At 39.1% G+C, this 117,423-nt stretch overlaps 1 protein-coding gene across 4 annotated transcripts; it reads left to right on the forward strand.

Annotated features, from left to right (window-relative positions):
• The first annotated feature begins 30,730 nt into the window (after positions 1 to 30,730).
• LOC127658151 (neurocalcin-delta A-like) lies at positions 30,731 to 115,498 on the forward strand. 4 transcript variants are annotated; one of them, XM_052147272.1, is made up of 5 exons: positions 30,731 to 30,894; positions 34,230 to 34,354; positions 102,205 to 102,604; positions 108,511 to 108,616; positions 113,215 to 115,498. In XM_052147272.1, the coding sequence occupies exons 3-5, from the start codon at positions 102,227 to 102,229 to the stop codon at positions 113,310 to 113,312; spliced, it is 582 nt and encodes a 193-aa protein (XP_052003232.1). In that variant the 5' UTR covers positions 30,731 to 30,894; positions 34,230 to 34,354; positions 102,205 to 102,226; the 3' UTR covers positions 113,313 to 115,498. The 4 variants fall into 4 exon arrangements, with proteins under 4 accessions (XP_052003232.1, XP_052003234.1, XP_052003236.1 ...); XM_052147274.1 differs by having other exon boundaries at positions 34,288 to 34,354; XM_052147276.1 differs by lacking the exon at positions 34,230 to 34,354.
• Positions 115,499 to 117,423: the final 1,925 nt, after the last annotated feature.

The following is a 117,423-nucleotide window of genomic DNA, read 5'->3' on the forward strand; positions in this document are numbered from 1 at the left end:
CACGTGAAAGCATGCTTCATTCGGCCCGTACAGATGCTTAAAAATTGCTGAATGCGAGATGAATACAATTACATTTCTCCTTTTGTATTCCATGAAAACAATAACACCATATGGTTTTGGAACAACATGAGAGTAAATAATGACAGAATTTTCATTTTTGGGTGAGCAATTCCTTTAACAATGTCTTAAATCCCGTCACTGGCACATGTGACCAGCTGTCTTTGTGAAAATAAACAGCGAGGAGACTTTAGTTAATGTCCTTAGCCTGCCTTATCTCTCTCTCTCTTTCTTTCCTTTCATCCATCTGTGTTTGGTCCAGGTGTAGTGCTCTGGGTCCGCGGGGTGTCATCACGCAGTTAAAGCCCATTTTGGACCTCCTGGTGTCTGGATTAGCCCAGTGTATACGTCCCATTGGTGTCAGGTGTGAGGTTATTATACCTCTGCACACGAATGGGACAGGTGTCTGAGAGGTTGTACACACTGCAGTTAGGTAGCAATAATGAGCCCTATTTGCCCTTTACCAAAGCTTTCTTTATGTGTGTGTGTGTGCAAGACTGTATGATGTGAGCCCAAGTAGAGAACTCCAGCTGGGCCCCACAATCACACATGCACACACACCAGCATGGGGAGAGCACACAGACACCTGACAGATGCATGCTGGGAGCTTCATTACCCCTCAAACAAAAGACATGAGACAATTATAGGAGCATGGATGCATTCAATTCAGGAGAACAGTCCTGATGGTGGTAAAAGATGTGCAGCTAAAGAAGGAATTATGCAAATAAACAGAGCAAGGGAAATATTGCAGGTGCTATTAGCTTTTTTTCCCCCCATGTTGAAGATACACAATATTGAGAGTTAAGGCTGTACATCACGGTTTGGTTTGTCCTAATGGCGAGAGTTAAAGGGATGGTTCACCCAAAAATGATAATTCTGTCATCATTTACTCACCCTAATGTAAACAAAACTTGGCCTCAATCACAAAATGTTAGCCTCAGTTACCATTTACTGTCAACATATAGACAAAAGTATGCAATGAAAGTGATTGGTGACTGATGCTAACATTCTGCCTAAAATCTGCTTTTGTGAAAGAAAGAAATGGATTTGGAGGAAAATAAGGGTGCTGATAGAGTTTAAATTTTTGGGTGAACCACCTCATTAATATGTCATAATCACCTACAAAATTTTTTTTTAATCATTATTTAATACTTTTTAGTAATTTATTTAATACTTCTCAAAATAAATGTAAGTGTGGCCCAGATATCATCATCAGGTTTAATGTGTCCCACATTTTAGACAAGAAATATGAATAAAACAGGATACCAGCAGGGGTGTAGGAACGATTTGAAAAGTGGGGAAGACACATTATAAATCTCATCAGCCTCTCTTCACAATATGACAGTTTTATTATTTAACTTTTTACGAATATATACAATAGCTTTTTTCAAAGTAAAGTTTATGTGAGTCAGGTGACGCTATGCGAGTGTTGGCTGCTTAGAGGTGAGCTCCACTTCAATTTGCTACAATTATCCATTTATTTGTAGGTGTAACACTAGTTATTTCTGGAACAATTGGCATGACCGTTGGAATTCATCGGACAGGCAGCCTCTATTTTTAAGCAAATGTCTGAAACTTGCTAAATAAACATTAGCTAGCAATACTATGTCAATTTTTTGCCAATTCAGGGCTCTACAGTGTGAGTATTTCACTCGCATTTGCCCCTAAAAATAGATATGTGCGATCTGAAAAAATGATTTACGAGCAATAAAGTATAAAGATTACAAACGTAACCCCCTTTTTTAAGATATTTGTTTAAAAATGACAAAACGACTCGGTTACTAATGTAACCTCGGTTCCCTGAGAGGAGGGAACGAGTATTGCATAAGTAGCTTACGCTATGGGAAAACTCTGTTTCTCGAGAAATATTGAAGTCTTTATGTAAAATGCATTGCAGCTGCACAGCAGACAGCAATGAGCGAGGCAGCTCAGTCATTGGCTGTGCTGCGGCAACTTGCTCGAACCAATGACGGGGCTACTCTGAACGCGCGACCAATGAGCGCGCTTCGTGCCCGAGCGCTCAGAGCCCGCCAAGATGGCCGTGGCTAAGGCTATATATTAGGCGCCCCGTCATGAGAGTTCTTTAGGTTCAATCGACTGAAGCGACTGACCAAGCACAAGCACGGCAGCTTACGCAATACTCGTTCCCTCCTCTCAGGGAACCGAGGTTACGTTAGTAACCGAGTCGTTCCCTTTCGAGAGGTCTCTCCTATTGCGTAAGTAGCTTAAGCTATGGGAACACCATGCAAAACGCCGTGATGTGCTGACTTCGCTCTATAAAGCCAGAGGCAGATGCCTGAGCCTTAAAGCAAAGTGATTATTCAACGAGCCGGCCAACAGCGAGCTATATAATGGGATAATACAGAGCGCCTTTGCCCCAAGGTGGCCCATGGTGGGGCGCTCATTGTAAAAACACAAGCACATATCTTATGTACTGATTTTTCTATTTACTGATATGCATAAAAAACTCTCTAAGTCAGTCAGAGACGGACCTTATAAGGGAGGAGATAATGCTCAGCATATACGTACTCCAGTCCATACTACAGTCAGGCTGATAGAATGTTGGAATGCAATGAGGGGACCTGTAGGTTATAAAACCTGATAAATGTCGAAGGCGAGGCCTAGCCTGCCGCCGCACAAATATCCTCAATGGGTATCCCACTCGACCACGCCCACGAGGAGGCCATGCTCCTCGTAGAGTGAGCTCTGACGCCTAAGGGGCATTGAAGGCCCTTGGCTTCATAAGCCAGCGCTATAGCATCTACTATCTTTGCTTTGAAACTGCGAGACCTTTAGTGCGGCCGCCAAAGCATACGAATAATTGTTCCGTCTGTCTGAACGGGGCAGAACGTTCCAAGTATACTCTGAGCGCCCTGACCGGGCAGAGTAAATTAGCGTCGCTTTCGTCTGCTGGAGACGATAGCGCTGCCAGAGATATCACCTTTACTCTGAAGGGTGTGGAGAGCACTTTAGGAATATACCCGTGCTTTGGCCTAAGGACAACTCTGCAGTCGTTAGGTCCAAATTCCAAGCAAGCAGCGCTTGATGACAGCGCATGCAGGTTGCCCACTCTCTTGACTGAGGCGAGTGCCAGCAAGAGCGCAGTTTTGAGCGAGAGCTGTTTAAGGTGCACGGTTCGAAGAGGTTCGAACAGGGCACTCTTGAGTGCATCCAGGACTGTGGCCAGGTCCCAGATCGGTACCGAGGGGGGGCGAGGAGGGTTCATCCTCCTAGTGCCTCTTAGGAAACAAATGATTAGGTCCTAATGAGCGTCCTTTATCAGGATTGTGTGACGCCGCTATGGCAGCCACATAGACTTTGAGCGTGGAGGGTGTGCGGCCCGCCTCCAGCAGCTCTTGCAAAAAGGCGAGTACACTTGGTATCTCGCACAATTTGGGGTTCAAGCTCTTGGTATCACACCAGTCACTGAACACTTTCCACTTTTGGGCATATAAGCTCCTCGTAGAGGGCGCTCGCGCCTCAGTGATGGTTCTCAACACTCCGCTGGGGAGGTTCTCTGGAACCCGTTGAGGGGCCATGCATGAAGGGCCCACAGATCGGGGCGGGGATGAAGAATCATCCCGTTGGCCTGCCTGAGGAAATCCAGCCTCAACGGAATCGGCCATGGGGCAGATTGCATCATCTGCATCAGTTCTGGAAACCACGTCTGGTTCTTCCAGAGTGGGGCTACCAGGAGCACTGCACATTTCACCTCACTGATCCGACTGATGACCAGAGGTAGCATCGCGATCGGGGGAAAAGCATACAAGGGGCGGCTCGGCCAGACTTGGGCGAGCGCGTCCGTGCTCTTTGAGAAGAAAAGAGGGCAGTGCGCATTTTCCCTGGAGGCGAAGAGGTCGATCTCTGCCTCGCCAAAGGTTTGCCATAACCACTGAACCGTCAGGGGGTGGAGAGCCCATTCTCCTGGGAGAACTTTGTCTCTGGACAGCATGTCCGCTCCCTGGTTCAGGACGCCTGGCACATGCGCTGCTCTCAGCGAGCGCAGGTTGTGCTGTGACCATAAGATGAGCTCCCTGGCCATAGAGTGCAGGGAGCTCGACCTGAGTCCACCCTGGCGATTTATATACGATACTACCGTCATGTTGTCCGTTCGGACCAGGACGTGTTCGTTTTTCAGGTACGGAAGCAGGGCTCTGAGAGCCAAGGCGACCGCTTTCATTTCCAGACAGTTTATATGTAGGCGCTTTTCCGGGTTTGTCCAAAAACCGGAGACAGGCCTGCCCTCGTAAAGGGACCCCCATCCTATTTTGGAGGCATCTGTCGTGATCATTTTTCTCTGTGTGTTCACGCCCAGACTCACGCTGGTTTGATACCAGTCGACGGCCTTCCAGGGCGTCAGGGCTTTTATACAGCCGTGATTCGCTCTGATTAAAAAGTGGCCCGAGTGCCACGCGTGAGTGGGGACACGGCTCTTGAGCCAGCGTTGGAGAGGACGCATGTGCAACAATCCTAGCTGGAGTACAGCTGATGCCGAGGCCATGAGACCGAGCATCCTTTGAAATCGTTTGACGGGGGCGCACGCACCCGCTCTGAATGATGTTGCAAGGCGCCGAATAGCGAGCGCGCGCTCTGATGAGAGGCACACCGTCATCTGCACTGAGTCTAGCACTATTCCCAGAAAAGAGATATTCTGGCTGGGGGATAGCACGCTCTTTGCAAAATTGATTCTCAGACCCAGGCATTCTAGATGGCTGATAATCCAAGATCTGTGCGTCGTTAACTGACTCTCTGATTGTGCTAGGATTAGCCAATCGTCGAGGTAATTCAGTATTCGCACTCCCCGCTGTCTCAGGGGGGAAAGTGCTGCGTCCATACATTTCGTGAATGTACAGGGGGCCAATGATAGGCCGAATGGTAGTACAGTGTACTGGTATGACTGTCCCTCGAAAGCGAATCTCAGAAATCGCCTGTGATGAGGCGCTATCGGAATGTGAAAGTAAGCGTCTTTCAAATCCACTGATAGAAACCAATCCCTGGGGCGAACTTGCGCGAGGATATGTTTGGTCGTTAACATTCTGAATGAGCGAATCATTAAAGCTTTGTTCAGATGTCTGAGATCTAAGATGGGGCGGAGGCCACCGTCCTTTTTTGGGACGAGAAAGTAGCGGCTGTAAAAACCCGCCTCGCTCATAGAGGGAGGAACAGTTTCTATAGCGCCCTTCTCTATCAGTTTGAGCACCTCGGTGCGTAGAACATGTGAAACATCTTTCCTCACTTTCGTCTCGACCACCACTGAAAAGCGGGGTGGTCTGCGAGCAAATTGAAGCGAGTAACCGTGTTTTATTATATTCAAAACCCATTTCGGCATGTCGGGGATTTTTTCCCAGGCTTTTGCTCGCACAGATATGGGCTGAATGCTGGCTGGGGGGCGTGTCGCAGTGACGTATGGGCCCTGCCGGCGAATTGCCTTGTGCTAACACTGAGCTTACAGCTCTCAGAGGCGCGGGAGCGCGCTGAGCAGCTTTGTTGAGTGCCGAGTGCAGGGGTGCGTGTGAGATTACAGGCACGCGCGCTATCTCCGTAATGCTCGTAGCATGAGCTGGAGAAATGTTTGAAACTGTATAGACAGTGTTTACGGGTGGGGGTGCATACATTGTAATAGGCACGCGCGGCACTTTCATAAAGCTTCCCGTTCTTAGCGGGGAGTTTCTTGGCTCGGGCGTCGCATCTGTGATGCTCGCGGCATGAGCCAGAGAACTGTTTGAAACTGTATGGGCAGCGCTTATGGGTGGGGGTGCATATACTGTAGTAGGCACGCGCCATTTTCATAAAGCCTCCCGCTCGCGGCGGGGGGTTTTTGGGCATGCATACAGTGTTTGTGTGTAGGGGTGCATGCATGACAGCAGGCACGCGCGCTACCTTTATAGTATTTCCTGCTTTTACTGGGGAAGTGTTTATAACTGTGGGAACAGTGCTTGTGTGTAGTGGTGCATACATGACAATAGGCACACAATCCACATTTATGGGGCGTCCAGCTTGAGCTGGGGAAGTATTCGGCACTGTTTGGACAGTATTGATATGTGGGAATGCGCACTTTAGTGTGGACACGTGACCCCTTAGTGACACAGGCAGAAAATGACTCTTTTTGTGATTTCTGTGTGTTGCCGTTAAAACGGCGTTTGATTGCAGGTGAGCCAGTTCTGTGACTGGCCCATTGACTGCTGTACAGACATTTCCAGCCGCCTGTAAGTGGACTGGGTAATGTTTTACACGTTTTGGAGAGAGTGGTCCGGCTTTTGCGAGACACGCACTCTCTCTTTTTCTTCCTATGGCTAGGAAGACTTATGAGGCTCCGGGTTCAGCACGATCTTGGGCCGAGGTCCCCGTTGCTCAGGCGGCTGCTTTCGGTTAGCGGAACGCGAGCGGCGTCGAGCGTCCGTTTCAGGTCTGGGCTGGGAGACGGGAGGCACCGCCCTGCCCTGGCCCGGGCTTCAGTGAAGCGTTCAGCGAACTCTCTTACCGCCGGTCCGAACAGGCCGCTTGGAGCGATAGGCGCGTCGAAGAATGGCGCCTTATCCGCGTCCTTCATTTCTGTTAGCGTCAGCCACAGATGGCGCTCAAGGACAGTCAGGTTAGCCATGGCCCGGTCAATGGATTGGGCGGTGGCCTTTGTGGCTCGCAGGGCTACATCAGTGGCGCTGCGCAGGTCCTTGAAAGCCTCAGGTTCAGGTCCAGACTCGTCCATGGTGCGGAGAAGAATTCCATGCAGAACAGCCATGGAATGAAGCGCTGACGCAGCTTGGCCGGCGGCGGCGTATGCGCGACCGGCGAGAGCTGAGATAGATCGGCAGGGCTTTGAGGGATGAGAAGCTTTGGCTTTCCATCCAGCGGTGGAGGGTGGGCACAGATGGTTGGCCATAGCCTCCTCGAGGGGCGGGGTTCCCTTGTAGCCTCATTCTCTTGCGCCGTCCACCGAGGAGAGCGAGGAAGAGAAAGAAGGCTTCAGGCAAGCAGAGTGCGGGGCTTTCCATGACTTTGTGAGTTCGTCGTGAACTTCGGGGAAGAAAGGGGAGGGTCTCTGTCGAGGGGCCTGCCGGCGCCCTTGCAGGAACCACTCGTCCAGCCGGCTGCGGGCGGGTTCTTCCGGAGAAGACCAGTCGAGCCTGAGGTCTTCCACGGCTTTAGACAGGATGCGGACGATCTCTGAGTCCATGCTGGTGCCCCTGCTCGTGTCCGCTAATGTCGACGGCGCGGGGTCGAAGGCCGAGCAGCGTCAATGGAAAGGCTGTCATCCTTTTCACCGTCGTCCCCTGACGCGCCGAACGAGACGAGACCCACCGCTCTGGAGGGGTGCTGGTCTGCCTGCGTGAATTGAACTGGCGGCAGGGAGTCCTCGGGTGGTGGTGAAGCACGCGGGGACTGGCTCGGCGTGACGTCACTGAAGTCTGCGTGCTCTGGCGGCCTCCGTGAGCGGCGCTTTTTCTTGCGCGGCTCGAACAGAGGGGATGACAGCACGGTGGTAGCAGGCTCGTTCGCGGCGAAGGCGGCAAAGTGAGCGCGCAGCTCGGTGAGGCCCAGGGAGTCACATTCGGGGCATCCGCCTCGAGTGAGAGCAGCTTCTGCGTGGTCAGGTCCCAGGCAGCGAGCGCACAAAATGTGATGGTCCCCGTTCAGGAAGAGGTCCTCTGCACGAGGTGCAGGTCGAAGGCATTTGAAACAACGCCTCGAATTTGCTCTTTCACTAAAGGACAAAACGCGTCGCAGAGGCGAACACTTGCAAAGTAGCTTTTAGTAAAAGGATATCAAGGTGATGCGCGCCGGATGGCGTAGCAGAAGGCTTTGAAGGCGGCTGAAGGCGCCGGCGTCCTCGTAGCAGTCCTGCTGTAGGCTTGTCGACGGCGGCGAAAAAGACTCCAATAATCCGGAGGATCCAGCGAAGAGAAGGTCTTTGCTGAAGGAGATTAAATCTAAAGAACTCTCATGACGGGGCGCCTAATATGTAGCCTTAGCCACGCCCATCTTGGCGGGCTCTGAGCGCGCGGGCGCGAAGCGCGCTCATTGGTCGCGCGTTCAGAGTCGCCCCGTCATTGGTTCGAGCAAGTTGCCGCAGCACAGCCAATGACCGAGCTGCCTCGCTCATTGCTGTCTGCTGTGCAGCTGCAATGCGTTTTACATAAAGACTTCAATATTTCTCGAGAAACGGAGTTTTCCCATAGCGTAAGCTACTTACGCAATAGGGGAGACCTCTCGAAAGGGAACCCACATTCCACAAGCGGAGTTTTCTGTGATGACACGGTCCAGTCAGAGAGAGAAAGGTGAACAATGGAAAAAAGTAGCGGTATAGGCGACATCACATTTTATTTTGAGCGAAAAAGAGATGAGGAGAAAGAGGAATTTGGCGAGGGGGATTCGCAAGGTTCAACTAACGAAGTCTCTTCACAGGGTTTACCTGAGAGGGCTCAAAAAAAATGTTCCCATGGCTAGAGTTCGAAAATAACGTCATGTTCTGCAAATATTGTAGAGGGCAGAAACAGGTGGACATCTCGTCCTTCGTGTCAGGAAATCCACATCTGAAATAGTGATGGTCATTTGCGAACGAGTCAGCTCTTGTAGGTGAATGTTGGGAGCCGGCTCGCACATCAGAATGTATTTATACAAATATACAAAAAAATAAAGATATGAATAATCAAAAGATTCAAAAAATAACGAAAAAAACAAATAAAATAATATAGGTCTCAATGCTCAAGCGCACACATTAGTTCTGACTGTCCGCTCAGACTAAAAGCCTCACCTGTTAATCCTGTCAATCAGACACGCAGTGTCAACCAATGATCAGATGCGTGAGGGAGGGCGGAGCCAACTTATGTTGTTCAGATTGTATTTGAATTGTTACATTTATATGCACTTTGATTATATACATTGAAAAGTTATACTTTAAATGCACACGTGAAATAACATCCTTCTTTTTTACATTTATTTCAATTTGTTGGATAATGCAGTTTTTCTAATTATTTATTTTTCTTTGATATGGTGCATTATTCTATTATCAGTACTGCCGCTACCTACATGCATACTACGCAGTTTGCGTAAGGCATCAACTCCCTAGGGGGGCACCATCTTACCCTAGGATGGCACCCGAAAGTCCACCGGTTGCCCTTACTCGTTCGCTATACGTTATTCAAGGACCCGAAACAGTTGCGGAACACAGACGATCGCTTCATGCTCATATCACGTGTAGGGCATCAATTTGGCCAGCGGTGGCTCTGTCTATTATGCTGTTCAGATTGTATTAGTTTTGATTGGTTAGTTTTATATGCACTTTGTTTATATACAATAAGTTATACTTTAAATGCCAATGTTTAATAGTATTATTTTTCTTAACAAATCAATGCATTTTTAAATACATTGTGGTTAAGGTAGAGTGTAATTACATTTAATAATTTAATTCGAATTGTTTTAACACCAATTATGAAAAGAGCTGGAATACCCATTGTTAATCTGAAAAGAGATAGTATCCAGTGCTCTGGATGAGACAGGAGAAACCATCAGGCTCGGTGTCAGCAGCCTTGAGGAGGCAAGTGCTGCAGTCTGAGGAGGAGAAGAGGAAGCAGCTGAAAATAAAGATAAACATTGCATACTTCATTGTGAAAGAAGAAGAACCTTTCGTCAAATTTGGGCCGCTTATCAGACTCCACCACAAAAACTTGTTTACATTAATCCCACATACGACAATGTGTGGAGATGATCAGTCAAATTGCTGACATAATGTGAGATCGCTGGCTGACCTCTAAGTATGCCAGACGGTCAACATACAAAAGCAGCTGGACAACTGATATCATTTGATTTTAGTAGGCATGGGTCATGTGTGATTTGGGAGGTATGTGCTGTCCCTTAGTACACGCACACACACTCATACACGCAGTATAAATATGTATGTAATAAATTGTTTGTTAATAAACTCGGTGGCAGAGGGGGACTCTGCCCAAGGAAGACGTGGGTTTACCAATGGGGAAACCATCTCACAGACGATACATCACACAGGGTTACATAGAGGCAACCAGCACATGAGGAGCACCTACCCCATTACAGGGGCTGTTAGCACACGTACTGGGCCGGCATCGAACTTCTCAGTGAATCTGCCAGCCAGAGGGCTAAGGAGGAAGTATGTTCAGGGCCCACAGTCTCGTGAACACTGCTGTGGGGTAAAAAGCATACATCTCAACCTCCAGGAGGGGAAAGGCACTATACGCAAGCGGTACACCTAGCCAGTTGTCCGCAAACTTACCAGTTTGTATCTAACAACACACAGAACGAACCAGCCCAACCCAGAGATTGAAGAACCTCACGAAGTTATTGGGTGTTGCCCAGCCTGCTGCTCTACCAATGTCTGCTAAAGAGGCACCATTGGTCAGAGTGTGCCCGAAGCTCCAAAGGGGGTGGACTGTTCGAAGAAAGCGCTCCCATTCAGTTGTCCTCCAAAGCAAACAAAGGGCTGCTCAGAGCCCCTAAACTCTGCGTCCGATCCAAGTAGATGCACAAAGCATGCACCGGACACAGCAACGAAAATGCTGCCTTCTCCTGGGGGAGCTTCACTTAAAGGTTCACCACCTGATCCCTAAACGGTGTCATGTGAACCTTGGGCATATAGCTCGGTATAGCCTCAGGACCACGTAGAGTATTCCAGACCGAAATCCATGCATGTTTTGCTTACAAAGAATGCCTGCAGGTCCCCTACCCTCTTGCTGGACATGAGCTCAGTAAGGAAGGCAGTCTTCAAGAGACCGCCTTCAGCACAACTGACTCCAGGGCTCAAATGGAGCTCCCTGCAGCCCTCACAGGACCACAGAGAGAAACCCATGAGGGTACAAGGCATGGTCTGGGAGGGTTCAGCCTCCTCGCGCCTCTAAGGAACCTGATGATCAGGTCGTGCTTCGTCAACTGCATTGTGGTGCGCCACCATAGTGGCCACTTACACCCTCAAGGTGGGGGGCACAAACGCCCTACCAGCCTCTCCTGCAGGAAGGAAAGTACTGACCCAACTGCGCATCTCTGGGGAACTTTGGGTCGGGAAGGACTCCACTTAGTGAACAGATGCCACTGCAAGGCATACAGGCGCCTCATAGAGGGAGTCCTAGCCTGAGTGATCATGTCTACAACCATCGGTGGTTGGCCACTTAGGTCCTCCACGTACCATCCAAGGGCCAGACATGGACATTCCAGAGGTCTGGTCATGGGTGCCAGATGGTGCCCTGTTCCAGAGAGAAGTGGAATCACCAGGATGGGACTGCCACGAGGTGTGAGGTCGTAGACCCAAGTCTAGGTGGGCCAGTAGGGTGCTACTAGGATGACCTGCTCCTCATCCTGCCTGACCTCGCACAGGGTCTGTGCAAGCAGGTTCACTGGGGGAACACATATTAGCACGGCCCCTGGGGCCAGCTGTGCGTCAGCGCATCTGTGCCAAGTGGAGCCTCAGTCATGACGTAGCAGAGTGGGCATTGGGAGGCCTACCGGCACTTAACCGAATCGACTCCAAACCAGCTGGAACACCTGGGGGTGTAGTCTCCACTCTCGTCGCTACAGTGCGTTTGGGGTTGTCTGGCATGTGAGTGGCTCGCAATTAATTGAGTCGCTGCTGACTCCAGAGGAGGAGGTGGTGTGCTAATTGTGACATGTGACACAAGTGCAAGCAGCCTTGGTGGTTAATGTACGCTACCGATGCCGTGTCGTCCGTACGGAGTGCAAATTCCACTCGCTAATTCCCATTGGCCTTTTCTCAAAGATCAGAGGTGTTTGGGGCTCCCAAGGGTGACCCCTAGTGTCACTAAATTGACACAACGTCGAGTAAGTGACAGAAAGGGAACTATCTTTTTAAGATATTGGAAATGTATGGGACCACTTTTATTGGGGGATTAAATTATTCTAGAAACATACGTCAGCGGCAGTGTAAACTAATAGATTACTTTCAGATTATTTTTGTCTTGATAGGGGAACCCGGCAAGGCTGTCCTTTCTCCCCTTTGCTATTCTGTCTTGCCCTGGAACCATTAGCAGCATAAATTACCTTGGTTACATTTCAGTAAGTTACGTAGACCAATAAAGGAGGTTTAGGCTACCCCAAAATTCTGTTTTATTACTATGCTTTTAATCTTAGACACCTGACCCATTGGTCTCCTCCACCAGAGAGAGCCCCTCCCTGGTACAACTTTGAACAAGTGGTCCTTGCCCCAAATTCACCATTGCAAAGTCTTTCTATTAAATTGTCTAGAGAAGTGAAAATGTATCCCATTATTTATCAGTTTCCTGTATGTTCAGTTTTGATACTAACCTAAATGTTTCCTCAAGTATACACTGGTGGCCAAAAGTCTGGAATATTGTACATATTTTGCTGTTACGGAAGGAAATTAGTACTTTAATTCACCAAAGTGGCTTTCAACTGATCACAAAGTATAGTCAGGACATTACTGATGAAAAAAAAACAGCATCATCACTATTTGAAAAAGTTATTTTTATCAAATCTAGACAGCAGTCATCACTCCAACACCTTATCCTTGAGTAATCATGCTAAATTGCTAATTTGGTACTAGAAAATCACTTGCCATTATATCAAACACTGCTGAAAGCTATTTGGTTTCTTAAATTAAGCTTAAAATTCTATTTGTGTTTGGTTTTGATTTTATTTGCCACATTATGCAATAATGGCATGTCTTAAGGTCAATATTAGGTCAAAAATGACAACAAAAAAAAACAGCTTTCTCTAGAAACTCATCAGATTTGTCAATCATTGTTTTAAGGAATGAAGGCTATACAATGCTTGAAATTGCCCCAAAAATTTAAGACTTCATTCAAAGGTGTTCACCACAGCTGGCTCTAACAAGGACAGAAAGAGATGTGGAAGGCCCAGGCCCAACTAAACAAGTAGTCTCTAGTTTGAGAAATAGACGACTCACATGTCCTCAGCTGACAGCTTCATTGAATTCTACCTGCTGTTAGGAATATTTTGGATCTAGTCGCGATCTCCAATTCCCCAGTCTCGTCTTTCTATGTTCGTGCCCAGTGAGGTGCAGTCGTGAGTCTGAGTCTCTGGAGACTTCGCAAAGGAAGTAGAAAGAACAACACACAGTTGGTCTGTATTCAATCTACTCAACGTTTATTACAGCAAGCATGTAATTGATATTCTTCATGAGACAATAAACACCCAATAGTAAAGCGACAACGAGGCTTATGATCAAGGGGGAGAAACTGGGTACTCTGGAGTAATACAGGAACAAGGCCATATACAGATGCCCCAGTCGTTATGCCATATGGTTGACCCTGTTCACCTCAAGAGGACAAGTATGACCTAATCAACTCACAGAAATAAGTATGCTGCATAAAATGCGGAACATCATAAAGAGGAAGAGAGAAACAGTCAGCAATTGCTAAATATATTGACTAAATGCGCGTGCACTGCAGCCTGCATCTGGGGTCAACCGAACACACATGGAAGGCCAGAAACACACACACAGAGCAGAACAGCATGTACAATTTCATATTTCTCACACCTGCTCAACACCAGTTTCATGTAACAGTAAAGAGAAGACTCAGGGGTGCAGGCCTTATGGGACAACTTGTAAAGAAAAAGCCACTTTTGAAACAGAAAAACAAAAAGAAAAGTTAGAGTGGGCAAAGAAACGCAGACTTTGGACAACAGATCATTGAAAAAGATTGTTATGGATCTTAACTCCATTGAGCTTTTGTGGGATAAGCTAGACTGTAAGGTGGATGAGAAGTGCCCGACAAGACAGACACATCTATGGCAAATGCTACAGGAAGTGTGGGGTGAAATATCACCTGAGTGTCTGGACAAACTGACAGCTAGAATGCCAAGGATCTGCAAAACTGTCATTGTTGCACATGGAGGATTTTTTGATGATAACACAAGTTTAAGTATAAGAATAGTTTAAGAAGTTCTGAATTTAATTTTTATTTTTTCAAATTGTAATAGTAATTTTTCATGTTATTAATATCCTGACTATATTGTGATCAGTTGAATGCCACTTTGGTGAATAAAAGTACCAATTTCTTTCCATAAGAGCTAAATCTGTACATTATTCCAAACGTTTGGCCACCAGTGTATGGCTGAACCCTAAATTGTGTATTAACAAGTTCCCCTATTGCTGGAAAGAATGGATGGAGAAGGGTATTGCAACACTTTGTGGCCTTTCTGAAAACAGAGCTTTTAGATCATTTGAAAATATAACACAGCAATTTGGGATTTTTAGATGTCACTTTTTCAGGGTTGTGCCATTTACTTTTTACTATTTTTGGTGGTAGTACACAGCCCCCTAAAGCTGCAGACACTCTTTGAATGGTGCTCACAGCCTTTGGAAAGGGTCATGAAGCGTCAGTGTATTACTCCTCTCACTCATGTGTTTCAGGTGCCACTGGCACTCGGAATCAGTGTATCAATGGGAACCCTGATTGTTTCCATGGGAATGCTGATCATGACGACACTGGTCACTTGTTTGTTTCCTCCTTACTTAAACCCCACTCTGTTTTGTGTTCATTGTTAGATTCTTGTTGTGTGTGTTGTTTAACTCACTTCATTCTCTCTTAGTCAGCCTGGTACGTGTATTCTGTGTTAGTTGCCAGTCTTTGCCTTAGTACCCAGATTGCGGTTAACCTGCCCCTTCACTCACCTTGCTGCTTCACATGAGGATTCCTCACTGGTTTTCCCTCTACAATGCCAAGATGCACACACCTATGAACACACTCTCCTCCAGAGGATTTCTCACAAGTCTATGTTCCACACTGCCATGAAGCCCACACGCCTATGAATACATTCTCCATCTCCACACTGCAGTCGGTGCCGGGTTCCTCTCTGCCCATCAACCCTGTTTGAGTCTTCCTTGCCCATCAGCCTTGTTGAGTTTGCTCTAGTAAATTCTGTTGCCTGTGCCTCCGCGCATGGATCTCTAGTCTCATTTGTGACAGATGGGGCCTTAACAGCTCTTAAGAGGTCATGGGAAAGAGATTTTAACTTGTTATTGGAGGATGGGAGTGGGAAGTAATTTTAAAAATGGTAAAACTATGTCTAGGGATGCAAGGGTATGCCTTCTTCAGCTTAAGATTTTGCATAATTTCTACTGGACTCCCTCTAGATTGTTTAAGCTTGATTTAAAAGACACACCTACCTGCTGGCGATGTCAATTAGAGGATGGAGACATAGCCCATGCTCTGTGGTTCTGTGCTAAGATTCAAGAATTCTGGGTAAGAGTCCAAAATTTTATCTGTGAGGTTTTAGATACTCAAATGTCATTCTGCCCTTTTATATTGGGTGATGGGGCACCCAAAGTAGGTACTGAAGTAGGTGACAAATATACAAAAAGCAGGGTCCAAACTAGTGTAACGATTGGCAGACAGATAATTCTTAGAGGATAGAAGTCAATTGGCACTCTCTCATTTCAAGAATGGTTCACCAAATTCAGCAGGGTGGCGGCATTTGAAAAGATGTCATATAAACAACTTGGCAGATTAGATGCAAATGGTAAGAAATGGGACAAATATTTAACTTTTTTCCCCTTCATGTTTATATGTGTATACTCCGGTTTGGAATAAGTGAATGTTTTTTAAAGGGGTATAATGGTTGAATCTGTGCATGTGTAACGGGAGCCAGCTGGTAGATAGCTGTGCAGTGTGTAAACCTCACTCTCCTGACCTCAAGAGGTGCACTAGCGACTAACACTAGAGGCTGTAGCCTTTAGCCTCCTTGTTAGAGCACCCGCCTCCCATGCCGGAGACATTGGTTCGAGTCCCGTACGGAGCGGGTAGAACAGGAGTGTCACACATGTGTTTGAGAATCAGCCAATAAAATCAACTGAACTAAAACTGAAATAAGAACCAATTTAATGACTGCAGTCAAATATTTCAAACATTAGTCCTGTCAGCCAGAACAAAATATGATCTGGCCTGTACAATTTCAGAAGCGTGAGTCATCTCTCTGTCTACACTTGTGACTTAGTCACTGAATTTAATTACATTTTTTCTAAAATAGATATGCCACAAACATCACCATTACCAGTAATCTAAATTCAATATAATGGCCAAACAAAAAACTTGGAAACCTATTGTTTCGATGTATATTACATAAGATTATTGTTGTGACACATAAAGAAATCCTGTATGTCTGTCCTCTTTCAGGTTTTTGGCTGGTTGAATGCATATTGTCAACAGCTCAGTGTCTGTCACGCCAATAATGGCTGGCAGGCAGTTGGGCTCATTAATATTAATCATGTTGTCTGTGTTTGTCCATACTGATTTGCTGAATCATACCACGGACAGTGACATGTGAGCGCTAGCAATGGAATTACCCTTTTTGAGTTAGTTCCGTCCTCTGTCGAAGCAACTAGCTTGCAGAGGCTTCTGCTGGGCCTGTAAAGCTGTACGCGATTTTAGCATTCTGAAGCTTTCATGTGACTGAGCCGCTGAATTAGCCTCATGCCCTCATTCCAAAACCCCATCAACCCAAGATAATTTGGAGACCAAAATGTAGTTATATCTAAGAGTAACAGGGACATATCCCTGTATTATTTATGTATAATCCATTTAAAAGTTGAATTCATATGTACGTCTGTTTGCGTTTCTGTGACAGCTAAGGGGTGTCACAGAAGGAACACAATGGCAATCACCCCCTCCAAAAAACGGACTACAAAGAATCCTATATTGGGTTTCCAGGTTTAAAATGGAATACAGAGAACAAAAGATAACCTTTACACCTTTTTAAATATTTAACACAATGCCATAGTCTTAAGGACTTAAAAAAGTGACACCTGGCATAAAACACCAACCTTGGCAAAACACCTCATTCTGTCCTAATCAGCACAAGGAATCATTGCTTCTAATGTGATCTCCATGATGTCCAGCTGTAGAATTGTATCTAACTTTGTGCATAACAGAGATTTGTTTATGTTTTTTCCTGATTAGGTGAATTCATTTTCTAAGGACCACTTCCCATGAAGTGATCTGAAATTCTTTAGCCCAGAATGAGAGAGCACTCCTGCATGCATTGGTTTGTTAGTCTGAGTATGTGCTATTATCGCTGTTATAAACACTTCTCAGAATGCCACTCCACCAGAATGCACAGAGTCTCATAGATTGTTTTTGTGTGTGTGTGTGTGTGTGTGTGTGTGTGTGTGTGTGTGTGTGTGTGTGTGTGTGTGTGTGTGTGTGTGTGTGTGGGTGTGTGTGTATTTATTTTCACATCTCTCAACAGTCTCACCACCCTCCTCCGCTCTGCCTCTAATGCAACATAACATTAGCATAGTGTTTGATGTCAAGTTATAAGACGTTTAGGCACTCTGTGTTTAACAACTGTGTCAAGTGTTTGCACCGTCTACATGCTTCAACAACGACATCAAACAATACACAGACACTGCAAGGCTCCCTGCACAGGAGCTGAAAGCTTTGTCTCCTACATCTACGCCCTTGGAGGAAGAAATGGCGTCAGAGCACGATGAATAATAAAGGACGAATCTCTTCGCCAACAGGGACCTCCATTACAGGGCAAAAAGAAGACGGAACACTTGGAGTGGTCCACTGCAGAGAGAGATGCATTCATCAGATTCTAGCTTCCCCATTTTATTTGTGTATCTCCTCTTTCCCTGCTCAGTCAGATAAAGAGAGAAATCCATTGGACAGGCCAAGTCTGATGAATACAGTAGTTAAGGAGGTGGGAGGGAGATTAGAGGTCTGAACAGAGAGACAGACAGACAGAGAGAGAGAGAGAGAGAGAGAGAGAGAGAGAGAGAGAGAGAGAGAGAGAGAGAGAGCTTCCTGGAAGAGAAAAGATAAGAGGAAAAAGGTGAACAGGAACACTTGTCACTGCTGATGCTAGCCTTGATTTTGCAAAGAGAGAGGGAAGACAGTGCGAGTGAGGCTGGACATAATGCAGTGGCAAAATGGTAAAGGACCTCTGTTCTTCAAAGAACTTTGTGACAGTACACTTTTCAAAGAACTGGAGTAACATGTTCATAAAGCCAGCTTCATTTATGGTGGGTATTTTTTGCAATGGGCCATTTTGTCTCCACCACTCTATGACAGTCATTGTTTGTTTTTTCTGGGTATTTTTTTTTTGGGCAAAAATAAAATAAAATAGCTTTCAGAAGGGATGGATCTAATGTAGAGTAATTGTCGAGCAGGAGTAAGTGTTTGTTATAATGAGTGGCAATTATGGCGCATCTGAAGTTTTAAATGTTTTGCTCCATGCTCGCTGCTGTTGTCAGTAGTGAGCAGATGCAAAGTTGTTTTTAGCAAAGATTTAGCAAGCACTTTACTGTGTAAAAAAAAAATTTTGGGTGTAGAAACTAGTAATTCAAGAGAAGAGTTATAATCAAAATGTCAAAGTTGCTCTTTTCTATAATCAAAATGTCAAAGTTCAGTTGCAATTGTGATTTTTATTGTTTGAACCAGGGTCTCCTTGTATGCTAAACAAAACCTACACCACTCGACTAACACATCTTGCATTTATTTAAAGAACTACTAAGTTTTTTTCAATTGGTCATGTCTTATGTTGCATGGAACACCAAGACTGCCCCAGGTACCCCCTCAGAAAAACTAAAAATAATACTAATAATTATTATTGCTGTGATATTTTTATATGGATAGTATATATATATATATATATATATATATATATATATATATATATATATATATATATATATATATATGTGTGTGCTGTCCATATAAAAAAATCACACCAATATGATGAATGGGTCATAGGTGGGTGCTCTCCACTGACCTAAAAGATTGAAAATTACCTCCTGGTAGATATATACAACACAGGTGCTTGCTTACCACTTAAGTCATCAAAAAGTTTAGTTATTACAGTATGACACATTTCAGGACTCTTTTGCCCACTTAGATTGCTCATCTTGAATGAGTGAATGAAAATATAAATACATTATAAGACCATTGACTCTGATTGCAGGTGCATTCCAGCACATTAACTATATATATATATTTAGACTTCATATCTGCATGTGTGTGTGTGTGTTTGTGTGTGTGTGTTTGTGTGGCACATCCCCTCTTTCACATTGACATGCCCTCACTGTGGCAAAAGGGGACGGCGGTGCCCTTTATGATATGAAGAGCAGAGAAAAGGTTATTTGCTAGAGGTTGATATGTGTCAATCACCCTTCGGAGACTGTTTGCTGTCACTGTCTCTGTCTTCGCACGACACACACAGATAAATACCCACACTGTGATAATGCTCCAAATATCAGGTGAGGAAAGAGTGCTGGCAGAAAAGAGATTGCCTGACCTTATTGTTTGCCTTCGTCTCCTCTTTGTTCTTCACAAATAAAGGTTTTTTAATAAACTGAAAAGGTCCTCCGCCACAGCCTGAGGAACCAATGAAAGGGAGCACTGAGGTATGGCACAATGTGGCAGCAGAGAAAGAAGCAGCTCATCAGAAAATAACAAAGGTGCAAGTTTAAGATAAGGCTTCTGTCAGAGATTAATCCCACCAGCCTTGATTGTTTTCTTTAATACCGGCCCTGCCACGGCAAGCGGTAAGTTTGCTGAGTAATTTAGTTTTTTTCCCTATTTTTTCTTCTTTCTTTTTTTTTAGGTGGAATAGGAGACAGCAGAGAAGGAAAGGACAGAAAATAATATTCAGGTGTACCCTGTAATTGATTTTCTCTTTTCCTCCATCAGACCCCCCACCCCCAATAACATAATAACATGAAAGCCAAAAGTGCTTTCGTTCTACTTTCGTTCTGTCGTTTATCCGGCCCTCACGTTCTTTTTGCAGATTAATAAACTTGCTTTATTCAAGTCATTAAAGGATAAAAAGGGTGCCTTGCAAGGCATTTTTCAGGGTGATTGTTTTTTAAGCAAATTTCAAATTGAAAACAGACCTTCATTCAGACAAAGTGCATTCAGACAAAGTGACATGCTGGAAGTGATTTTGAGTAAAGAGAAAATTATATCTATTTGTGATGAAGCTGGATGGTGTTAATTTGTTATAATACTGATGATGAAAGAAGAAATTGGCTGAGTTAAAACATTTAACCTTATTTCTGATTGAATAACTCATGGAAACATGAAGTCATCTAATCTTGTCCATCTGGACAAGTGGCTTTCCAAACGTGTTTGTATTACCCACCATGTCCACAAGAGAGGTGCAAAATGTGAGTATTTTTTGTTGCAAATTAAGTAAAACAATGAACAGGAATGCATATCATATTAACTATATGCCATAACCCAAGACCAAACCTAAATATAACTGTCAGCGAAGTAAGATATTCAATTTTAGAGTGAAAATGCAACCTCCGAATCACACTCTCCATTGTTTATGCGACAGCAGTTACTTTCTGGTTCCCATCAGAGACACTAAAGGGAGAAGTATTCTTCCTTGAATTGTTGAAAAATGGGGTTGAATGTGTTTGATTTCAGGGTGAATGAACTTTCAAAAGCAACATTTCCCATGTGGTCATGTTGCTGCGACACACAGCGCTTGATCCTGATTTGGTTTAGTTTGAAACTGTTTTTCAGTTTTACAGCGACACCCATTTTGTGTTGGTTAAAGGGATATTTCACCCAAAAAATAAAAATTACTAACCCTCATGCCATCCCAGATGTATATGACTTTTTTCTTCTGCTGAACACAAATTAATATTTTTAGAAGAATATCTCAGCTCTGTTGGTCCTCACAATGCAAGTGAATGGTGGCCAGAAATCTGAAGGTCCAAATGTGACATAAAGGCATCATAAAATTAATCCATGTGACTCCAGTGGTTAAACCCACATCTTATCAAGTGATCCAATCGGTTTTAGGTGAGAACAAACCAAAATATAACTCTTTTTTCACAGTAAATCTTGCCATTGAAGTTTCTAGGCACAATCATGATTTCAAGCTTGATTACTCTTTCTAGTGCTTGACGAATGGGCAGAGTTGGGCAGAGTGCTAGATGGCACTGGGGAGTCTAATCAAGCTGTAGTGAAATGGTGAAAAAGTGATTTCATTTATAGTAAAAAAGCAATTTCACCATTTGGACCACATCAGATGATTAAACCACTGGAGTTGTATGGATTATTTGAAGAATTTATGTGATATTTGGACCTTGAGGGTTCTGGATGGACAGTGGAGATATTCTGAGGTATTCTTCTAAAAATCTTAATTTGTGTTCTGCAAAATAAAGAAAGTCATTAACATCTTGGATGGCATAAGGGTGAGTACATGATGAGAGAATTTTCATTTTTGGATGAACTATCCTTTTAATGGAGAAACAATAGTCAAAATAAATGGCCATATTGTGTCTAAAATGTAAGTTACTCCAAATTAACATCTTGTTTATAGAACTGTTGTATTTTAGCAATACCACACTCGCATTCATGTTGTAATACTGAATATCAGCACATCAGTGATTTCCTGCTGCAAAATCACAGCAGTGCTGATATTCAGTATAATAGCACTCTTGCTCATGTGATTGCTTAAATCTAATATATTTCCTCTTACATGACGGTGTCTTTAACTCTGATGATTTCATCCTGAGTCCAGAGTTCTAGAATTGTGAGCACATAAAAATAACTGACAATAGTAAAACTCATGTTGAGCTGTGTCTGTGATTGTTCAGTGCAGTGGAGTGATGGTCTTGCTAATGGACATTCGTCTAAGTGACAACTGCCATCCAAATGAGCACTGCCAGATCTTGACATGTGTTGACATAATCAGCCGTGGGGTGAAGTGAACTCTGAGAAACGGACAGACACGGGCGCCACATCCACCAGAGAATGCATCCATTTCTCATGTTATCTATTTAGTGACACATTCTTTCTTATAAATCTGTGCTCTCTTCTTAGTGCACTACCAAATCTGTGCATTACTTTTCCCTTGCCTGTCCTACTTTACCCCCTTTTATTTAGTCCCTATATTGTCACTCTATCGCTGTATCTCTCTCTGCTCTTCACCCTCTATCTCAGAGGCTCTTCTGTTTTTCCAATTCTTGAGTTCTTTCTGCAATGAAGGTCATCATAATTAGAGCAGCATGTTAGCTTCACCCAGTCAAAAGCATAGAATAGTGGTTGCGACGCTATGTCGTGTGAAATAATTGGATTGTCAGTGCAGCCCACTCAAGTGGCCCTTTTACGACTGCAGGCTAATGCATTAAGAAACCTGAAGTTTAGCTGTGGGCGAACTGAAAAGACATCTTGGAGAGAGAAAAAGCTCTCAAAATCAATATTGCCAGCATCTATTATGCACTCAGCAGTGGGTTTGTATAGTCCTGCATGGCCAGTGGTGAGGAAAAGCAGAGTTAGCTTTACAGACTCTGCTGTATATGGCAATTCCCCATTAAAAAATCTAAATGAAAGTAATCATATTGATAACAGTAACATACTGCCATGCGTGGAAATGGGAAGCAAGTTGAGAGGAGGCTGATTTGGATTGTTCACCACACCCTTAATGCATCTCATTTAATACAGCGCAATGTAAGAAGTGGTCACCAATAATTGTTACCTTCTACTTCATCTAACCCTTCAATTATTATAATTATTTATTTTTTATTATTTTTAGAATTTGAATTTGATTTGGCTTTTTCTGTGATGTGCATAAAGATATCACTGAATTAATATTATCTAGCAGGCCAGTATAGATGAGGTTTTGTCAAAAACAAATAATTAGCCAATTGTTTTGCATTGTATGCCATCTTTTTCATGCCAAAGTGTGTGAATTTGTATCTGTATAATTTTGAGCTATATGCCGAAGTACAAACCTATAGAATTATTTGTTATAAGTAGTTTTAATTTTTGTAAAGAAAGGGACAGTGAAAAAGTTGGCAAGGAAAGTAAAAATCAGACCAAAGAAGGAAAACAAAATCCTTATTTTTGAGCCCTGTACAAATACAGAGAAAAAGCATTATAAAAATGTCTCTTTGCATTGATTTTCAACTGTGGACCATTTAAGTTCATCAAACTGTGTGCAGTTTTCATTCATATATGGGTCATTGACAATTATGGTTGTCCGAGGTGGAAAAAAATGTGAAATATAAAAAACAAAAATCTGGTTTAAAACAGATGTGTCAAGTTCGAAGACATGTAATCTTTGAGTTTATGTTGTTTTTACAAAATGTTTGATAAACATGTAGGCCTATAGCATTTTGTATTATGTGTATATTATGTGTATATACACATCTGTTATATATATATATATATATATATATATATATATATATATATATATAAAATGTAATGTGGTGCAACCATCAAGTAAAAGGTATTAAAATAATTTCTCACACCTTGAATACATGAGAGTACACAATTTCATAATTAATTTAAAGAAATACATGTTTCAAGGTGAGAAGTATTTTTTCCAAATATCATGAATTTTTAAGTCAAGAATATCAAGAAGTTTTCTGGTTGCACTAAATGACCAAATGTGCCTTTTCATTAAAATGTCAAATATTGATATTTAATGATATGACAAAATTGTGATTTGTTTTTATATCTTCACACACAGTATTGTGGGTCTAAACAGATCTCACAAAATGATTACCTACAGGTTGGTTGCACCACATGACTTAGATTTGGTGGACAAAAGTTTTCAAATATGAAATATATTTGAAAATAAAAATGTTTTACAAAAATATTTAAAATAATAATAAAATATTATTCAGCATAACTCATGCCAACATTTATTTTTTCAAGAATTTCAGCTTTTAATGAGACTTTTTTTCTTATCTCCAGACGGTTACACCACATGACATTTTTTATTTTAAGCCCCAGAAAAATATAAAAATGACTTTGAATTCATTAATTGAAAACATCTTCAAATTGCATTTGTTGTGTATTTTTTAATAATGCATTAGATGCAGATGAAAAATAAGCATCACAACATTGACCCATAGGCTAATGTTCTGTAAATCTTGACTTGAGAACCCTTGTATTCCACTCTCTCTCTCTCTCTCTCTCTCTCTCTCTCTCTCTCTCTCTCTCTCTCTCTCTCTCTCTCTCTCTCTCTCTCTCTCTCTCTCGTGTGTGTGTGTGTGTGTGTGTGTGTGTATGAACTCCTCTGTGTACAGTGTTTGCATTTATCTTTATTTAAATAACTATGTTACTGAGAAAATGAAAAAATAAAAAATCACTGATCCTCATATCCTTATTTCCTGTATCATATTTACCCAGCTTCTGTGATGTGTGTTTGGAGCAGATGGTGAGGGACTAAAGCTCCATGGCGGAGTGAAGGCGTCTAATTGCTTTAAGTAAATCGATACGGGACTGCAGCTAGCAGCAATCCCTCACTCTCCATCAGCCTCGGTAACCTGCAATTACCACATTGATTGGCCACTGCTAATTGAAGGCCTCGTTATTTCAGCTTTATGCAGCCATGGTGACAAGGTTCAGACCTTAATCAAAATTTGTTCATTTGTTCTTCTCGAGATATTTTTTTTGGGGGGGATATTTCAAATCAGAATATGTTGATATTTGATATTAATGATAGACCAGGCCATTCATTTGCAAGGTGTATTGATATCATCGTTTTGTTTTATTACATAGGTTTTATTATTTCCAAGTTAATTCTGAACAAAATTACAAGACTGAAAACAACATTTAATATTAGTGAGAGATATTAGCTTGGTGAGATTCAATAAAGCTAAAAACAACACCTGAGTGATTTAGATATTTTTTTATAATGTCAAAATGTAATTCTACACAGAATTAAATTCTACTGTAATTATATTTACACTTAACTCTAAAAATATTATTACTCATTTTGCATAATCAGTACTCTTCAACATGATGGCAAATGTAAAAAAAACACATCCTAGGACAAAAAGAAAAGAAAAGAAAAAAAAGCATCATCACATCATCCAAACAAATGCTTTTAACATTTTCTATGAAATTGCATAAGATTCAATGCTGTGCAATCATTGGATTACAATGTTTATTGTGTGGAGCCTCAAACAACAGCCATTAAAAACGTGTTCAAAATGAACGGAATTGCAATAGTGGTTTATTTTCAACAGGTGAGGAGAGAGGAGCTTGCGGCCAAACTCACCACCCCATGACCCTTCTCTGTTGGCTCTCTTCATTTCCCATGAGCCCTGGTTAAAAATGACCTTCTATGCCTCTCCTCTCCGCTCCAAACCCCCTCGAAGAATAATAAGGGCACCAGACACATTAATTAGACGCTCTATTTAGATAAATGTCTGCGAGGGAACGTGAGGTACTTATTAATATTTCATATTCAAATAATTAAATTCCATTTTTCATTTGGGCAAAATAGAACATCTACATTAGTGTGTGTTGCTTTCTCTTCTTACCCCCTTCCTTGTGTGTGCATTTTTTATTAAAGCCATTTTTTCTTTTGTACTGATTTTTCTGCTATTACTTGCTCTGTTCCCTCCACCACACAGATTGGGTCAAAGTGTCACATGGAGAGAAGGTAGAGGAAATGACTGTTAATTAAAGAGCTGACAGCTCACATGTAGCTTGCTCTGTGTGAGACATTGTGAATGTGTGTGTGAATGAACGAAAGACGTGGATTATCTTTGATCAAATAGGTAACCATGTCGTTCAAAAGAACATTTTGCCCAAGCAGTTTTCTCAATTGTCTCAATTTTAATTCAGCCTTATTTCTCCTGCATCTTTAGTTTACGCCCCCTTTCCAACCCTGATGCACCTCATCTATAGATTCTCATCTCATCTGCAGCACCATCACATTGCAGAGTACTTTTGCGCCCCTGATCTCTTAAAGGTTCAATTCCATCAGCAAAAATCTTAAATGCTTCCATTGTCTCCTGTGTAGGAGGTCAGTTCTCTGTTACACCTGACCAGAAAAGGGCTAAATGGTTGCCAGGGAGACTGCAGATCACTTATGCGCATGTGTGTGCACTTGTGTGTGTGTTCTTATGTGTGTAGTGTTTCCAATGCTTCTATCAGCCTTTAGTCATGCTGGTGTTATTTGGAGCAGTAGTACCTAGCCTGACAGTTTCTATCTCCCCATCAAAGGCTCAATAGAATAAAAAACACCTCTGACCTTTAAAGAGCGGACTAATAGATGAATGAAAGGGTAGCAGAAAGTAGGAGTAAAAGAAGCCTCCTGTAGGGTCAAAAAACCATGCCAACACAGAAAGTACAATAGATGTAGAACTGCAGCTATTACAGATATGTTGCAAAGCCTTACACAGTGTAGCACATACTGTACAACAAATTAATTAAAGCTGCTACAAATGGAGTAGAACACCTCCAAGAACCAAGACAGCAGGCACTCATGTCAACTATGAAGGAACATGTATTTTGCTGCTGTGCTTTGAATGCATATACAGTAATAGATTTTCTTTCAAATAAAAGACGATTAAAAGCACAATTTTTTAGCCATAGCTGTCAGGCACAGGATGACATAGGAGGAGTTGAGAGAACCCAATCGCTGGGAGGTTTATTCAAAACTACGGAGAACAGTGGAACAAACAAAAGGTAAGTAATACATAGACGATGGAACTTAACATTGTTGAAGATAAATGCTTTCAAAGAAAGAAAGTCACTACTGTGGACGGCAGTGTGGCCTTTCAAGTTGATGAGTTGAGATGAGACTAGACAATGAGTCTTATCAATGAGTCAGAGTATATATATATATATATATATATATATATATATATATATATATATATATATATATATATATGCATATATATAGGGATGATAATCAGGGTGGATTGAAAACAGGTGTATGATTAGAAGACTGGAGAAGTACAGAGGTTGGATTGTGTTGAAGAGTCCGATGGGGCCTGACAATAGCATTGATTTATACAATTATCATTGTATATTGCAAAAACCTGCTGACCACAAAGGCATATCATTGTGCACCTCTAATCCTTCGTAAAAGAAAATCTAAAACATGCTATAATGTTTTGGTTTGTCAGTCTCCATTGAATCTTTTCAACATGACAGACATGTGCATTTGTTGATAAGTATGAGTAAGCAGTTTCTCTGCACTAAAAGGCTGGCTGATGATGATTAGGGAGATATGGGGAGTATTTAGCATGTTATTCTCCCCCTGCTCTCTTTTGGACTCTTCCTTGGCTCTGTGCCTAGTGAGTGTAATTTGGATGAGTACTGCTCGCTTGCCTTTGGGCTCATTAACAACAATATAAACAGTAATTACAGTGATCGCCTAATTAATTCATTGAAAAACGGGCGAAAAAAGGAAAACACAGAATGGTTAAGAAGCAAGTGCAAATCATTGGCCAAGATAACAATTTTATGGCAACATTGTTGACTTAATTAGCAATTTCATGTGGCACAATACAACTTCAACAATTACAACAATTTCATTTGTTCTATTATTTCTTTATGTGGATTCTCCTCTTATTGTTCATCATTTTCACATCAAGCCTTTTCCAGTTGGGCAGCTTTGATGAAATGATAAATTTGTTTACTTCTACCAATCTACTTCTTTTGTTCAAGAGCCATTAATGCATTTGTTCCGTCTAGACTATGATGGTTTTGCACTGTGGCTAGTCTGTGGAGAGAGAAAAGATGTTCACGTGACTCTCAGCACTTCATTACTGGTCTTAATTAAGCTTAATTAGAGTAATTACTTAATTGTGGTTAGTTTAAAAATGATAAATACCTATCGGTAAAAGACAAATGAGATAAATTAATTAGCTATTTCATTAATATAACTTTGACTAATATTTTCCTTTTGAAATGCTATTCATCTTTTTTTATTAAATAGTCACGTCTTATAGTGTGTTAGTTTTTTGTGAACACAAAATACAATTGATCTAATCTTATCTGTATGTATTTATGTTCATTTGTATTTAAATATTTGAGAACTTTTGTCCTCTGCTTTCTTATATTTCTTATTTGATGTGTGTCCAAAGCAACTGCCAATTCAAATTTGTTGTACAAGCAATGTTACCTGGCAAATATAAATGTATTGTGATTCTAATTACTGTAATATTAGCTTTTGACTGTGTGGTTAAAATCTATTGCAGACCAGCAAATGTAGATAATGTTACAAATGTCAGATTCCTTTTCCAGTCTATTAAAAGGGCTACAGTTAATGTGAATGGGCATTCAAATGCTTCACACTTGCAGTTTGACAATAGGCTTCTCAGCTGTTGTTCTGAGACTGTTTTAATGTGCTGACAGTGTGACAGCAAGAGTGAGGATTTCAGTGCAAGACACTGGTCATTGATAAGCTGTGTAGCAGACAGGCAGAAACCATGAATGAGCTACTGGGCCACATTGAAACAAAGCTGAAGTGGTGCCAGCTGACTGGTCGCCAGCAATGGAAACTTCCCACAATTAACACAAATTACTGACAGTCTGCCAGCTATCAGCACCTGGCATCAGTCTTGGGCCTGGCAGCCAGGCAGAAAGTGGAGGTGGGATCATATGCAACAACGATGTGTATGTTCATAAACGCCATTAACGCCAGTGTCACTGCCAATATATGTCTCATGTCTCTGTATGTCATTTCTAAGTGGCACATGAGTGGTGTGCGTGTGTGTGTGTGTGTGTGTGTGTGTAACTGATAATAAATAACTAACAATAAATCTGTTGTTTAGTTTTTATAATTCACTATCATTTGCCATTTAAAAAGTTTTTCATATAAATACATTAATAGCAGCATAAAGTATCATATCAGTAACCCAATAAATACAATAAAATTTTACATGAAGTGGGTCGCTGCCATGTTGACAGCACATGTCAACTTGTGTCATGCAATTTACTTATGCTCAAACATACAAGCACATGAAAACAAAACAAGCAAACCCAATATTCTTACAGACAACAACAGAGCTCAAGTCAAAAGTAAAACAGTATAGTCCAGAATGACACAGATGTGTGATCACCCAGACTATCCGAACAGAATGAGTGCAAGTGAAAATCCACAACCTGCAGCAAAGAATCACAAACAAGCGGTGCCACATTAAATGCCAAACACGTGCACAAGGTGGTGTTCAGCCGGTCACTGTCTAAAGTGATAGTGAATGGACACTGAGCTTGACAGTTCCTAACATTCTGCCAGAAATCCCCTTTTGAGTTCCAAGTAAGAAAGTTATAAGGGTTTGGAGGCAGCAACACAACGGTAAGTAAATGTTGACATAAATTTCATTTTTAGGTGAACCATACCTTTAATAATTATTCATATTGACCACATCATCCAGTCTGCAAGAGGGATGCAATAATCTGTCTGTCTGTCTTGTCTGTCTGTCATTTATCTAGTGTACATGCACTGGACAGTTGCAAGTTTCAAAAAGTTTGCAAAATTCAACTGTTGTGTTATAGCCCCATCTACTGGGTTAAAGAAAGTGTAAAATCTTTGACATTTCTAGCAGTTGTTCAAATCAAAGGATTTTGAAGAAAAAAATATTCCTTAAATATGGAGTTTTTTTCCACCCAGTTTCATTTTTATTTATTTATTTGAATTTTATTATTACAAAAAAAAAAATTATTGGAAAGGGGCCCTGAGCAAAACAGTCAGGGGGCCCAGAATGCCTTGTTATACGGCGCTGTTGAACACCGTATAAGTTAGGGTTGGGTAACGCTAACCCTAAAACTATGTTTTCTCTACCTTTTCTCATTTAATTGCTAAAGATAGTAAATAATCTAGATTACAAAATCAAATTATGTTAGCCAATAAACATTATATAGTTGCTATAATTACTTTCAAAATGTATTAAAATGCATTCATTTACAACACTATATAGAAATAAGTAGTTAATAAATGTTCATGTACCACTAGAAACCACTAGATGGCAGTAAATGCATTTCAGAGATCACATTTAACCCATTACATCGGATTTAAAACGGTGCACGCAAATCATGTACGTACTTATAATAAATATACTGTCAAATCTCTTGTCATCCCAGATGTGTGAATTTCTACCTTCTGCAGGAAGATTTTTATAAAAAAATCTCAACTCTATTGGTCTATACAATGCAAGTAAGTGGTGATCAGACATTTAAAGCTCCAAAAAACACATAAAGGCAGCATAAATCCAAACGAATCCAGTGGTTAAATACACATCTTCAGAAGTTATATGATAGGTCTGGGTGAGCAATAGGTCCTTTTTTTACTATAAATTCTCCTCCCTGCCCAGTAGGGCTGTGATATGCACAAATAATGTGAATGACAAAAAACATGAGGAAGTGATGTGAAAGTGAAATTAGAGATTGATAGTAAAAAAGATTGATCTGTTAGATTTTTCTGTAGATTATTGATCTGTTTCTCACCCACACTTATCATATCACTTCTGAAGACATGGCTTACTTTTATGCTGCATTCATGTTCTTTTGGAGCTCCAAATTTTGCATTATGAGGACCTACAGAACTGAAATAGTCTTTAAAAATCGTTTATGTCCAGCAGAAGACATTCATACATATAGGATGGTATGAGTGTGTATAAATGATGAGAGAATTTTCATTTTGGGGTGAACTGTCCCTTTAATATTACAAGTAAATTTCAATAAATTAGATTTAATGACTAATATAACTTAAGACTGCAGTGAAAATCTAAACATCGATTCTCTGAAAATAAACACACACACACACACACACACACACACACACACACACACACACACACACACACACACACACACAAAATTACGATATTAATAATGAAGAAGAATGGCCATTGGCTTGTTGATACGCCAGTGTACTGCAGCCATGAGGAAGGCGTGTCGCGCTGCCACCGCGTGAGGTGACGTCATCAGACATTTCTCCTGCCACAATTCATTTGATTCTCCAAACTGCTTGAGGGCAGAGGACCGTACTCGGTTTAATTTCTCCACAAGTCAACTTCCATTCTGTGTTTTTGCTCTGGAGCTCACAAGTATTTCTGTTTCTCGGCTTCCTCCAGCCGTCTGCAAAAAGTTGGGCACCGTAAGTCTATTTTCTTCTCTCTCCCCTCCACCCCAAACTTCTCTCAAACTTTGTCGTTGTTCTCTCAGCTCAGTGTGTTTGGTTTTGTCGTTCAGCTCATGATTGTGTTTCACGCCTCAAATCTCCACAAAACGAGTTCCTCTAAAAGGTTTCGTGTCATTAATAAATGATAACGTCGTGTAGTTCTTTACACAGTCCTTTTCGTTTTGCCCTGACATAGATAGCGTTTTTAGCTAGTTAGCCTGATAAAAGGAAGTCTCCCTAAGTCTGAACGGGCTTATTTAGTTATATTGAACGGTAAACTGTCATTCTTTGCAAGGGAACTCGTTATACTAAGATTGACAAAAAGATTTAGACCGACTCCTGAGTATTTCTGTACTACCTTGTGATGTTTTACCGTTAGCTGCTATTGAGAACGCATGATCACGAAAAGTTCTGCCTTCTCCGCCACGATCTGGTATGAGCTCAGTAATGTTTACACACAGATTAATATGAGACATCCACTTTATGCCACAGTCCCCTGTATAATAAATTAACTCCCTTCAAGAGACTCCAATCTGGCCATACATTTTGACGCATTTTTAGGAGCAAACTATCTCTTTTTGCTGTTTACTTTGATTTGCACTGCACTATTATTGATGACCTGCAGATCTCTGATGGATTTCATGTAATATGGTGCCACCCTTACAAACAGGCCTAGTTTTTGTTAAGCACCTGTTGAAATATCTCTAAAACATCGTGAGCCAAAATAAATGAGCATGCCTAACTACCTCCTCCTGCCTGCAGCCCTTTGGGTCTGATTATGAAATTAAAACTAGAAGATGTGTTTGGAAGTGTGACCAAGCTTGAAATCATGATCGCCAAGGAGACTGCACATGTCAAGATTTATTGTGAAAAGAAGTAATATTTTGGTCTATTCTCACCCAAAAGCAACTGGCTCGCTTCAGAAGACATGGATTAAACTACTGGAGTTTTATGGGTTACCATTATGCTGCCTTTATGTGCTTTTTTGAGCTTAAATTTGGTCACCATTCTCTTCAATTGTATGGACAAACAGACATCATATTTCCATTAAAATATCTTTATATGTGTTCTAAAGAAAGACATACAAGTTTAAGTCAACATAAGAGTAAGTAAATGATGAGATAATTTTTTAGGTAATTTAGAGACCAAATTTATTAAACTAGTTAAAATATTTAGTAGTAAACATGTAGCTTCATTGCTAACTAAACTCTCTAGTTTTCAACAGCTCACCCTACACGTCTAAGAGATGATCTATACCCATTTTACAGTTCCCTAAAAAGACCAGGTGCTTTCATGACTGCGGTTGAGGAACACCGTGCTGCCGCCTCCCTCATTCTCCCACTAATTCAGACCAGATGGAAATTAGAGACACTGATGCAAGCCTAGTGATAACACTCACAAACGTGTGTTCCCATGCCAGTAACATCCCCAAACATGTACACGTCTGTTCTATCTGTTGGTCAAATTCACTAATGCATATAATTAGCTGTGAAGGAGGGAGTTGGTTCTCTGATGCCAAGCCTGCTGGTCATCCTGCTGTCACAAACTGTGAGAAAGAACCACTTGCATAACATGATGCGGAGGTGTGGCAGCCTCTCGTGTTGGCACTTGGGGTCATGACGCTACATGTTCAGGCTGCCATTTTCATTCATAATCCCCCTGATGTAAATCTGTGGTCTCATGAAAATGTCAGTGGTGTACCTATTTTAATATCAAATAAGCAATTGATACTGTGTATTGTATTTCCGAGCCTGTCTAATTTAGATGTTTTTTAAACGGTTTCAGTAAACATCAAAGGGTTGATCAAGAATTGACAGCAGATGTACACATAAAAGCAGCCTCAGAGAAGCATTCAGTTGTTTTATTTTGCTGTTGAACAATGTGAGAACAATGAGGGGTTGAGTCAAGGTTTCTGTTGCTTAGAAACAAGAGCACCCACCCAGAAGAGCTCTAGCTCCGTTTTTATCCAGATTAACCCATCCATTTTAATACAGTTTAAGTCAAAAGTTTACATACAGCTTATCCAAATACATTTAAACTCAGTTTTTCACAATTCCTGACATATAATCGTAGAAAACATTCCCTGTCTTAGGTCAGTTAGCATCACTACTGTATTTTAAGAATGTGAAATGTCAGAATAACAGTAAAGAGAATGATTTATTTCAGCTTTTATTTCTTTCATCACATTCCCAGTGGGTCAGAAGTTTACATACACTTTGCTAGTATTTGGTAGCATTGCCTTTACATTTTTTATCTTGGGTCAAACATTTTGGGTAGCCTTCCACAGACAAGCATCTCACAATAAGTTGCTGGAATTTTGTCCCATTCCTCCAGACAGAACTGGTGTGTAACTGTGTCAGGTTTGTAGGCCTACTTACTCACACACACACCTTTTCAGTTCTGCCCACACGTTTTCTATCAGATTGAGGTCAGGGCTTTGTGATGGCCACTCCAATACTTTGACTTTGTTGTCCTTAAGCCATTTTGCCACAACTTTGGAGGTATGCTTGGGGTCATTGTCCATTTGGAAGACCTATTTGCAACCAAGCGTTAACTTCCTTGCTGGTGTCTTGAGATTTTGCTTCAATATATCAACATAATTTTCCTTCCTCATGATGCCATCTATTTTGTGAAGTGCACCAGTCCCTCCTGCAGCAGTTTATACTTGCATATTATTGTTTGTACAGATGAACGTGGTACCTTCAGGCATTTGGAAATTGCTCCAAAGGATGAACCAGACTTGTGGAGTTCCACAATTTTTTTTCTTTGTTTTCAAATTTTCTTTGCTGATTTATTTTTATTTTCCCATGATGTCATGCAAAGAGGCACTGAGTTTGAAGATAGGCCTCAATATACATCCACAGGTCCAATTCAGCACACCACCTGTCAGACGCTGATTATGTCAGGCTTGACATAATTTTCTTTAATTTTCAGAGCTGCTTAAATACACCGTTAACTTGAGTATGTAAACTTCTGACCCGCTAGAATTGTGATATAGTCAGTTAAAAGTGAAACAATCTGTCTGTAAACAATTGTTGGAAAAAATACTTGTCATGCACGAAGTAGATGTCCTAAAAGACTTGCCAAAACTAAAGTTTGCTAATATTAAATCTGTGGAGTGGGGAAAAAATGTGTTTTAATGACTTGAGGGAACCAAAGTGTTTGTAAACTTCTGACTTCCGTTGTAAATAGTTTGTTCTCTTGTTCCCTTATTTCTTGAATTGAAACCTTTTTGTTTTTGAAAGCCCCAGTTGTGATTTCAAGTATAAAAGAATGTCCTCTCTAATGAGAGTTTATCTGCTGTTTTTCAGGTCAAGAGTTCTTCAAAACTGTAGTCTTTTGTTTTTTGTTTTTTTTTCACGACAACAGAAAGACAAGACTGCCTAGCCACCTCAAGCCTGTGGATTTCTTCTGCCTCTTTGTGAGGATCTTCTAGGTGAGGAATTTCCACAAGTAATCTTATCTATTACAGATTATCATTTGGTGGTTTTTAACCAGCAAAGGCCACCCATCCTCTTACAGTCTCTGGTGATTGTCAAAAACGAAGGAAGTGACCTTTATGTTTTTGTTGTTGAATTGCTTAATCGTTTACATTTGTTTTAAGCTGGTAATGGACTCTTTCAAGAACATAACTTTGAACTTTCAATGAGCTGCTGTTGCCTAGTAACAATGAGGAAATAAAAGCCCACCTGACTTACTTGTATCAGAACGGAGTCCTGCAGGGTACTAGTATGAAAAAATGTGCTAATCCGTGCCCACGATTTTGCAATCAGTATTTTCAGTTTATAACGCATACTCAGATTCTTAAATTGTTCCCTCTGTTTAACAAATCGTGCCCACAGATTAATAAATCCGATTTGTATACTGTATCTTACATTTTGCAATCCGTACCGACAATTTCATAAACCCCCACCCTTATTTTAGATAACTGTGCCGACTGATTCGACCAGGCCTCACCAATGGGTTACATTGGCTGTTTTTGCAGTCAGGTTACATTTCATTGTGTTTTAAGTTTATTTTCCAAAATTGAGAATATTCCAAATAAAATCATAGAGTTGGATGACATGGCTTTGTCAACTTCAAGAGGAGGAGGTAAAAACCAGTACAATACAAATAATGTGCAGGTTATGTCTTCATTCCTTTGCTCTCTGGCTGAATGTTATTTAATAATAATAACATATAAACCAAAGAATCTGTTACATGCGCTGTAAAAGTAGCATCCTTCAACTAGTTAGTTAGCTCTACTCTCTTAACCCTGACATTTTTTTGGTGTGACCTAATGTAGTCAGCTTGTTTGAGACATGTCAAGTAATATTTTTGACTTGAATAAAACCAATGAATTAAGATGTTACAACATGAAGCACCTTTATGTTTTCACTTTTCCAGTGAGGAACCATACAGTATGTAATTTATTTCTTAAAGCTACATAAGACAGTACATTTACATTTGTTCATTTGGTAGACGCTTTTATCCAAAGGGACTTACAAAAGAGGAAAATATAAGCAAATCATCTTAAGGAGACAGTGGTACGAAAAGTGCCATACTACAAAGTTTCACTATCATCAGAATAGTATACAAAACAGATTTAAGTGCAACAAGAATTTGTAAATGTATATTTTTCTTTTTTTGTGACCGGTTAAGTGCTTTTGGAAAAGATGTGTTTTTAGCCGTTTTTTGAAGATAGAGTGTGAGTCAGCTTCACGGATTGAGTTGGGAAGGTCATTTCACCAACGTGGTATGATGAAACTGAAAGTCCGGGAAAGTTTTTTTTTTTTGCCTCTTTGTTTTGGTAAGACAAGGCGACGTTCCTTAGCCGACCACAGGCTTCTGGTGGGAACGTAGTTCTGCATAAATGTTTTTAGGTATGCTGGAGCAGACCCAGTGACCATTTTGTATGCCAGCATCAGGGCCTTGAATTTAGTACGTGCATGAACCGGTAGCCAGTGGAGAGAGACAAAGAGTGGTGTAACATGTGCTGTCTTAGGTTCATTAAAGACCAGACGTGCTGCTGCATTCTGGATCATTTGGAGAGGTCTAATAGCACATGCAGGAAGGCCTGCAATGAGAGTGTTACAGTAGTCTAGTCTAGTTATGACTAGGGACTGAACAAGCAGTTGTGTGGCATGTACAGAGAGGAAAGGTCTTATCTTCCTGATATTGTAGAGTGTAAATCTACATGATCATGCAGTCTTTGAAATGTGGTCTGTGAAATTTAGCTCATCATCAATGGTTACCCCTAGATTTTTTTACCTCTTTGGAAGGCGAAACTGTAGTTGGACCTAGCGGCATGGTGATGTTGTGTTCAACAGCAGGGTTGGCTGGAAAGACAAGGAGTTCGGTCTTGGCTGGGTTGAGTTGCAGGTGGTGTTCCATCATCCAGGCTGAGATGTCTGCCAGACAGGCAGCGATTCGAGCGGTCACTGTGGTGTTGTTGGGCTGGAAAGACAAGTAGAGTTGCATGTCATCAGCGTAGCAATGGTAAGAGAAACCATGTGACTGGATGATGGGTCCTAATGACGTTGTGTATATGGAGAAGAGAAGTGGCCCAAGCACTGATCCCTGAGGTACCCCAGTAAGTAACTGATGTGGCTTGGATACCTCCCCTCTCCAAGCTACCTCAAAGGACCTTTCTGAGAGAGAGGAATTGAACCAGCCAAGCACAGTTCCGGTGATGCCCAGTTTAGAGAGGGTGGAGAGTAGGATCTGATGGTTGACTGTGTCAAAGGCAGCAGCAGTTCAGCATGGCATAGTAAAAACTTAATAAAAATGTTTTGGTGGCATAAAATACGATTTCATAATTTATGATAATATCCATAGGGAAGCTTGGAAATCAGGAATCAAAGTGAAATTGTACCATCTGTTGGTCATAAAATTAAAATAAATAATAAAAGGCAATTTAATGAAATACAAAAAGCTTTTGCAGGCTAATTATCTTGGAACATTTAACACTGGTTAACTTTAACCTCTTTTCTTCTATATTGACTGCTATACAGTCAAAATTATGTCAGATGAACAACTACTGACATATTTCCCCAAATTTGGAGACCGGATAACAGTAAGGCACTATAGCAGAAGAGTAGATGCATTAGAAGGAAATACCAGTACAGGGTTTAAGCCATGAAAAACATGTCAAAATTGCAAGAAAGGCAGGCCTGCAAGAGGAAGCATAGTGCTAATCTTTCAGGGTTAGGGTTGCCTTCATCTTTAATTTGGTGAAAATATTCAAGCCAATAGTCCACACACTCTTCTAAGAACACTCCACCAGCTCTCAATTCTCTGGTTGGCCATACTTTTTCCATAGATGAAGCTTCTTTCTCCAGCAAGTGGATCAGCATAACCACGTCGCAAGTACCGCTGCATATCCCTAATGGTGGTGTTTTCTGTTCCCATATCTGCTCTCAGGATTCGAGGAGAGCCACAAAGACCTGTTACTGTCTCAATTAATTAACCCTCTATGACTTTAGGGTCACTGCTTGTGCAGTATACATTCAAACATAGTATTCTTCTTGAGAATGCATCAATTGGCCCATTGATACAACATGCCATACAAAGTTGGTGCCTTTTGAAAAGTACACTCTTCTGTTCAATCTTCTTTTTCTTCGCATTTCAGTGCCCAATGGAATTAGAGTGGACAGAATGAGGCAGATATCGTCCTTGCATTTACTGTACATCCATCCATGCAATTCTCCTGGGCCTTGGCGCTCCTCCCTAACAAACTGAATAACATAAAATAATTTGTCAAACATTTTTCTGCAAAATAATCAATTTCTACTTTAAGTGTCTTCATGCTGATACTAATCCTGTGTTTAACACCTAAAATATGAAGGATTTCTTCTTATTTTAGACCCAAGTCAAAGTAATGTTGAATTAGACCAAATCTATCCATCCTATAGGGTAAGGAATACATGCTCGGAGCTCAAGATGCATGGAAGCCATGGGAGTTTTGCTAACACCCAAATGTAGACCGACAGAGAGAGTGGGTGTCTCATTGGGCAGTGTTCTGTACAATGTATTTAAGCACTAGTACACTGAATGGTCTCATTTACATACACCTTTTAAAGTACACTTTATGGGGAAAAAGTTCAGTAAAATAGAATCACCAAAACAACACTATGTTAATAATGTAACTCAGTAGTATAGGCACATTTCCAAAACTGTAAGTAAAAGCTTATATAAAATTAAAGCATTCATTAATTATTTTATTATAAAGATGTTATTAGGTCTTAAGTGAACTCAATAAAAATGTATATTAAAATGTAAAAGCCCATTTACATACCACATATCTTATCATATGGTGTTAAAGAATGAATGGAAGCGTATGCTCTTAGGCCTGTTACTGAAGGACTTGGTTGTCATGGAAATGCTAAATGTATTTTGTATTGACATTTGGCATTAGAAAGTACACCTACTCCTGGCTATAAAAACTGAAGGGAGAGTATTAGAATATCACAAACAGATGGAAGACATTACGTGCATCATCCTTATCAAATAGTTGTCTATGCCACCCTGTCCCTGCTCCAAATTTGAGTATCAATTTACGCATGCAGTTAGCACAATTTTATGTATTCAACTTAATAGTAATGCACAATAAAACAATATACGATAAGATTCGTTAACCACATTCCTGGGAGCTTGTTCTGTTCTTGTGTGCATAGTCAGTAGCCTACAGATTTCTAAAATGAGGGAGCGGCCACAAATCTGAGTACAGTTTGAAAAAACGTTGGTACAGCTTGTGAAATTGTGCATACGGTTTTTGAATCTGTGGGTACAGATTGCAAAATTAAGCAGTCTGTTTACAAATCTGAGAGTATGGAATGTAAACTGAGGGGACAAATTGCAAAAACGAGGGCACCGATTTGCAGTTTTGTTTTATCTTTCTACCCTGCGGTGCTCCGTATATCAGTATGATTCTAGTCAGTTGAAGCAAAACAAGTGCCTATAGAGTGTACTGAAATAGGAGATTGAATTCCTGATATATCAGAAATTTCTCAATACCTGCAACACCGGTTTATGCTTAACATGGTATAACTGAGGTAAATGTAGGCTTAAGTCTTGGAATTCGGGGACATTACAAAGCAGCAGTCACTGACTGTGTCTTGTGTTTTTTTTAAAACCAGAGCAGGTCAACTGACTTCTGTTTTCACAAGAATTTTCTTCTGAAAACCACTGTAGTGTTAATGCCCAGTGAAATCGTGGTGTTATGCCTGAATGATTACCATCAACTAGCTCTCATAACCATGATTATGTATTGCCTGGAGAGCTTGAAATGTCACGTCTGTTATATTTTTTCCTGGCTCCAAGTCTGTACTCCTGGTTGACATACTGTATATGCAGATCTGTAGATTGTTAAATGTGTTGCTTAAAACTCTGCCTTAGATTCCCTGAATGTCTTGTGTGGATTAACTCTACCAGACTATTAACATAAAGTGTGGCATGAGTAAATAAGCTCTCAAAAAAGAGCTTTACTTTACACAATTACAGTCCTACAGCCAGTTACGTATCTATTTGTCATTTAACCTCAGGACAGACTTATTTGTGTAGTTGATCATAGGTGGTCATGTTACTGCATGACTGATTTAGCCCACAATACCCCATCTCTGCCCTATAGGCTAGTTCAAAAGGTGATTTGGCTGAGGCAATGAGGCATTTATCTGTCCTTGTATAGAAAACTCGACTGAGTCTGTAAGCCTCCGGTTATTTCAGACTGATAAGCAATACCTTTTGTTGATGCAGGTACTTTTGTCAGATAGACCTCTATTGTCTGTTGTTTGTTGAATCCCACCATTGCACTGATGCCCAGACTAGTGCTAGATGGATTCTCTGCTTTATATGGATGGTTTTTATTTGGAAACAGAACTTTAGATTCTCTTCCCAATCCTGTAAAATTAGCCTAAAATGCCTAATCAAGGCATACCCAAAGTAAATTTAAAGCTGTTCTTGAACCGTTTGGAGTACATGGTTTTGGTCACATTTGAAAGGGGACACTCTGAAGTTTTTACCCAGCAGTCAGAATTACTGTAAGTGCTACTGATTTTGAGTAATAGAAGTTTGAACACAATGAAATAGAAGTTTGTTTTTCCGCCTGAAATGTTTTTTTGCATACAGATGCCTGCAGATGACTATAACTTGCAGCTATTAGCTTGAGAACACAATGGGATCACAGCATGAAGCCTTACCTAGTCCAAGTTCAAATGTTATAACAATACCATAAAAAATGAATATTTTACACATGTTTTTCTAAGGGTACACCCAGGCGTTTTACACAAGTGCCTTTTGGATACTCCAAAAGGACCCTTTGGTAACCTAGGACAAAAAGGCTACTACTTTTGAACGCTTCAACGTACAGTCATAATTTTGGGCTCTAATGAAAGATGACACTTAGAGCTATCATATTCCATATCCAGATCCACTATTAGTTTTGCTGACACAGAGTAACTGATGCATAAACACATTAGAGTGCCTTTTCCCTTCTTGAAACTAAATGTTGTGCATATAAAAGAGTCAAAACTAGTGCTATGGTGGACAATTTGTTTATATAAAAAATACACAACAAACTATTTACATGAATTTTTACACAAAGTATTTACAAACCATTAAAATTGTACATGTTTCTAGCAACATGCCAGTCATTGTAGCAGTCACATTTGGGTACAAAGCACAAAGGCACATCACAGGAAGAGTACTTCACTGGTGTCTTTGCATGACACTGCCTGCACTTCAGACGCCACCAGCGGTGCAAGATTTGGTGATGTGCAACGGCCTGTGATGTGCTCTTCGTGGAGCAGGAGATACGGGTCTGGCTGTGGAGTGAGACCCCAACTCTGCCAGCTCCTCAGCAAGGGTCTCTCGAAAGCCCTCCTCTCTTGATGAGGTGCTGTCCTGCTGCTCCACTTTATGTGGCCGCTTGCTGAGTGGGGGAGAAGTATCCGGCTCCCAATCGCTATCTGATTCAGTGAGAATAAATAAATGTAATTTACAAAGCTAGACACAACTTTTCCATCTTTTCTGTATTCTATATATATATATATTTATTAGTTTTTCTTTTCGACTGTGTAAATGTGTATTATTGTATGTATATTTACTGTAAATACTGTATACTTTGCCAATGTACTATGGAACAAATAGATGGGCCTACACCTCCCCCCATGAATTCAGCATTGTAACAAATAGATGGGCCTACCCCTCCCCCACCTCCCCGCATTGTAACAAATAGACTCTCAAACACAACATATATTCTTATTTTCAACTTATATTTATTGATTTATTTATATATATATTTCGCGTCCATTTATATATATATATATATATATATACATATTTACAGTAAATATACAAAACATCTATATAGCATGTCAATAGATCTGAAACAAACAATGAACTAAAACCTCACACACGCACAAACAAATACAAAAAACACGCACAAACAGTTCAAACACTCATTGAGGAAACACACGACAAAGGGTAATTACAAAATGTGTATTCATTATTCAAACTAAAGCTTATTTATGCGGAATATACAGTAATATATGTTGTAAAACACAAGAAAACACTTACTTGTCCAGAGCAATGTCTCATCTCTCCATAAACATTTCCTCTGCCTCCGAATCATCCGTATTGTTTTCAGAAATTTAATCTCCAAAATCATCATTTTCACAATGAATGCCTTCTTATATCAAATCCTGGGGTGAAAATCCAGTTTTTCGCATCTGTTTCACCATATTTAAATCTCCAAATGTGTAAACAGTTCCAAAACAACACTTCTCCTTTTACGCACGGACGCACACAACACTCGGTAATGGCAAGGCAACTTTGCGCACACACATTACAGAACCGTGCTCTAATCGTCCCACTAAAGCCGCATATCACTGTTTTCAGAATTTCATTGGCTATACGATGCGTCAGTCATTTCCACTCTTCGATGTAATTGGTTTGATCAGTAAACAAAGGAAAGTGGGTATGCCCTTACACTCGACACAGATGGTGGTTGGCTATTGAAGGCTTTGGACAGGACATGGAAGATCCTATTGGGTCAAATGAGGTGTCAATCGAATGGTCAGAGTGCGTGCTTCCATTTTGATACCGGATGTAGGAAATAATTACATCTGAACTGAAGTTATTACCGATAATATGTGAAAGATTAGGTACAGCTGCCAGGTGCTTTGAAATGATGCAACAAGAGTCTGTGGATATTTATTGATGTAATAATGTGATTTGGACTAAACATTTTACTTGATTTGATCGTTTGGACATTTGACAATGAAACAACACCGTTTTTGTCGGGAAGTTATGGATCAGTGGACTACTATGAGGCTTCATAGGTGAGTTGCCTAAATTTTGTTATTGGTTGTTTATATGTTGGTGGTCTGACAAAGATATAGATTGTACCTGCTGTTGTGATTGTATCTTAAAATGGTTTATATCAATAGCTTTCCAAAGATATGTGGCATGTGTACCAATGTACACACAGCAGTTTTGTTTATCGCATACTTTTATTTTGTACATTTAAGGGCCCGTCCGCGGGCTGTCTCAGTCCATAAAGTTAAGAGATTTGCTAATGGGAATAACATTGGTAATTTATAAATTTTTATTTGATTACTTTAAAATAATCATGGCATCCATAACAAATTAATTGGCAAATACTATTATTGTTCAATATAACAAATACAGGCATTTTATTACTAATGAAGCCAGTAGAAATGCCACAAATCACTCGTATTAAGTTTTTTTTCAATGGCTAAATATTGATCAAATGCAGAAAAAAATAAAAAAAATAAAAAAGTATTCTGTATTAAGGAGCATTATACAAAAAAATCAAACTGAAATGAAGAATCTGTTTTTGTTCAAGTATGTGGAAATGTTTGCCCAGACCAGGGCCTATTCTGAACACTAGGGCTGCAACTCATGATTATTTTGATAATCGATTAACATTGATTATTTAATAGATTAATTGGATTAAACAAAATTGTATTTCCTATATTTTAGTAAAATATGTCTTTCTTTTTTAAACCAAAATGATAAAGGACATAAGGATTTGGCTCGATTTACAGTACTGAATTCATGATTCTGTACTCACACAACTTTGAACAATGCCTGAATGATGAAAAGTTACGTTTGAATATATTGGTATTATTATTTTCAGGACATATACAAAACAGTTCCTTTCATTACTTGTAAAACTTTGTAGATCAAAAAGTAATGCTCATTAAAGAGTAAAATGACCCATAGGGGATGGAGTGGGACTATGGCTGCAACTAACGATTATTTTGATTAACAAGAAATTTAACAATTATTAGAATGATTATTCGACTATTAGGCAATTATTGCAATGATTAATCATTAGCTCTTAACCGATTATTCCGCTTGTGTCCTGACTTAAATGTTGTATTAAACATGCTTACTAACAATAGACAGGAAAAAATGCATCTTTTAAAAATATCTCTAAATGACATTCAATGAATTATTTGAGGAAATAAAACATTTCAGTTTTATTCAGTATAAAAATTATCTTCAAAGAAAATACTATTGTTATCAAGTGTTTTAAAAATGTCTAAAAATCCTTAAAACAAAATAAATTTACTTGAGAAGCAACATATAAGATATTTAGACTTGCTTTAAGAGAATATATCTTTAATATAAGTGTATTTTTTTACTTGGTTATACTTCTGTGAGTGCAGTAAAGACAAAATATACTTATATTCAAGGTCTATTCTCTAAAAGCAAGTCTAAATATCTTATATGTTGCTTCTCAGGTGAATGCATCTTTTTTTAAAGGATTTTTAGATATTTTAAAATATTTGTATTTTTAATATTATATTCAAAATTCACAGATAATTTTTTTCTTCTGCAGTATTGCTGCAAAAAAGTATGTCGTTTTAAAGAGTTTTATATATTTATATTGGAAAACGAGCCAAATCAAAAACAGATCAGAAACCTATTTTGTTGCAGTGTATAATGGGGTGAAGACTTCCTCTCTCACCTTTCTAATCACTTCAATCTATCTTTAACTCACAAAAAAACAAACTTCCTCATATTAATAAAGCTGCGTATTGCCAAATTTCTTCACGTTAAGAAATGCACAGTGACATTTATTATGATTCAATAAGTCACGAGCCATCACATTATAATCTAGCTGGATCGAGCATGCATGCTCAATGGATGAGCGTTCCCACGACAGAGTGTGCATCAGCCGGGTGCAGTTTCAATCTCGCCCCCTTAGATCGGGACATTTGCATTACTCATAGAAGATGCGTTGACTCTCAGAGAAATGCCAGTTTCGGAGCTTGTAGTTAATTGCATGATCTGCTTCTGTATTAATGGGAACTTTAATAAAGCTATAACGCATTAAAACAACATTTAAGATGTAACACTGGGGTATCTCCTTTAAAGAGTTCCAGTTCTGCATATTCCACAACGAGAGTGCTTATGTATTTACTTATTTTGTATTTTTGTGTTGTAATTCCCTCGTACTTTGCGATCAACATCACCAGAATCTGTGAAATTTGACAGTGCATCTGGACTGTGATCTGTGTAATTCATCCTGTCCTCATTCAGGTGTGAACTGCAGTGCTGCTCACGTGCGTCATCATTAGAGATTAATGTGATTTCATGTTACGTTAAATGAGATCAAACGACTATTCAACAACAAAAAATTTACGTAAATTTTCGTTGCAGTGCTATGTGGGACAACAAAATTGGTTCAGCAGAGGGCAGTGGTGACACCAGAATAGAAATATGAATAATTCTGCCCAGCTGAAAAATAAATAATTATGTTAGATACATATGCTTGAACTCTGTCACTGATTACATACATTTTAAGTATTTTAAATTAATATTGTTGGTTTTAAAATAGTAATGCCACTGATTAAATTGTTCTAAAATGTGTATGTTTATCCAGTAAAATAATGTTTGCTATGGTATAAATTCACTGGTTGAATCAGACATTACATTTGGCAATATCAGGACCCTTATTATACATTATATTCAGCATTAAATACAGTTTAATATTGTACAATAATCTTGTACAAAAACCCAGCACTCTCATGCTGAAAAGTCTCATCCAGGTGCTCAATGTGTTACATGCGTTTACATGATGAGAAACGATCTAAAACACTTTTAACCGCACACTTTGAACATCAGCGTGACATCAGTGAAAGCTGCACAATTGATTCCATTGAAACTGAAATTTGATATGATGTTGCACGAATTTAATCATGATGATTGTGCTCCTTTTCTCCATTGTGATCGGTTTGATTGACGCGGATGCACACACTCGCTCAGTGAAGTTTAACAGAGACACGCTTGTAGTAAAAACAAACAGTTTAGTGAAATTCGTGCCTGATTTTGAATTCATTACATGTATACGTTCTAAAACAGAAAATCGCAGTAAAATGTAAGTCATATGATGGAGAGAAAAAACTTTTTAAGTGCATCAAACAGCACAGTCACTCTTTCAATGCACCTGATGCAGCAATCGCTCCACATGAAACTATGCTTATTATGATCTTCTTTGTAGTTTACAAAGTGCTCTCGTGCACTGAACAACTTGGGTTATGTTTTTTCCACTTCAACTCGTCTCCGTAATTTTTCAAACAAGTTTCGTCATGCAACACATTTTTCACGGGCTGTAAAGTGACGTCACTGACGGAGCTTCTCCATAATCATGGCATATATCCAACTAATCGATAATGAAATTTGTTGTCAATGATTTCTATTATCTATAACAATCATTCTTATCGATTAGTTGTTTCTGCCCTGCTGAACACCTGTCCTTTTGCATGTGGGTCAGGTTTAATTGTCAGGCAGGCATGATCATAACTTGTGGTGTTTTTTTTATGGTAATATTTGCTAAATACTTTTTTTGAACATTACTTTGAAAGATTTTATTTTTGAGTCCTGTGCGTGTGTGTAATTCAAGTTTTCAGTAGAAAAGAACTCTCTCCTGAGTTCTGACTACACATACCTGCATATCATTAGTGGCTAATCAAGCACTGCTTATAATAGAGGTGTCCTGATCAAAATCGGCCGATATTCGTCTTAAATCCTTTTTTGCAGCACACATACACTGCTCCTCTAATGAATGAGTACTTTCTCAGCCCTTGAAGCATGACAGAGTGGCCTCTGGAGGGCGAGTTGTTGGCAATTCTAAGCATTCACAAAACTTTCAGACATGATGTAACTGAGATGAATATGCTGGTTTGTTTTTAAAAATGTATAAGAATTACATGTGTTTGAATATTCATTTGCCCGTTTTCTAGAGTCGTTACAGTAGTTATTCAGACTCGTTGCACAGTGAACAGGAAGAGGATATAGAGGCTGCTAACAGGTTTAAAAACAAATTAAACAATAAATGCATGATGTGAATTGTGACAATCAGACGTTGTGTTGAGTGATCGAGATTTTTTGTGCAATCATGTGCACTTTTAGCTTTACTCTCTTAAATATGAGCGTTCTCTGTGTCAAAGACGTGCACTCTTCAGGTGCTCTCAATATCTCATCAGTCACTCATCCCAATTTATATCAGATTAATATTGGTCACAATAACACTAATAATAAATATAACTGTTTAAACTTCAATAACGACGCCCCGTCTTCATGCATTTGCTTAATTAGTGATTTGTGTTACAGCACAACTCAAAGATAGTAAACAGATCATAGATATTAATGATTTCTCACTTGAGCAATTTTAGATCTTATTATGAATATATGTTTCTTATTTTTGAATGCATCTCTGATGGATCTGTGCATCCCTGTTTATTAAGGCAAGGCACTATTGAAAGAATTACGTGTGATATGTCATTATTATAATATCTGAAGTGCTACACCTCCACTTTTAACTAATATAAGTGAATCTGAATGGCTTGTTTCTTAAAATTAGATATGGAGTTGGACACTAATATTTATTTATTTTTTTTAATGGAAGTAATGCAAACAGAAGGCAGTTTGTGGTCAACTACAATATTTTAATAACATTTTAATATTTTTCTTAACCCATTATTTGATTGGACTTGACAAAGAATGAATAATTTACACAAAGTTAGAAAAAAAAAAAAATGCAAATAAACTATTTATTTTTTAGATTATAACTGGAGGCCATAAAGTTGTCATGTGACAACAATGTAGTATATTCATGATTTTTAAATAGGTTTGCTTGCATATTTCCATAATTATGCCAATTTATTGATGTAGTGAATGTCTATCTCTTTTAATACCAACACTTTTGTGTGCTTTTGATTCTTTTACTCATCCTTTTGTTTTTATTTGTTTTATTTCTTTTTTGTGCATCACTTTGTATGAGATATTTTTGAAAAAGTGAGAAATACTATTAAATTGCCTGTATGTTACAGCATGTGTCACACTGAACTAGCCTCACATATGTCTATAAACCACAAATATGACAGTAGTTATTTACAGGAGCAGAGTGTATTGATTCTGCTGCACAGCTGACAGCGAAGAGGTGTTGGTGCAGTTGCCAGTTATTAAATCCGGAATCATTATACATGAATAAGATGTAGCATTTCTATTCTTTAGTGCCTACCATCAGATAAAACATTAGAAAGAAAAAAATAAAGAAACCTAATGTATAGTTCTTAAAATGATGTGCACACAGAATTAAAGATGTCATACCTATCCTAAAATAGTCATTTTCTAGGCTACTTGGTGCATTAATTTTTGAGCAGCACAATTAACTTGTCAACATTGTCAGGTGAAAGGCGGGACATGACACACCTGTGGCGGTTATCCTGCACCTAGTATTACTATTCCAGCTCATGCCAACCCAAATGTGTGTGACTTTCTTCTGCTGAACTCAAATGAAGATTTGTAGAAGAATTTCTCAGCTCTTTTGGTCCATGCAATACAAGTGACTGAGTGCCAAAATCAAAAAAAAAAAAAGTTTCTCTCACATCTATCATGTCACTTCTGAACACATGGATTTTACCACTGGTGACACACACGCGCATAAATAATATATATATATGCTGTCTTTATGTATTTTTTTGGAGCGTCAACAATTTGGCACCCATTTACTTGGATTGTATGGACCAACAGAGCTGAAATATACTTTAAAATAATAAAGTAAAATAGTAAATAAAATAACGTTGAAAAGAAAATGCGTGATAAATGTATGTAAAAGAAGAAATGAGAAAATGCAATAACTTTTTTATTTTCGTTTTGTAAGCTCTGAGAATGCTTTCTTATTGCTGACGTGTTACACTTTTCTGCTTATTTATTTATTAAGAAATAAAGAACATTAAAAGTGCTTGAGTAGAGTGATACCTGGGCACAAATGTTGCTATGGTGGTGCAAACATGGAGCAGGTTTCTTTCCAAGTGAATTAGGGTGTGAGAGAAGAGTGGAATATCTCATCTGGCCATTGTAATAGCAGTCGCACTATACAGCTATGATGCTAAATTTCAGACACTGCCCAAATTTCGTCGGAGGCTGAAGATCATCACAAAGGCTATCAATCGGTCGTCTGTGAACATGTCACACCGAGCGTTGTAAGAATGCTGATTTTGCCCTGCAACGACAGAAATCCTTTAGAATTCCCTGAAATTTATCTCAGATGGCAGAATAGTGGCCAAAATCTTAGCGTGCACCTGCCTTAAGAAGCTAATTAAACTACTATTAAACTACATGACTTCCTGAAGTGTTCCGAATGTCAAAATAAAAGCAAGAGGGTTTTAAAATTAAAGGTGCATGACTGAAATATATTAATGTTGTATTTTAAAATTCTAAGATAATAAAAATTATTATTATTATTATTATCATCATTATTTGTTTACAAATTATAACCATTTAATTATTAATTGATTAAAAATAACTGCGTGAATGAAGTGGACTGATATCTTGCAAATTAAACAAAAAGGAGATCTTCCTTAAGTCAAGATACTGGTTAAGAAAATGGCTTCTTCTGAAGACTTGGACTATAATTACTGTTAGTCATGTAATGTTTCTGCTACATTATCCAGTAAACTAGTTAACAATACACTTTTTCTTAATAGGCTATGCATTTATATTGAAATAATGTGTAGCTAGTTTATTTTTCTTGTGTACCCCCAATTAGTTCCACACAATGAGGTAAAGATCTAAACGGATTATGCAAAAAACAACTGGTATCGGATTAGGATCCAATATCAGAATTGGATCGAAAGAGAAAAAGTGGTATTGGTACATCCCTAAAATACATTTTCTATAATTCCATGATTGGAGTCCACTTATACCAGCCTTGCCACATGTAGGGCCCTATAATTTCCACAATGTGGAAAACATGGATTGAATCACTGCATTAAGTCATAAAAATTGCATTATCTAAAAAAAAAACTGGAATGTTACGGAATTTGACATATTTGGGATGAAAATTCATGTTTGAATGCACAGTTAATCAAACTAATTTCTCAAAAAAAGTGTGATTTTATTAAATGGCAAAAGTTTCCAATTTAAATATATAAACTACATGTGCTGTGTGCTTCAAAATGAATGTTTTCAGGGCTTGTACGCTGAATACACCTCATGATCATCACCTACTCTGTGTGTAGTAGATAGATGACAGTGAGCAAAGTGCTCTGAAGTGCATTGCACTTCCAGACTATACATCTATTTTACTGCAAAAATTGCTTTTTGGGGTTTAATGATCACACTGGGCCATGTTGCGAGCTGCTTAAAAACACACCGAAACAGCTACATAAAAGCTTTTTGTTTATTTATAATCATTCTGGTCACTCTCCAATGTGCGTTCATGCGAGGACTGTTATGTTTGCTTCAGTCAGTCATGTTGTTCCAGTTGTTCTCAGACGGCTTGTTTTCTATTTTATTTTGTCTTGTTGTTTTGAGTATTTGTTTTGTATTTGCAGAGTTCACACTGCCTCTCGTGTGACGTAACCACCTTGGCATGTTCACTTGCATTGTATGGACCAACAGAGCTGATATATTCTTCCAAAAATCTTTGTTTTTGTTCAGTAAAAGAAAGTCCAACACATCTGGGATGGCATGAGTGAGAGTAATTGATGAGAAAAAAATGACTTCATTAGGTACTCAACACTTATTCATGCAATTATCTAATCAGCCAAAGGGTGTAGATTTTCCTTGAATATTGGGGGGGGGTTCAGCGTGAAGCATCTACATGTTTTCATTGATCATGGAATGAATATTGGGGGAGTTGTACTTGTTTGTTTTGATCCCCCCCCGGAAACCACGCCCCTAAATCAGCCAATCGTGCGGCAGCAATGCAGTGTATACTATAAAAGCATGCAGATACCTGTCAAGAGCTTCAGTTAATGTTGCATCAACCATCAGAATGGGGGGAAGATGTGATCTGGTTTGAGTATATCTGTAGCTGCTGATCTCCTGGGATTTTCATGCACAACAGTCTCTAGAGTTTACTCTGAATGGCACAAAAAACATCCAGTGAGCAGCAGTTCTCAATGCCTTGTTGATGAGATTGGTCAACGGACTGTCAAGCGAATAAAAATGTATTACATGACATGCTGATTAATTATATTAAACACAAACAAGTAATCACATATATTATTATTTGCTGTTAAAGGCTATTGAATGAATTACCCTAAATAAAGATAATAAATAATAATTCAATTTATTATAAATCTATTATGTAGAGCCTATAATATATATATAGTCCTGTAATAGTTCCGATATTCAGATTGTAATACCTGTATATTGCATTATTGTGGCAGACAAGTAAAGAATTGATTAGACGATACAAAAAGTAGCTTTAGATAAAATTATATTTTGTTTGTTTTATTCCCATATCAATGAATAAGAATTCAGTCGACAGCAATACATTTTTCATTGCAGTTTTTCAATCTGTCTTGCTCTTACATGATGCTTTCTTGCATTTTGTCTGCGCTAGACACTTCTGGAGTGTCAATCAAACAGATACTTCTGCTTCAATGTTGCCATGTCCGACTGGTTGGGATGCAAAAGAAAATCCCCTGATAATGCCAGCTTTTGCACTTTTTAACTCTATGTATGACTTGCTTAGTTGTTTCTAGATATTAATTTAGGATAGGAGAAAGTATTTTAAAATCAGCTTAACCTGTAAAGACAAATTAGCAGGAGAGTTTTTTTTTAAATTACCGCATTCACAACTAGTATTCAAAATTGTTTAGTTTATCCTCTTAACCAGCACCCCTATTTTTGAGAATTTTCTGAAAATGACATACCCAAATACAAATGTCTGTAGCTCCTAAACCATATGGTCCACATTCATAACTCTGATATTTTTTTAAACTAGACACTTGAAACTTTGTTACCCAAGAGTCATATTAATTCAAAAGTAGCATAGGAACAGAGTAAAACAAGGTCAAATTTACATGAAAGTGACTCACGATTTCTATGAATGAACTTCATTTAGGGAAAAATGTATCAGACTTTTATGTTAAAGGCCTGAAAACACCATAAAGATAAAACTGAATGTCTGACCATGTTCTGATTCAAATTTGAAGATGATACTCCCAAAAATGTAGTTTCTGTAAGCTTTTATTCAGGGAAAGTCTAGTCGTCCTTTCCAAAAGGCCATTTGGAGACTCCAAATGGACATCTGGTAACCAAATGACATAAGGAGTAAACACTACATACTACATACATGTATATCAATTCAGAACTGTTCTGCTCATCAAACCACACAAGAAAAAATGATTTCAGCACAACATTTTAACATTTTAACAAAATAGTCTTTATTTTGAACAATTCTGATAGCAAAAACAGTGAAACAAAAAAACTCACTTCATGTATGCATTTCAAAAGTGATCGTTTTACAACTAATTAATAAATTATATAAAAAGAAAACAACATTTGTAATTGCAACAATGTTTTTTACTCAAATTACAATAAACTGATAATTATAATAAATATCCAATTACTAAAGAAAAAAAAAAGCAATTACAGTATTTACAGTATTTATGTTGATCCAAGGCAGTCACTAACAAGGTTTGTTACCAACTAGAAACCAAAGCCACTGAAAGACAGGAAAGATAAAGATATTTTTGTTATATTATATGCATCATAAATATAATGTGTGTGTGTGTGATATAAATATTATGTCTTTATGTATAATATACAGCTATCACCTAGCTACTCGTGTAGCCTTGTGTCTTCGCTAGTCATTTTATAATCAAAAACATGATATGAACAGAAAAACTGCCAATACTTCATAAACATAAAAACTCAAGACGATGTGTTTCAACTTACCGATCTAATACGGGATCGAGTCCATGGAGAAACATCTCCTCTTCAGCCGAATCGACACTCGACAATCGTGCTCTCTCTGTCTAAGATGTCTGTTTCTGCGTCTTTCTGCTGTTCTTCGTCGCTACTCCTCATTACCTCCTCCAAAACACTCTCAACACCACAAAAACTCCTCTTCAGTCGACGATCCATGATGTAGATTGTTAGAATAAATCCGCGCGTTGAAACGAGCTCCGTGTAGCAAAACAATGGTAAGCGCTGTGCGTAAAATGACGAAGAGCGCACGTGGACGCACTTGTATTAGACCTATGTATTAGACAGGTCTTCTGAGGTAAACTAAGCAAACTGTCAATCACTGCAATCGTGTTTTAGTTGGTTAATGCTCCCATCCATCAAAATTTTGCTGACCAGACATTGGGTGGCTTTTATCCAATCAAAAACCGAGGTGCGAGAGTGACAGGTCCCGCAGCCTGTTGTTGTGCTCCCTTCATATTTTGGTCATTACAGAGCCTGTGATTGAAGGAGAGAAACAGGGAATGGCTCATTTTATCGGAAACAGTCCAAACTACGGGGGAGAGATGGTTTTTGAACATTGGAATACAAATTAGAATCAGAGCATGTGAGCGGAGCGTGAACGTAGCGGGGAGCGGAGCGGTAATACTTCCTCCTGAGCGGAGAGCGCCTTTCTGAAGATTCCGCTCCGCTCACTCCGTCCGCTCACTCCGTCCGCTCAGCGCCGCTCGCTCTACCCGGAATGCCCTATTGTGATTTGCTAGTTCGAGAATCGGTGAATTAGCTAAAGCAATAGTGGGTTGGTTATGGAGTTCAAATATTGTTTTAAGGAAGTTGCGAGCCTTATGCATAAATGCACAGTAAAAATCACAGTTAAGAACGAGCAGGGAGGAGAAATTGAAAGGGAGTGTGGAGAGACTGTGAGAGTTAGCAAAGATTCATATTGGAATATAAAGCGTCACATTGCCAGAAAGCACGAGGATGTGCTACGCAAACATGGTAGTGCAGCAAAAGGTGAGCTATAGCCTATACCATTCGAAAATAAATTAATAGATAAATGGGTAAGGTAGGCTGTTGTACTGAGCCCCTCTCATGACATGCAGACAAAAATATATTGTAATATACAAATTAACATTTCGTTCCCAACTTCCCATGAATTAAGTATTCGTTCTCTCATTTAGGGTGGCCACAAATTAAATTCGTTTCTACAAATTCTTAAATCGTTCCCTGGTTTAGTAAATCGTGGCCATGTTGAAATAATTCGTGGGCTACTCTCGTTTTATTAAAACAAGGAAACAAATTATTACAACGTGGTCACGATTTACTAAACCATGGATCGAAATATTATATTGTTAATTTTGTACGATTTAAATAAAATTAGGAAATTAATTATTAAAACATGCTGGCGTCAGGTTGGAGCGAATTGTTAATTAGTTATGCAATCATCATATCAGTGCAACTAAAAATAACCTATAGCCAACTCACAATATGAATTAGCCTACATAATTGTAGTTGATGTAGCCTATTTTTAAGTTGAAATTAGACAGAAGTTATTGAACCACTTGTTAAATTAAAATAAAAAAAAAAACTGACCCGAATAATTAGGTAGGCCTATAATTTAGATGTAGGCCTAGGCAACAGAAAATGTACTGTACGCTATTATAATGTACTCAAATTAGTTTTTACAGAAAAAACTGCTACCAATCAAAGGGAGATAAATAATTTTTTTCCTCTCCTGCGTCCCCAGACTCCCCAGTTCTGAGCGTGTGTTTTCCGCCGCTGGATTACTGTCCCGGGCACACCGCATGAGCCTGAAACCTAATACTTTGTCCAAGCTAATGTTTCTAAAAGTAAATTCTAAAGTGATGTAAAGATTGAGACGTTTTTAAATAGACCGCAATTACCCGCAGTTATATTTAAACTTTAGAACGCGCATTTCTTTTACTAATGCCAGTAAATCATCCAGGTGTGCTTTGATAAGATGTTGTTAAGTGCATTTCACCTGTGTGTGTGCTTTTATGAGCATGATAGTCCAGATGTGTTTTGTGAAAGTTCTACATGCATTTCATCTTGTTTGTGTGCGTGTGCGTTTTAATATGCCTCTTTTGCAACTGCAGTTATGTTCACGGAAATAAAATAACGAAAATCAAATATACCTTTTCAGTTATTGCATTTAATAGGCAAGTTTGCCAAAGGGCTAGACATGTTTTATAATTAAGTTAATTTAATGCATTTAAATGAATAAAAAGAACAGACTTTTATTCAGAATACCCCGAAATAACTTCTATTTACAATCCTAGCTACTGTAATTAGTGGTGCTTGCAAAGCATCACTATTGTAATCTCACATACTTATTATTTTTATTTTTATTTTTATATCTCCGTACAAAAGTTCGGCACCTAACTCGTCCCGCACCGTTTGGCGTAGAACCATCGAATGAGGTATCAAATCGAACGGCCTATTGAGGACACGTGTGCTATGACTTTTGTAAGCGATCGGGTACGGTATTTGCCCCAGGGGCAAAAAAGCGGCCGCAAAATCCCATAGACTTAACATTGCGTCAAACTTTGACGCATCACAGCTCCGAGCGAGGATTTCGCAGAAACGTGTGTTTGCTACATTTGAAGAGGCTGGCAGGCTCTGTAATGCCTCAATATGGGGTAAAAGTTGCACCCCTGTGGGGCAGGAGCAACCCAAAGTTGCCCCCATTGACTTACAATGGTGTAGGACGGACCATGAAATAGGGATTTTGTATTGAACATAGCTCTGGATCACAGTGTCGTAGAGACAAGGGTGTGGGCTCATTTTACTTAGACGACCAATCAGTCTCTCGGGATCATTGTGAAGCTATCAAGCCACGCCCTAACAACAATTTAAAGCACCTTAGCAACAAGTCCCATAGACTTCTAATGAAAGACATCAAAGGGATATCTCCGGATAGAAGCGTCATAGAAACACGGGTGGTCTCGTTTGACTCGGGGCAGCAAACAGCCAATCATGAATCACCTCAACACTTCCTAGCCCCTCCCTAGCAACCATTGTCGAGCACCTTAGCAACCAAAATCCATAGAGGCATATCTTCGATTCTGAATGTCACAGAGGCATGGGAGTTGGTTTATATCACTCATACTGACAAGCAGCCTTTGAAGTTTCACGATTGGCAGCTGCCAAGCCACTCCCTAGCAACTAAACAGAGTACCCTAGCAACCGTTTAGCTACAACTATATCTCTGCACCAGAAAATCAGAGAGACTTCTGGGTTGATTTATTCCAATCAGGATGGCAAGGACACTTCATAAGTATCAACCACATGGGGTTACCCTAGCAACAGAGTAACAAATCACATATCTCTGCATCGGAAAAACGTAGAGACTTCCGGGTTGACTTATTTTGCTCGGGATGGAAAGGAGCCGCGTATTGTATTACCTTGGTAACTGCATAGCAACCACACGGGCTTACCCTAGCAACCGAGTAACAAATCACATATTTCTGCACCAGAAAATCGTACAGAATTCGGGTTGATTTATTTACTGACCGTGATTTTTGTTCTTTTCGAAGTTACAGCATGCTGTTTGATCGAGTTTCGCCACGGCAAGCACCACTCACATTTTCTTCAGGAAATGTACCCATCTAGTTAGTGGTGCTTGCAAAGCATCACTATTGTAATCTCACATACTTATTATTTTTATTTTTATTTTTATATCTCTTAACAAAACTTCGGCACCTAACTCGTCCCGCACCGTTTGGCGTAGACCCACTAATGAGGTGTCAAATCGAACGACCTATTGAGGACACGTGTGCTATGACTTTTATAAGCTGATCGGGTACGGTATTTGCCCCAGGGGCAAAAAAGCGCCGAAAAATCCCATAGACTTAACATTGAGACAAACTTTGACGCGTCACAGCTCCAAGCGAGGATTTCAGTAGAAACGTGTGATTTGCCACATTTGAAGAGGCTGGCAGGCTCTGTAAGAGCATACCTCAATATGGGGTAAAAGTTGCACCCCTGGGGGCAGGAGCTGCCCAAAAATGCCCCAATTGACTTATAATGGTGTAGGACGGCCCATGAAATGAAAAGGCATAGGGATTTGTATTGAACATAGCTCTGGATCACAGTGTCATAGAGACGAGGGGTGGGCTCATTTTACTCAGACGACCAATCAGTCTCTCAGGATCATTGTGAAGCTATCAAGCCACGCCCTAGCAACCATTAAGAGCACCTTAGCAACAAGTCCCATACACTTCTATTGAAACAGATCAAAGGGATATCTCCGGATAGAAGTGTCATAGAAACACAAGGGTGGTCTCGTTTGACTCGGGACAGCAAACAGCCAATCATGCATCAAATCAACACTTCCTAGCCCCTCCCTAGCAACCATTGTCAAGCACCTTAACAACCAAAATCCATAGAGGGATATCTTCCATTCTGAATGTCACAGAGGCATGGGAGTTGGTTTATATCATTCATACTGACAAGCAGCCTTTGGAGATTCATGATTGGCAGCTGCCAAGCCACTCCCTAGCAACTACACAGAGTACCCTAGCAACCGCTTAGCAGTAACTATATCTCTGCACCAGAAAATCAGAGAGACTTCTGGGTTGATTTATTTCAATCAGGATGGCAAGGACACTTGATTAGTATCACTATGGTAACTGCCTAGCAACCAGATGGGGTTACCCTAGCAACCGAGTAACAAATCACATATCTCTGCATCAGAAAAGCGTAGAGACTTCCGGGTTGACTTATTTCAATCAGGATGGAAAGGAGACTTCATTAGTATCACTATGGTAACTGCCTAGCAACCAGATGGGCTTACCCTAGCAACCGAGTAACAAATCACATATCTCTGCATCACAAAAACATAGAGACTTCCGGGTTGACTTATTTCAATCAGGATGGCAAGGACACTTGATTAGTATCACTATGGTAACTGCCTAGCAACCACATGGGGTTACCCTAGCAACCGAGTAACAAATCACATATCTCTGCACCAGAAAACAGTACAGATTTTTGGGTTGACTTATTTCACTCAGGATGGAAAGGAGCCATGTATTGTATTACCTTGCTAACTGCATAGCAACCACATGGGCTTACCCTAGCAACCTAGTAACAAATCACATATTTCTGCACCAGAAAATTATACAGACTTCTGGGTTGATTTATTTATGACCACAATTTCTGTTCTTTTCAAGCAGGCTATTTGACGAGTTTTGCCACGGCAAGCACCACTCACATTTTCTTCAGGAAATGTACCTATCTAGTTCTTCTTATTATTATATCTCCGTACAAAACTTCGGCACCTAACTCGTCCCGCACCGTTTGGCGTAGACCCACAAATGAGGTGTCAAATCGAACGGCCTATTGAGGACACGTGTGCTATGACTTTTATAAGCGATCGGCGGTACGGTGTTTGCCCCAGGGGCAAAAAAGTGGCCGAAAAATCCCATAGACTTAACATTGCGTCAAACTTTGACGCGTCACAGCTCCGAGCGAGGATTTCGCAGAAACGTGTGATTTGCCACATTTGAAGAGTCTGGCAGGCTCTGTAAGAGCATACCTCAATATGGGGTAAATGTTGCACCCCTGGGGGGCAGGAGCTGCCCAAAGTTGCCCCCATTGACTTACAATGGTGTAGGACGGCCCATGAAATTAAATTTCATAGGGATTTTATATTGAACATAGCTCTGGATCACAGTGTCATAGAGACAAGGGGCAGGCTCATTTCACTCAGACGACCAATCAGTCTCTCAGGATCATTGTGAAGCTATCAAGCCACGCCCTAGCAACAATTTAAAGCACCTTAGCAACAAGTCCCATAGACTTCTAATGAAAGACATCAAAGGGATATCTCCGGATAGAAGTGTCATAGAAACACCAGGGTGGTCTCGTTTGACTCGGGGAAGCAAACAGCCAATCATGAATCACCTGAACACTTCCTAGCCCCTCCCTAGCAACCATTGTCGAGCACCTTTACAACCAAAATCCATAGAGGGATATCTTCCATTCTGAATGTCACAGAGGCATGGGAGTTGGTTTATATCATTCATACTGACAAGCAGCCTTTGGAGATTCATGATTGGCAGCTGCCAAGCCACTCACTAGCAACTTAACAGAGTACCCTAGCAACCGAGTAACAAATCACATATTTCTGCACCAGAAAATCTTACAGACTTCTGGGTTGATTTATTTCAACCAGGATGGCAAGGAGACTTCATTAGTATCACTATGGTAACTGACTAGCAACCAGATGGGGTTACCCTAGCAACCCAGCAACAAATCACATATCTCTGCACCAGAAAACAGTACAGACTTCCGGGTTGACTCATTTACCTCAGGATGGAAAGGAGCCATGTATTGTATTACCTTGGTAACTGCATAGCAACCACATGGGCTTACCCTAGCAACCGAGTAACAAATCACATATTTCTGCACCAGAAAATCGTACAGACTTCTGGGTTGATTTATTTACGACCATAATTTTTGTTCTTTTCAAGTTACAACATGCTGTTTGACGAGTTTTGCCACGGCAAGCACCACTCACATTTTCTTCAGGAAATGTACCTATCTAGATTATACATGTATTCCAGATATTCATTACAAAGTACAAACAGAAAGCAAGTAGCCTACAGAGACATTTTATGTCTGAGCGGGATTTGTTTTACCGGTGAGCGTGAGCGATTCATCAGTGGAGCGTTCGCTTGGGACGCGAGCGACTGAGTGGAGCGCATAGAGCAGAATATTGAGCTGAGCGTCACACCGCTCCGCCTCGCTCACATGCTCTGATTAGAATCGATATTTCATTGAAAGTGAACATGATGGATTACTCTAACTGGAAGCGCTCATGAAAACTGAGGAGGATATTTCGTTTTTTTCCCTATTTTTTTTTTTGTTTTGGATTAAAAAGTGGGATGCATTTTGAAGAGTAGACCCTTACATTGAAATGTATGCTGGTGTTTCTTGGATTCTTCCGAACTGATCTGAACCATAGGAGATGAAAGATGAGTATTGCCGTTCATTTTGTTCATATTTACAGGGTCGGTCTGTCAGCATTTAATTTAACCCTTTCCTCTCTGGTGTATTGATTGCAAAAACAAGTTCAGAACTTGATTTTTGAGTGTTTTAGCTATCAAATGATGCATAGTTTATGATAGTTGATTGAATATTTGTTATAAAACAAAGGTAATAAAATTATAAACACGCCCCCACGGCCCGCCCACGCCCCCCTGCGGGTATAAGGCGTTATAGTACATCACATTTTGATACATCCAGTGCTTCTCTGCTTCCATTCCTGCCTGTTTGTATGAAATGGGAGTTTTCACTTTGAGAGTGGGCTTTGAGTCGTGACAGTTGTCTCTGCCGTGAGGAAGAGAACTGAAGCACCCGTAGGAGTGCAGCTACCCACACACATTCATATAAACCTCATGCATCCACAACTGCACAAATTGCACACCTCAACAGGCACCCACATCTCTATAGCAGGTGTCCAAGGAGATGAATGCAGAAAAACGCATGCATGTTCATTTTTCGTATGTTATGTTGCTGTATCAATGCCAAAATTATGAAATTCGATCTCTAAGATTATGCAAATGGAGCCAGGTCATATAGTTGGCAAGTTATTCATTTATAACATTTAGACATTATGTAACTAATTTTGTGTAACTACTTGTGGTTTCTTTGTTGTTCTTGAGCCTCCTATTTGTCTTGTTGTTTGGTGGCATAACTACTGCCAGTGTAGGGCCCACTGAATGGTGATGCTTAATATAATTCCTTACAATAACTCACACACACACACACAAAAAGCATGTTAGTTTCTGTTCCAGCTTTCTTTTAATATTCTTTGCATTGATAATGGTCTCTTATACTTCAGAAGATACCTTAGCTTCTCCATCCAAATGTTTCTTTCTCAAAATTACTAAAATAATAATTAATGAAAACGTTAAGAAACTGGAATCATTTAGAGGAGTTTGAACCAAAATTGCTAAATGCCTCTTGGTAAATGGTTCTTTATAAACCGTAGGAGTGATGGGTTTATCCTTTGAAACGAAGTAAACAATGCTGATAAAATTAAGCTTTTAAACCGCTCTGAATTCCTAAGATGGAGAATGTCAGGTTGAAGTCAATATTGAAAAACTCAGAGGAAATTTTGTCATTGGCCGGTTCCCAGAATTCCTAACAAATTAGGCATGGTTAACAAATGAGGTCTTGTGCTCACTCAGCTTTTTGAATATGATATATTTTAGAATACAAATCATTTAGGATTTATAACAAGGAATATCAGAGTCTGTTCAGGGTTTATAGTTTTGTCTGTTTATACAACCTTTCGAGCACAAGCACTTGGAGTGTGTCATTTTAACTGGGCTGTTGGCACTGGTCAATTCCTCTAGGACAATATCTGTGCAGATCATTTTAAACACAGATCGACAGTGTTTAGAGTGGCTGAGTTATGCTTTGCTATGGTCTGTCTTATAACTAAGAGGGACTTATATAATGGCCTATATCCATTCATCACACGAGCATTTAATTGACATGTTGGCTGTTAATAGACATTGATATGGGTTACCCAAAACACATCATCCGCTAATACTTGTCATCATGTCAGTGTGTGTGGTCTGTCTGAATAAGCGGTAAGGATTCAGTAATGTTTTGCAGGTAGCCAAAAAATGTAGCTCATTTTTCCATTGGAGTGATAGATTTTCAAAGTTATTTCAGTCAAGTGCATTTGCATGGAAATTTCAGTGCCAGTGCATGGAATACAAGAAAAATCTTAAGTAACTGCTCCAGTGTATTTCTGTGGAAAACTGGATTATGGATGTAGTCATGGCTGAATGAAAGTTGTACTGTGTTAAGACCAGTAGAGTCAGCTTACCAAAAGGGCATGTGATTAGCATTCCTGCATGAATTGCTTTCTCCAGCAGCACTAAATCTTGATTTGCCATCGTTTTCTTTGTAGCACTATTGTTACGACCCGTGGCTCAAAAGGACACAAAAAAGAGAGGAACACATAAGTTTTGCCAAAAATACACAAGGATTTATTTACAAAAGATAAAGTACAAAAAAAAAATTCGTTTTAATTTCATCTGTAATTGTCAGTGATTTCATGCGATATGAATACATTGAAATGTAATGTGAGTGTACAGAACTAATCTTGCAAAAGGAAAAGGTTCAAGCAAAATATGCAGCCCATTCTGTCTCCCCTGTGGACCAGTCCATTGCTTCTTTAAAAGAAGTACTGGTGCCCAACACAGGTGTGTGCAATGAGACAATTTGAGCGGAAACCACGTCCCAAACAGACACAGGGCCGTCACACTATGTATTCAGTGTTTGTTCATTGTTGGATGTTTAAAAATTTAGTTTAAAGTTTTAGTTAGCATTTACATGGAGATGTGTGTTTAGATCCTCATTTTCATGGATGTTTTGTATTCATTTCCTCCCACGCAGATGGAAAGTCAATTCATTCTGCATGTCTTCACAATATATTGTATAAAAGAAAGTGGTCATGTTTATGGTTTAATTTTTAAATCATTATCATACTGGTTGTGCTCAAGATAATTTGGAATATAAACTTTTACTGTGTCTTGCACGGTTGCAGTGTGAGAACATTCCTGTGCCACTTCTGGTTCTCAGGGTTCACTGGAAATACTGAGATGGTGTGAGGGGAGATGTTTTAATGTTCTCAAAAGTGGTGTTTTCTCACATTCATATGGCATATATCAAGAGCTCCCCGCCAAATAATCTACTCCATGCATATGTGCTCTGCTCAACCTCTCATGGTCTAAGTGAAAACTCAGCTCAAGTACTGCTCGCGCTCAATGGTATAAAAAAATCTCCAGGCACGTACCCAAGGGGTGGCTTCAGTGGCCCGAGCAATTGAGGTGCCCCTCTGGGTGAAATATAGGCCGACATTTATTAATTTATCAAATGCTTAGTACCGTACATGTATGAAATTATGTGATTATAATGTTTTAGTCTATAAAATCTGTCTGTTTATTTTGTACTGGTTTACAACTGCTGTTAGATAATCAGGCCTACAAGACCTTCGTTATCATTTGTAATCAGTCAAATATTTCTCTGTTCGTACATATGCTATTGGACATCTTTAATGCCTTTAATTTTTTTTTTTTTTGAGTTCTAATGACATATTTACTTTAAACGAGTCATCAAACATGCCTCTATAAGTGATGAAACGTGCGATGGTGCGGAAACTAATAAACTTTTTTTCAGTTTAAACTGGTTCTGAGTCACACAACTGAACCAGAAAAACACAATCTTTTCAACTTTAATGTTTGTTCAAGTTGTTTATGGCTATAATGAAAATGTGGACTGATACCAGGAAATTTGTAATTGTTCTTCAGTTGTCTCCACGGAATGATTATTACTGTAGATTTGATAGGCTACTGATTTAATGCTATCAGACTTTAGGTCTGTAAATTTAAAATTAGCTCTTTCTCATCCTAATTTTGTGTTTACTTTCAAAGGGCGTATTAAGTTATCCAGAAAATGGCAGTGAGTGTTTTTCTCTTTTTCAGTATTGTTGCTTGATTAATATTGCCTTCAATTTTATATGAAAGAATTGTATGCAGTCTAAAGGACTGTGGTTAATTATATATAATTATTTAATTTTTATAATTGTAAAAACCATGTGCCCCCATTGTTTTTCCTTGATATTTTAAAAGCAGCATAAAGTGAATCTGGACTTTGTGTCAAAAGATCATGTGTTATGCACTCTTAATGTGTACTAGGGTTGCAGCGGTATACCGGTTTCACCGTATACCACGGTTTGAAAATTGACGGTAATCATACCATGTACATTTGCTTATCTACGGTATTGAGGAAAAAAATGCAACAAGATGGAGAATCTCACATGCGCATCTCCTTTCCGTGAACTTGCGACACACACACGCATGCAGCAGAGAAAATTTCAGAGAGAAGCAAGGCGAGTGCGTATGAAAGCAGTGTTTCTCAACTGGTCTATTCGGACTGGGTCGTGGACAGCAAGGAAAGAACAATGACATGGTTCTCCCATTGAAGATATTTCGACGGCCACCCAAGAGATAGACTATTTAAAACTGCCGAGGCAGATTTTATGATAATCTCGCAAACAGCTAAAACAGATTTGGGCAATTTACGACCCTCGGACTGGATCTGGCCCTCCAGATGGTTTAATGTGGCCCACGGTTCATTTATCGTAAAAGCTTTTTTTTTTTTCATTTGATATTTCAGTTAACTTGCATTGGGACCTAACGCATCTCCACAAGCGTTTAACAAGCTCAGGGTTGCCAGATAAGAGACGAAACACCCCCAGTTTGAGATTTATACTTGCGTTAATTGGAAATATTCCGCCTAATGTCTAAATAATTAATCCTTATGTTAATTATTTAACTTAAGGATTAATTATTTAGATATTATCAGTAAATATAACACAATTACTGATAATAGTTATACCATGATATTTTCTGAGACTGTTATAATATCGTTATAATCTCATACCGTTGCAACCCTAATGTGTACACTAGTGTGTAACCATTCATTTAACAAATCAAAATGTGTCCTGCATAAAGTGAGGATTTTCGTGCGTGTGTGTGGTTTACATTTGATAGCTTTTTTTTCTCTGCACATGAATGCAGCAAGGAATGTTGGAAGATGTTATCCACAACCACCAATCTAGAGACTTTTTTTTTTTTTTTTTACATTTCACTAATTGTTAAGGTGTGGATTTGGCTTTGGGATACTGACCAGCAGTTATGTGCCACTTTATCCAGGAGCAGAAATCGAAAGCAACAGGCAATCGATTAAGTGAGACAATTCTCTATGCAAGAGCGGAAATATTTAGCAATCAAATGCTCAATTGTACAATGGAGGCATGAAAGCAGAATGCTGCGCCTGCAAATTAGGACACTGATCAACAAGATCATACATGTTTATTAGTATTGATGCAGAGATTTTGTTTGTGGAAATTCAAAGAAATATGTATTGCCAAATACTAGGCTTACATATTCAATTATGGGTGCTCTAACATTCGCACCCCCACAGAACCGGGCCTGCATCTAGCTGGCAGCTGCACTGACATGATTGCAAAATAATAAGATACCTTACTATGTAGTGACTGTGACATACATAATTCACCTTTGTGTTCAATTTAGTTCTATACATTGTTGGTGATAAATGCAGTACTTTGTTCTTAGCGTTTTTCCTCATAACTGTTCAGGGATCGTGGTCCCTTTAAATGTTCTGTATGGGTGATGACGTAGGACGCTTGTCGGCGCCTTTTGTCTCTCTGGTGTTTTTTCTTACAAAATAAACGACATTTGTGTGCTCAAAGTGCGAAGTTGTCTCTTGCAAGTTATTGCAATTTAAACACTGGTGACCCCGACATTAGTCTGCTGGACGTATCCAGTGACACAACACGACCATGACTGCGAACGCCATCACCCTCAAACTCCCCGAATTCTGGGAATCGTCCGCATCGGCATGGTTCGCACAGACTGAAACGCAGTTCGCGCTGCGTGAGATCACCGTGGATACAACAAAATACTACTACGTAGTGTCGGCTCTCGGTAATTCAACGGCATCCAGGGTGGTGAGCCTTCTAACAAATCCTCCGGAAAACGAGAAGTATGCAGCACTCAAAGCCCACCTGTTGAAAACGTTCGGACTGTCGGACGCTGAGAGAGCTGGCAGGCTTTTCTCCCTTCAAGGAGTGGGTGACAGCAAACTGTCCGAGCTCATGGACCGCATGCTGGATCTTTTGGGAGAGCACAGACCCGATTTTCTGTTCATCCAGCTTTTCCTGCGTCAGCTGCCTTCACAAGTGAGAGCTGCATTAGCCAACACCACAATCACTGACTGTCGGAGACTGGCTGAGGAAGCTGATACATTTTTCCTGGCGAGTCACGGACATTGTGCGGACGCATTTTTTCCTGCGCACATCGCTTCGGTGACACGTGACGACTCCACCTTCGTCGCGGCAACCACTTCTCGGCAGCAGTTGTCTTCTGGCCCTCAACAACTTCCAGGCTTGTGTTTCTACCATGCTAAGTTTGGAACCAAGGCTAACAAATGTCGCTCACCATGCAGTTTCAGCGGGTCGGGAAGCGGGGCCGGCGCCAGTAGTGGCCATGAGCGCCGGCGCGTGAGGCAGGCTGCTTTTCATCCACGACAGCATCTCTGGACGGCGCTTTCTGATGCGACACAGGAGCACAGAGGAGCGCCCTGCCTGCATCCCGTTTGGACATGGTGACCGACAGCCACGGCCCCCCTATGGAAGCTGCCAATGGTAGCCCCATCCGCACATATGGAACGAGGTACATCGAATTGTGTTTAGGAGGACAGCACTTCGGCTGGAACTTTGTTACCGCAAAGGTTGCCATTCCCCTCCTCGGCGCTTTTTTGTGTGCACATGGACTGTTGGTGGATGTAAAGAATCGCCGTCTGATTGCCGCTGTCACGTTTTGCTCTTATACATGCACGCTCAGCGGGATCGACTCCATACGGCTGTCTAGCATGCTTTCAACTTCTGACAAGTTTCCCAGCCCTCACTCAGCCCACTTTCTCTGCATCTGCCGTGAAGCATGGTGTGGAGCACCATCTCGCCACCACTGGTTCACCCGACTACGCCCGCGCTCGGCGCCTCGACCCAACCAAGCTTGCCATTGCAAAGGCTGAGTTTGCGAACATGGAACGCCTGGGAATAGTTCGCCGATCCGACAGCCCATGGGCATCGCCCCTCCACATCGTCCCCAAACCTGGTGGTGGCTGGCGCCCGTGTGGCGACTACCGGCGCCTTAATGAGGCAACGGCGCCTGACCGATACCCAGTCCCGAACATACAGGATTTTTCAGCACACCTGTCTGGCAAGGTGATTTTTTTCTAAGGTGGACCTTGTTCGTGGATATCATCAGGTGCCGGTACATCTACTGGACATCCCCAAAACGGCGGTGATCACGCCGTTTGGTCTTTGAGTTCCTGCGCATGCCGTTCGGCCTTAAAAACGCGCCCAAACTTTTCAATGCCTCATGGACTTTTCAATGCCTCATTTTGCGGGACCTGCCTTTTCTTTTTGTGTACTTGGATGACATTCTAGTAGCGAGCACGTCCAAGTTTCAGTACCTGGCGCACCTCCAAACCCTTTTTGAGCGGCTTAACCAACATGGATTGATTGTCAACCCTGCCAAGTGCCAGTTCGGCCTCTCCACCATTGACTTCCTTGGACACAGAGTCACTAAGGACGGGGCGGTCCCTCTCCCATTAAAGGTGGAGGCCGTCACACAGTTCCCACGCCCGCTCACTGTCAAATCCCTGCAGGAGTTCCTCGGCATGGTGAATTTTTACCACCGTTTCATCCCTCGAATTGCTCTGCTCATGCGGCCTTTGCACGAGGCCTTGAGAGGTAAACCACAGCACGTTGTGGACTGGACTGAGAGTAGAGACAGGGCTTTTGCCGCCACTAAGGCAGCCCTAGCGAACGCCACCATGCTGGCGCATCCTTCTCCAACAGCCCCCATCGCCATCACCTCGGATGCCTCAGACTATGCTGTCAGTGCTGTCTACGAGCAGTGGGTAGGCGGTGCCTGGCAGCCGCTGGCTTTTTTTAGCCGTCAGCTGCGCCCCTGTGAGCGGAAGTAAGGACTTTCGACCGGGAGCTGCTGGGTCTCTACCTCGCCATCCGACACTTTCGTTCCCTGCTGGAAGGCCGACACTTCACTGCGTTTGTGGACCACAAGCCGTTGACTATTGCCATGGCCAAGGTGGCTGAACCGTGGTCCGCCCGCCAGCAACTTCATCTGTCCTACATTTCGGAGTTCACCACGGACTTGCAGCACGTTGCTGGTAAGACCAACCATGTGGCTGACTGCCTATCACGGGTTGTGGCAGGGGCAGTCCACCTGGGTTTGGATTACAACCACTCAGGCCACAGACCCGGACGTGCAACTCCTGAGGACCTCGACTACAGGTCTGCAGATCGAGGATGTGGTTTTTGGCGATGCCGGCACCACGCTCCTGTGTGACATCTCCACAGGTAGTCCTCAGCCAGTCGTTCCCTCGGGATGGAGACGACAAGTTTTTGACGCCATCCGTGGTCTCTCCCACCCAGGTTCGAAAGCGTCACAGAGACTGGTTGCAGCTAAGTTTGTTTGGCACGGCCTCAAGAAGGACGTTAGGGATTGGGCTAACATCTGTGTTGAGTGCCAACGAGCCAAAGTCCACCGCCACACTAAAGCCCCGTTAGGTTTGTTCCCGGTTCCGGAGAGACGTTTTGATCATGTAAACGTGGACCTGGTCGGTCCTCTGCCCTCCTCTCACAGTTTCACATATCTGTTCACCATGGTTGACAGGACCACCCGCTGGCCCGAGGTTGTGCCTTTGACGTCAATGGCGTCTGTCGAGATGACACGGGCATTTATTGGCACCTGGGTTGCCCGTTTCGGCACTCCTTCGGACATATCCTCTGACCGAGGCGCGCAGTTCACGTCTGAGCTGTGGGACGCTGTCCCACAGAGCCTCGGAGTGAAACTCGACCGCAAGACCGCATATCACCCGCAGGCTAACGGACTCTGTGAACGTTTTCATAGGTCAATGAAGGCTGCCCTGCGTGCCAGCCTCTAAGACAGCAACTGGGTCGACAAGCTCCCATGGGTGTTGCTGGGCATCAGGACTGTGCCAAAGGAGGACCTTCAGTCCTCATCCGTGGAGCTTGTTTATGGACAGCCACAGCGGGTACCGGGGGAGTTTGTCCCTAGTGCCACTGTTCCCTGGTCTGCTACTTTCCAGCGGTCTACTCTACTGGACAATGCAAGGCTTTTCGCACCTGTTCCAACTTCACGTCACGGCCTTCCTCAGTCACACATCCCTGCTGGACTTCAGACGGCTGACTACGTTTTCATTCGCCACGATGCCCACAGGGGACCGCTACGTCCGCCCTATGAGGGCCCATTCCGGGTTCTGGAGACGGGGGACAAACATTTTGTGGTGGACAGAGGCGCAAACCGGGCGACTTTCTATCGACCACCTCAAACCGGCTCATTTGGACGTGGCCAGGCCCATCGACCTGGCCCAGCCCCCACGCCGCGGACGGCCTCCTGCTCTGCCTCCACCCCTTGCTCCTAAACCTCCTACACTCCATGCCCCACACCCGGTCATGACGGGACACCGGCTGCAGTGAGGTCTCCTCAACCTCCAGTACAAGCGCAGTCGTTGTGGTCGGTTGATACGCCCACCTCCCGTTGACAGTTTGGTTCTCGTGGATACGGTGAATTCTGGGGGGACGTGTGTAGTGACTGTGACATACATAATTCACCTTTATGTTAAATTTAGTTCTATACATTGTTGGTGATAAATGCAGTACTTTGTTCTTAGCGTTTTTCCTCATAACTGTTCAGGGATCGTGGTCCCTTTAAATGTTCTGTATGGGTGATGACGTAGGACGCTTGTCGGCGCCTTTTGTCTCTCTGGTGTTTTTTCTTACAAAATAAACAACACACGTATTTGTGTGCTCAAAGTGCGAAGTTGTCTCTTGCAAGTTACTGCAATTTCCACAACTATATACTTATCTACCAATTTATTATAGATTGGTCGTGTAGCCTACTAGCTCACCTATTGCTGCACTACCATGTTTGCGTAGAACATCCTCGTGCTTTCTCCTAATGTGACGCTTAACTCTTTCCCCGCCAAACACGGAATTTTCCGGGTTTTATGAAAAAACGCTTCCCCGCCAAACACGGAATTTTCCGGGTATCCGTGTTTTAGGTGGTATACGGTAAGGAAGACCCGCACGCATGTTTTGAAAGAGTACGCAACTCTTTGATCAAAGAAACAGACTGCGATCGTCTCAAACGTGAAGTGGAACACCATTCTAATACTAAAGCACTTGTTTGATAAAAATGCCTTTTTCTCAGCTTTTTGTCCGAAATGTTGTTTTTGACAAAACCTACCTCTGTTCAAGTGGCAATAAATGAAGATAAAATAAAATCGTTTTTTTGCCTAAAAGCAGAGGCTCAGATCTTTATTTTGATATATAGCATCTTCATATATTCATGGAAGAAAATATTTTGCGGGCCATTAAATTTTAGCGAAAATCGTCAAAAACCCTGGCGGTGGCTGGCAACTTTTTTTAAAAATGCTGGCGGGGAAAGAGTTAAAGGGGTAGTTCACCCAAAAATGAAAACTCTCATCATTTACACACCCGCATGCCGTCCCAGATGTGTTACGACCTTCTTTCTTCTGCAGAACACAAATTATGATTTTTAGAGAATATTTCCGCTCTCTAGGTCCATAGAATGTAAGTGAATGGCTGCCAAAATCTTTATGCTCCAAAAAGCTCAAAGGCATGACAAAAGTAATCCATAAGACTTCAGTGTTTTAATCCATATTTTGAGAAGTAATATGATAGGTGTGGGTGAGAAAAGATCAATGTGTTTTTTCGTTGTTTTTTTTTTCTTTAAATTGTCCCTGCCCAGTAGGGGGCGATTTGCATTAAGATTGTAAATAACCAAAAACACTAGAAGAATGTGAAAGTGATCGGTTTCTCACCCACACTTGTATTGCTTCTGAAGATATTGATTTAACCAGTGAAGTCTTAGGGATTACTTTAATGCTGACATTTTATTTTGGTGCTTCAAAATTTTGGCACCATTTCACTTGTATTGTAAGGACAGAAAGAGCTGAGAAATTCTTCTAAAAATCTTCATTTGCGTTCAGCAGATGAAAAAGTCATACACTTCTGGGATGGCATAAGGGTGAGTAAATGATGAGAATTTTCATTTTTGGGTGAACGAACACCTTTAAGATTCCAAAAGGATACTTTGCTAACTCTCACAGTCTCTCCACACTCCATTTCAATTGTTTTTTCCTTCCTTAATCTTAACTTGGATTTTTACTTTGCATTTACTGTTGTGGCCAAAGATATTGGCACCCTTGGTAAATGTTAGCAAAGAAGACGTATGTCTAAATGAAAAATTTCTTTATTAATTATCCTTTTGAAATTTTCATTCAAAATTTTCACAAAGATCTATCCTCTAATTTATAGCAAACCATTGCAAACACAACACAAGTTTTAGCAAAAATAGATGTGTGGCACAGTTATTGGCACTATTTTATTCAATTCTTTGTGCAACCTCCCTTTGCCAAGATGACATCTGAAACTCCTATAATACCTAATGAGGTATTCCATACAGACTCTCCAGATCCTTTAAATTCAGAGGTCCATGCTGATGGACTCTCCTCTTCAGTTCTCCCCACAGGTTTTCTATGGGGTTCAGGTTAGGGGACTGGGATGGCCATGGAAGAACCTTGTTGATTTTGATGCTTGTTTTGGATCATTGTCCTGCTGGAAGATCCAATCATGGCCCATTTTAAGCTTTCTGGCTGATGCAGTCAGGTTTTGATTTTTTTATTTTTTTATCTGTGTATTTGATAGACCATGATGATCTTGCAGCACACACTGCTAAAGTGCTTGTGTAAACCTGTACTTGAGGTTATTTACATACTGCAGACAAGTATGCCAGTTCCTGGAAATCAGTGTTTGTGTATGACCATGTTTCCATGCTTTAAAAAATGGTCAAGGTTGCTTTGCTTAGATCATTTGAAAAGGGTGAAATAGATGGTAAAGCTAAATGATTGAATTAAGACTTGCCATACTCCCATTGTATCAGTTGTTTCTTTGATCTCTCGGATCTCTCCTTATCAGCCTCTCCTTAATCTAAACTCTCACTGCAATCTTACATAATTCAAAGCATTATTTAGTGCTGGAGTGTGTGGTGTGCAGTAGTTCTACTCTTTAATTCAGTCTCACTGTATCTTTGCGGCTGCCTTATCCAATGTGCTGCCTTGACATTATAGCTGTAATTCAGACTCACAATCTTGGATTATCTTGACAGGCAAATATAAGAGTCATCTACATCCTTTATTTTGTTTAGTGTGATTCAGGAGTGAAAGTCCAGCCAAAGAATGTATTGTAACCAAATGTATAGGGTTTGAATTTTTATTTTTATTTTTATTTTTTTTTTTCTTCCTAAAATCTAGTTCAAATTAGTTGCATGCTACAGAATGTTCAAAACGTGCCACTCTGCTCCGTCGTCTGCTTCACACACATGCAAACTCGACACACACTGCTGGTGCTTAATTTTCATGCAGAGTGTTTGGAGTATATATGGCTGTTAACACTTAAATGAACTCCTCAGGTGCAGCTCGGTGATTTCAGCTCTAGAGTCATTATAGGAGTATCCTAGCATTAATGGGAAGCTTGATATAACTACTGAAAATATAACTACTGTATAAAAATGTAATGTTCAAAAAGTATAGCAATAAAACTCATAACAATTATATAATATTAAATTGTTTTTATTATTATTATTTTTTGTAAGCAATAGCACAAATGCAAGTAATTGTATCAGCATGTTGTGATTCAGCCATTGCAGCCTTGTGTTCAAATTCATGTTTTCATTAATACTGTGCAACTCTATGCAGCATTTTATTTGACCAAAAATAAAACTGGAATTTTCTTTGAAACAAGATTAAAGCTGTATTTATCGATTTTTGATGAAACACCATTTGATCATAACATTTAATAATGTATTTTTTTACATGGAATCCAGAAAAGTAAAAATGGAAAATGCATAATTTTTGTCTTTAAGCAGTTAACTTTATGCAGTTCTTTTAATCTAGTCATTTTCTGTGTACTTTCAATTTTTTTGATTTTAGTATCGATACCGTGGTACCAGTGCTGATATTGTACCCAAGCCAAAATATTGGTATCGGAGCAACCATATTAGGGATGTGTGGAACGACAAATTTTACTGACGTTTAAATGTACATTTTGGAGTCTAAATATTAAAGGTGCTGTAAGCGATTTTAGCGTTCTGAAGCGTTCACGTGACTGAGCTGAATTATCCACACCCCCTCATTCCAAAACCCAACACTCCAAAGATCATTTTGAGAGATTTGTTCCTGTGGCTGTCAAATTCAACAGTAGGACAATAGCGTCCTCAACTGACAAACATTATGAATCATAGCCTCAATGATCCGCTTCAAATGAGAAAGAGCAAAACGATTGAAAGGTAGAGATCTCAGGACACTTATTTCATCAATATCTTTTTGGCAGTGTGAATATTTTTTGCATTCTTTTCCATGAAAACATATCTTATAGGACCTTTTAAGAAAGCCTTAGAAAACAGTCAAAAAACATTGTGTTTATGCCACCCATGTAAAATACTTAATCTATTCCAACAGCCAAATCCAACACTATAATTTGATGAAAGGAGGTATTTATCTGTGACATGCTTGCCTTGCATTAGGATCGTTGTATATTAAACAACCCCCTCTTTTGTGAGTTAATCACTCGCATATGCAACTAAGTTTCACACTATGCGACTTTAAATATGTCTGTTATTAGCCACTGGCTAGTAAATATTCAGATTTTACTTGCCAGAGATTGAGTTGTGTAGTGGCAAAGAAGAGTTTAAGCACCATGACCATTTAACTGAATGAGAAGCTGGCAATTAAGAAGCTGAATCAGCCTCGTCTTTTACTGTGTGTTTTGGCTCCTGAGTGCGCAATCTGAAGAAAATGTACCTTCTTTGGCTGGTGTGGATTACGGCGTCACAATCGCTTTAGTTGAGCCAAGTTATGCCATAGTTACATTTACATTGCACTTAATAATGTAAACTCTGATTTTGGTTTTCGCAACATTCTCTATTAGAGCATGGATACAGACCAGTAAGCCCTCTGTTAGAAGGTAAAAGTTTTGCAAAACTCGAGAGCGTGTAGATTTCAATTTGAGAACGTATACAATTAATATTTGTACAAGCAATTCAATATTTATTATGCAAGTTAAACTTTTCTTTTGCTCTGTTCCGTGTATTGTGTGTCCAAAGACAAGAGCCACACACCATTTCATGTCTTTTAGTATCCATTCTGTTATTTGCAGTCAGTTGGTGATCAAAAAGGTAAATAGAAAATGTAATTCTAATAACACATTTACAGAAGAGGTTAAAAGAACTGCTTCTCTCATGTGCGCTGCGTTCATTCAGTAGTAAACACTTGCTTGGAACTGTTGCCGGTTAAAGAGATTAAAATTTTTTTAACTTCAGAAAACACTAAATATTAAAGATATATATATTTTTTTGCGTAGTAGTTTTGATATACCAGCACTTAAATTATAATTGTTTTTTTATATAATTGTTAAAGAAATTGTGTAATTCTGTTCATTATTTGGTTTCCACCTACTAAATATTTTGTCAGAGAATTTGACATTTCGAATAGTGACAGCAGCTTGAATCTTTATTAAAAATGCAATTTCAAGTGATAGAATGTGAAATTTTTAATTTTTAATGCTACTTTAAAAAAAAAAAAAAAAAAAGTGCATTTCTCTGTTACTTCTCAGAGAGCACCCTCTCAAAGACTGAAAAGAGAAGATGCATATAATATGTGAAGAGATTGATAAAATTGTGCCTGCCTTTAAACTAACATGTTACATATATTTCAGTTGGCAGACTTTTTGTTCAAGTTAAAGAACAACACCCAAATCGCTGATGTAATCAAACGGGTCTAAAGTGGCAAATGTGCAACCATGTCATTACGTCAGTGTACTCCAAATCTAAAATATTAAATGATGATATTGATACCAAGTACTAGTGTATATACCCTCCAATATGGAATGATACTTGTGTATGGCTGCAAAGTATTTCTCTTTTGTTGTAAGTCCTGAACTATTTTATTTCTCTGACAGATTTAAAGTATAAATTTTCACTCCCTGTCAGACAGTCCACCCCACCCAAAACAAGTTCCTTTTTATTTTGCTCACACCAAGCAGTTAAGTCCCTGTCTTCATTCATTTAGCAAACCATTTGTCCTTGTACGGTCTTCAACAAACATCCATCTTTCTCTCAAGCATTCTCTCCCCTCTACTCTTAACCATAAACCCTTTGGGGGATGCTCTCCCTCCCTCTGTGTGACAAAGCTTACCCCCTGTGGTGCTCTTGTTTCCTGACCTTGCCCTTTCTCTGTTGTCATCCCTTCTTGCTTCATTTTGCAGGCTTTTATTTTTTTAATTTTTTTTTTTTTTAACCTCTATTCAACTAGCTACCAGATGGTATTCAATTTAGAGCCCTTGCATGGAAGCAGATTTTTTTCCATGCTTTTGGGCTGAAGAGTGGGTGGGTTCAATCTGAAATGGTGACCCAGAGACCCCAGTGCTTCTCTTTCCACTGTCTGTGAAGGAATCCTGAGACCAGGGCTCACCCCATGGGCTCCCTGGTCAGTGCTGCTTTAAGAACTTTGGTTTTGGAGACAAAAAGACAAATATGGGGCCTAAATTTAATGAGGTCATTTTGAAAGTGTAACTAAACAACTGCTAACTTCCTATCTCACTACAACACTGAAACTTAATTGGGTTTCACCCCAGAACGATGAAACGAGGGGGAAAAGTTTAGATTATAACAGTGCCATTCCACTTTTTCAGCTTTCTTGGTTCTAGATTTTTTTCAAAGGGATTCCAGAAAATCTTCAGAAGAGTTCTAACCCATGAACCAAACAAACCAGCTCTGAGGTGAATCACAATATCACAAACTTTGATTTGAAGCATAAAAAGACTACATACATGAGGAATGAACTACAATCCCATGAAGCATTTTGAATGATTACTATTGATTAAAAGCTTTTGATTATAGGTATAAAAACTAGTGATGCACCGAAATGAAAATTCTGGGCCGAAACCGAAAATTCAGGATGCACTTGGCCAAAAACCGGTAAATAAATTGAAATACCTATTTTAAAATAGTTATTTTATATATATATATATATATATATATATATATATTATACTTTTAATTAATTTAATTCATCTGAATTGAAAAACTACAAATCCAATAAATTATCACACTTTTATTGAAAGTAACACAAAAATTGGACAGAAAATATATTATAACAATGTTAAATATATTATTCTTTATTCAGTTCTTTAACAATCAAATGTAACTTTTTTTTAATTTTTTTTTTATTTTTTTTTTTTTTACTAATTATCCAATAAATGTAATGTTCTAGAAAACTCTAATGATATGCAAATCAGCAGTCAAGTAATGAACTTGGCAGCTCTAGGCTAGCATCTTGCAAATACAGAAAGTTTAAATATGCTATACAATCATTTTAATGAAAACAACAGGCAAAACACAGAACGCAGAGGGCTTCTATTATGTTTATGTAAACTTATTTATACTTTAATATAAAATTGAGCAAAACAGCAGACTAAAAACCAAACTCAACTGTAAACGACAGATGTAGCCTCATGTGAAGAACAAAGTTTAAACAATTTATGTAATTGCTATATGCACAGCAAATTGGACTGCTTTCTAATTAAGTAAAAGTGTCAGGTTTCTCTTAAAGAACAAAAGTTGCTCATCTTTCTGGCAACTCAAGAAAATGAGATGCTGCACCGAATAGTCTCTCTCTCTGTGCTGATGCTTGGGCAGATAAATACCTGAGTGCAATCTGCGCAAGCAATGGAAAGCGATCTTCGTTCATGCCACAGTAGTCAAGAAGATTGTCGCGTTCACGTGATATGAGCGTGAAGCGATCGACTGTGTTCCGCAACTGCTTTCGGGTCCTTGAATAACGTATAACGTGCGAGGAAGATCATCCGGTGGACTTTCTGGTGCCCTCCTAGGGAGTTGGTGCCCTACGCAGACTGCGTAGTATGTGTATAGGTTGCGGCGGTACTGCTTATTAGTATTATATAGTATTTCCACACCACTGACATGGCCTTTGCTTAGCAGCGCCGTGATTATGATTGGATCGATCGAGAGTGAAACCTGAGCACTGAGGAGCGGGGAGGCATATATATCGGCTCATATTTTCTGCCTTTTTTTCTCTTTCGGCCAAAACAACAAATGCCAAATTTCGGCCGAAATTTCAGTGTATTCCTAATAAAAACAATACATTTTACTTTTAATGCAAAAGATTCAGATACATACAAATATACACTCGTGAGCATTTTATTAGGTACAGCTGTACACCTACTTCATCATGCGATTATCTAATCAGCCGATAATGTTGCAACAGTGTAATGCATAAAATCATGCAGATATGAGTCAGAAGCTTCAGTTAATGTTCACAACCATCAGAATGGGGAAAAATATGTGATTGCACTGATGACCGTGGCATGATTGTTGGTGCCAGATGGTAGGAGCTGTTGGAAAATATCGTTTCAGCGATGCATCGCGATTCATACTCTCAAAAGACTCTGAATTCTCGGCAGACACAGTGCACACACCTGATGATAAAGGTTTTATCTTCTGCTCGCAGATGGAACAGTGCATACGTGATGCTTGATACATTTCTGAAGTAACAACAGCGTTATTTAAACTGCTTTACTATCGCCTTTTTGAATTGTGAGGCCAGTTAAGATTCACACCTGGCTGGTTTGTGTATTTCTGTAACTGCTGATCTCCTGGGATTTTCACACATAGCAGTCTCTAGAATTTACTCAGAATGGTGCCAAAAACAAAAAATATCCAGTGAGTGGCAGTTCTGTTGATGGAAATGCCTTGATGATGAAAGAGGTCAATGGAGAATGGCCAGACTGGTTCGAGCTGACAAAGGCTACGGTTACTCAGATAACCACTCTGTACAATTGGGGTGAGAAGAATAACATCTCAGAATGCACAACACGTCAAACCTTGAGGTGAATGCGCTATGACAGAAGACTAGGGCTGGGCAATATATCGAATTTTCACAATATGTTCACGATAATTTGGCCGACAATATAAAATTAAGTAATATCGTGAATATCGCAATGATTTTAATGTGCATTTTATTTGGCCATTAAGTTTCATAAAAAGCACATCAGTAAGACTTATTTTACTATCCTTCTGGGCAGCATAAATAATCAAAATAACACCAAAATGGCAATATGGTCATATGTTGTTTTAAAATTGCAGTGGGCTGTTTTGTGTGTGCTTCAGATTGGATGACAGGATGTTCTGTTCACGTGCAAGGCTCATGCATGTTTTTACCGCTTTTAGAGCAGATCACATGAAATTTGAGCCATTTCAGAGCAAATACAGAATTATCATATTATGACTATCGTCAATAGGCTGAAAAATATCTAAATATAATTTTTGAAGCCATATCACCCAGCCCTACAGAAGACCATGTTGGGTTTCACTTCTGTCAGCCAAGAACAGAAAGCTGAGGCTTTAGTGAGCCTTCATCTGTGTACCTCAGCAGAAATCGGGATTAATCGGTGTTTTTACAGTCTTTATCTGTCTCGGCTTTCTGTTCTTGGCTCACAGAAATGGAACCTGACGGCTTCTGCTTTATTTTCTATTAAGTGTGCAGCTTACCATATTTGTTTAATTAAATCTCAGCCTTTTGTGGTTTAATAATAACACTAGGACTTATGACAATTTAAATTCGATTAATTGTGCATTTATATATTTTATAATGCACGTTTTATAGTTATTTCTGATTTTATGACTGGATTCTGCTATTCCGTTCACGTTTTCCGCATCGAGGAAACCATAAGGCCCTATGGGACAGCTGTAAGTAATGCATTCCAGTGCAATTCTACTTCGTGCTTTTGAAAGTTAGAATTACACTGCACTTTTAACAGATATCCTGGATTTAAAGTGTGCTATTGTGTTTTTGATATTTTAAACCGGATTTGAGCTGGATGGTAATCATAAATAGCTTGTTTTCAGTTAAGACATTTGATAACATACCAAGTGGCATGGCATCACACGAGCAAAATGTTTTTAGTTCTCAGGCAATTTGATACCACTGTGGGATTTTGAGTGTAATGTTGACATCATAAAGCTGGCCGCTGTTTATGTTCTGCCTTCCTCTGTGGTTCTGATTACTAAAGAATGTTTATAATCTGGGGCTGAAGTCTCATGGGAACCATTGACTCAGCACCATGCTACCTCTGTTCCTGTCATTACTTAGATAAGCCTGTCTGATACAGGTGAAAACCCAACCATAGCACTCCTATTCATACCTCAGATTAAACACTTCTCTATACAGCGCATTACACTAATAGCTGCAATAATCTGCCGGTTGGTATGCATTCGCTTTGTGCATCATCTTGATGATTTCTTTTCCCTGCGCACACAATTTCTTTTCTACAGTGAAGCTTCTCTTCTCTCACTCATTTTGGCAGAAGATTAGAGTGTGGTTTGGTAAAGAGTCTCTTTCAGTGCATCCTCTGACAGATGACCTATTGAAATCACTACAGAACTGTCTGCCTGTTGCCAGGGAAACACTAGCTCATTTCTGCTTTTTATGCAATCATGTGACTGGCTGTTGACGTCACCAGGGGAGGGACACTGCTAGAGTTTGGTCCACTCTTGGCTGCTCAGAGCTTCGAAGAATCTTGAGGACTTGTTGAGTTAACACGGCTGGACTTGGTCTCTAAACGCTGTCTGTTACCACTATTATTCGTTTCTGGTAAAAAGAGCCAGGTTATGGACTATTGAAGAAAGCGGATTGCAGGGGAAATAATATAAACAAGAAAGAGGTAAGTCGTATTCCTTTTTTGATAGAATGAGGCTTTTTGACATCTGGGGCTATTTGAATTATATCCAAGTGTGTATATGATGGAAGAATTGGCTTGGCCGGAAGAGAAATGTCAGTGTGATTATTAGTGCACAGCTGTTGCATGCTCTAACAGCAGAAGGGGGGAGCGAGAAAGAGATTGGAGAGTGTGGCGAACCTAAAATAGGAGAGAGGATGCAGTTAATTGTGTTCCCTTTGGATCTTTCACTTGATTTACTCCCCTAGTTTACTGAATTAGAAGCTGGCGATTAAGAAGCTGGAATCAGCCTCAGCTATTTTCAGATCTTTGCCATCTCCAAATAGATTTGTTTTTGCAGTTTGAATGTGATTAAATTGGAGGGAGATAGTCCACTATCCCTACACCTCTAAATTATGCGTCATATTGTCAAAGCGGAAACAGCCCCATCCTCATTGGAATGAAGGGGATATTAGGTAGTTTGTGGCTTAATCTCTTAAAATATTTCTTCTCCTTTCTCCAACTTTTCATTTACACCTTCCACCACCCATTCACTCGTGTGCGTGCGTGCATGCGTGCGAAGAATGCTCTCTCAGAGGAGATGCACTTTCACTGAATACCAGCAGGGCCGCATTAATGCACAGGCTTACCTGGGCTGAAGCCCCGGGGCCCCCAACTCATGGGGTTTGTGTTTAGAGAGCTGGTAGGGCCCAGCAGATGGGTAAGCCCCTGGGCCTCACAGTACCTTTATGCGGAATACCGTAATAGCCCCAAATCCCCCTTGCCCCTGTATCACTGGTGATTTATTGCCAAAGTACCTTTAAGGAAAGTCCGGTCATTTGGCAGCCATATTCGTAAAAGCACAGTCACATTTAACTTTGCATAGTGAAATTCTGCAGATGGAGGTTTTATTTTGTGTGATACCAGCAAAAAAACAATTTGCCAAGGAGATTATTTTTAGTGCTACACTTTATGCTCTGAGAGCGTGAAGTTAAAAAAAAAATCTCACCACTAAAATGATATCCTTGTCCATTGAGAATATTGTAGCTGTGTCAAGCGCCATCCACATAGAGGTCTTTGGAAGAGGTCAACATGGTGAATTCTCCTGTCTGAGTCCTCTAAACTTGAACTCCACGTGAAATCCGCAAGGGCAAATTCTTCACCACTGGAAGTCCATAACACGGATTTCCATCGACTGTATTTGCCCGTACGAAGGTAAATGTGACAGCGTCTTCCCAACTCCAGACAGCCTGCGGGACACTATTTTCTATAAATAAAAGTACAGCTCCTATCTTGGATAGGAAAAGACCAAAATCTTTGTCAAATTTACAAGCAGCAACAATAGTATCATAAATTGTGTTGCTTTAGTTCAGATCACACTAAAAAACCCTATTTTTTCACACACTGTTTTCAGTACACTGACAAGCGATCATTTAACTGACATATTCATTGTTATGATTTCTCTACCAGTGACTTGTCTCATCTTATACATCTCTGTTATAACCAATAGCTTATTTAACCTTCAAAAATCAAATAATATTTGTAAAGTTTTACATATTTTTCATGAAACATGAGCAGAACAAATTTGCTTGTAAAGGGTCTTGCACACCAGACACGTCTAGCGGAAGACAACCAGCATCCTAAAATATAAATGCATTGTGTTCTATGAATGTATACACACTGTTGGCAGCACCCAGCTAACACATTTTTCAATTACCAGTAAATTAAATTACATTAAATTCGACCTGAAGAATTATCAAGTGACATACTTTATTGAGGTTAGCTTAGGCTAGAAGTTATTTTTTTCTCTCTATTAAACACCAACCTGTAAATTCATCAGCTTCACATTTTTCTCTCTTGTAGAACTGCTTAAATATTTGTGTGTAACTTTTATCTGTATGGTGATTCAATTTACTGTTTTGAACTGTTCTGTGCTTCATGAATTCATTCTTGCATAAATTGTTCGATTGAATTCCTGGTTTTACAATGATTCACTTAAAGATTTGTGCTGCTTATGTTTCATGAATAAGGCCCAGTGTGTGTCAAATATAAAGGACTATCTGAGGGGCAGACCTCAGTGTTTCCCACAGGATTTTGTGAGACTATGGGGGGTGGACCTCTGACCCTCTGGGGGGGGGGGGGGGTCCGGGGGCAAAAAAATTCTTATGGGGGGACCATAAGAATTTTTTTTACATTTTAAAGTGAAATACTTCCATCTGGTGCACTTTGAGAGAAAAGTTAAGAGGCTAGCGTTGTGCTCTTGTAAACAGTTTTGTGCTCTTAAAGCTGCATTAGGCAACTTTGAAATAAATTTAATTGTGAGAAACATACATGATGCTGTTCATCCCCAGCCAGGGTTACTTGACAGCTGTTCACAAACAGAGCCAAGGCCTGCCTTTCACTGAGTCTGTGGTGCCGACTAATTTCTCACAGGGCCTCATTTAACTTAGACACCATGTTTATATAGAAAGCAATTTCTTCAGTGAATAAATACTACCTACTGTTGCTTTAACAATTTCGTGCTCTAACCATTCTAAAAAGCAGGGTACAAACTAGTGATGTCAGTTTCAGCTTTGAATCTTTTAACGTTACCTCAGTGTAATGCAGTGTAAAGCAGTGTAATGTTATGCCAATTAACCTAGTAACGCTAATGTTAAGTTATGTTAATCATCATGATTGTAACTTTTTTTTTTTTTTTTTCCACTGCCTGTTATTAACACTGCGTGAATAAACCCTCAATAACCACGGATATTTGACATTACATGGCTGTTAAGTAAAACTGGAGTGCTTTGCGTTCACAAAATGAATACGTTTATACCTTGTTTATATTTTCACGGGAGATTGGCGCAAGTCTCTGTAGACGGCGTGCACATCAGCACGCTTGAAGTGGTTTATCTTCACATGACGTCCGCATGCGGATCCCTGAGATGCTCTGAATTCAACTGAATAAGACACAAGTGTTTTTTCCTGTGCGCATGAGAGATCATGTAGTAAAAGACGAGGCTGAATCTAGCTTCTTAATTAACTGTTTTTTGTTTAGTAAAAGCGACTCAATGCTTTGAAATTATACAACTCTATCACTGGCGAGTGAAATGTTAATATTTACTTGTTGCCAGTGGCTAATAACAGACATTTGCGAAATTTACTTGCATTTGCGAGTGATTTACTCGCAATGTAGAGGGCTGGTTAACGTTACTTAACTCAAAAATGTGTCATCGTCCTCAACCAAATAACGTTAGATGGATCAAGGAATTCTCCAGTGCAGGTGTGAGAGTTTGCAGCAGCGGGGGAGGAGCTGACTGAACTTACAGCTGCAGCGAGCACAAAACACAACCTTTTATTTTTGTTATTATGAGACTGAGAAGTGCAAAAATATTTCGATGAGAAGTGTAAGAATGTTTCCTGTTCATTACGAGACCATGGCGGGGCAAATTAGACTGGCGGGCCGCCATAGTCTAGTCAATTAATGGGAAACACTGGACCTGAAGTTACATGATGACAGGCTGGACTCCTGCTGCGAGACATATTAGTTGTCCCTGTAGTGCTATGGCAGTAATTCCTATACTCACTCATGTACACGCATGCTCACAGGGCTTACTGTTAGTTCAGAAACACATAGTACCAAAGACAAACACACACACTAATGCGTTGGAGGCCTGCTGGCAGTGTAGATGAGAGACACTTCTGGCAGCTTGTTCTGCATGGCCCACGTGTGTGTGGGAGGAGATTATCCTCGTCACAACCACTGCTATTGTGTGTTATCAGGCTTGTCTGTTATTACAGCGTCTGTCTGCATGTGGGTTATGCCAATGTGTAGGTGGTGGTGCTTGTGTGTTGTGTATATCTATTAAACTGCTTAAAGACATAGAGTTCCAAATGAACATGATTTTGTCCATGATCAATCCCTAAAGCATTTTAACATAATTTTCTTAACCATTATAAACCGTCTGATAAGCTCGTATTGATATAATATTTGTATCTCAAACCTGGCTTACTATTTCTTACTTTGAGTATCCACAGCATTTATGTGAAGTGCTCAAAACTATGGCTGCACAATTACGATATAAAATAAAAATCATAATTGTCTATTATTTACCCTGATAGTGTTACCCCAATAATTTATTTTGAATACCAGTATTACATAAAAATAAAACATTTTCATAGGAAATATGGTATATTTATGAAGAAAATTATTGTATTCATTTATTTTTGCTCTATGCATTTAAGTTTTACATCAGTAAATCAACATGGTCAACTTCACATTAGTCCTTGTAGAGGCAAGAAAAACAAAACTGTTCTTAACCTTTTCAATAAGTGGCATGCAAATTAACATGACTGTACTAGAATGCTCCCTTCCCATTTTATCTATGACTGCTTAAAACTCACTCATTGGGAATGCTTGTTAGGCCTATAGACTAATTGAAATGCCTCTGATGCCATTGCATACTTGCACACAATGGAAATATCTGTGAATGCTACAGTGCTGTACCACTGTGAAAAAAGCCTTCCATAAAGACAATTTTCACATAATTGGATTACACTTAAATGGTACGAGTAATTAACAATTCTCACAGTTATTGTAGTTGTGACAGATGTCATTTTTATCTCAATTTACTTTTTTTGATTAATTCAGCAGCCCTACTCAAAACCACAGTTACTCGCTATTCAGCAGGTACTTTTCATCCAAGTGCTTGCAGTGAGATGTCTGCTTGAGCATTTACCTTGAATTCAGCCCATAAACATGACCATGTGACCAAGAATTGAATATGGACTGGGCCAATGAAGCCACTGCCTCAGAATCTTCTGACTGCCCACATGCTTGACATCCAAAAGACAAGCCACTGCAGATATAACACTGATATAGATCGAACAGTGCTTGAATTTGTGCTAGTAATGAGCCGCCCTCAGCACTAACTGTGGCTTCTGAAAGCATTATTGCTGCTTTGATGTATACTATTCATGGTGCATGGTTTCCTTGCAATATGATAAATGTTATTTTCATTAAAAGAAATGTAACAATTTTTGTGTTTGAGAATTTATATCGTCCAATTATGATTTTTCTCATATTTGCTAAATTATTTCAAACTATTTAGACATTAGTCTACATAGGTGCGTAAAGAGATGAGTTACATTTAAATTATGACATTATTTATTACAAACCCACACCCGACTCAGTTACACATGAACAACTGAATCGTATCTGGCCTGAAACCCAACATGGCTTGGGTCAGGCAGCACCTATCTATTTGCTATATGCTAATAGCAGCACTTTAAAAGAGCTTATCCAAAAAAGAAAAGGGAAGTGTGTCACTGTGATGAGCTTTGTCATCCACACTTACTGATAAAGAATTTCTACTGTTTTAAATATGGCCAATTTTGTCCTCTGCTTACATTGTGTAATAATCTTCTTATGCAACTCTTACTATGCAATAGATGCTGCTTATTGAACTGAAATTAAAATGAGGGCAGTTAAAGACTCTTTTAAAAAAAACTAGTTACAAGCTCATAGTTCCTACATAAAATGTGAAATGGTAGGAAAGGCATTGATGCCTACATCTGTAGGTGGCATGATGTTCAGTGCAACACCAGTGTGGATAAAGGCTTTTATCTGTGCTTTGGATGATTAGTGTCTGAAAAATCAAAACAGACCAGTTTGCGTAACAAAGTACTACATGTTGTAGAAACTGAAATATGAGTGGGTTATTTCATGCATTAAACCATGTAGCTAAATCAAAACGTGAAAAGCCAGTTTTATGTTTGCAGTTTTAATTACTTGATCAAAAGTTTTTTGTTATTTATCTTTAAATTTAGCCACTTAATGTAAAAGTGTAAAGTTTCTCAGATAAATGAAAGGGTGTCTGGTGGATCTTCAGAGGGTTCTGCCCATGTGGCAGCTGAGAAACCCCAGATGGTGCCTCAAATATATTTTAATTTTTACAGTGCCAAAACCATTACTGAGTCAAATAAAAAAAAAAAAAAATGTATGTAGAGTGTAATATAGTATGGAGTAAAAAAACAGCATGGGTACTTTGTGCTTGTATGGGGATGAGTGTTGTCTCTTCGCTAGTTTTCATCATCAGTTTGCTCACATTTATGAAAGCTTTGTCATTCTCACAAACTTGTTTCGTATTACTGTCCATTGAATGGGTTTTCTGCCCTCTTTGTTTACATTAGTTTTCTTAACATGTGATGGTCTATTCCTCTGCTTGTCTTGAGTGGATATCATGAACACTCCATTACTTTGACTGCTGTGTACTGCTCCATTCTTTTCATTATAGACTGAAGCGAATATCAGATATAAAAACAGCGCTGTGTGAATCACACTTGAATTTGGTCTCGGTTGGAAACAAATAAGAGTCAGTTTTTTCCCTGTTTCTGTCAGGCTCATTCTCCGCAGGGCACCTCATGTCAGAAAATATCCACCATGCTGAGAGCTGGACACAGCTGTTATGCTTTTATGCTTTTGAGCATTGTACACTGCTTTTTACTTCTCATAATTTGTGTGCATTTTTTGCAGGGATGTTTGAATGTATAAATTGTGCAGAACTTTTAAACCTGTGACTACATATTTATATTTACTCTTTGAATTGTTAGATGGCATGAACTACGGTTGCATAAAACCTTTTAGACTATAGGCTTCATAGTTAGTTGTCTAAAATTTTGGTCTTATCTTTTTCATTTAGTTGCATAAAAACGTAAGACTTAATTTAAGACCAAAACATAAGACCACACACCCCTAGGCTAACTTTTGTTTACATTCTATGTTGCCTTGGAAAAACAAAAACTGTCAGCTGAGCCAGTGGGGGCTTCAGTTGAGTGCTGAAAGGGGCCCGAGTTGAGACTTTCTAGAAGACTTTGACTTCTACGATGGTAAAAGTTTTTTTATTTTTAGTTGGGTAAAAAATCACTAAATTTGTTCATTAGAATCCATTTTGAATCATTGTATTCCTCTAAACAAACATTTTCAGCTAATTAAAATGTCCACAATGATTGTGAGCCTCCACAATCAGCCATTTTTTTTAAGCTGTCCAGTGTCTTTCTTTTCCCACAATCCAATAGGAATTTAGCCCTATTTGGACAGCAATTGTTTCTCATGGTGGTGTCTGTAAAAGTGCATTTTCATGGCTCCTCTGTGATAAAACTCATGCGTTCAGATGACAATTAAATTACGGGGGATGAGCAAGAGATTTTGTCGATCACATGATTGCAGTTGTGCTTGTTATATGGAAAAAATCTTCAGTCAACAAACTGTGTCCTCCTGTATTTCCATTTTAATATGTTTGGAATTACTCTAAAGTGAAATGATGTATTTTTTTAAAGCATGAGGGAACCAATCTGCAAAGCGCTGCTGACATTTACAGTGTACATTTTCACATACGGAGCAAGCCAAAATACTTGTGAAGTGCAATTCAACGAATCAAGAAACCGTAGGGACAAGACTGTTTAGAATTAGAATTATCTCTGTTTAAAAAGCAGTGGTGGAAATTAAACCTTATAAATAAGATATACATTAACCCTTCATCTTTTCTGGGACTACTTGTTTCTACATTTAAAATATATATGATATATAAAAATGTTATTATATCGATGCTACAATAATGGGCTATTTCCAAAGTTTACGTGATTTGGCTCTCGTTTTTCTTTTCCTTCTACTTTTATTATAATTATTTGTCATTTTATTATTGTGAATTATTTAAAAAATGTCTTTTACACAATCCTCCATCTTTCACAACTGCCCATTACCACCAGAGCTGTTACCATGCATAGCGCAAACGTACGGCACTTTGCAGTGGTCAAAAAGGATTTCCAAAACGACTTTTGGATTATAATCTAAGATGTGGATTCATACGGTAATTAAATTACCACACGACCTTGGTGTTTGTCAAAAAACAATAGGTAATTTGGCTGGGATTTTTCTCACGGGAGGTGGGAGGAAAAACAGACATTTCAGATTCGGACGGCAATAAAATCACTGACTACCTGTAAATGCTGGAATTACCCCATGTCCCTTGTAAAATTATTGCCTTCTGAATAGGGTTAAATTAAACTTTACATTTACTGTAAACTAAAAACTTGATTTGGTTTGTTTTTGTTTTTTCAACCACCTTTCTATGGCGTCTTTAGCTAGTCAGACTAATTGTTAATTTCCATGTTAAAATTGTAGCTTTTTAATGGCGTATCTCTGGTACTTCTCACATCAAACACATCACTGTTCCTATAAATATCACTCTCAGAAAACTTTGAAAGGATAGTGTTGCTGTTCTTTCAGAGTTTATGTTTGTTGGAAGTGTTAATGGTCATTCTGTTGTTTCCTTGGCTCTCCTCTGTTTTTTTTTTTCTGTGCTATTGTTTATTTGTTGGCACAACAACACAACAGTCTATATTTGTCATTCTTGAGGCCAGTTCATTGGCTTCAGTTCCCTCCTTTCAAATTGTGGTCCCTGAATCTTTTTTTTTTTTTTTCAAACTAAAAACCTAAAAAAATATGGCCATGATTAATTATATAAATATCCACAGAAGGAAATGTAGCAGTGTTGTCAAAAGTACTGGTACTTTGGTACCAAGGCGATACTAAAACAAAAAAGATGTAGCAGTACCGGTAGTAACAAACACCAACTTAATTTGCAACTGCCGCATTGTCTCATTGACAGATGGCTGCTTACAAATGATCACGCTTATTTGAGCGTGTGTTTGACTCCTTTTAGACTAAAATGGACAATTCATCAAATTAAAATGTTGATGGCCTAGTGTGATTATTAAACTGCAAATGAATGCAATTTAATTCAACACTTATACAGTCTACATGTACTACGCACTGCAAAGTGAATGTGTGATGCTGCTTGTGATGCTTATAAAATAGGGTTGTTTTCAGCATATAAACTGTGCCTAATGTAGTAGATGGCAGAATACATACTGTAACGTGAGCAGCGCAATACATTTATATAATTAAACTGCAGCAATTTGCACTTCAATAATTGCACTGGGTCATGCAACCAACTTATCCAGAAGTGTGAAAACTACCATCACAAACACAGAACCGGGAAAAACCTTCACATCAAAATAAAAGTTTTTCAAAATAAAAAGTTTGATGCTTGCAATTTAAGAAATTGCAACAGTAATATATTACTAGTGTTTAGTTACATTTATTATATTATGTTTAACCGATATCTGACCAGCATGAGTGCTGTTGTAATGAATAGAGATTTTCATCAATGTTTTAATTTATAATGTGATACTCTGTTGTGCAGCATTTTATTTTACAAAAATAAGACCAATGTCGTGTTTTAGATTATGTTGTGAGGATCTTTACTTCATTTGGAGGGGGAAAAAATTGCATGATGAAAAGTAATTGTTCTATTTTCTTTTGATTTAGGTTTGGATCCATTTGATTAAATGATGAAATGGAATTCAACTTTAAAACATTATTGTATTATTGTACATGAATTCACACAGCCAGTTTTAACTAGGAGCCTAGCTGCTAGTGTTGTCACAGTACCAAAATTTCAGATGTATGTACCAATACCAGTACTATTTCACTGTTCTCTATACTAATTTTGATACTACATTTGCAACTGAACACACTCCTTTTAGCGTATTTAAAAAATAAGAGAAAATCTGAGATATCAGTGTAGTTACTGGTGAATGTATCAAGGACACTTGCCTACCTATATGTCATAGTAAACCTCTCTTGTTCAGAAGTTACAACTATTTTCATGGCTTTGATTTGGTCTGATCTGGTCACAGCATTACCAAAACGTCTATGATGATCCTATCTGTATGCCTATATGAGCTGTTTTGAACTCTTTAAGAATACATAGCAACTAGAGCAATTTAGTGTACAGTATATGACTCATATGTTTACATTCTAGTCTGGAGGTGTGATAAAGTCTATGCTTCTTAATCTTAGTGTATTTTATTTATTATTATTTTTTAATCTCCCCAATTTTGAATGCCCAGTTCCCAGTGCGTTCCAAGTCCTCATGGTGGCGTAGTGACTGGTTAACGTGAACCTAGCAACCGGGCCAATTGGTTGCTTAGGAAGCCTGACTGGAGTCACTCAGCACTCCCTGGATACAAACTTGCAACACCAGGTGTGATAGTCAGCGTATTTACTCGCTGAGCTACCCAGGCCCCCAACCAACAAGTGTTTTATCCCTTGACTAAATGAGGCATTGTCACTTGAAAAATATAACCGTAAGTTGGCGCCACACTAGCAGACTCAAAGCAACTCTATTTTGGCCGAAGGTGTCACATGCAGACTGTTTTGCTGAGATCTCGCTCTCTTCAGTTGGTGGTATGACACACTTGCTTATTAAGAATGGTGGAGTGGTCTGATTCCCTGTCACGTGGAGCTCACCGAAATAACAGGAGTACATTGTGAGCATAAACAATTGTAAAAGAGTGATTTAAGAAGCAATTCTTGGAGTAACTTTATCTTGTAAAAGTGTGTGGTTGTTCCCTCGTGGCTTGCCGTAGAACGTGCATGTCCATATGCAGCTGAGTGCGATTGCAGATCAGCTTGATGTCTTGTAAGGTAATTCAGTAAAAAAAGTTCCTTGGTCATTCGAAGAGAACACAAGAACCACACATGGTTTTCTGTCATGTTGGATTCTTTTTCCCCATTGTTGGAACTATTAACTCAGCAGGGAATCCTGACAATCAAGTGATTAATGACCTCCCGCTGGTAGACGCTAATGCCCTCTCTGTCTCTCGCCTTCTGGCTGACGATTGTTACTGAAGCTCACACCTGAAAATTACTGGAAAATTCGGCTAGTGTGGCTACAGCTCGAGTAAACTTTCATCCCACAGCAAAGCTGAATGTACAGTATTGTGCAAAAGTCTTTATAAATAGGTGCATTATATTTTTCACAAAAACATTTGTCTTAAATCAGTTATTTTATATGTTCTGCATTTATTGTATCAGTAGGAAATATCAGTTTTAGATTTCAACATTCCCAAAGGGAACTGAATGGAACTAGGAGCCCTACAACAGATGGTATGGCCCCCACAGAGCCTGGATCTCAACATCATTGAGTTAGTCTGGGATTACAAGAAGAGACAGAAGCAATATTAGAAGTTTATTGTATTACGATTCAAATCGTCTAGCCAGGTAGCGAAAGACGCCTTTTTAATAGTATCCCTTTCTCTCCTTCTGTGAGAAACATAGCTGAATGTCAAACCATACTTACAAGCCCTTTGGGTGTGTTAAAGTAGTTTAAACAGAGGCAGTGTCATTACGGAGGACAGCTGAGCAGGTGCATTAATATAGAAAGGTGATCAAAACCGACTTATGCATCAAGAACAAGTCAAACCAAACTCTCAACATACAGTAAATGGATTTTGGTGCTTGGTGCCACTATACTACTCAATTGCTGGTGACATTTTTAGTCTCTTCAGAAATCTGGTTGCCTGCAGCACATAGAAAAAGATTTATCTTGGAATTGAGAACAATATCTTGATCATTCAAATGAAGATAGTGATTAATCGGAAAATCTATATTTTTACCTAGCTCTGTTCAGAATGTTGGAAAAGGGGATTATTTGCAAGTTCAACCTAGTTTAAAATAAAACTTTTGTTGATAAGTTTCCATAAGGAACAGTGCAACATAACAAAAGGGGTAAAGCAACAGTAGTGTGGCCATCAGAGATCAAGCTCTTTTATTAGACACTGTTCAACTAGAGCTTAATCAGATTCATTTATACCCCATTATCAAATTACCACACAGAGCGAGGGCCTTATGGTTTTGAAGCTCTGCTTTCAAGTTGACGATTATGAATGATTGTGGCCATGAAACACTGCTTCAAGGGAGGAATAAAGACCTCATATCCACCCTACTTGACTACTTGCCTGTTTTTGTCTAAACAACCACACAAATCCCAACATAATCTTTAATTTTGGCTAACACAATGACATTTATATATAGCAAGATTCTCAGTTCTGCTTTGCTGTAAAAGTGGAGGTTTAACATTGGCTTAGCAAGGATTTTGGAGAGCCAACTGAAATTGTGGTTGCGTATTTTTCGGTAAGAGGCAACTATGGGTAGTTAAAGCAAGAAATTGGGAAAACCAATTGATTCGGTTTCCAATCGCGATTCTTGAGAAACTTTTTAAATTGTTTTAAATCATGAGTGGTGGTGGCATAGTGGGCTAAAACACATAACTGTTAATCAGGTCACTGGTTTGAGCCCCACAGCCACCACCATTTTGTCCTTGAGCAAGACACTTAACTCCAGCTTGCTCCAGGGGGATTGTCCCTGTAATAAGTGCACTGTAAGTCGCTTTGGATAAAAGCGTCTGCCAAATGCATAAATGTAAATGTCTCCCTGATATAAAATCCATTTTTAATTTGATTTAAAAAAAAAAAAAAAAAAAATAGATGTTTATCTTCAATCCTAATATAATGATAGATTTAGGAAGCTAAATTTGTGCCAAGTTCCAGACGAACAGGTTTTCTTTTTGAGAAGTTTCGTTTTGTCCTTGACTGCACCAATGCTGCAGCCATTGAAGCGATTGTGTACAAATAAAAATGTGTTATAGTGGGTTGCAGTTATTTAGCCTATTTATTTTTTGAATATCTATTATTTACCCTTTTAATATTTACCCTGTTAACAAACATAATGTCAGGCATTGTTCTTCTAATTGTTGTTCAATTAACATTTATTAATTGGGGGAAAAAAGGGGGGTTAACTCTTGGGCTGAACAATTAATGGAAATAAAATCTTAATTGTGATCTGACAAAATGTGATTAGTAAACCTAATCTACAATCTTAATTTAATAAACATAGTCTGTATGTGCTGCTTGCTACGCTTTACTGAATGTGTGCAGCTCTGTTCTCTGTAGTGTATTACACACATGAGGCTTCACTAATTCACATTTGTGTAATTAGAAAAATGCTTGGCCTCTAAAAGTTACTTTCCAAATTTAAAGTAATCTTATGACACTGGGTTTTTGTGGATAATTGTGGATTAGAGCATTATTCTGCATTAAAAGGTCATTGTCAACTCTACTACTATCATCAGTGTACTGCCTAAATAAAAATATCGAATAGGGAGGTCTATGGCAATTCCCAGCCCTAAAACTCAGGATGAACTCCGTTTTTGTTTGAAGCACTGCATTGTACACTCATTACATACACTTCACATATGTCTGCATGGCTGTAATCTAGATTGGAAAGGAAACCCATTTGGAGCACCAGTTTTCCATCTAGAGATGCAAACATCTGGAGTCTCATTGATTTATTGTTTTCTCTCTGCTAATGAATGCTGCATAGAGTGTCTGTTTCCATAGCAACATGGCAAGAGGTCACATTTTCATTATTGTACATGAAGACCGCATTGCTTACTGCATTGTAATTAAGTCCCAGTCTATTCTCTGTGTTTAAATTGAGGATCAATTTAATCAGGAGGGTTAATGTTGGATCCTTAAAACATGCCTGTCAGTCATGACACCTCTTAGCCCAAAACCATTTCTCAGTACGTAGTAATAAATATAAAAAGAACTAATAAGTGGGGCTGGAAAACCTCAGCATGTGCTTTCCTTCTGTTTAACTGAGTGTTTCAATCTTTGTCCTCGATCAGATGGTAGAGTTTAGATGAGAACATTGAGACCAAACAAGAAGCCCTGGAGTTGTTGTTCTGTGTTTAGCACTAATAGCTTCAATCATTAGACTGAATGGCCAGGTTCCTGAGCAGACGCACATTGATTAAATAGGGAATTTGGGTCTTGTCTGCTGTTATATATAGTTAAAGAACAAATTGGTTTTTCTGAGTCCATCCTCCTTTGAGTCCAGTCCCCTTTTATCTCTTTTAATCTTTTGTTCTTGCACATTGTTCATTGTTTAAATGGCATAAAGTACAAATATTATGAGTCAAACAAATGTCTTTTTTTTTTTTTTTTTTTTTTTCAAAGCTAATATAAAAGTGTGTGTGTGTGTGTATATACACTCACCTAAAGGATTATTAGGAACACCTGTTCAATTTCTCATTAATGCAATTATCTAATCAACCAATCACATGGCAGTTGCTTCAATGCATTTAGGGGTGTGGTCCTGGTCAAGACAATCTCCTGAACTCCAAACTGAATGTCAGAATGGGAAAGAAAGGTGATTTAAGCAATTTTGAGCATGGCATGGTTGTTGGTGCCAGACGGGCCGGTCCGAGTATTTCACAATCTGCTCAGTTACTGGGATTTTCACGCACAACCATTTCTAGGGTTTACAAAGAATGGTGTGAAAAGGAAAAACATCCAGTATGCGGCAGTCCTGTGGGCTGAAAATGCCTTGTTGATGCTAGAGGTCAGAGGAGAATGGGCCGACTGATTCAAGCTGATAGAAGAGCAACTTTGCCTGAAATAACCACTCGTTACAACCGAGGTATGCAGCAAAGCATTTGTGAAGCCACAACACGCACAACCTTGAGGCGGATGGGCTACAACAGCAGAAGACCCCACCGGGTACCACTCATCTCCACTACAAATAGGAAAAAGAGGCTACAATTTGCAAGAGCTCACCAAAATTGGACAGTTGAAGACTGGAAAAATGTTGCCTGGTCTGATGAGTCTCGATTTCTGTTGAGACATTCAGATGGTAGAGAAATTGGCGTAAACAGAATGAGAGCATGGATCCATCATGCCTTGTTACCACTGTGCAGGCTGGTGGTGGTGGGTCTAATGGTGTGGGGGATGTTTTCTTGGCACACTTTAGGCCCCTTAGTGCCAATTGGGCATCGTTTAAATGCCACGGCCTACCTGAGCATTGTTTCTGACCATGTCCATCCCTTTATGGCCACCATGTACCCATCCTCTGATGGCTACTTCCAGCAGGATAATGCACCATGTCACAAAGCTTGAATCATTTCAAATTGGTTTCTTGAACATGACAATGAGTTCACTGTACTAAAATGGCCCCCACAGTCACCAGATCTCAACCCAATAGAGCATCTTTGGGATGTGGTGGAACGGGAGCTTCGTGCCCTGGATGTGCATCCCACAAATCTCCATCAACTGCAAGATGCTATCCTATCAATATGGGCCAACAATTCTAAAGAATGCTTTCAGCACCTTGTTGAATCAATGCCACGTAGAATTAAGGCAGTTCTGTAGGCGAAAGGGGGTCAAACACAGTATTAGTATGGTGTTCCTAATAATCCTTTAGGTGAGTGTGTGTGTATATATATATATATATATATATATATAAGACAATTGTGGCCGGGTCGTGATCCTACACACCCGGTCCCGTATTAGGCTAATCAAGCCTTGGAGAGGGATAAAGGTCGACTGCAGAGGATCGTGCGGGAGAGAGAGATCGTTTATGGACATGTCCGTCATGTGTGTGTTTAAGTTGTTAATTAAAATATTATTTATATTGACAAGCCGGTTCTCGCCGCCTCCTTTCCATTGATCCCTTTACTCTGGTGCCCCGTAAACTCTCTCTCTCTCTCTCTCCCCCGCACGATCCTCTGCAGTCCACCTTTATTACTCACGAAGGCTTGATTAGCCTAATACGGGACCGGGTGTGTAGGATCACGACCCAGCCCCGCCCTCCGCCCTGCCACAACAATAAAATTACTGTAAGCACTGCAGTTTGTAATCCCTATATCTTCAGAGTTTATGTATTTGAAAGATTAGACTTGAAGTCAGTATGAACTTTATGTCCCAGTCCCTAGTGTGGCATTGACAGAATTTATTTCAGGCCTATGTTCTAGAACAGTGGTTCTCGTGGGTCCGAATCCAAAGTGGTTCTTAGGTTTGTTCTGATAAAGCCATGAACTCTACAGTATTTTTGCACAAATGTACCTGTCACTAGGGAAGGAATCATAAAAATTAAAACAATTCTGTTTAAGTTTTGAGGTACATTGCTGAATAATAAGGTAATTTCAGATTTCTACAGAGCAGGTACAGTATAAAAAAAACAAGCAAAAGGCATGAAAAGAGGCAGAAATGCAATCTTATAGTTTTTTTCTATCCATAAACATCTTTGTTTTATCTGTAAACAAACACAATATGGGATAACATATTTAATTAATTGATTTATTTTTTTTATAATATTCCATTTGATTACAAAAAACTCAAGTGTAACATTTACTACACATTCTTATTAACCAGTCAGTAACTGCGCTGTCCATCTGAAATCTCACAAGCCTTTAATTCAACATTACTTAACACAGTAACAGTGCATATTTCATTCTGAGTTGGACATTACAGAAGTCATTACTTGCTTGTCAGTAGGCTTAATACAGTAAACATTTTGATTTATAAATGTTTTTGATTCACTAAAAAGAAACTGCTCAAAAGGGTCATTTGTAGTCAGTAATTGGACCACACAGGTCATGCTGTATGTTGTTGTTGATCTCATAAAAGTCTGTTGTTCTTAAATTGATTAGTTTAGTTCTGTAGATTTAGTAGCTGGCCAGCGCTGCCTCTGAATTTTGCTGCAGGAAAAGCTGTTGGCGTTTTAATGCTGTGTTTAGTCCTCAAAGGAAAATTGCATGTTTGGATTAGTGGTCAATCAATATATTGTCGAGGCCGATATTCTGACTTTTTTTTTATTTAGTTTTTTATTATCAACGTTCGCCGATAAATTTTCCAGTTTGGCCGTTTGGTTTCTTGAGGGTGCAGAAAATTGCCTGCTTGCATTTGAAGCGACTGAGACACGTAAACAACCATTCACGGTTCGTTTTGTTGTTTGGTGTCATCGTATTACTACAGTATTAGACTGGTGTCCAACATGTCCTCATTTAAACAGTCCTCATATCAGAGCCGCGGCAGATGCGTTTGAGCTCATAATGTTAAATCGCTCACCTGTTTTATTCTTCCTCTCTCTCCTCAACAGTTGAACATGTAACTTTTAACTGTCTTCTCTATAAATATCATACACCATCTGCAAATATACGCAAATCTAGTTTAAACAGATGTAATAAACAAACCTCACACAGCTTAAGCAGATCCAGCATCCTGTGGAGCACTCTTATTTACCTCTGAAGCATGTATTCTATTAGCCGCCACTCAGCAGTTCGCTGTCACTTTTAACCTAAAATGGCAAATCTCAATAAAACTTCTATTCTACTGTTATATTCTGTTTGGAAATATGCAGATATCTCAAATTTCTTCCGTCGATTGCTGCTCAGTGCAACTTCAATGCAAAAGCGTTTTGCGTGTGCTATAAGTAAATGTCTTATTCACTATGCACTGTATGTACAATTGGTTTGATTCAGTATTTAATTTTTTTTAGCAATTGCTAACATGGTTTCTTTTCTGCCCTGTACTGTTATTTCCTCCTTCCTAATATATTAATTTCTTAATGTGCAAATAAATTACAAAAATGTGATGACTAAATACAAATCAGAATAAACTGCTGCTACCATTTAACATAATATAATTTTTTTACAAAGTTAAAGTTTTGTGTGAAATTGAGTATACAGTGCTAAATAAAAGTGTATACATTTTTTTGCAATTTTATTTTTGTTATTTACTGTATAAAATGATATCGCTATTGTATGGGAATATCGGCATCGGTCATTAAAAAAAACATCGGTCGTAGGGTTGCTCCAATACCAAGTTTGCATTCGGTACGATTCCAGCCCGGTAACATCTGTATAAATCAATACTAGAATCAAAAAATAAAAAGTCTCAGACTTTTTGTGAAATTACACAGAAAATTACTTTATTAAAAGAAATCGCACCGATACAAATTATGCATTTTCCTTACATTTCTGGTGTCTGGGCCCCCAATGCAGTTTTGTAAAGACTATTTAGACTGTTTGTGATTTTGTTTTCTCCTTTTTTTGGAAATTCAAAAAAATTTGCAAATGTGATTGAATATCGTGATAAATATCAATATCGAATGATATAAAGAATATCGTGATAATATTTGTTGCCATCTCGCCCAGCCCTATGACCATGATTACAGTATATTAAATAAATGTGTTGGGTTCCCTCTTGATGTCCAGTGCTAGTTTAAATATGCAAAGCCAGTTAAGAACTTCCGTTCTAGAAGTCAGAACAGCACCTAGAACAGGCTGCTTGAACATTTGATCGTACTTAAATGGTTGGATCAGCATTCTCAGTGTTGTGCAGTTCACAGAAAACCACGTTCGACTTACTGTCGAACCATACTGTAATGCAAGTGACTCAATGAGGTGTTTCCATGTATTTATTTAATTTATGCATTCTGGATGGCTGTAATATCTTTAGAATTGTTTATTGAATAATTCATTTGCTTGACATTTAAAACAGCTACACACAAAACTGATATATGGGTTTTCCAGATGTACCAGTTTTGACAGTTCAAATATGCCTGTAGCCTAATATCTATGTAAACAGGGAACTATAATTTTTTCCTTACCTTGCACCTGGTGTGTGATCGTATTCTATTCTGCTGCACTGCACCTGTTCCAAGTTACAATTGCAGTAACAGAAGCCTTTTTATCCTTTAATCTTTTTATGATCTTTGTATTTTTAGTGTTTTTTTTTTTCTTTTCTCATTTTTATTATAGCACTACAACAGCAGTGTTTTCCACATGAAACCAAGTAGTTAGGACTGTGTGGTTAATTCAGAAAAGTACTTTCTGATCTTCAAGTGTGCTTAACTTTGAAGAGCCTCTCTCCAATCCTAATCAAATACTGAGCACTGTCTCCTCTACTGCCCTAATCTTTACCCCCAAGCTCCAGCACATACAATACATACAGTTCATTTTAAAGTTTTTACATTTTTTACGTTGTATATTTTACGTTGTTTATGTACAGTATGTGTCATCTAATTTATCCTAGATGACGTGACTGCAAAACGAACTACTTCCTGCAGATCAGTTGTCACGTAACAGCTGATGCTCTCCAGACCTTCCAGCCTGAGTGGATGGTCTACAGCTGGGGACTGTGTTTTGCTGGTTTTATTAGTGGTCTATCTATATGGGTTTTTTAATGGCCGATGCCAATAACCAGAGAGCAGGGTGGCCGATACAGTGCTGATATATAACACAATTTAATATAGTAAATAACATAAGTATAAAAGTGCTAAAAACTAAAAATAAATCATATTTAGCACTATATTTACAAAATGTAACACACAACTGTAACTTTGTAAAAAAGTATTTTATTTGCAGGAAGAAATTGTTAATATATTAGGAAGATGGAAATAACAGTACACACAGTAGTCCAGCAACCAATTAGGGCTTGTCCATGTTAGCAAACGCATTTACTCAAATACTGAATCAAATCAATTGTGCATACAGTGCATAGTGAATAAGACATTTACTCATAGCACACATGAAGTGCTTTTACATTAAAGTTGTACCAGAGACTATTTAGCAGAGAGCCAATCACCTTTTAGATACAGACATCACCTGTCAATCAATTCGGGAAAGCGCATGCGCATTAGCTATAAAATATTTTTAATGTGTGTGTAATCTGGAGTAAAGAAGCACCATTTATGATACCAGTGTTGTCAGATTTTACTGCTGATTTGAAATGTTCTTTGATCATAATATTGACCAACCATTTTGGAGATTTTGGTCTTTCCCCATTCAAGTATATAGGAGCTGCACTGTCATGACTGGAAATAGCGTTCCAAACATGGCTGACAGTGGACTGACTTGCTAGAAAGACTTTGGTTGCAATCACATGCTCGTGCAGATCCAGCCATCTCCTGACAGTTTAACCAGCCTGAATCGCCTGCTTGGAATGTCGTCATGATTTGTGAATCAGAGGAACTTTTGATCCTGAAGTTTTAGATTCTGACTGACATAATATGCACTAAAGAGAAAGATATTAGATGAGTGCTTGATGTGAATAAAACGCAGAATTTTCGTGAGCTTCATGAAAATATCTGTTGAAACGAGATATCTGCATATTTGCAAAGCTATATAATAGAAGTTTTATTGATATTTGCCTTTTATTAGTAGAAAAGTGACAGGGAACTGCTGAGGAGAGAATGTTATAATACATGCTTCAGAGGAAGATTTATGCGCACTGTTTAAACGTGATGTGTGTGTATATTTGCAGATGGTGTATGACATTTGTTTTATTGATATTTGCATTTTTATCATTAGACAATACAGTTAAATGTTTAACTGGAACATGGAACTGTAAAGGAGAGAGAGGGAGAATAAGGTGAGCAGTTTAACATTATGAGCTCAAACGCATCTGCCGCGGCTCTGATATGTGGATAATTTAAATGTCCGTTGCACACCGATCTATTATTGTAGTTACATGATGGCACGCAACAACAAAATGAAATATAACTGGTCGTTTACAAGTCTCAGTCGCTTCACATGCAAGCAGGCGATTCTCAGCACCCTCAAGAAAAGAAAAAATCGTCTGGAAAATGTATAGTCCGATAATTAAAAAAAGGCAGGATATTGGCTGATTATATCGGTTGACCACTAGTTTTTATCCATTTAATGGTGTGTTCACTCAAAAAAAATTATTCTCTCATCATTTACTAACCCTCATGATATCCCAGGTGTGACTTCATCAGAACACATTTGAAGAAAAAATATCTCTGCTCATTAGATCCTTAAAATGCAAGTGGATGCTGTTCAGACTTTTGAAGCTCCAAAAATCACAGACAGTCAACATAAACGTCATCCATACATCTCCAGCGGTTAAATGAATGTCTTCTAATGGTGACACTTTTGGTGCAAAAGCGATCAATATTTAAGCACTTTTTAACAATAAACCATCACTTCAGCTCAGCAGTGGTATGCGCTTGTGATGTAATCGCATTGGTCTGAGAGACACATGAGAACTGATGCACGGGCAACACACCCGAAAGACCAGCACTGTTTACAATGGAGTAGGAGGAACGCTGCACTGAAGCTTTGTTGATGTTTGTTTAGATCGGTGTTTGTAGTCATATGGATAAAATTTATGCTGACTGTCTTTAGTTTTATTCGATTTTTTTTAGCTACTGAGAAGATATTTTTCCATTTTTCTTCAAATGTGTTCTGCTGAAGAAAGAATGTCATACATACCTTGGATTTCAAGAGGGTGAGTAAATGATGAGAGAATTTTCATTTTTGGGTGAACTTTCCATTTAACGGTAGGAATGGTATAAAATATTGATGCATTGATTATTGATCAGCACATTATATTCTCGATAGGTTTTTAAAACATCAATATAATAACTTTAGCCAATATTAAAATTAATCCTAATTTGTGTGCTTTCTAATTCGCTTTCATTTGAAATTCAATTTTATATGGACTGGAGTTATAGCTTTGGGAGACCACAATGTGGTGATATAACATTTACTGAAGCAGGTCACACTATGGACTAGATGCGCCATGTCATGTGTAGGACAAGGCACAGGAATCACATTAAGGACTAGTGTTGTCAAAAGTACCGGTACTTCGGTACTAAGTCGATACTAAAATAAAAAAGATGTAACCGTACCAGTGTTTTGAGCACCGAATCTATCCGGCACCAACGCACAGTATGACTGACATACGACAGCTTTAAAATACTCACAAGCTTATTTTGAATGTTTGAAACTTCACAAACATTGAGAATCATTCACGTTGTATGAGATGACAAAGCGGAGTACTTATCCATTGTGAATCATGTAAAATATATATTTATATAATTAGTCACTGCATCTGCGCTCTAATCTCAGCTCAGCTTTATTTATATTGCATTTAAAACAAGTTAACCAAAGTGCGTCACAGTATTAAATTAAAAAATTACCATATACACAAAAAACAGTAATCAAAATACAAACACTCAAAAACTTTGTCCTACATTTCATTCATCACACTTAAAAGGCCAGTTTAAAGAGATGAGATTTCAGACGTGACTTAAAAGTCTTCAATGATCACACTGCGCAGTCGCAAACCATTTAGTCAGAAAAGTGAAGCATACAGCAAAAAACGCGTCATAGTAAATGCACGATTCAAAATAAAATCTAGATGCCTGAAATTGAATACAAATATATTACAACTTTATATTAAAATTGTATATTCTCTGTTATTATAATAATAATAATAATAATAATAATAATAATAAAGTATCACAAGCAAGACATCTGTTGAATAAAAGTTTGGCAAAACATTTTTTTTTTAAGTTTTATGTTTACTTGTTAAAAGTTTTAAGAATTTATTGATTAGACACCATTTTGATGATGAAATTAATCTTTAAAAAAAATCTGGAAAGTTCTGGAAAACAATAATAATAATTATTATTATTATTAAACTATAATTATTAAAATAATTAAAAATAACTAAACTGGTGTGTTCAATAGGAGATCATCATATTAGCATATTTTTCTGTGGTATCGAAAGTGGTATCAATAACCGTGAAATTGAACTGTCATCGGTACTGACTACTGAAATTTTGGTACCGTGACAACACTATTCAGGACACATCGATGTGGTCCAAGTGGCAGTCAAAAGATGAGAATCTAGTTACCATACACTCAACTATTCAAATTTAGGAAGGTTTTTGTACTTCAAGAATGAACAAAGTGACATTGAGTTTACTGTTAGTGTTTTTCCTCCACCTAATTTGGATTATTGCAAGCTGTGCCATTGTATAAAACTCCACTGATGGAAATAGCACAAAAACCATCTTCATGGATTAGGCTAAATGTAGGGTATTTTATGTTCAAAATTGAAATGGAAATAATGGCACTTAAATTAGAACTTGTTATTGTGTACTTGTCTGTATCAAGAGTTATAGTGAATTGAGATTATTGACATTGTACATTCAGGAAATTTACGGCATGGAGTACCACAATGCATCTTTGAGATCATTGCCAGATTGGTCCTCTTTTATGCCTCTGCGCTTAATTATCCTTAAGGAAAGTCTTTGAATATGATGGACATTTTTCTAGCTCATTACAATTTGCCATATCTAGATACAAAAGAAAATGTATATGGCAAAAAGTATATGAACAACTCCTATTTAACAGGTTTGGCTATTCCAGTAATTTCTTAGAGGACAAATCTTAATGCTACAGTATACATGACATTCTAGAGATTTGTGTGCTTTCAACATGGTTGCAACAGTTGGCGAGTCCACTTGTCTGTTCCAGCAAGACAATGCCCCGTGCACAATGAGAGGTCCATATAGAAATGGTTTGGTGTCTCTGGAATTTAAAAACTTCAAATTCAACCATAATGTTTAATTAGGGGTTCAATGCTGGCCTTTTTGCAGGCCAGTAAGGTCCATACCAGACTTAGTAAAACAATTCTTTATCAGCTTTGTTCACAGGATCATTGTCATGCTGGAATAGAAAAGGCCCACCCCAAACTGTTCCAAAAAGGTTAGATGCACACAGTTCTCTAGAATATCATTGCATGGTGCAGCATAAGATATGTTTTCACTGGAACTACAGGAAAAGCCAAATCCTTTCATTAAAAACCGGTTCACATTTCACCATAATGAGTGAATTGGCTTCCTGGTGTAAAGCAAATTTGATATTCCAAATCTGAAGTCTAGTTCTTAACCCTGTACCTCCTACCACATTCCTTATGCTAACCAACACTCAACCAATTTCCCTTCAAAGTAGTTTTCTCAAAAAAAAACTATTGAATCACCATAGCTATTTTTTCACACTGAATCTTTTTTCCCCTTCTTTTACCAGTGCTGTCTTGTGAAACGAAAACATGGGGAAGCAGAACAGTAAGCTCCGCCCTGAGGTGATGCAGAACCTGTTGGAGAGCACTGACTTCACGGAGCATGAGATCCAGGAATGGTACAAGGGGTTTCTACGTGACTGTCCCAGCGGCAACCTCTCCATGGAGGAGTTTAAGAAAATCTATGGAAATTTCTTCCCTTATGGTGATGCCTCGAAATTTGCAGAGCACGTGTTCCGTACTTTTGATGCGAACGGCGACGGCACAATAGACTTTCGGGAGTTTATAATTGCATTGAGTGTCACATCACGAGGGAAGCTGGAACAGAAGCTTAAGTGGGCATTTAGCATGTATGATTTGGATGGAAACGGATACATCAGCAAGTCAGAGATGCTTGAGATCGTGCAGGTATGTCAGTCTACCGAAACCTTAAAAGAATTGGCAGAAATGTTGGCACTCCATTTTAAATCCTCTTGCCTTAATGTTGAAGTCTTAGGCCAGAAACATGCTCAATGCAAGTGTTGCAAGCTTCTAGCTATGCCAGCATGTTTTCATGCATTTTTGGGTTCCGACCACAATTAATAACGCAAGTACGTGTGGCACACTTGGCTTTGTTGCAAATGGTGCTATAGCAGGTATTAGCATAAACCGTCAGCTTAAATGGGCATTTATTTTTTATTTATTTTTTTAACTACCAAACCAACAAGCAGATGTTAAGAGTGTTTCTGTAGGCCCTGCATTGGCGAATTGCTCTCATTTGCGTACAGTACTTCCATTAAGTATGGCTACGTTCACACAGTTGGTGTTTGGGATTGCAAACCATATTTACTTACAGGTGCGAGTCTTTTCTCAATGTCCTGTTCTTACAACAGCCTACAGAAGTGGCTTGAATACTGTCTGTATGAATGAACAACCAAAGACACAACCATATTCCAAAAGCTGTAACTGTAGTGACTGTGACTTAAAGGTTCTCTCATTATTCACTTACCCTGATGCCATCCCAGATGCAAATGACTTTCTTTCTTTGGCAGAACACAAAGATTTTTAGAAAATGGAGCTCTGTCAGTTCCTTGTAATTAAAGTAAACGGGTGCCATCACTTTGATGGTCAAAAAGTCACATTTAGGCAGCATAAAAGTAATCCATGCAACTCCAGTCGATCAATTAATGTCTTTTGAAGCTAATTAATAATTATGCAACTCTAATTGATGCTGCGTTTTTAAATGAATAAGTCCAATCAAGGCGTGATTTCATCCATCAGATCATAATTAACCAATAGCAGCTTTGAATACTTTTTAACAGCTTTGTGTCGTGCAGCTTGTGCCTGTAAGCAGCCAGCGGCGGAAACTTTGGATGACAAGCAGCTAATATCTCTGTCTCCATGAGTTAACAAAACCCCACATAAAACACATTGGACACAACGCATGCACAGTGCTCCTTGGCTCTTTCACATTATATGACATGACTAACAACTAGTTGTCCAGTACAGGTCCGTTCGCACAGCACAGGTTTGCAGAAAATGTAGTTGTGAGTCCTGAAAATTTGCATGGTCAGTTCAGTTATAGAATACGGCTGCCACTCCTGTAAATAACTGACTTGTGTGTAAACTTAACCATAAATAGCAACGGATCACAAAACAAGAGAGAGCCCAATCCAGTCCTGATACCCAATTCTCACATAAAATATGTTATTTCTCACTTGCAGAATCTAATGTTAGCAGCAAGAATAGCCATGGTGTTAGACTGTCAGGAAGTTCCTTGCTGTAAAGAGAGAGCAGATGTCGTATTTCTGTTTCTGATGAACATGCTTTTATCAAAAGCACTCCTTCACATGGTTATTTATACTTGCTCTGTGTAATTGGCCTGGTTTACTTCGCAGCTTTCTTGCCTCGAGTTATTTTACCAACAAGTATTTGTTCACATCTTGAGGCCCTGTCCAAACCAAGTTTGAAGTCCGCAGAGATTTTGAAGCTTAACAGTAATTTTAGCTTCAACATACAAGAGTGAAACGTTTATAGGGGAAACCAGCAAATGCTATTAACAAACATTTTATGATGAGCACAATAAAGGTTTTATATTTTTAGTTTTTGTGTGTTTACATGTACTTTCTTAAACCAGTTATGCTTAATGAGCAAACAACATGTGTGGTCATGTAAACACCTTTTAAACAGTGTTTTTATTTGTGGAAGTTCATAAACAATTTAAGCGAAAACCAATCGGCACATGTATAGAGTGAGACCGATAATAGATTTGACCATTTGGTTTTTGTTTTTTTTTTTAAACAAATTTGATGCTTTTCCACCTAATAGAACTTGTGTATATTGCAACTAAAACTAATCAAATTTGCGCAAAATTAGTTTTGTGAAGCAGTTCACCAGAAGTTAGTGATAAATGATTGAGTTGTAAAATGTGCCTTAAAGCAGAAATAAAACAAGAATTGAAATCGGTTATCAACAAAAATATAGTGTATCCTATCGTGTTGGTCATTAAAAACCTATATCGGTCAATCTCTACATGCGTACCCAGATTTTACGTTGCATTTAAACACCTTTTATCATCATTCTCAACAGCTTATTTAATGTGTGCAAGTGTTATGAGCATCACTGTTTATGACGTCAAAAGCAGAGTTTAACCCGATGATTTACATTTTATGTACAGTGAGGAAAATAAGTATTTGAACACCCTGCTATTTTGCAAGTTCTCCCACTTGGAAATCATGGAGGGGTCTGAAATTGTCATCGTAGGTGCATGTCCACTGTGAGAGACATAATCTAAAAAAAAAAATCCAGAAATCACAATATATGATTTTTTAACTATCTGTATTATTTGTATGATACAGCTGCAAATAAGTATTTGAACACCTGTCTATCAGCTAGAATTCTGACCCTCAAAGACCTGTTAGTCTGCCTTTAAAATGTCCACCTCCACTCCATTTATTATCCTAAATTAGATGCACCTGTTTGAGGTCGTTAGCTGCATAAAGACACCTGTCCACCCCATACAATCAGTAAGAATCCAACTACTAACATGGCCAAGACCAAAGAGCTGTCCAAAGACACTAGAGACAAAATTGTACACCTCCACAAGGCTGGAAAGGGCTACGGGAAATTGCCAAGCAGCTTGGTGAAAAAAGGTCCACTGTTGGAGCAATCATTAGAAAATGGAAGAAGCTAAACATGACTGTCAATCTCCCTCGGACTGGGGCTCCATGCAAGATCTCACCTCGTGGGGTCTCAATGATCCTAAGAAAGGTGAGAAATCAGCCCAGAACTACACGGGAGGAGCTGGTCAATGACCTGAAAAGAGCTGGGACCACCGTTTCCAAGGTTACTGTTGGTAATACACTAAGACGTCATGGTTTGAAATCATGCATGGCACGGAAGGTTCCCCTGCTTAAACCAGCACATGTCAAGGCCCGTCTTAAGTTTGCCAATGACCATTTGGATGATCCAGAGGAGTCATGGGTGAAAGTCATGTGGTCAGATGAGACAAAAATATAACTTTTTGGTCATAATTCCACTAACCGTGTTTGGAGGAAGAAGAATGATGAGTACATCCCAAGAACACCATCCCTACTGTGAAGCATGGGGGTGGTAGCATCATGCTTTGGGGGTGTTTTTCTGCACATGGGACAGGGCGACTGCACTGTATTAAGGAGAGGATGACCGGGGCCATGTATTGCGAGATTTTGGGGAACAACCTCCTTCCCTCAGTTAGAGCATTGTAGATGGGTCGAGGCTGGGTCTTCCAACATGACAATGACCCGAAGCACACAGCCAGGATAACCAAGGAGTGGCTCTATAAGAAGCATATCAAGGTTCTTTCGTGGCCTAGCCAGTCTCCAGACCTAAACCCAATAGAGAATCTTTGGAGGGAGCTCAAACTCCGTGTTTCTCAGCGACAGCCCAGAAACCTGACTGATCTAGAGAAGATCTGTGTGGAGGAGTGGGCCAAAATCCCTCCTGCAGTGTGTGCAAACCTGGTGAAAAACTACAGGAAACGTTTGACCTCTGTAATTGCAAACAAAGGCTACTGTACCAAATATTAACACTGATCTTCTCAGGTGTTCAAATACTTATTTGCAGCTGTATCATACAAATAAATAGTTAAAAAATCATATATTGTGATTTCTGGATTTTTTTTTAGATTATGTCTCTCACAGTGGACATGCACCTACGATGACAATTTCAGACCCCTCCATGATTTCCAAGTGGGAGAACTTGCAAAATAGCAGGGTGTTCAAATACTTATTTTCCTCACTGTAAATGCAGTTTTCTTGCATTGTCAGATCTTGTAGAGGATTTTTTGAATGAGAGGATTTTCAATGCGTTATTAGTGCATTGGTGTGCATGTAAACACACAAATTTCATACGCCAAATACTTATGCCCACCGAAAAGTCAATGTAATTATGGCATTTTTATACTTAAAAATTAATTAAGAAGCGGAGGCAACTGAGACTTGTCCTCTGCCACCCAGATTAAGGTGGGTAACCGCGCCACCACGAGGACCTACAAAGTAGTGGGAATTGGGCATTCCATATTGGGATAAAGGGGGATAAATAAAAAAGATAGATCTTTTTACTCTGTGCAACCCTCGATTACAATGAGAGGGTTATAAAATGTTATTTATTGATTGAATACTTGGATTTGTTTGTTTTTGAAAGCCAAAATGTGACATAAGCTAAAAATATAAATAGCTAAGTTTTCGTAATGTACCTAGTTAGGTCCCCTGTATAATTAACAGCATTAGCTTTGAGAGAATTTCTTTCATATGTAAGCAAAAGGGATATTATAACTGAAATATACCCAAATGAATCAATATTGAATCGAATCTAAATGGACTCAGGAATTCTTAATCAGTACCCAGCATTAGTGCTAACAACTAGTGGCTTAAATGCAGCCTCACACAAAAACAGAAGACTTGCAATAATTGATGGAAACATGAATTCTGCTCTCTACCGGAAAATCCAAAAGGAGAACGTCCGGTCATCAGTCCGTGAGTTGAAGCTCAAGCGCACTGGATTATGCAGCAAGACAATGATCCAAAGCAGAGGAGTAAATCTACCTCTAAATGGCTCAAAAGAAGCTAATTTAAAGTTTTGGAGTGGCCTTGTCAAAGTCCTGACTTGAACCCAATTGAGATGCTGTGGCAGGACCTTAAATGTGCAGTTCATGCTTGAAAACCCTCAATGTGGCTGAACTAAAGCAGTTCTGCAAAGAGTGGGCCAAATCCACCACAGCCTTGTGAAAGACAGATCTCCAGTTATCGGAAGTGTTTGGTTGCAGTTGTTGCTGCTAAAGATGGCACAACCAGCTATTAAGTTTAAAGGGGCAATTGGTTTTTCACATGAGTGATATAGGTGCTGGAAAACCTTTTTGGCTTAAAAAAAAACTAATATATATATATATATATATATATATATATATATATATATATGCAATTTTTTTTGTTGTTGTTTTATGATATCTCATTTGAAGATCTAAAATAATTTAGTATGAATAATACACAAAAATAGCAGAAATCAGGGAGAGGGCAAATACTTTTTCACAGCACTGAATGCTTAATGTTTTTCCTCATTCAATGATCAAAACATGAGCATAAGGTGCAGTTGTGCAGTTTCGCTCTCTCTAGCTGTGCTCATGGTGGACAATACGCGTGATGTTAATGCCTGTCTAAGGCATGATGTAATGCACATAAGCAGTGCATAAAATTGCATTACCCCAAACGACTGCAAAATCAGTACAATTACAAAAAAAAAATTAAAAGAATTGCAATGCATTAAAGTCTATTCTAACGAGGAGTCCCAGTTCTTATGTGTGCATGAGCATGGAAACATTAACATTTATTTGCATGAAACGTGCAGTGAGTAGATAATATTACCTGTTGCCTTTTTGTCAGCAGAGTTGAAGATAATTATGTGGATTCTGTATTTACTCAAGTCAGTCATATGCTGGGACTTTCTGCCTTTTCTCTAGGAGTGTTTTGTCATTACGGTTTATTTCGCACTCTCATAGTGGCACGTAAGCCTGTGCATTACTGACTCAAAAAGAACCCATTTAAGGCACAAATGTAATTAGAGGGGAGTGTCCAGCATCTGTTTAAGGGTTTACACCTTGTTAACATGGTTCTCCTGGGTTCATTGTGGAGGTTGGTTCAGTGAAAATCATTGATATGTGTGTGGAGCATCACCGCAACACATTTTACACTCCTGATGATATATAGAGTTCAAGTAGAATTTAGATACCTGAGCACTTTGTGTTGATTAACATATCATCATAAATGGAGTGAATCTCTTTTGTACTGTGTCCACCCCAGGCGATTTATAAGATGGTGTCATCAGTGATGAAGATGCCAGAGGATGAATCCACGCCTGAGAAGAGAACAGAGAAGATCTTCAGACAAATGGACACCAACCGAGATGGTAAACTCTTCTTTGTTAAATATTCTAAATTTGAAAGCTGAAATTTAATTTCTGTGCTTCTAGCGTCACCAAACGGAATTGCAAAAATAATCAACATGTTCAAGCACATTCTAGAAAACTCCCACCTTGAATTTGTTGTGCAAACATTAGTTGGACAGTCCTGTCCCAAACTCACACCACTGTTCATGCCAGTGTTGTTAGGTTGGGCTTGATGGGATGCTCAAACAAACCGGAAGGTTTTGAAAGCACCACAGTGTTTCACTTGAATTGATGTCAACCTACAAATGGCTTACTAATAGTTAACTGCATATTAAACTGGGGATGAGAGAGAATTTTAACATCAAAAGGATTTCACTCTTCGTCTTCAAATTAACTTGGTTGTATTAGTGCTTTCTTTTGTAAAAGATGTTTCTGTTTGTTTGTCTACTCTAACAGAACATTACTATAAAAGGTCTAGGATTAATGAATGTGTTGCAGAGCCCCATTAGTCAATGCCATATTTGTATGACTATCCACTTCAGCAGCGAGGGGTGTGAATGAAAGATGATCAAAAACTAAAACAATGGATTAAGTATTAAAAAAATAAAATTACTTGATTCTGTGGTCAGCTGAACTTTTGCCTTGTGATCAGTCACATGGGATGGAGAGTGTGTGCATGTTTGTATACTTGTTTTCACTTGTCTGCAGTGTAAGCATATTCAGACAGATAATTTACTGATCACTGTGGGGGAATTGATGTGCAACAAATACCACACATACACTGAATCCACTTAAACTAAATTGGGAACTTAAGGTTTTTGATTACCACACACAAAAATGTTTTACTAATCTTTCCTTAAAAAAACAAAAAGGTGACAGTGATGCATTTAAAATGGAAGTAAATTGGGACAATTATTGTGTAGTTTAAAGGCCGAAATGTCATGGCTCATAATTTTATAAAAGCACTTACATTTATTCTTCTGTTAATACTAAAGCTTATTTAAGCTGTACAGTCGTTTATATCATCGATTAACGGGATTACTGGAAAATATCACATTAAAGATCGAGAGGAACAGTCCTTGTAAGGTGTCATAACTCCAGGTATCGGTGTCTACTCTGTACCAAATATCAAAGGTCCTTTTGATTCTTCACATCTGTTTGCCTCCCCTTTTGATTGCCAGGAGACTAAAGAAACCGCAGTGCCACCTGCAGACTGATACAGTACATAACAGTTTTGAACATGTAAAAACTCAAGCTTAATCATGCGATTCTCTGTCCAAAGAGAATCCTTTTGTCTGCAGGTTTTAGGAGATAAAGTTTATAATTTAGCTAATTATTTTACCGTATATATATATATATATATATATATATATATATATATATATATATATATATATATATATTTCACAATATTCAATGCATCTAGATTCTAGCTGATAAGGGTTATAATGTTCTGCCAGAACAGAATTAGACCTGCACTTTATGAATAGGACTCTAAATCTATTACAATTTTTAATTACATGACATGCCAACAAATTAAGAGAATTAACCGTATATAAAAACATTTGCTGAGAGAGCCTCTAGAACTTAAAAACGCTTGTAAGGATGCATCAATTTACACATGCATCTGATGGATGCTTTTGGAGCATATATACTTTGGTTGTCACGTCATAAACAGTGTTTTTAGGCCCCTTTTTTTTAGAAATATAAACATTTTAACACATATTTTTATAATATAAGGTATATTTCGCGCTGTGGATACATACAGTGCATCCGGAAAGTATTCACAATGCTTCACTTTTTCCACATTTTGTTATGTTACAGCCTTATTCCAAAATTTATTAAATTCATTATTTTCCTCAAAATTCTACAAACAATACCCCATAATGATAACATGAAAGAAGTTTGTTTGAAATCTTTGCAAATTTATTAAAAATAAAAAACGGAAAAAAAAATATTAGTATTCACAGCCTTTGCTCAATATTTTGTTGAAGCACCTTTGGCACCAATTACAGCCTCAAGTCTTTTTGTGTATGATGCTACAAGCTTGGCACACCTATTTTTGGGCAGTTTCTCCCATTTCTCTTTGCAGGACCTCTCAAGCTCCATCAGGTTGGATGGGGAGCATCGGTGATCTCTCCAGAGATGTTCAATCGGGTTCAAGTCTGGGCTCTGGCTGGGCCACTCAAGGACATTCACAGAGTTGTCCCATAGCCACTCCTTTGTTATCTTGGCTGTGTGCTTAGGGTCATTGTTCTGTTGGAAGATGAACCTTTGCCCCAGTCTGAGGTCCAGAGCACTCAGGAGCAGGTTTTCATCAAAGATGTCTCTGTATATTGCTGCATTCATCTTTCCCTCGATCCTGACTAGTCTCCCAGTTCCTGCCGCTGAAAAACATCCCCACAGCATGATGCTGCCACCACCATGCTTCTCTGTAGGGATGGTATTGGCCAGGTGATGAGCGGTGCCTGGTTTCCTCCAGACATGACGCTTGCCATTCAGGCCAAAGAGTTTCATCAGACCAGAGAATTTTGTTTTTCATGGTCTGAGAGTATTTCAGGAGCCTTTTGGCAAACTCCAGGTGGGCTGTCATGTGCCTTTTACTGAGTAGCTTCAGTCTGGCCACTCTACCATACAGGCCTGATTGGTGGAATGCTGCAGAGATGGTTGTTCTTCTGGAAGTTTCTCCTCCATCGGGTTCTTGGTCACCTCCCTGATTAAGGCCCTTCTCCCCTGATCACTCAGATCTAGGAAGAGTCCTGGTGGTTCCAAACTTCCATTTACAGATGATGGAGGCCACTGTGCTCATTGGGACCTTTAATGCTGCAGAAATTCTGTACCCTTCCCCAGATCTGTGCCTCGATACAATCCTGTTTCGAAGGTCTACAGACAAGTTCTTGGACTTCATGGCTTGGTTTATGTTCTGACATGCACTGTTAACTGTGGGACCTTATATAGACAGGTGTGTGCCTTTCCAAATCATGTCCAATCAACTGAATTTACCACAGGTGGACTCCAATCAAGTTGTAGAAACATCTCAAGGATGATCAGTGGAAACAGGATGCACCTGAGCTCAATTTTGAGTGTCATGGCAAAGCCTGTGAATAATTATGTACATGTGATTTTTATTTTTAAGATTTCAAAAAACTTCTTTCAAGTTGTCATTATGGAGTATTGTTTGTAGAATTTTGAGGAAAATAATGAATTTAATCAATTTTGGAATAAGGCTGTAACATAACAAAATGTGGAAAAAGTGAAGCGCTGTGAATACTTTCCGGATGCACTGTAAGAACTGGCTCAGAAGAGTAAATCGTTTTGTACTCTAATGGGTTTTTTAAAGGGTTAGGTCACGCAACAATGAACATTTTCATGATTTACTTACCTTTGAGACATCCCAGATGTGTATGACTTTCTTCTTCAGCAGAGTTGAAATACATTTTTTTTTTAAAACCTATTTCAGCTCAGTTTGTCCATACAATGCATGTAAACGGGCGCCATCAGACTGCTGGCTGTTTGACAGTCCAAAAGGCATATTTAGGCAGCATAAAAGTAATCCACATAATTGCAGTTGAACAATTAATGTCTTCTGAAGCAAACCGATCAACAAATTGATCATTAAAAAGTTTTTAACTTTAAATCCTTGCTTCCGCCCAGCGCTGTATTGCTGTTTGAAATGAACTAACTCTCACGTGATGTTCTTTCCTCTGTTGTGTACAAAGCGTTCGCTTCAGACTTCTCACATGAACGTGCCATTACGGTTACATTACCGATGTGTCTGGCAGGCAGCGATTTTTAAAAGTGAATAAAGTTTTAATTATATATATATATTTTTTTTATTTTTTACACAAACGTATTGATTTGGTTCAGAAGACATTAATTGATCTACTGGAGTCGTGTAGATTACTTTTATGCTGCCTAAATGTGATTTGGACCTTCAAACATCCGGAAGACTGATGGCACCCGTTTATGTGCACTGTATGGACAAACTGAGCTGAAATCTGCTTGTAAAAAAACTTCAGTTCTGCTGAAGAAGGAAAGTCATACACATCTGGGATGTCTCAAAGGTAAGTAAATCATGAGAGAATTGAGTTTTGGGTGAATAACCCTTAAAGTACACCACTTAGAGTATTTTTAGTGTGGTGTTCGTGTTAGTGGAAAATGCATGTTCAAGAATTGTTTATGGAGCTGAAAGTCATAATCATAGTTGTTTTTCTTTTCTTTTTTTTTCTTCTTTTTTGGAGCCGGTTTTAACAGGGATTACAAGAAAAAGCGTTCGTATTATAGCCTTGAGGTAGCACACAATGTCAATTTATCTAGATTCTAGCTGATAAGTTTTAGACCTTACCTAAAATAATGTGAATTTAACTACAATGTCTTTTCACATGCCTTTCTGTTCTTTTTTGTTTGTTTTTTGTTTTTTTTCTTCTAACTAATAGACTTGTAGGCTTATCAGATTTAACAAAGTATAAAATCACTTGATACTTTTTTGCTCTGCTCACATTTTCACAGGTTGATTCCATTTCTAACACTATAAGCAAGAAATGTGAAAACTTGCCATAATTTTTCTTGTGTAAATAATCAGATTTTTCTAAGAGTCCATGTCCTCTGTTTTATCATAGGGAAACTGTCTCTGGAGGAGTTCATCAAAGGGGCAAAGAGTGACCCATCCATCGTGCGTCTGCTGCAGTGTGACCCCAGCAGTGCGGGACAGTTCTGAGATCTGTGTCTCATGCTTCATTTTATTTATTTATGGGTTTTAATTTAGTTTTTGATATAGTTACGCCTTCCACTCGGAAGAAAATTATGGAGGATCCATTTCATTCCAGAGTCGGGCATCTGGGTCCCATCACATTGAGCTTGGCCAGATATAGTCACACACATGCACACATCAAGGAGCTCCACGTACTCTTCTCTCACACACACACACACACACACACACACACACCGTCATAGGCTGCGTTATATCTATAGGGAGCTGCAACAGGTCTGCAGGCCTGTGATGGGGTGAATTATGGTAAATAGAGCATCTATCTGAGCTCAAATCACTTCCTGATTAGTAAACCGGTTTCATATCATATTAAATACATAGTCAAGAATTATTTCTTATATTATTGTAGTTATATATTCTTTGTGTTGTATATGGGACTTTTTTTTTTAAAGTTTGGTCAAGAAAGGAAATTTTAGTAGTTGTTTAAGAGGAAAGATGTTTTTTTCTTAAATCTGATGCCTGAATCATTGTTCAAGAGAGAAAAATCATGTCCAACAGTAGCTCAAACAGGTAACAGTAGTGGCATCACTCTAGGTTTTAGATTAGTCACACCTCCTTTTGATTTAAATATTTGGGGTAGTCAGTACAGCACTTTAAAGTCCTAGTCTCAACCAACTTTATTGTTGGAACATCACAGTATTATTAGCCCACGGGACCAATCAATCAGGCATACAGATCTTTGTTATTGTACACAGATAATTCCCCACATTTTGCTTACGATATCAAGAGCCTTATTACCTAGTGCTGGAAGCGCACATACATTTTGTGTGAATTAGTTTGATTTTAGTACAAAGTCTACGGTTTCTCTTTTTCCAGTTTTCTAATGTTTGCACTCTAGTAACGTGTAGGCTTGTATATTAATCTGAAACATGAAATGTTAGACACGCATGCAAAACTGTTCTCAGAGTTCCATAGGATGCAGCAATCGGTTTTGTTGATGTTTTTGCAAAGCATGTAACACCCATTTTATCAGCATTTGTGGACAGGGGGTATTTGTGTAATTTGTATGCATGTAGTGCGTGTACGTGTGTGGTTAAGATCAGTTGCAGCCGTGTTCGCTCACTCTGGTTATAGATGTTGTGATGCATTGTTTGAATTATTGCAGAAAGTGGGCTAATAACTCTGTTATTGAAGAACTAAAGCTTTTTATTATTATTCAGAGCTAGCATGATTTTAGAATCACTTTTATTTGCTATACAAAACTCTGGATTGTACACGAGCATCATCAAATTACTGAATTGCCTTACACACTCAAATGATTCTGTGGGTGAGTGATTTTTATATGGCTTTGTTCATTTTTGTAATTCCGCTTCAATTGCAGTAAATTAGCTTGCATTTGAAATGACATCCTGCAAGAGAGTTTAGTTTTATGCTCATTCAATTCGCCCATTAACAGATTAAAAAAAGGCATGTAATTATGTTGACTGCCTATTATTTAATATTTGAATCTGCCATACTGAATTATCTGATACTTATTTAAAATCAACATTGACTATAATTAGGAATAGAACCCATTTCTCTTGATTTGGAACTCTCCGCACAAAAGGGGATTCCGCAATAGATTATTAAAGTCATAATAGTTATCATATCACCTTCTGTCCTGCTTTTAGTTAGCATGCCGAAGTCACAGAGCTCCACAATTCTACTTCTGCTGGAGTTCAATGTTCTTGAATGTCTCTGAAAATGTCTAATACCTCACCACCAGTTCTGCTCTACAGTTTATTGAACCTTTTTGAATGTTTTTTTTTTTCTTTTTCTTTTTTTTTTTTTTACTCCTTGAACAACTGCTGTTTTGTAAAAAATGAAAACGTTGAAATGGCAGATCAAAACTGCAATGTTATAATTTTTTTTTTTCATGCTTTATGCATATTTTATGTAGTTTTAGTTTGGTTTTGTTTTTACATCTGACGTAACATTTCTGTGACAAAATTGTACCATGTGGTCAGGTGCCAAAAATATAAAAGCAGTATTGTATACATTTATACTGTACAATTGTTATTTGTAAAACAAATTGTTTGTAATTGTTGCATTTTGTAGATTTTATATGGTAATCTGTATTTTGTGACTGTAGATTTGAGACATAGAAATTAGTTTTGGTTAGCATATTGAGCAGAAATTAAATCTGGAGTGAACAGAAAACATATTGCGTATCATTCATTTCACATCATCCTTGTTTTTCTTCAACCCAAGTCAATTGCTGCTGCTAAAATAAACTTGTCATCAAAATGGGGTTTGAAAAATAGTAGTACCAATACGAGCCACAAGATGTCCGCAGAATATTGAAAAAACTGCCTTTTACAAGGATTCACAAGTAACACTACTGAAGACTTTAACTGTAGTACAGTATGCAAATGAAGATCTATTACTAAAGAACACAAGTCATTTCATTTCTGTCAGTTCTGTTCCTATACATTTTACTAAATGGCATACCAACAAAATAGAACACCTTTCCAAAAATAATGTTCACTACTGTGACAACTATTAACATTTTTGCATGCACATGTAGAATTCCCGTCACTTCTGAGGAATATTGTTCTGTAATTTTTGGAGGCCCAGCCCAGCCCAGGTGCTTGAGTGAGGAAATCGTACACATGTCTGACACTCTGGGGCAACTCTTTGTGGCTGTGTAAGATTAGGTGGAGGAAAAGGTACAAAAACAAAGAGGCGCTTTCCTCAAAAGTGTTTAAAAGTGTAAACATTAAAGATATAAGGTGAAAATGAAATGCTCTGAAATCGTGTTTTATATTGTTTTTGTTTTTTTAGAAAATTAGGTCTGCAGCTCATAGTTGAAATGTAATACTCTTTCCTTCTCTTTTTTTTCATTGCCACTTTAACACATCTTTAAAAATAGATTTTAGGGCTTGATACTGTTTTAGACTTTCTCATGAAGCACAAGTCTGCTGTGCAGTTGCAGTCTGAATTCTGCAACAGTACATGTAGTTTGGGGTTTGGCCTTTTTCTCACACATAAAACATGACATCATGTGAGTCAGCAGGATTAGTCCTTTCCCATTAAATTGAATTCAATACATTATACACTATGCAATAGACGGTGAGCATTCATTATCGTAAAGTAGTTTTAAAGGTGGTGCATGGGAAAGACCGACTGTATACCCAATAATTAAAAAAACACACACAATCAAGGATCTTCTGCAGGTGACAGTGCACGTTGGAGCCTTTATTGTGTGTGTGTGTGTGTGTGTGTGTGTGTGTTGTATAAACTATCGTATTTTGCTAACAATTCAGAATCGTTACCTGTCAGACTGGTAGAAGCTGAAGCTCTTCTCCAGGTCTAAACAGGTAATTATTCTTTGAGGACTCGGGCATGCCACACCTTCTGTGAAATGTCCCATGAAGTGCGATAAGGATGCAGATGAGACATAGTACTGATTGTCTTGTACTTCGTGAGAGAACAAGACATGTAATTACAACTCTAATTTTGTTCTTATTATTCTTTTTTATTTCCGTAGATATTTTTCACATGCACAGTATAAAATGGATCTGCTCCGCAAGATAATCTTTGCATTTGTATATGTGTATATGACAAATAAAAGTATTTTACGCTCTCTGAAGACCTGTAGGCTACATTGATATGATGAAAAATAAATCAAAGAATTCAATTATAAAGGACTGGAACTAGAGAGCTGAATCTGTTCCTGGAGCAAATTATTGAATTATCAGTTTCTGCTCCCATGACCGACTGCAGTTCATTAGTATAGTTTCTCGCATGATCTTGATAGCTTCCTTTTTCTTTTTCCTTTTAATCGTCCAATGCCATGTTTTTGTTGTTTGCTAGTTTGCTCATAAAGTGCAACAGGAACTGATGCCAGATCAACTACATCCCAGATCCGAGCAAAGAGAGAGAACATTTGCAGCCTTTAAAATTGGGCCACACCTGTTAGTCTAACAGACACTTTTATCTGCAACCCTCACAAACAAATGGCAGTCTGCTGGTCAACAATACATGTATTTGGATAAGCTCAGACAGAGTCAAAGTGAGCAAACATTTCCTTTCTTAACAAGAAAAACCAAAACTTCTGAACTCTATTGAAACAACTAAA

The sequence above is a fragment of the Xyrauchen texanus genome, chromosome 17 (genome assembly GCF_025860055.1).
Source record: "Xyrauchen texanus isolate HMW12.3.18 chromosome 17, RBS_HiC_50CHRs, whole genome shotgun sequence".
Classification (NCBI taxonomy): Eukaryota; Metazoa; Chordata; class Actinopteri; order Cypriniformes; family Catostomidae; genus Xyrauchen; species Xyrauchen texanus.

Bases quoted from the DNA above. Each gene is read 5' to 3' on its own strand.
- LOC127658151 (XM_052147272.1), top strand. From the start codon at position 102,227: ATGGGGAAGCAGAACAGTAAGCTCCGCCCTGAGGTGATGCAGAACCTG. The intron at 102,605-108,510 runs GTATGTCAGTCT...TGTCCACCCCAG, and splicing joins AGATGCTTGAGATCGTGCAG to GCGATTTATAAGATGGTGTC. The intron at 108,617-113,214 runs GTAAACTCTTCT...GTTTTATCATAG, and splicing joins AATGGACACCAACCGAGATG to GGAAACTGTCTCTGGAGGAG.